Source organism: Eulemur rufifrons, chromosome 29 (genome assembly GCF_041146395.1).
Source record: "Eulemur rufifrons isolate Redbay chromosome 29, OSU_ERuf_1, whole genome shotgun sequence".
NCBI lineage: Eukaryota > Metazoa > Chordata > Mammalia > Primates > Lemuridae > Eulemur > Eulemur rufifrons.
In genome coordinates, this window is record NC_091011.1 from 42,968,702 (window position 1) to 43,112,880 (window position 144,179).

General features: G+C 38.2%; 2 protein-coding genes and 1 non-coding gene across 3 annotated transcripts; 1 reads left to right on the top strand and 2 right to left on the bottom strand.

Annotated features, from left to right (window-relative positions):
- Window positions 1-27,033: 27,033 nt before the first annotated feature.
- SDHAF3 (succinate dehydrogenase complex assembly factor 3) lies at window positions 27,034-80,917 on the bottom strand. The gene is made up of 2 exons (XM_069462294.1): window positions 80,744-80,917; window positions 27,034-27,505 (listed from the first exon to the last, which is right to left on the bottom strand). Exons 1-2 carry the CDS (start codon window positions 80,915-80,917, stop codon window positions 27,302-27,304), a joined length of 378 nt encoding a protein of 125 aa, XP_069318395.1. The 3' UTR covers window positions 27,034-27,301.
- Window positions 73,018-73,124, bottom strand: LOC138377677 (U6 spliceosomal RNA). Its single transcript, XR_011231842.1, has one exon. It is a non-coding gene; the product is annotated as a U6 spliceosomal RNA (small nuclear RNA).
- Window positions 80,918-139,535: 58,618 nt separating the features above from the next.
- Window positions 139,536-143,932, top strand: DLX5 (distal-less homeobox 5). The gene is made up of 3 exons (XM_069462385.1): window positions 139,536-140,101; window positions 141,979-142,163; window positions 143,247-143,932. The coding sequence occupies exons 1-3, from the start codon at window positions 139,747-139,749 to the stop codon at window positions 143,574-143,576; spliced, it is 870 nt and encodes a 289-aa protein (XP_069318486.1). The 5' UTR covers window positions 139,536-139,746; the 3' UTR covers window positions 143,577-143,932.
- The last annotated feature ends 247 nt before the right edge of the window (window positions 143,933-144,179 follow it).

A 144,179-nucleotide genomic window follows, 5' to 3' on the forward strand; every position in this document is an offset into this window, starting at 1 on the left:
GGAATGAAGTCAGTGACCAGGAGATAGACTAGAGAGAAATCATAGCAGATCATTCTCAGAGCAGCGGCAGCAAGCACAAACGCCTCTAGGTACCATAGACATTTGGCTACATCAAGTTTTTGTTTGTATTCAAGACTGTGAATTCTACAAAAGGAAAATTAATTATAATATACAACATACAGGCATCTACAGCTACCTCGAATGATCTCTAGATCTGGGACTTAACCTCTAAGGGAATGCTATGAATGAGTTTTACAGAATCTGGAAACTACTGAAAATGTAATTATGTGCACTTTCATGGAGAAATTGTTCATAGCTTTGCAGATATTCAAAGGGGTCCAGGACCCAAAAGAGAATGCTTTAGCCTAAGGGGAAGGTAAAGAGAAAGGCTTCAGCCGTCATTCCGTCCCAGGGAAGCACATAAGCCAACTGCGGGTGTGTGTTAGGCAGAGCTGGCTGAGAATGAAGCGTGCCCGAGCCCTGAGCATGCACGTTCAGCCCATGAAGATTCTAGTCCATGGAGAAGATAAGGCCTGCATATAAAGGTAGAAAAGGTATTAAGCAGTAACTAATGGAAAGCTTGAGATGGAGATGCAACATGAAGGGTTTCTCAAGTTTGTATCAAATACCTGTCAGAGCCGATTGAGAAGATCAGCACAGGCTGTAGGTTTACAGCACGGGTAGGGTTAGAAGGGAGCTGATTTCAAATAGGGGAGGTAAAGACAGAAGCAGTATTAGTGGCTCAAGTGCCAAAAAATGACCAGAGAAGATGCTATTGGCCGGGGCTATTCTAGCCCACATGCTGCTTTGTGAATTTTAAAATCTCCCCTGCCCCCTTCCTTGAAGAGGATGCCATCTCGAGAGACAGGGCTCACAGCTCAGTGTGAGGCACCAAGCCCCGATTCCAGGTCCCGCACACACGCTTGGCCAGCTGCCCTAGAGCAGGGCCCACCTGCACAGCAGTACACAACGGCCCTGCCTCTGGCCTACAGGGACATGCGGGTCAGCATGTCCACAGCCCTCCTGCCACGTCCTTGAGACTGTTCCTGGCCATCCCCTTCTCTACACGCGACTGCCCAATCCCCCCAACCCCTCTGTCAGAGCCACACTAGATATACCCCACGCCCTTCCCGTTGTCTGGACAAAAAGTTTATTTACCCATCTTCATCCTCTCTCTAACATGCTTCAGCATCAACCCCACCCTTCTCTAGACCATTCCTATCACACTCTGTTATTCAGATCATCGGGGATCAATCATGAGGCCTTACTAACCCCTGGGAAATTCTCTTGCCTTTTCTCATTCTATCTTCTTCTTCCCTGCACATTTCTTTCTTGCCCTCCTACTGTCCGCTTTTTTTTTTTTTTTTTTTCCGTCTTCAGGTTTTTGATTGACCTTTGTCACTTGCTTTTTTTTTTTTTTTTTTTTTTTTTTTTTTTTTTTTTTTTGCAAAATCATGAACTGAGAGCCAGTCAAGTTTGGAGGTAAAATAAGATCACCGTGAATGTCACTATTCCATAATTGTCTGCCTCAGCCTCAGAGTGTTCTGAAAAAAATTCAGAATGCCTGTTTAATTCCTCCCAAATGATTCTGGAACCTGAAAGGGCATCTGATGTGTGTTATGTCAAAGTTTCTTTGCTACCCATTAATGTCTGTCATTTTCCCCCTGTAATCCCACCATAGCATGGTGTTTCCTGCCAAGGCTGGGACCCAAATGGCAGGTATGCCGCCAGGGTCCGTAAGACCCTCTGTTGCTCCTACCCAGGGCTAGGCCACCAATGATCAATGTGTAAGGGGCTGATGTCTCCCCAAGGGGTGTCAACTGCCATTACTGCTGACACCCATGCTGCTAACATCTTAGGTTTTCAGCATCTCATCATCCTTTTCTATATATTCCCATGCTCAATTCCTTAAGAATTAATTAACCTGCTTCTCTACTGTTATTTACTAAAGTTATTAGAATGCAAGCTGCCAAGATTTTGGTAAGCTGCCAAAGAAATTTTGGTTAACACGAAATGACAATGAGTGTTTATTAATCTAATACCTGGGTCAGACCTGTGTAAAGAGTAAAGGGTATTTCGTTCCATTGATAATTATAAAGACCTTGGTTTAATTAATTTTCATTCACTTAACAAATATTACAGCAAAAGCTCTAGGTGAGTGAAACTCTTATACCACTTGAGAGATTAATGTATTTCCTGCTAGAGTACTTTAAAATCTTTTCTCTAATGTTCCATTTCTGGTTGCTATTTATTAAAGCTGTCTGTGACCTTGTCTCTAAATCAGGATTCACCTGTACAAAAATGGAGTGGAAGGCACAGACCATGCTCACTGTGGCTTTCCCTGCGATCCTTACTCTGTTAGGAGTTGAATTGTGCCACCCAGAAAGATATGTTAAAGTCCTAACCCCCAGTATTTCAGACTGTGAGCTTATTTGACATGAGGTCATTGCAGATGTAATTAGTTAAGATGAGGTCATACTGGAATAGGTTGTGTCCTTAATCACATTTGACTGGTGTTCTTATAAGAGGAGAAAAATGTGGACGCGGACAGGGAAGTCAGCCATGTGAGGACTTGAGGTAGAAACTGGAGTTTCACTTCTACAACCCAAGGACCACATGGAGCTACCAGAAGCTGAAAGAGGTGAGGATGGACCCTCCACTAGAAGGTGCGGAGAGAGCATGGCCCTGCTGACACCTTGATTTTAGGGTTCTAGCCTCCAGAATTAAAAGAGAATAGATTTAGGTTCTGATACCTCTCAGTTTGTGATATTACTACTTAGTTATGGCAGCCCCAGGAAACTAATATACCATCCAAGTATAATAATAACTCTGCCATTAATTCACTTGTTCAATATGTCAACAACCATTTATTAGGTGTCCACTGCTGGCTCTCTAGGCTAAGTGCTAGGAACACCGAGATGAATGATGAGGTCCCCACTTTCCAGGAACTCACAATCCCAGGGAAGGGGAGCTAGGGGTGGTGGGCAGACACACCAACAGCCAACACTATCCAGAGAGATACATGGTATAAGACAGAGATAAGTACAAACACTAGAAGACCAAACACATGAACTATGCCTAAGTTAATTGGGGAAGGCTTCACAGAGGTGACATTTAAGCTGTATCTAAGGAGCAAGTAGGAATTCGATAGAAATGGAAGGAGCAAGAAGAGCTTTGGAGATCGAGGGAACAAATAGCATTAGGAGAGGAATTCACTATAATCTTTTCCTGACTTGACCAGTTGGATCCTTATCCACACTGACAGCCACAGGAATAATCTACTATACTGGTGTCATGAAAACAAACCACATAGCCTTGACTTCTGATATTACAGGGAGTCACCTTAAAGTATCTAATTGTTTGACTGCTCAGAACAGATAACTCTGTTGTCAAATGATAGAGTCCTTCAAAAACAACTCTTATCATTGAGCCCAGTTTAGATAAAGTGCAGTTCTACTCCCTAAACTGTTCACCTTAAAGAAATTAGTTTAATATTAAATGTATTCTAGAAATAATGGGATCCAAAACAGACACCTGTGCCCGATGACAGGTTTCTATGCTGAGATACACTGGTACTTAGTAACAGGACTGGAAGAGAACCTTTGCATTTCTTTTTGTCAGATGGAGTAGCTGACTAGAAAGGAGTCATTTGGACTAAATGAGAGCTAAATGAGCTCATTTATGTGGTGTCAATCTGTAGCAGATTGATTCATCTGGCTTTTATGCAGAGCACCAAGAGAACAATGCCAGTTATTTCCACAAATAGAAAGGAACAGTCGGCTTTCTGAAGAGTGACTTTAGCATACCTATTCCTGTAAGGAAATAAGACTTTTTTTCCTTCTTTCCTTTCTCCCCCCACCCCTCTACCTCCTCTCTCCTTTTCTTCTTTCCTTCTTCCTTAGGAAAAAAAAGTATTTTGGAAATTACAAAGGTAAAACTCTAACATAAATAGTTGACATTCTTCCTAGGCCTTTGCTACAGTTGACATTGTTAAGGACATCAATCACTAACATTAACTTTTTATTTGCCAAGCACCATGCTAAGGGGTTCACAAGCTTTACTTCATTTTATCTTCCTAATAACCCTTTGAGATAGGTGTTCTTACTTCCATTGTGTTGCAAATAAAAAACTGAAGCTTAATGATGTTTAGTTGACTTGCCCACAGGTGGCAGAGTTAGGAGGGGAATGATAGGACTCTAAACCCAGTCCGTCCATCAGCCATCATGACCCACGTTCCTGACTGCTGGCCTGGGGCTTCTTAAACTTCATGTGCACGAAACCACGTGAGAGTCTTGTTAGGATGCAGACAGTGATTCTACACCCCTCAGTAGGGGCCTGAGAGTCTGCATTTCTAACAAGCTCCAGGTGATGCTGGTCAGAGGAAGAACTTTTGTGTCACAAGGCTGGGCTATTTATTGGCATAATGACCTATTCTTTCAGGAAAACCAGAATCCCAGTTTTCTGAATACTAACAGTCAAAATAAGTGGTGGAATTACTTGTTCTGTTTGAAATCTTCAGGTGGTTTCTATTCCTATGTGCTCTACTGATTCATCCCTGCCTGCCCCTCAAACCCCTGGCGACCACTCATTTTCAACACTTTCTGCCTTTCCCCTGTCATCAATGCAAACGTTAGCATAATCCTTAAAGAAAAATAAATTAGCAAAAGAATGTTCTTTTCGTCGATCTTTCCTTGGCACCGTCATCCTCCCAGGTACAACCTCAGGTTTTTAGCCTGCACTGCAAAGTCTTTCCCCGTCTTTATTGATTTTGCCACTGTTATTTCCTACTATTTAGCCCACTTATTTTATTTTATCCAATCTCAAAACACTCCCTTTCAGACCTTTCTTTAATTCACTAGAAACCATAAATATAAACCTTTTATGCATTAGGATCATTTTGTGATAAAACATTTTTAAAGCCAGTGTCATAAAATATGAAATATTTCCTCAGCCTCAGACGTTATGAAGTCATCCCAGTTGGATCTCTGGGCATCTTCTGAGTGTGAAAGGAAGAGACTTTTGGACCTCAGGAAGGTTTGATGGTTTTCATGTCACTGAGGTCAAAACAGTGAAGGAACTCGCTTTGTAACTGTTTTCCCCGGAAGCTGATGAGGTTCCAAAGGGCTCTTCTGAGCCCCTGCCCTTCTCGCCTCCCGTACTCTCTCTATGCCCCCGTCAATAAAGGCTCTCCGACCTTTTCAGGTAAAAGTACAGTATGCACTGGCTGCTTGTATCAGAGCATGGCTATAAAACAAAGAGGAAAAGGCCAAAACAGCTGGAGGTCATAGAATTAAAAAATTTAAGATTTATAGCCTAGGCTATTAGCTTCAAAACTGAGAGAGCTGGGGATTAGAGTGGCAATAAAGAACTGTGAAAGCAAAACTCCGAACACAAAACTCTCAGTGTATGAGGTATATCACCCGTGCATCCTCCTCGACAGAGCTGGTTTTCTCCTGCACAGGAAATCAGTGCATTTATCTTAACATGTTGTACAATAATCTGTGTATACTGTCAGATTAATCCATCCTACTTGCCAGACTTGACTAGTTTCTAAAATCAAACCCAACCTCAAAGGAAGATTAACTGCCCCAGAGGAATATTCAAAAGAATTTGCCAAGTATATTTATGTTTTTTAATATCTTCATAGTTATCTCTGTAATCTGGACTAAATGACTTGACACAATTAGGTTTCAGTCCATTAACGTTGTAAAAATATGCTTAACCCACTGGGAGTTTTGGTGGCCATATTGCAGTGAGGTGAATTATCCCTTGTCAGTGAGAGGATTTGCATTTCTAAATTAATTTTATCGACACATCCTTCCCAGTTCTGTGTCTGGGTAATTATGACCCTTCAATGTCCTGAAGTTTAAATCAATCTAAAGAGGTAATGCAATAAATACCTTACCATTACTATGGCAGAGACTTAGAAAACAAACTTACAAGGGAAGCTAAGCCAGACAGAAACATCCCAAGGTAGCAAATAAATGGTTATATGTATACATGATTGATATCCAACAATTGATTATGTTTTGTTTTATTCTATTTTTGTTCATTTACCGAATTTCCTTTAGGGATTTGGACTCAGAGTGTAAGGATCTGGCACTTCTCTTCGCTGTGCCTTTGAGTCCCATTGAGAAAGTGCCATGGACTGAATTGTGCACCCCTAAAATTTATATTTGGAAGCCCTAACACCCTGCGTGACTGTATTAAGAGACAGGGCCTTCAAGGAGGTGATTAAGGTTAACTGAGATCATAAGAACCCCAGTACCTTGAGCTTGAACTTCCAGCCTCCGGAATTGTGAGAAAATACATTTCTGCTGTTTAAGCCAACAACTCTGTACCCCAGCCGGTATTCTGTTACGGCAGCCCAAGCAGACCAACACAGGCAGTTTCACTTCTGCCTCAAAAGTTGATGAAATGCCACCTGACATGATTTTTTTTGCATGTAGTGTTATTTTCTTAATTAAAAAAAATTGTTATTTTCCAGAAATTAAATGTGTCCAAAAGAATTTAAAATATGCTTAGAGAACTTAAGCTTATAAAATTGTATATTATGGATGTGAATGAAAGTCAACTGACTTTTATACAAGTCACAGTAACACAAGAGTAGGCAAAATACTTTACAAACCTCGAAACATCACAAAGATACATAAGACCTAAAGTCTGTCGTGGGATGGATTTTTAATTCCAAGATACCAGTGACGCACAGCCTCTCCTGTCATGTGTCCTTCATGGTGCTGGAGCTCAGTGACAAGGAATAGATTTACCCCAAATTGTGGAATTATATAATGTTGCAGCTAGCTAGACTATCTGCGAAAGCAGTACAGTCCAGGTCTCTCTTGTAGCAGCCAAGGAAGCTGAAAACCAGAGTGAGCATATAATTTACCCCAAGTCACAACTTAGGGCAGACAGTTTTAGTGGCTCGTTGCCAGACTCCCAGACTAGGGACTTTTTAGGTTACCTCATTTTTGCTTTTAACCAGTCAGATGGTGTGGTCCACACTCTGTTCTGGTCCACACTCATCTGTTCTAATCTTCTTATTTGGCATCCTGGACCATTGATGCCAGAAAAGTTCAAAACTACGATTCTCAGACTCCTTTCAGCCAGGACCCGGAGGTCAGGACATGTGATATACAGAAAGGAAGGAATGAGCCGCTGGGCTGTCAATCTTACTGCAGCCTTGGGGATGCTTGAACATAGTGGGATTTTTAGTCAAACTTCTTGAAATATCCATGTAGCCAAATAAAGAATCCAAAGAGATTCCTGAATATGCTGTACCTAGCTGGAGAGATTGATTATTGCATAACCTGTAATTGATGGACTGTAGCTGCACCAAGGAATGGGAGCTCGGCGTGCAACCTTCAGGACGCTGTATGATTAGCAGAGCATTTAAGCTTCAGGGACCCTAAACTCCATGACTTTCCTATGCTGATGTGATCCGTGTTCACTTCAGCTTCTTGTCATTTCTTGTGACTAAAACATGCCCCGATACCTGTGATTGGGAACATCGAAAGCTGCATCCAAGGCAGCTTCTGTGAAGCTGTTGCTGTTTGCTCTCCTCTGTATCCTTTCTTAAAGCTAATTAACACATTAACTGCCATGTGAGTTGTATTTAACTCATGCTAGTTTTGAGCTCGGGGCCTTGAGACACATATATAACTCACACGTCTCTTTACCTTGAGCCACATGAACTATTTTTCAAGTTGTATATAACTAACGCACAGAAAACAATAAAAAAATAAATTTTTCATTAAATTAGAAAGGATCATTTTGTTTGCAAAGTTTTTATTCTATTTTCATAATAAAACACCATGGCCCCAAGGAAAAAAAATTTTTTTTTCTAGTGTGGCAGTCATTGTGTTAAATGTCATGCTGGGTAAGCCTACTATGCCTTGAAAGTTTAATGGCAATCCAAACTAGAAACCCACTCTGGTGACCTTGCACCCAGGTTCTGCCGAGCAGATCCACCTTCAGGACACTTGGAGGCAGAAATAAGCACCAGGTGACCGGGTAACACACCCACAGGCAAAGCCACCAGATATTCTAATAGGCACAATGGCAGAAGTATTTGTTCATTCTGGGGCAAGCTAAGGCAGCAGGGATTTTTTTTGTTATAATCAACTCAGCTATGGTGGGATGCATTTCCCTACTCTTTCCTCCTAGTGGCATAAATTCTGTGGGCCAACCAACCTTTTTAAATGTGTATCTTTCTACTAGGTAAGGGGATTCTTTTTCTGACATTAAGAACCCTAGAGTTAGGGCTTTTTGTCTTTTGCATTGAAGAAATTGTTCTGAGCATTTTCCTTCAGTTTGGCTTGTAACTCTTACATAAAACCCTAATCTGAATTAAAGCCATCCACCTACTAACTGTAAGGTGCAGGACTTGTTTCTGCAGGCTTTTGTCTGAAATTCAGAAGGCCCACAAAGCTGCCTACAACTTGCTTATGATTCCTTGACCACCCACCTGAGGTTTTCAGTCAGGCCATAGGAACCACTTAAAGAAAGGAAACTGAGGCCCTGTGGTTAGTTCCTGCTTGGGCCCCCATGGCCAAGAGACGCCAGGGGAGGTTTGCATAATTTGAGAAGCCTCTCCGGCCTCATGAACAAGCAGCCAAGGATAAGGAGGCTTTAGAACAGATATCTCACCAACAGCCTGACTTGCTCACACAACAGAGGAGACAGAAAAGAAAGAAAAGAAAAGAAAGAAAAGAAAAGAAAAGAAAAGAAAAGAAAAGAAAAACCAGTGCAATGGAGCAGTCTTCATGCACCTTGTAAAGGTAAAAATGCTTCACCCTAACTCTTCTTGGCCACCACCAATCACATCAGCAAGATTATTGGGCTGCAATCATCAATGGAACAATTGGCCAAAATATGTTTATGGACCACCTAATAGGTATTGAAACATTGTGAAAGATACAAAGAGAAACATGATTCTTGCTCACAAGGAGCGTACGGTATAAGAAGAAAGGTCAGTTTCTGTTGATGCATGCAGGCAGTGTTGGAGAAATTCTGGTGAGGCGGACGGGGATCAGCATGGAGACTGGAGCCAGAGAGAGAGCAATGGGTTGGTCTGTGCTAGGGACCACAAAGCTGCAGATCTCTGAAAATGAAGAGGCATCATTTGAGAGAAGAGGAGGAAGGGAGGGAAATGATTTGGACAAAGTACAGAGGAAATAGCAATGGTGAGGGAACTGAGAGAGAGTGAACTTATTTTCTTAAAGGGAGATGATTCCATGGATAAAGCAGAAAAAAAAATTGAAACAAAAGGAAAGTAGATTGAGGCCTAAATCTCTCATTTCACTATTGCTCTGCCTGTTCTCAAATGGCGAAAGGCAAGAAAGCAGCAAGTAGTAAGGCTTCTTTTCATTGTGCAGCTGCCTTCATTATGTCTTCTGAATTTAGGGCTCAAATTGTGTGGCTATAGATATATGGGCATAACCTATAAGTCTTCAAGTAAAGAAAGGACTACTGGCTATTTTTAATTCTGACATGTGTGTACATGGAAAGGTTTCCATCCATTTGTTCGTTTATTGAATAAGCATTAAACACCCAATAATAACTAATTAATTACAACTGAGCACTTACCTGTGTCTGGCTGAATGAATTAATGGTCTGGTGAAACAGATGGTTTCCTCCCATTTAACAGAACCCAGTGCTTAAGAGAACCCCTTTTGTACTGGGAATGACAATAGATCCAGCTAAAAAACTATTTCCCAGCCTCCTTTGTGCAAGTGGGTGTGTGACATAGTTCTGGCCAGGAGCAGTTGGATAGGGGACTTAGAAAGCTCCTTAGAAGGGATGTAGACTCAGCCATTGACCCTTCCTCCTTTCTCTTGCCTGAAACATGAACTTGTTGATGGAGCTTCTGCTGCACTGTGTTAGCAAGTGGCAAGACCCAAACCCTACTGTTGGTGGAACAGGAAGCCACAGGAAGCCGGGGTCTCTAACAGCAATAATAGAACGACCATGCCAGGTGTTTACCAGCCCACCTCTCCCTTTCTTGTTGTAGGTATAAATATAAATGCCTACTTTTTAAGGCTGACCTTAATCCCTAACTGATACATTATCTTACTTAGTCCTCATCAACCCATACCCTTAACATATGTAAGAGCAGGAAGAATCCATTATGAACAAATAAACAACAGCAACAAACCGCACTATCTGAAAGTTAAACTCATTCATGGAGTCTGAGAAAGAAGGAAAACCAGTTTCTACTTGTCTCCCTTAGTCACGTACCAAACCACACTAAGTGCTTCCATGAGCAAACCTAAATCCTCTTCTCTTTTCTCCTTCACCCAGGTCCATCATCCATCCTTTAACATGTCTCTTTCCTCAGGGTTCCACTTCTTTTCTGGCTCTACCCTACCCCCTTCCCTCCCCATGGTCAGACATTCTGTGCTCTCTGCTTTGCCCTTTGGCGGAGCTGGAATGGGGTGAAACTGGAGTATAGAAGTTGGAGTCAGGGTCTAGGGGGAAATGAGATCAGGTGAAGGACCCTCTAAGCAGGGAGAAATGGACTGAACAAAGTACAGAGAAAATAGGAATGGAGAAGGGACCAGGAGTGAGTGGACTCCCAATTTTTTCAAGGGAAAGTATTAACATGGACGAAAAGAGGGTGACCTGGGAAAAATGATCATAAAGAAAAAGGGTTTGAGCAGAATCTTGAGATCCTGAATGTGGATGATCATATTAATGGAAGAAGTGTGTCCTTCATGGGTCAGTTTGATGATAAAACATTTATAAGCATTTTTAATTCTAAGATTGACCCCTTTTAGTATAATCTATTGCATTTTTTGGCTAACAGAAAGTGTCCTCTGTATTGCCAAAGGTCCCCTTTTATTACCCTAGTCTAGCACAGGACAGAGGCCCAGGAGTGTGGATGTACACCCCATCTTAGGAATGGGATGATTACTCCTTTGAGGTAGTTGCTATTATTATTCTCATTTATCATATGATAAAACAGGGACCAAGAATTTAAGTAATTTGCTGAAGATCACAAAGCTCGTCAGAGGCAAAGGGAGAATTCAATCATGGATATACCTCTACTGCTTCCTTTAACGTCTGATACTGTTTGAGGTACAAAAGATACAAGACCAAGTAAAAAATAGTTTTTGCCATAGGGGATTTCCTAGTCTATCTGGTAGCCTGACCTACAATAAGCGCAAACAAATAATACTAAGAGGAAGAAACAAACTACAGGTTGAGTATCTCTCGTCTGAAACTCCAATATCCAAAATTCTCCAAAATCCAAAATTTTTACTCAAAGGATATGCTCATTGGAGCAAAGTACAATGCAAATATTGCAAAATCCAAAAAAAAAAAAAAAAAAAAAAAAATCAGAAATCCTAAACACTTCTGGTCCCAAGCACTTTGGATAAGGGATAGATACTTAATCTGTAATACGCAGCAGTTCCTAGAAGTCTTTCATGGCCCTGAAGCAAAATCTCAGTGAAATCATCCTTTAACCTCTATCTTGAACCCTGTCCTTAGGGTTTAATTGGAAACTGGTGGTTTTCTCAAAAGCTCTAGCTTTCCTAGCTTACTTACTTCAAATGTTCATTGAATACCTTCTATGTGCAAAGCACCGTGCTCCATTTTCCTCCACGGAGTTAATCAATGAATGAGAAATGGTCCTGGCTGTCAAGAAGTATAGAAGAAAAAATATATTAAAAATTATAATAAAGGAGTAAAAACCATAGCCTTGAAAATTCTGTGAGGGTGACTCAAAGACGAAAGACAACAGGAATACCAACCTGCTATGATCTATGGTCTTTGGTTTTGTTTTTGAAGGTGGTTTCATTTATTTACTAACTCCTTCATTACAAATATTTATTGAGTCTTTACTAAATGAGTACCTTGCTAAGTGCTGATAATTCAACAAAGAATAAGACATAGCTTGTGCCCTGGGGGTGCTTAGAGACCAGGCACGCTCAAGACTGAGAGTGGGGAAGCCAGAGGGTTTTGGAAGGGTGAAGAAAGTCTTTTTTTAAAAAAGTAGATAAGGCATACACATACATGCAGTCCATAAATAGATGCATTAAAATTCCATTGGGGTAGCAATTAGGAACAAAATGTCTAAAAAGGCTCCTTGGGGGGTGATAATAAAAAGGGTTAAGAAACACTGATACAGACAATTCAATAAGCAATTTCAACATAATGTGATAAATGCTAGGATAAAGATAAGTCAAGTGGATTGTTGGAACACAAGAAAGGGACCCCTAACCCAGGCTTAGGGAGACAGGGAAGCCTGCCTAGCAGGCAACATCTCAGCTAAGGCCAAAACAGCAAGTAAGGGACAGAAAAGGTGTAAAAATGCTTTCCAGAGACATGGAGCAGTATATACCAAGTCGTAGGGTTAAGTGTTATGAACTGCACCAGAAAGTTTAGGTTTGAAAGGGGAAGGGATGATGTGAGGTTTCTACTATTACCCATTGGCAAATGTTTAAAAAAAAATTCTAACAGGGAGGCCGTTAGACTGAGACAGCTCCGGTGCTTTAGGTTCCTGCCTGAGCAGGCTGAAGCCCAACATAAACAGTAAAACGAAACTAGAGACTACCAATCAGAAACCACCAACTAACTAACCTCTAGCTAAGGTCTTTATACTTTAAACTAATCAGATATTTTCTTTGTCTTCCTTCCCTTTAAAAGCTTGCTGCTTCTACATACTGCTGCTGGTAGCACTCTGAATCTTTTCTGGTTCTTTGTTGTTTTGGGGGGTTTTTCTTTTTTCTTTTTTTTTTTAGATAGTCTCTCTCTCTCACCCAGGCTAGAGTGTCATGGCATCAGCCTAGCTCACAGCAACTTCAGATTCCTGGGCTCAAGCGATCCTCCTGCCTCAGCCTCCTGAGTAGCTGGGACTACAGGTGTGTTCCACCACCCCCGGCTAATTTTTTCTACATTTTTTTGTGGTAGAGACGGGGTCTCGCTCTTGCTCACACTGGTCTCAAACTCCAGACCTGAAGCAATCCTCCCACCTTGCCTGCCAGAGTGCTGGGATTACAGGCATGAGCCACAGTGCCCAGCCCCTCTTCTGGTTCTGAGCGCTACCAGATTCATGAATTGTTCTTTGTTCAGATAAAATAAAAATTTATTTTATCCAAAGATTTTTTTTTGTATAAATTTATGGGATACAAGTACAGTTTTGTTACACAGATGTATTGTGTAGTGGTAAGTCTGGGCCTTTAGTGTAACCATTACCTGAGTAATGTTCATTGTGCCCATTAAGTAATTTCTCATCCCTTACCCCCTCCCACCTACCCACCCTTCTGAGTCTCCAATGTCTATTATTCCACACTCTCTGTTCATATGTACACATTATTTAGCTCCTGTTTATAAGTGAGAACATATAGTATTTGACTTTCTAATCTTTGAGTTATTTCATTTAAGATAATGGCCTCAAGTTCCATCTATGTTGCTGCAAAAGACATGATTTCATTCTTTTTTATGGCTGAATAGTATTCCACCATGTATATGTACCACATATTCTTTATCCATTCTTTTGTTGATGGACTCAGGTTAAGTCCGTATCTTTGCTATTACGAATAGTGCTGTGATAAGCGTACCAGTGCAGGTATATTTTTGATTTGATTTCTTTTCCTTTGGATATATGCCTAGTTGTAGGATTGCTGGATTGAATGGTAGATCTAGTTTTAGTTTTTTGACAGCTCTCCATATTTTTTTCCACAGAGTTGTACTAATTCACATTCTTACCAACAGTGTATAAGCATTCCCTTGTCTCTGCATCCTTTCCAATACCTTTTGTTTTTTTACTTTTTAATAATAGCCATTCTGACTGGTGTAAGATATTTCTTTGTGGTTTTAATTTGCATCCTCGGATTAGTGATGTTGAGCATTTTTTTATATGCTTTTTGGCCATTTGTGTGTCTTCTTTTGAAAAATGTCTATTTATGTCCATGCTCACTTTTTAATGAGGTTTTCTTGTTTTTTGTTTTGTTTTTTGTTTTTGGTGGTGGTGGTGAGTTGTTTGAGTTCCTTACTGGTTGCATAGTTTCCAAATATTTTCTCCTATTCTGCAGGTTGTCTGTTCACTTGGTTGATTATTTATTTCTTTTGCTGTGCAGAAACTTTTTTTTCTTTTCTTTCCTTTTTTTTTTTTTTTTTTTAGAAACAGGATCTCACTCTATTGCCCAGGCTAGGGTGCTGTGGTTTGATCATAGCTCACTGCAGCCTTGAACTCCTGGCCTCAAGCAATCCTCCCTCCTCAGCCTCCCAAAGTGCTGGGATTACAGGCATGTGCCACCATGCTTGGCCAGAAACTTTGTAGTTGGAGTCCCATTTGTCTATTTTTGTTTTTATTGCTTGTGCTTTTGAGTTCTTAGTCATGAATTCTTAGCCTAGACCAATGCTCAGAAAAATTTTTCCAAGGTTTTATTCTAGTATTTTTATAGTTCTGGGTCTCTTGAGTTGGGTTTTGCATATGGTGAAATATTGGATCCAGTTTCATTCCTCCACATGTGGCAATCCTTTTTCCAGCACGATTTATTGAAAATAGTGCACTTTTCCCAGTGTAAGTTTTTGTCAACTTTGTCCATGATCACTATGTGGCTTATTTTTGGGTTCTCTTTTCTATTTCATTGATCTATATGTCTATTTTTATGCCAGTACCATGCTGTTTTGGTTACTATAGCCTTGAGGTATAACTTGAAGTCAGGTAATGTGATGCCTCCAGATTTGTTCTTTTTGCTTAGGATTTCTCTTGACTATTTGGGTTTTTTTTTGGTTACATATGAACTTTAGGATTCTTTTCTTAATTCTGTGAACAATAACATTGGTATTGTGACAGGGATTGCATTGAATCTGTAAATTACTTTGGGAGGTATGGTCACTTTAGTGATATTAATTCTTCCAAACCGTGAACATGAAATGTTTTCCTATTTGTGGCATCTACAATTTCTTTCATCGATGTTTTGTAGTTTTCCTTGTTAGAGGTCTTTCACCTTCTTGGTTAAATATATTCATTCCTAAGTGCTTTTTTTTTTTTTGTAACTATTGTAAATGGAATTGGTTCTTGATTTAGTTATAATCTTGATCATTATTAGTGTATAGAAATGCTACTGATGTTTGCACATTGATTTTGTATCCTGAAGGTTTACTGAATTCATTTCTCAAATCTAAGAGTTTTTATTGGAGGAATTCTTATGGTTTTCTAGATATAAAATCATATTGTTGGCAAACAGATAATTTTACTTCCTCTTTTCCAATTTAGATTGCTTTTATTTCTTTCTCTTGCCTGATTTTTCTGGCTAGGACTTCCAATACTATGTTGAGTAGAAGTGGTAAAAGTGGGTATCCTTGTTTTGTTCCAGATCTTAGGGGGATTGCTTCCAACTTTTCCCCATTTGGTATAATGTTGGCTGTGGGTTTGTCATATATGGTCTTTATTATTTTGAGGTTTGTTCCTTCTATGCCTAATCTGTTGAAGATTTTTATCATGAAGAGGTACTAGATTTTATCAAATGCTTTTTCTGCATCTATTAAGATGATCATATGGGTTTTGTCTTTAATTCTGCTTATGTGATAAATCACATTTATTACTTTACATATTTTGAACCATCCTTGCCTCCCTGGAATAAAACCCAATTGATCATAGTGTATTATCTTTTTGATGTGTTGTTGGATTCAGTTTGCTAGTATTTTGTTGAGGATTTTTGCATCTGTATTCCTCAGGAATATTGGCCTGTAGTTTTCTTTTTTGTTGTTGTTGTGTCTTTTCCTGGCTTTTGGTATCAGGATGATACTGGCTTCAAAGAATGAGTTAGGGAGGATTTTCTCCTTAATTTTTTGGAACAGTTTCAGGAGGATTGGCACCAATTCTTCTTTGTACATTTGGTAGAATTTGGCTATTAATCTATCTGGTCCTGAGATTTTTTGTTAGGAGATTTTTTAAAATTAATGTTTCGATCTCACTGCTCTCTGTTCAGGATTTCTATTTTTTCCTGGTTTAATCTTGGGAAGTTATATATTCCAGGAATTTATCCATTTCCTCTAGGTTTTCTAGTTTGTAAGCTTAAAGTTGTTTATAATAGTCTCTGATATTTTGTATTTCTGTGGTATCAGTTGTAATGTCTCCTTTTTCATTTCTGATCATATTTATTTGGATCTTTTGTCTTATTTGCTCAGTCTAGCTAGCAATTTATCAATTTTGTTTATCTTTTTAAGCACCAACTTTGTTTCATTAATACTTTGTATTATTTTTTGTCTCTATTTCATTTAGTTATGCTCTTATCTTTGTTATTTCTTTTCTTCTGCTAGCTTTGGGTCTGTTCTTGTTTTTATAGCTCCTTGAGATGTAATGTTAGGTTGTTAATATGTGATTTTTTTAAATGTAGAAATTTAATGATACAAAATTTCCTCTTAGCACTTTTTTTACTGTATTCCAGAGGTTTTGGTATATTGTGTTTCTGTTTTCATTCATTTCCAAAGATATTTTTAATTTTGCCATTGACCCAAAGATTGTTCAGGAGCATGTTGTTTAATTTCCATGTATTTATATAGTCTCGAGTTCTTTTTTTTTTAATTTATTTATTTTTTATTTTATTATTATTATTATTATTATTTTTTTTTTTGAGACAGATCCTCACTCTGTTGCCCAGGCTAGAGTGCTGTGGCATCACCCTAGCTCACAGCAACCTCAAACTCCTGGGCTCAAGCAATCCTTCTGCCTCAGCCTCCCGAGTAGCTGGGATTACAGGCATGTACCACCATGCCTGGCTAATCTCAAGAGTTCTTGGTGATATTGATTTCTAGTTTTATTCCACTGTGATCTGAGAAGATACTTGGTATAATTTCTTTTTTTTTTTTTTTTAAATTTACCAAGACTTGTTTTGTGGCCTAACATATGGTCTATTTTGGAGAATGTTCCATATGCAGATGAGAAGAAAGTATATTCTGCAGTTGTTGGATAGAATGTTCTGTAAAGTCTGTAGGGTCCGTTGGGTCTAATGTCCAATTTAAGTCCAGTGTTTCCTTGTTGATTTTCTGTCTCTATGATCTGTTTAGTGCTGTGAGTAGAGTGGTGAAACCCCACTATTATTGTACCACTTTCTCTTTCTTTAGTTCTAGTAATATTTGTCTTACGAATCTGGGTATCCCGTGCTAGGTGCATATACATCTAGTATTGTTATATCATCTCGTTGAATCGATCTCTTTATTTTTATACAATAACTTTGTCTTTTTTGGTTTTTGACTTAGTCTATTTTATCTGATGTAAGTATAGCTACTTCTGCTCTCATTTGGTGTCAGTTTGCCTGGAATATCTTTTTCCACTCCTTCACCTTCAGTCTGTAAGTTTGTTTACCAGTAAGGTGAATTTTTTATAAGCAGAATATAGTTGGTTCATGTTTTTATCAATTCCACCAAGTTATATCTTTCATTTTTTAAGAGAACATGAAAATTTTAATTTGTCTTACTATATACTTTCCAGCCTTTAATTGAGTTGTGGTTATGAAAGATTAATATTGCCTTAAAAGGGGCTGTGATAGTAGCTATCAAAACAATACTCAAGCATGATTTATTTATTTTTTTGCACTACACCATATTTATTTAAAACTTTTTTTTTATTTCAGCATATTATAGGGATACAAATGTTTAGGTTACATATATTGTCTTTGCTCCACCCAAGTCAGAGCTTCAGGCATGTCCATCCCCCAGATAGTGCACACTGCACCTGTTAGGTGTAAATATACCCATTCCCTCCTCCCCCCTCACCTGCCTGACACCCAATGATGTTACTACTATATGTGCACTTAAGTGTTGGTCAGTTAAGTCAGTTAGTTAATACCAATTTGATGGTGACTATATATGGTGCTTATTTTTCCATTCTTGTGATACTTCACTTAGTTGAATGGGCTCCAGCTCTATCCAGGATAATACAAGAGGTGCTAGATCACCATAATTTATTGTGGCTGAGTAGAACTCCATGGTATACATATACCACATTTTATTAATCCACTCATGTATTGATGGGCACTCGGGTTGTTTTCACATCTTTGCAATTGTGAATTGTGCTGCTGTAAACATTCTAGTGTAGATGTCTTTTTAATAAAATGTCTTTTTTTCCTTTGGGTAGATGCCCAGTAATGGGATTGCTGGATCAAATGGTAGTTCTACTTGTAGCTCTTTGAGGTATCTCCATATTACTTTCCACATAAATTGTACTAGTTTGCAGTCCCACTAACAGTGTATGAATGTCCCTATCTCTCAGCATCCACATCAACATTTATTGTTTGGGGACTTTTTGATAAAAGCCATTCTCACTGGAGATAGTGATATCCCATTGTGGTTTTGATTTGCACTTCTCTGATGATTAGACATGTTGAGCATTTTTTTCATGTTTGTTTGGCCATTAGTCTGTCTTGTTTTGAAGTTTCTGTTCATGTCCTTTGCCCATTTTTTAATGGGGTTGATTTTTTTCTTGCTGATTTTCCTGAGTTCTATATAGATTCTAGTTATCAGCCCTTTATCAGATGTGTAACAAGCAAATATTTTCTCCCATTCTGTAGATTGTCTGTTTGCTCCCGTGATAGTTTCCTTGGCTGTGCAGAAGCTTTTTAATTTGATCAAGTCCCATTTATTTATTTTTATTGCTGTGATTGCCTTTGGAGTCGTCATAAATTCTTTGCCTAGGCCAATGTCTATAAGATTTTCCAACATTTTCTTCTAGAATTCTTATAGTTTCATTCTTTAGGTTTAAGTCTGTTATCAACTGTGAGTTGATTTTTGTGAGAGATGAAAGGTGTGCATCTTTTCACTGAAGTGTTTCAGTCTTTGACATGTGGCTATCCAATTTTCCCAGCACCATTTATTGAGTGGGGATTCTTTTTCCTAGTGTATGTTTTTGTCTGCTTTGTCAAAGATTAGATGGCAATATGAGGATGGTTTTATATCTTGGTTCTCAGTTCTGTGCCAATTGTTCTATGCCTCTGTTCTTGTGCCAGTATCATGCTGTTTTAGTTACTATAACCTTGTAGTATAGCTTGAAGTCTGATACATTGATGTCTCCCAATTTATTCTTTTTGCTTAAGATTACTTTTTCTATATGGGGTCTTCTCTGGTTCCATACAAAGTATAGAATTATTTCAAGGATGCTTTCAGGTTTAGAATTATCCGTCCTTGTCAAAAATCTTTACAACTTCATCAAAAATTTCATTAGCAGATTTAGAAGCATCTATTTTCTTGACTTTGCCCATTTCTTCACATAAGTCAATAATTGGCTGTATTTACTGAAGGTAGGTCTGATTCTATTTTGCAAGCTCTATTGTCATCACTCCTCACACTACTCTTTCCCCTTTCAAGACATCTTTCCTGATATAGGTTATGGTGCCTGCTCTTTTTCTTGATTAATTTTGCCAGAGGTTTATCACTGTTATGAATCTTTTTCCAAGAATAAACTTTTGGTTTTTAAAATTTCCTTTTGCTCTAATCTTTGTTTCCTCCTATTTTCACTGAGCTTATTTTGTGGTGTTTTCTAATTTAAGATAGATGTTGCTCTAAATATTATTCAACCTTTTTCTGCTAGATACATTTAAGTCAATTTCCTCCAAGTGCTGTTTTGATTGCAACCCATAAATTTTTTAAATGTTTTCACTGTTGTCCAGTTCCACTTACACTGTAGTTTCCATGAGGATTTCTTCTTTGACTTACAGGTTATTTGGAATTGTGTTAACTTCCTTAGATATGAGACTGGTTAATTATTTATTTACCAGGTAAATGGCAATTTAGAATTATTTTCCTAGTGAATTGAACCTTTCATTATATGAAGTGACTCTTTTTTCCTACCAATGTTTCTGCCTTAATATTTTTTTCAGATATTAATATGTATACATCAGCCTTCTTTTGGTTTGTATAACTTTACTCATCATGTTACCTTCAAACGGTTTGTATTTTGTTCTTTAGGTGTGGTCTCTCATAACAGTATGTAATTGGTTTCATTTTTTAACCAGTTTAACAATCTGCCTTTAACTGGATCATTTAATCCATTTACATTTAATGTAATTACTGACATATTTGGGTTACATCTCTTATCTCAGCTTTTTCTATTTGTCCTGTCCCTTTTATGTTTCTTTTTCTATTTTCCTTCTTTTATAATGATTTTATGTTTCCTCTCTACTAGCTTGGACGATATATACTCATTTCTATAAAACAATTATTTGTAGTATTACATTATTAATCACATTTATATGTAAGTTAAAATTAAGTTAATCAGTACCTTTTACTCCCTTCTCAGTCTACACAAACTTAGAGCATCTACTCCAATCACTATCCTACCAATTTATATATATTATTGTTTTTGTGTATATTAAATCTTCCATTTTTAAATCCATGCAACATTATTATTGTTCTATACATGAAATGTTCTTTTAGATTCATCCATATTTACAACCTTCTTGGTCTTTTATTCCTTCCTACTACATAAGTAAAGCACATCCTTTAGAATTTCCTTCAGTAAGAATCTGCAGGTGGCAACCTTGTTCACATTTTGTTGTCTGAAACTATTTTTATTCCACCATCATTCTTGAAATATATTTGCTGGGTACAGAATTTTAAGTTGGAAGTTATTTTTCTCTTGACACATTAGAGACAGTCACTCAACTTGTTTCTAGTTTCCATTATTGCTGTTGAGAAGTCAGCTGAAGGTCTAGCTGTGAGGAAGATTAACTGTGCACTGATTACATCAGCCCAATGTATCTTGCACTGCAATTTCTACTTCCAAGAGTCTGGTGAGACAGAATGTTCACACACACAATAAATTACATGAAGTGGGTTTATTATTTATAGCTCAGCCTCAAGGGACAAAAGTAGCCTAGGATTCATGACTAGCTAGTCCCCTACAGTTTAGGAAAGCTGCCCAGGGCAGATAGAATCGTCTGTGAAGACCCCACTTGCACTGCAGCTGAGGGCCCCTAGAGAGCAGTCTACTGAGGGTGACATCATCTGCTGGGCTACAGCATTGAAGGACAACTTGTTCTAAGAGGGACAAAAACAGAGCCTGGGCTGTTGTGGAGAGTTCTCCCTTATCTCAGGATGTTGCATACTCAGCACATTCTTCTGAGAACTATAAGCAAGAAAAGGGGGACAAGAGCTGGGTCACCAAGGCCATGCAGGGAGTTGTCATCCACTAGCTGATATTCCTTTGAAGGTGATCTGTGACTTTAGTTTCAGCTGCCTCTACAAGTTTTTGTTTTTTGCATTCTATTTTTTTTTTCCACTATGCTGTGTCTAGGTGAGGTTTTCATATCTATCCTGGTTTGGATAAATCTGTAGACTGATTTTTTTCATTGATTTTAAAATTCTTAGCAATTATAGCCTCAGATACTGCTTCTGTCCCACTATCTACTTGAAACTATTATTAGATATGCAGTAGATCCTTTTGCTTTATCTTCCACTCTCATGTTTTCAAGCTCCTTTTTTTATGCTGCATTCTGGACAATTTCTTTTGTCTTATATTGCAGTCACTAATTCTCATTTCAGGTCCATCTAATCTTCTGTTAAACCTGTCCATTGGTTTATTTATTTTTAATTAATCTATTTGCCATTTCTAGAAGTTCTATTTGGTTCTTTTTCAAATATGCTGGGTCAGTTTTTATAATGCCTTGTTTCCTATAGATATTTCCAAGCAACTTTTATTTTTAAACATATAAACATGTTTCATATTATACATATGATAATTCCAGTATCTGAGGTTTCTGGTGGTCTGTCTGCTGCCTCTTATATTGCTAGCTTTCCTTGCGGAGTTTGCTTGTTTATTGAAAATTGAGGCATTCACTTTCCTAGGGAAATTATTTGTAACCCTAGTATTCTCCAAAAATTTGTTTAAATCTGCCAGGCACTCATTCCGGTGTCATTTTACACTAAATTCACAACTTAGGTTTTGTTTGTTTTAGCAAACAGATGACTTGAATCTGGGATGGCCTGCAACTTTGCAGAAGTACTGTAGCAGTTTTTCTTCTGGCTCATTCTTACCCTGAGGATGTAGAGGGTCCTGGCTTTATAGACAAAGTGTCTCTTATGACTCTCCTTCACAAGTCTTTTGCCCACTATGTTCCAAAGGACCATCAAAGCCAAACTCGAAATACACCCTCAGGCTAAAGGAGACTTCAGTGGTTTCACTTAGCAATATTGGCCTTGTAATTATTTAATCTCTTAGGACACTGCCAGCTCCCAGATGCTTTTCAAAGATGCTTTTTGTATTCTACTGAAAGTTTTAGTTTTCAGCAGAATTGCTCAGATTAACAAAATCTGCCACAATACTTAAAAAAAAAAAAAAATCTAACATTTTGTGGAAATGCTATGTATTTTATAGCATCTTTTTGTTTTTTGTTGCTTATCAATGTCAGGAAACTTGTCATTAAAAATTCTTTGTAAACCTAAATTTATTTAATTATACATGTTATCACAATTCATTTAACTGTTCTGAAGTTTGAGGCATTTTTGCTATTCCCAAATATTCACTCGTAAATACCATTTTTAAAAAATACCATTTTTAATAATATGTTTAGGGCTGAGCATGGTGGCTCATGTCTATAATCCCAGCACTTTGGGAGACCAAGGTGGGAAGATTGTTTTGAGGCTGAGAGTTTGAGACTAGCCTGGGCTACATAGCAAGACCCCATCTCTAAAAAAAAAATTTTTTTAAATTAGCCGGGCATGGTGGCGCACACTGTAGTTCCAGCTACTTGGGAAGCTGAGGCAGGAGGATCGCCTGAGCCCAGGCATTCAAGGTTGCAGTGAGCTACGATCACACCACTGCGCTCTAGCCTGAGTGACAGTGAGACCTTCCCCCTCCAAAAAAATAATGTTTACATGAAAGACTGTCTACATTTCTATTAATATTTTTCCTTAGAATTTTAGAATTTATGGGTTCAATCATTTTTTAATTCATGGGTTCAATCAAGGTATAATCATTTTTAAAATTCTTTATTTCCAATTTATTTTCCATAAGCTGTATCAGACTCCTCTCAACCACCACCACCAATGGTAAGATCCCAATGTGCCATCTCTCGCTACCATTAAGTATGATCCAAACACTTTCCCCCATTCAAATGTTAAGCAGGGAAATATCAGATTTGCATATCAATAACGTGATGTTTGCAGCCACATGGAGAATAATATATTAAATAACAGGCTGGAGACAAAGAAGCCACATATAGATTACTAAAGAAAAAATTAAGTCTAAAATATCAGACTGATAGGTGGAAAAAAGGGAATGATTCTGACACAGTAAAGCTGTAAGTGTATCACCCTTTAACTATATAACCAAAACCCCCCAAAACATATTGATTTAAAAGAACTGCCATTCATTTAACTTGTGATTGGCAGTTTGGACTGGGATCAGCAGGCCAGTTCCGTCTTGGCTGGGCTCGCTCCTGGTATCTGTGGTTGGCTTCAGCTGGGGCGGTTCACCTCTGCTCCACACGGTCAGGCCAGCAGAGCTTGTTCACATGGCAGTTGGGCAGTGCAGGTGGAAGTGTGCCAGGCTTTGAGGCCTAGAACCTGGATTTGTTTAATGTCACTACCCCATTCTTTTGAGCAAATCAGGTCACAGGGTCAGCCCAGATTTGAAGAATTAGAAAAATAGATGGATAACAGGAGCTGCAAAGTCACCCTGTGAAGGGCATGGGTATCAGGAGTGGTAGAGAACTATGGCCACCTTGTGACCCACCACACAGTGTTGTCAGAATTGCTGAACAGTAAGAAGGAGGCCTCTGGGGAAATGGTGAAATCTAAGCTGGATTACAGAATTCTGAACTGGTGAACTGGGTATACAGTAATACCATTCGTTCACTGAAAAGGGAAGAAAAAGGTGCGATTTTAAATGTGAGTTGGAAGTATCAAAGGAAATCTCAAATACAGATCTGAAGTTTAGAAATGAGATTTAGGCTGGTGTTAGAGATTTAAGAGTGTAGCTAATATTTGAAGAAACAGATGTGTAATGTGAGAGTTCAGAGGATAAAACTCTAGAGAATATCATTATTTAAAAAAAAGGGAAGGAGAAAAATTATAACCTAAAGGAGAATCAGGTAGTATTAAAAAGCATGTGTGTTTTAAAAGCAGAAGAGAATAATACTATTAAACCTCACGGGATAATGTATTAATCTTACACTGATTAATATCCCACAGATTTTGGCAAGTGAGTGGTTACTTTGGCCAGAGCAGCAGAGGAGGTAAAAGGAAAAGGAGACGACAACATGGAGGGTATTGCTCCATGGCTGGCTGAAGTGAAGGATCACAGAAGCTAGGGCAGACTGGGATGGGAATGAAAGCAGTAGTAGGCCACTGAACAAACTCAGTAAAGGGCTGATAAATTTTCTGTTAAACACCACTCCCTGATACAACCTATTTCAGCAGTTCCCAAACTTTCTCAGTTCACATACCCTTAGTGTCTCAGTATTTTCAGGCATATCTAGGCAAAAACAGTTACAGCAACAAAAGAAACTTAGTTTTATTGAGTCTAAACAACTTGGAGAGTATTTATGCCATAACAACTTAGTACCTATTAGACACTATACAACTTCTCAAACTTTGTAATCATATTGGATACCACCACCTTTATTTTCTGTTACAAATTTTTATCTAATATTTGCCTTTTTATAATAGCAACCACTAAAAGCCCAGCTTCACAAAGATGTCATTGAAAAGAATGCTGCAACATGCTTGTAAAACTGTTTAATACCTTGAGCTAGAAATTTGTGTGGTGTCCAACAACTGTTGTTATGATTCCCTCAAAAATTTGAAATATTTCTCTGTGGTGCCCCAGGGCATCTCATTACACAATTTGGGGACCACAGCTCTCCCCTGTCCTTGCTTTATTTTTCTCCATAGTACTTATCATCCTACATATTTGATGTATTTTGTGTTCCTCCTTTAGAATGTGAGTCCCATAGCATAGACATTTTGTCTTTGAAAACTGCTATGTCCCAATATCTAAGATGATGTTTGGCATATGCAGGTTTTTAATAGGTAATTCATTCATTCAACAAATTGTGCAGTGGGAGTCTGATCTAAGATGGCAACAAAAGCATGGGATGTTATAATTCATAATTTCAGATGTGGAACAGTTCTGAATAGAGTGAAAGTTTAAGTGTAATAATGACACAGGTGGTTGTATGAGTTAAAGTGAATAATATCAAAGAACCATTAGGCTACTGAATAAGTAAACTACATAGACACTAAGGTCACCAAAATAATTGTAAGACTTGACTTGAGGTAGACAACTGTGAGTCAGGTGCCAAAGAACAGTAGGAAGAGGAAAGTACACCCAAAAAGAAAACAAAACACAAAGGAAAGAGTTCTTAAGCAAAGGTAACATAGTGATGGATTGAAAGAGACCACAGGATGGGGCTCTATGTTACAGCAAGTTAAAAAAGAATCCACAGCTGGGTGTGGTAGCTCATGCCTGTAATCCTAGCACTTTGGGAAGCTGAGGTAGGAGGATCGCTCGAGGCCAGGAGTTCAAGAATAGCCTGGGCTATAGTGAGACCCCATCTCTACAAAAAAATTTTTTAAAAAATTTAGCTGCACTTGTATAGTCCCAGCTACTCAGGAGGCTGAAGCAGGAGGACTGCTTGAGCCTAGGAGTTAGAGGTTGCAGTGAGTTATATGATAGTCACTGCACTCCAGCCTGGGCAACAGAGTAAGACTCTGTCTAAAAAAAAAAAAAAAAAAAAGAAAAAATCCACAAATCCCATTTCATAAGACTACAGAGAGGTCATGGTCCTCAACAGGCACTGGGTTTCTATTAGACAAGATGAAAAAAATAACACTGTAAAGAGAATGTATTTGCTCATGATAAAACAGGGTTCCTGAATACACTATATTTTAAACTTCTTGAGGGCAGGAACTTTATCTGATGTATGTCGTATCCCTGGAGCCTATTATAATGTAGAGAGTAGATTGATTATTGATTAGTTATATATCTTTCAATGAAAAAAAGCCCAATTAATCAACTGACAGACAGATGCAAAGAGGGAAGGAAGAAAGGACTAGGGGGCCTAGCGGCCATATACTAAGACAGGCACATGAGACAGCAAATGAGAGAAAACATGGGTCAGTTTTTAAAGGGCTGAAATAAGTGCATCTGGAAAATGATCACTTCGGAGTCTCAGGGTAAACATCCATAACTGCCTTAGTCTGTTTGGGCTGCTATAACAAACTACCATAGACTGAGTGGCTTATAAACAAGAAAAATGTATTCCTCACAGTTCTGGAGGCTGGGAAGTCCAAGATCAAGGCACATTCAGGTCTGGTGAGCACCCACTTTGTTTCACAGGTGGCCATCTTTTCACTGTGTCCTCACATGATGAAAAGGGCAAGAGACTTCTCTAGGGTCTCTTTTTATAAGGGCATTAATCCTATTCATGAGGGCCCTACCTTCATGACCAAATCACCTCTCAAAGTTCTTGCCTAATACCATCATAGTGGGGATTAGGTTTCAACATAGAAATTTTGAGGACACACAAATATTCAGACCATAGCAATAACTGAAGATACAATTCACCTAAGCTTGTAATATTTTTAAAAATTCACATTTTATGACTTGAATGGGATTACCATGTGATTTTTTTTTAATTCACAAATCAACTTAAGTCTGAAAAATTTTATGAAAATGCTTTTAATCTTAATCATTGGGCAATAAATAAGATTGTCAAGGTAACCATAAATTATTTAAGGGGTCAGTGGTTATCAACAGTGTAGAAATGTATTAGACTTTGTATACTCTATTATATAAATGATAGTATAATACTGAATCTTAAAGCTTCTCTTTAACCTTTCATCGTGAATAAACAGTGACTCAGAGAGGGCACTCAAAAAAAATCATGTATGTATTATTAAAGTAGAAATGATGAAATGCTCAGAATGACAATGTATTTTAACAATAACTTTGTTGGAATTTTATATCATTATCAGGATATACTAATCTGATGAAACTAAAGCAAAGCCAAGAGGCTAATGCTTGAACAAGCATAGCATTTAAAAACATTTACATTTATATATAAAAAAACCTCAGCAAAATTCCAGAAGTCTGTCCATTTTAGAGCCATTCTTTCATGTTTAGTCCAAAAATCAAATTCCATCAAACAAGTACTGTTATGTCGATAATGTCAGAGTTTAACTGTCACCGGTGATCCTGATCCATATACTGCATTCATAACATCCAAAAATGAATGAATATTTCATTAACATAAGGCATTCTCAAAACTCAAATCATTTTAAAAACCAATGACAGTTTAAAAGGGGGGTTCTGACTTTTACATGCTTTGTTAAGCTTTATTGATTGCAGAGACTAAAATTTTGGTTTTGTAGACTCAGGAATACTAAATTGCCTATTGGGTTTAGTAGCTTCTTGCATCAGCTCCTGCAACTGTCCAATCTGTTCATCACGGAAGTCATGAAGTTTTTCTTCTGGGAGGGAGATGCCAAAACATGCTTTCTCAGTTGAATTTTGTCTGTTGTCGTTAGCTTGTTGCCATAACACTGCTGCATACATCTAGTAAAAAGAGAAACAAAAGTGAAGGTCACAGATGTAAAATTAAAATAATACCTGTGTTCACTTACTTAATGCTGGAGAGCTTGATCAATTCTAATTCCAAGTCACCTATTCTTCTCTACCACTAAATCTTCTGCATTTGGTCAGGAAAATACAAAAAATATTGTTGTTTTTACTATTCAGTAATAATTTTTATATATATATATATATATATTTATCTTTAGTATTTCAAGAGTTTCAATAAGCTTTTAGCAAAGTTCTTAACCTGAAAATCACAGTAGTCTGTGGATGGACTTCAGGAGCACGCATAAACCACCCACAACCACATGCAAAGTTGTGTGCACATATTTCTGCACATCAGATTTTCGAAGGTGGGCCATTGGTCTTACAGGCCTAAAAGTGGGTCTCAAAATTCAGTAAGTTCACTCCTGTGTTCACTCCTGTGTTCACTCCTGTGTTCAATGTAAAATTTAATTTAAAACACACTAGAGCAATAGAAACTTTTAAAACATTTAAGCCTTCAATGTTTAACAACCATCTTTGTCAGGAAAAACTGTGTGCTTTTACATTGTAATTTCGCTCTTACTCAGTTAGCATGTTTAGCCTAATATTCCAACTCTCCTGTCTGAACAAATGCCACTTTTCTGAAACAGACTCTCACTCTAAAATCAGTCTTTTAATCAGACAGGAAGTATCAATACATTTCAGTTCATAAAGATTATAGACACACTCTGAGTAAGTGAATGAACTGGTTAACTCTGGATAATGCTGCTACTCAATCTGGTTGAGATATCTAAGGTGCTTACAATTATCGGATTGCCAGTATTGCTAAAGCAGCTTTAATTTTAATTCCAAATATTCTAAACCTTCACCTCTATTGGAAATATTTCCTCCATGTTTTACAGAAACCTATTTTATATCATTTTAACAAAATAAAAACATTGCACATACCCTACGCTTTATCAATTCTACTTCTGAGTATATGCCTCAGAGCAGGATTTCTCAACCTTGGTACTATTAAGATTTTTGGATAATTTGAGTAATTCTTTGTTTAGCAGCATCTCTGGTCTCTACCCACGAGATGCCACTGTAGCACCCCTTCCCCTAGTCTTGATAATCAAAAACGTCTCCAAACATTGCCAAATGTTCCCTGGCAGGCAATATCACCCCTGGTTGAGAACTACTGTCCCAAAAAAACTTTCAAATATGTGAATAAGTAGCATGCACAAGAGTGTTCATTGGGAGCACTGCTTGTTATTAAAGAAAAAAACTGCAAACAATCTAGCTGTACTTCAATAGGAAAAAGGACAAATACACTGAAGTTTATTCAGACAATGGCTTATAAGGACATACCAACAAACAAATGTCTATGTACCAACATGGATGAATCTCAACTAAAACAGATCTGAAAAGCAGGCTTAAAAAAAGTTATTCATTTGCAGAAATGGAAAAGCTGATATTCAAATTCATATGGAAATGTAAAGGGCCCTGAATAGCCAAGTCCATCTTGAACAACAAAATTGGAGGACTCACACCTCCCAATTTCAAAACTTACTACAAAACTACAGTAACCAAAACAGTGTGGTACTGGCATATGAGATTAGACATGTAACACCAATAGAATAGAGAGTCCAGAAATAAACCCTTATATAAAATAGCCAGCTGGTTTTTCACAAAAGTGTCAAGTCCATTTAATGGTGGAAAGAATAGTCTCTTCAACAAATGGTGCTGAGAAAACTGGATTTTCGCATGCAAAAGAGTAAAGTTGGACCCCTACCTCCAACCATACACAAAAATTAATGAGGAATGAATCTAAGAGCTAACATCATAAAACTCCTAGAAAAAAACATGGGTAAATTTTCATGACCTTTGATTTGGCAATGGATTCTTAGATATGACACCAAAAACCTGAGCAACAAAAGAAAAAAAATAGGTAAACTGGACTTCAGCAAAATTAAAAACCTTTGTTTTTAATTTTAATGGACAATATAAAGACTCAGAAAAAATATTTCCAAATCATTTATCTGGTAAGCATTTGTACCCAGAATATACAAGGAACTACATCAAAAAGACAACCCAATTATAAAAAATAGGTAAAAGACCATACTATGTACAAATACCATTCAACTAAAATTATTTCAATCACTTCTAAATTTGTGGGTTTGAAATTTCTTATCTATAAATATTCCCAGGCACTGAAGAGCTACCCTTGGCCTAATCTAAATACAAGCCTGTAACTCTAGAAAGAAAATCTATTCTTTTACCAAACCAAAAATCGTAGCTCTCAATTCATTTTGTTTCAATGAATGAAGGATCTAAGTGTCTTCAAAGATAAATTTAAATTAATTTTTGTGAAGAAAATTTTGCAAAGAAAAACATAAACTGTGTTTTACTCAGATTCAAAAATGATTTATTCTTTGGCATTTCAACTTCCAAAATACCTCTAAATTTTTTTTCTTGTGGATTCATCAGGGTTCAAAGAAAAAACCAGGTAGCTTTGAGGGTATCTTTTCTCAACCCTGAGACCTTAATATTCCAAAGAGGTTATAATGATTACCAAGGTAACAAAGTTTAGCCCCTTATGGTTCTTGCTGTTAATCTTATTTGATCCTCATTCTCTCCTGCTGCCAAGTAACCATTTCACTGTCTCTCCTTCCTTTCTAGTAAGTGTTCATCAGAGAACACACTAAGGTTCTTTAATGAAGAAAGCCTCCATTTAACAGTTTTTCTTCTGGTTCTGAAAGTATTTCTTATATGCCTTAGCATTATAATTTTTTACAATGTACATTTTTAAAATCTAAGACATGCCAAGATCATTTTTAAATAGGTTTCACAGGAGTTTCCTCACCAAAAGAATAGGATTTTAGAATTGTTACTTTATCACATACCTGTTGCATTGTGATTTAATTCACTTTGTGTACCATTAAATTAGCATTTCTATTTATAATGTGAATCACTGGATTTCCTTCCAGGCTGGAATCAAAGTGGCATAAAATCCTTTATACAACTGGCATAGAAAAATTGATACTGATTGGTTCTTATGAATAAATCTGGGCTACAATTTTTAAAGATTCCAATAAAGAACAGAGTTGGCATGAAGAGAAGAGAATGGGATTTGAACATGGGATGGTGACAGAGTCATAGAAAGCCAAGAATCAAGAAAATAAACATGGATTTCAGAGAGTTGAGACTCTAAATGTTAGTAACAGGAATTTCAAGGAAGAAAAGCTACTGGACCTATTCATATCTTACAAAATACACATATATAGAAAGAAATATAAGGACCGGTCAAATGAACTATGGTTCATCCAGATTATAGAATAGTTTGCAATAGTTAACAAGAATAAAGTCAAATATGTAATGACATAAAAAGCTTCCAAAGAAAAGTTAAAAAAAATCCACTTGCAGAATATTATGTTAACATGACATCTGTATATGTTTTAAAATGTGTACATATATAACAGAATATTTATATATTTGTATACAAAACAAAGGCTGCCCACAAAATTTTGGAGTTTTGATTTTTTTATAATAAATATTATTTAAGTAATGAAAGGGAAGAGAGAAGCTGTAGGAAAAAATTTAGAATGAAGAAATTATAGCTTCGTTTTTTTATGATTTGTCCTAATAGCAGAGACCAAATCAATATGATGATTGTAATTAATATAATTGGAACATAAAGAGTAACAAAAGAAAACTGGTTCTTATTAATATTTTGTTTCATCATGTATCTATTTGCCCTTCTGTGCTCTTTAAAACAAAATTCCAACTATAAATAGCCCAAAAGTACAGTTAAAAACATTTTTATTGTAAAAATATAAAAATCCAAACTCTGTAAATGAGTTGTTTTATAAAGGGATATTCATATTTAGAAAAGCATTTTTCATAGGCCTCATTTAAAGTGAAACTAAATGGTTTAAATATTTTATGAACATAGAATTTTAGAACATAGCAGTCACAACTCAACTGTATAGAGAATAATTCAAGAAAATGCCTAACTATATAACATTTGTCCCATTAAAAACTTGACTTTTTTTATATGAAGAATTGCCTTGACAGTATCAAAAAGATTTCAGATTCAATCATAAAAATACTAAAACAATTTTTCCACATACTATAATTAGTCTGAAGAAGCCTATCTTTTTTTAAAATTACATAAATCACGTTATAAATTCCCTTACAAAACAGGCATATATATTGCATTGCCATTTTCACAATTTCCTGGAAAGCTAAAATGACTGTATTCCTTTATTTCTGACAAATTAAATTATTTGCCTTCCTTCAATGTAAACTCCTAAAGAGAAAATCAACTATTAGATCCAGCAGGAAAAAAGGTACCTTTCTTCCAAAATTTATTCAATTATTTTAAGATTCTATTTAACAACACTGAACCAGTAAATTTAAGCACAGCATTCAGTCAAGCTTTCCCTAGAGAACTGATTAAAAATGCCACACCTCCCCAAGGAGCAAAAACAACCAAAACACAAGGGCCACAGGAAAACTGAAAGTTACCCAAATTACAATAACTAAATTCAAAGACACCCTGGGGATCTGAGGCACATCTGCCAAAGTCATTAACACAGAATATTTTATTTTATAGAAAAAAGGAATCTACGTTGGCAATGATAATAAATTTGGTGTCTTGGCTCTTTTGAACTAGGTTTTATGATTTTCAAGTCACTGATGATAGATTATCCATTTTGACAGCATAAAATATCATTAAATAACAATGTATGCTATTTCTTAGCCCCTAAACACTGGTATCAATGATTCACAGAATACAAAGAATAGAAAGTGACACTAGTGTCACCAGTAAATGAAATTTCTCAGGTGGCCTTGAAGCTAGGCCTCTCTGGAGGCCTAAGTTCCCCAAGTTCTTCTGCCCAGAGCAGTAAACCAAACTCAGGATTCACCCGTGACTCCAGGAATGAGCAAAAAAGGTGTTAGTTGCTACTTACAGCACAGCAAAAAAACAGATAAAAGCAAGAACATATAAGGTTCTCGGCTAAGGAAGTAGTAAAGAAAAGTTAGAGAAGACCTGGTTCACAAATATTCTTTACATTTGTCTACTATAAATTCTGTATGTCTGTGACACTGGACATATATAAATCAACTATGTCATAACATCAGAAACGAGAAGTCAGCGCAACTAAATAAGCACATTCTTATTGATGAAATTCATTCAAAAATTCTTAGAAGCTTAATAATAGCATTGTACTTAAGGTAAATATTATATAACTTATTTTACTTAAAGGCAACTCTTCACCATCTACAAATATATTCACAATACAAATTTTAAAAATATATTTTCCTGATCATTTTTGAGGTAAATGGACTATTTGTACATTTTATGCTTTATGTAGCAACTTTAATTTATTCTTTAGGAATATAATTTGCATCAATAAGTTTTGTAATGCCTCGTTATATTATAGATATTGAATTAAATCTATGTTACTATCAGCCATTAACATGGGGTATTAAAAATGATAAAACTGTTATCCACCATTCTAATTAATGGGGCATCTTTATTTGTCAGAACTACCCAATGTTTACAGTAATGGGTATCTGGACTACCTCACAGGATTATTGTGAGAAATAAATGATAAACTGTTGACATTTTTAAAAGGTATTTGTATCCAGACTGTAAAATACCATAGAATTTTCTTGCCATTTATGTCTTTGTGAGTATTCTTCCCCTTGTCTAGAAGGCTCTTCTCATGGCTGGCTTCTTATCCCTATGGTCTCAGCTTAAATGTCTCTTCCTTGGAGAGGACTTCCTAATTCACCTATGTATCCCTGTTACTCTTTTTCTCAGTGCCCTAAATTTCCTGCTCGGCACTTATCCTAATCTGTTATTATTCTGTTTCCTCCATAGAATGAAACATCCATGAAAAATACGGACACATCTGTCTTTTTTACTGAATTGCTGGCATCTAGCATAATGCTTGAAACAGAGTACTTGGTAATTATCATCCTAATGATGAATAAATAAATGTTGTCCAAACATTTACCAGAAACCACTCTTCTAGGGTATTACAGGCACAAGGCCAAATGCCTAAGCTTGTAGATTTTTATAAGGATCTACAATTAAGATTTTGATACTTTCCCTTTATGGAAACATCCATACACCCCTCAATATCTTACTGCTTACTGATGATATTTTCAAAGGTTATCTTTTCTACTGAGTGATTCTCAAAGTTTTTGGTCTCAGAACTCTTTTACATTTATTTTTTTTAAAAGAGCTTTTATGAATTATTATCTATCAACATTCACATTAGGATTTAATACTAATTTTTTTACAATTATTAATTCAATACAAAAATTAACTCAAAACGAATTAAAGACTTAAACATCTGTAATTATAAAACTACTAGAAGAAAACATGGGGGAAATGCTCATGTCATTGGTATGGGCAAAAATTTTTTGGATAAGACCTCAAAGGCACAGGCAACAAAAGGACAGATAAATGGAATTACATCAAACTAAGAAGTTTCTGCACAGCAAAGGAAACAACAGAGTGAAGAGACAACCTATAGAATGGAAAAAAATATTTGCAAACTATGCATATGACAAGGGGTTAATATCTAGAATATTCAAGGAATTCAAACAACTCAATAGCAAACAAACAAACAAACAAAAAAAAAATCTGATTTAAAAATGGGCAAAAGACCTGAATAGACATCTCTCAAAATGACATACAAATGACCAACAGGTATATAAAAAAAATGCTCAACTTCACTAATCACTAGAGAAATGCAAATAAAAATCACAATGTGATTATACTCCATTTCAGTTAGAATGGCTATTATCAAAAGGACAAAAGGTAAGTGTTGGTGAGGACACAGAGAAAAGGGAACCCTTGTACATTGTTGATGGGACTGTAAATTAGTATAGCCATTATGGAAAACTATATGGAGTTTCCTTAAAAAATTAAAAATAGAATTGCCATATGATCTAGCAATTCCACTACTGGGTATATATCAAAGGAAATGAAATCAGTATATTGAAGAGAAATCTGCACTCCCATGTTTATTGCAGCACTATTCACCAAAGTCAAGATATGGAATCAACCTAAGTGTCCATCAACACATGAATGGATAAAGAAAATGTGGTACATATATACAATAAAATACCATTCAGCCATAGAAAGGAATGAAATCCTGTCAACATGGATAAATCTGGAGGACATTATGTTAAGTGAAATAAGCCAGACTCAGAACAAATTCTGCATCATCTCACTCATATGTGGAATCTAAAAAAGTTGATACATGTAAGTAGACCATATAGGATGGGGAGAGGTTAATCAACAGGTTCAAAGTTGCAGTTAGGAGGAATAAGTTCTGCTTTTCAATTACACAGCATTATAGTATTAACTATAGTTAACAATAATGTGTATTTCAAAACAGCTCGAAAAAGGATTTTGAATGTTCTCATTGAAAGAAATGATGTCTGCAGCAATGGATTTGCTGATTACCCTAATTTGATCATTACACAATGAATACATATATCAAACCACCATATCATACCCTATAAATGTGTACAATTATGTCAATTATAAATAAAACTTTTAAAAATTCACTGAAAACTTATTATTCATGAACTTATAAAACCAATAAACTCCTAAAGTAAACAGCATATTTAGATGAGAAAAAGCTTTATTTTTAAAAAGTTCTGTTAGAAGAGTGGCACTGTTTTGTTTTACATTTCTGCAAATCTAGTGTCTGGCTTACTAACAAATGGATTCTCATATCTGTTATGATACATAATTTGGTTGAAGTACTTGAAGAAAATATAGCCTCCCATCGATAAGACAGTTGGAAAAGGGAGGAGTATTTTTCTGATAACTGTGAATATTACTCTATGATGTTACACCCAACTGGATAAAAGGCTTTTATCCAAAATTCCATATGCTATTTCATAGTGGTGTGAAATAGCAAGCCACAGGAGTTTGGGCAGTCCATGAGGGGCTCCCCTGGGGACAGGGCCATGAGAGGCCAGCATGCCAGCTTTCTTCCATCCAGATGCTTCCTCCCCTGCACCTCCCCTAGCCACTGCAACTGAGAAAGCAGTCTGAGCTCAGGCTGACCGGGACCCACGGCCCCTCCCCTACCCATTTCCCCCGTGAGAGTAGAGTGAGCAGAGAAGTTTGGCAATGGCTACTTCTCTCTGGCAGGTGCGCACTCCAGGCTGAGGTCTCCAACAGAGAGTGGGGCCCACACCTCTTTCCTTGAGGGCTTATGGTAGAACAACGGTGCACAATTTAGGAACCCTCTGCCTGCTGGTGTTTCACGGGGTCACACGACCTGGCACGGCAGATAAGCAAGCCAGTCCCAGTTCCCTAGGGACACGAGAGGAGTGCAGGGGGACGCAGGGAAGAAGTCTAGGAGCTGGACTTCGATGGCAAGGAAACCTGCACGGACATATCTGATGGGAGAGTGTGGTGGGGTGCTAGGAAAGGGGTTCTGGGAGTGCACCTATCCCCTCCGGTGGAGAATTGCCATATTGGATAAGGATATGGCATTCAGGAGGAATAGCCTAGCCCCTGGTTCCATGGCAACCAAATGCCTCACACTCAGGTGTGCTGCCTGACCAGGTGCTGCGGCCCCTTCCTCCACGCATTACAACAGGGAGAGCAGTTTGAGCTGAGAAGTTCACCAACGGCCGCTTCTCTCCCAGGGGCGTGAGCTCCTGCCTGAAGTCCCCACAGAAGAGGGGCCCACACCTCTTCCTTTGAGGACTTGTACTGGAACAGGGGTGCACATTCTGGGAACTCCCTGCCCACCGGTGTTTAGCAGAGACACATGCCAGTGGGTCAGACACACAGATGGGGGGTGGTTTGAGAGACCCAGGGGAGGGACCACACGTGGACTGAACTGACAGAAGTGTGCTGTGGGGGACCCAGGAGCAGCAATTTGGGAGAGCGCCCACCCCTCCCCGCAAAAAAACTGGACGACTAGACCAGGGTAGAAAGATCCCAGCCCCGGGCCTTAGCACTCAAGCGTTAAGGCCTTACCAGTTTGGAGAGCTTGTCCGGACCCATCTACCAGTGGCTCCCCCCAATGACCAGAAAAGCAACTCCTGAGCCCGGCTGAGGCTTTGCAAAGAAAGCCTTTCCGGCTCCCACAACCTAGTAACGAACTGCATTGCTCCTACCCCCATCTCAGTAGTGGTAGAGATCAAGCAAACCCCTGGAAGCTATAGGGTTCCTCTTAAAGCTTGGGCCACTCAAGTACTCCACTTGGAAGACCAGAGCCTACCATAGGCACAAAAGAATATCTCGACAACTGGCTTTCTTTCACATAAACATCAACCAATGACAGGGAGAACAACTCTATATAGCTCATCATAGCGTCTTCCAACTCAAGCGAACAGGGATTGGCTGATTCATATTCCCAAGTACTACCTGTCATCCTGGAGATTAAGCTGGGGGTCCCAACACAATCCACACTGCTGGGAAAAGATGAAGACAGCAAGACAGAGGCAACTTGAGAGGATCAGCAAACCTGCTTAAACAACAGCCCCTAGGCAACTTGGGACCAGCACTCTTCTCCCCGACACGGTGAGGGATTGATTTTCTGGAACGCAGGGAGAAGAGGACTGCAAGCCAGGTCTAGTACTGCCAGGACTTAATAGAGAAGCCAGATGAGAAGGAATCAGCAAAAGACCTCTGGAGCGCCAAAGAATAATAACATCTGCTTGTTGCGAGAGTGTTTTGAGAAGGTTAGCCAAAGCTTTAGCAGAAAAACGCCTGGGAAAGCTTCACCAGAGTCTTTCTCTACCACGACAATGCTTCTGCTCATTCCTCTCATCAAACAAGGTCAATTTTGTGAGAGTTTCCACAAGAAATCATTAGGCATCTACCTTATAGACCTAATTTGGCTCCTTCTGACCTTTTTGTTTGACAATCTTAAAAAAATCTTTAAAGGGCATCCATTTTTCTTCTGTCAATGTAAAAAAGACTGCAATGACATGGTTAAATTCCCAGGACCCCCAGTTCTCTAGAGATAGACTAACTGGCTGGTATTATCACTTACAAAAGTGTCTTGAACTTGATGGTGTTTATGTTGAGAAATAAAGTTTATATTTTTTGTATCTTTTAATTCCATTTTTCTAAGAAATCTATGAAGCACCTTGTAAAAAAAAACTGTATAAATTCTATACATTTTTCTGAAACCTAATTATTTTGCACTTGCCCACAGGAGATTTTTAACTACTTGTTCATCTACAATGCAGGTTAATTCCATATTTTAAAAAGAGGAAAAGAAAAGAAAGAATTCTATAAACTAAAGAAAAATGTAATGCATTCAAATTATACTTGATGTAATCTGTTTAGAAAATCTTCAATGTATTATTAAGAATATTAGTATGTTTTCTAACAAATTACTAATTATATTCTGGCTGTCATCAGAAAACTCCATAGCAACGTACATAATTTTCAGACACTCTCCAAAGCAATCTCTGATGTGAATTACTACATCAAATTAAGTAACATTTTTTGAATCACATGAAATTGGCCATAATTTTACATTTCAACTTGGGGTCACATGCCATGACCCAAAGCAGGCTATTAACTATAATAATTCTTTGTTTCTGAAAGACAAATTTTAACAGAAAATTTAAATATACTATAATGTCTTGAAAGTTATTTTCTGCATTTAAATATTCTAATGAAACAAAGGAAAGAGTGTAGCATTATCATAGTATTATGAGTTATCCAGAAACTACATATCTGTAACCAAACTAAAAATTATAACAAAAAATAACTCACTCACTAAAGGAGAATATAAGATTAAACACATAAAAATCAACTTGGAATATTTATTTATAGGTTTAAAAAGTAAAAGAACAGGAAGAAGAGGGAATAAAAATTAGTTAATACAGTAACATGATAAAACAAGTAAAAGGCATGAGGAAAACATAAAGCCAAGTGTAAATCCATCCTGAACACACTCCTCTTTAACTGCCCTGGCATGAAAAAAAATATGTATCACTGAATGTTGTAATACATTATCAAGCATTTTCAAGTGAGAGAGTGCCTGGATTGGTCCAATAAGTATTTTGATCCCCTAAGCAAGACACTGCAGTAGAGAAAGATACATCACTATAAATTTTAGTCATAAAATCCCTTATACATTATTCTGACAATGCTAAATGCATACTGTTAGATATCCATCTGATTCTTCAAATTTTAAGGGATGGTGACTATTGTTTCTACTATACTATAAGATCCTTCAACATCTGGCTCCTTATTTCACCAGCCCTGTTACAAACCACCTGTAGTTCCCAAATATCCCATCCTCATCCATGCATCTGAAGACATATATTCCCTCCATTTGAAATGTCTTTATTTACTTCATGGAATAAGACTTCAAGATTCGGCTCAAATGTCACACTCTCCACGATACCTGTACATCTGCCCCAGGTTTTCCTCTGTGCTCCCGTCACTCTGTACCCATGTTTTTTATAGCACACTACTTAGTGTTGATGTTATTTATATTAGACTTTGAAGGCAAAGTACTGAAGGCAAAGGCTCACACCTAGACACTCACATGCCTTCAGCATCTAGCAACACTAAGCATTAACATACGTTTATGAAAGAGAAAAAGGGAATAAAGTGTGTAAAACTTGCTGGCCAACCAAAATCAATATTCTCAATTTGCCAGACAAATTTTGTTTTACAAGAGAAATAGCCAAATTAGCACTGTAGTCTGTATGTTAATCTCTTCCATTTCATAAAAACACACAGAACTTTACAAATTTGAATGGATGAGCTTGCAAATCTAAATATCAAAATTCAGATCCTGATTTATCCCAATAAAATGAGGATATTCAGTGAGGAACAGTATAAACATACTTATTTGGAGGTAGTTTTTACTTCTCCTTTATACTGTTTTATACAATCTCACCTAGTTATTCTAATTTTTTTTTTTTTTTTTTTTGAGACAGAGTCTCGCTCTGTTGCCCGGGCTAGAGTGAGTGCCATGGCGTCAGCCTAGCTCACAGCAACCTGGGCTTAAGCAATCCTTTTGCCTCAGCCTCTCGAGTAGCTGGGACTACAGGCATGTGCCACCATGCCTGGCTAATTTTTTCTGTATATATATTTTAGTTGGCCAGATAATTTCTTTCTATTTTTAGGAGAGATGGAGTCTGGCTCTTGCTCAAGCTGGTCTCGAACCCCTGACCTCGAGCTATCCTCCCACCTCGGCCTCCCAGAGTGCTAGGATTACAGGCGTGAGCCACTGCACCTGGCCTAATTTTTTAATCAGAAAAAAAGTAATATTATTTTAAAAAGGCAACAAAGTCTCTTTAATCTCATATTTGAAAGTCAAAGATTAATTTCCAAATAAATAAAATACCTTAAACATACTAATTAATGGAATGCTAACTGGTAAGCACAATGAAAATGAATAACAAGCAACAAAACAAACAAAAATAGGAGAATTTCCTTCAGATACCCTAATTTAAAGCCAAAAAATTCATTCTGCCAGTATAAACATAAGTGTAACCTGGTCTCTTAAAAATTCAACCTAAAAGGAGTTTTAGAAACGTCCATACCTTCCTCTATTTCTTCCCCCGTATGTATGTAAAACCTGAATCACTAAAATTGTCTCTACAGTAAATCACATCAATTTTCTTTAGCTTTTATTTTTATTGAAAGGATAAGATACAGCTATTTTACATATGTGTAAACTTTCTCAAATGATGATAAATGAGCAGTTGCTTAACAAAAGCAATTATTTTCAGAGAATGATTCTCATGGAAACACTGTCTCGCTGCTTTCCAGCCAAATACGGTGTCATCTTTTAAAAAGTGGTTATGATCAAAGAACTCCAAGGTATTGTTTTCCATTAGTTTCCTCATAGCCATGACACGTCATTTCAAAACTATGTTCCCTAATATATTTGTCATTTTTCTGTGCAGTTTCAGTTGACTGTGTAATTTTGTTTATATGATAATATATTGCTTCGGTATATGGCAAATTATGAGAAATTATGTTAGCCTGTCCTCCCTCCATCCCCACATGGGTAGACTAGTTTCACTATAAATCTTCACCCCTAGTTATTTACTGTGAATAATTTACAATTTACTTGTGAAATAATTCATCAAGATGACTAGTGGCATAAATGGTGTAGGTATATAAAATCAGAATCATATATCAACACATCTTTAGTTTAGTTTGGAGATAATAATTACCTTGCCACTATACATTCTGTTAAATAAGAGGTCATTAGCCTGAGGCTGTCTCTGTACTTTAAGCTTCTACCTAACAAATACAACCTAACTTTGTACATAAACAAACTAAAACCTAAGTCAGAAGTATATTTTTTGTAACAAATAGCCGGTTTTCAGCCAAACACCAACAGCCAAGCTTTAGTCAATCAAAGCGGCTAATTCATCCCACCATGCCCAAATATACTATGTGTATCTGATCTACCACCTGAAGCAAGTAAAATTTACTTTGCTTAGGCCGGGCACGGTGGCTCACGCCTGTAATCCTAGCACTCTGGGAGGCCGAGGCGGGCGGATTGTTTGAGCTCAGGAGTTCGAGACCAGCCTGAGCAAGAGTGAGACCCCCGTCTCTACTAAAAATAGAAAGAAATTATATGGACAGCTAAAACTATATATAGAAAAATTAGCCAGGCCTGGTGGCGCATGCCTGTAGTCCCAGCTACTCGGGAGGCAGAGGCAGGAGGATCGCTTGAGCCCAGGAGTTTGAGGTTGCTGTGAGCGAGACTGATGCCACGGCACTCTAGCCCAGGCAACAGGGTGAGACTCTGTCTCAAAAAAATAAATAAATAAATAAATTTACTTTGCTTAGTACCAAAGTAAATTTCAATAGTAATAATAATTTTTAGATAGTTTTAGTTTCTAAAAAATTACCAGCACATTATTAAAATAAACTATAAAGATCAGAGTTTTACTTAGCAAGATTTTTTGTAATTTTATTCTATTTTGGTATATCTTAAATTTCAAAAACTTTTAAAATTATGTATTTGAATGATATAAAGGGCTCAGAGGAGGATTGCTTTCCTCAATAAATATTCATTACATTAAAATGGAAGTTCAATGTATGCAATATGATTCAGGATGAAAATAATAGAGCTATAATTTATTATCAACTTAAGAAAAATGTTCTACAATACACAGTATTATAGATATATTTAGCAGTGTAAATTTTCTGGTACGTTCAAGGACATAAACATGACTGGATTTACTAGAAAAAAAGAGGTACACATTACGTTACAGTAAAAAATTACACCATTGTAAGTAAAAATTCTAGACTTTAAACAAAGTAATGAAAAATTTGATACATTTCCATGATGGCCAATCTGTAAAATGACTCAAAATGAAAACATAAGTTCTGATCATTTATAATGCATCTGCTTATATAGGAAATCTCATACCTAGTTGTAAACCTCTGGCTTATTTTTCATAAATGTTAAACCATGCTGAAGTAGAATCAGCCTAAAAAAATTGATTCTCTTTTACAAAATAAATTTGCCATTTCATGTACAGCTGTTATGCTCTTTTTAAATATAATAACTTCTCAAACTAGGAACTGATCTTTAAAAGGCTCTTACATACAATTAACTATAAGATCCCCTGAATACAATCTAAACGTTATTAATTTCCATAACAAACTATTTTCAATTTCATAATAATGAAGAGACACACAGCTCACACCTGGTTAAATCTGACTGACATACACTCCATTCAGTGCAACTGGACTATAGGATCTATTGCCAAAGGCAATCTGACCAGCTAGACTATAGGGGCATTTGCTTCGTTGTTCTTTTTGTGTGTGTGGTATGAACACATAAGCTTAAAAAAAGTGTACAGTACAATATTGTTAACTATAGGCACAATGTTATACAATAGATTTCTAGCACTTATTCATCTTGCATAACTGAAATTTTATACCCTTTGGACAGCAACTCTCCATTTCCCCCCCTCCCCAGCTTCATGGCAACCACCATCCTACATTTTGCTTCTATGAGTTTGACAATTTTAGATATCTCATATAAGTAGAATCATGCATATTTGTCATTCTGTGACTGGCTGATTTCACTTAGCATAATGTCTCTCAGGTTCATCCATGTTGTTATACATAGCAGAATTTCCTTCTTTTTAAAGGCTGAATTCAATTGTATATATTCAATTGTACATATAGACCATATTTTCTTTATTCATTCATCTGTCAATGAACATTTAGGTTGTTTTCACATCTTGGCTATTCTGAATAGTGCTCCAATGAATGCACATGTGTATTATTTCTTTGAGATTCTGATTTCAATTTCTTTTGAATAAATTCTCAGAAGTGGAATTGCTGGGTCACATGACAGTTCTATTTTTAATTTTTTGAGGAACCTCCATATCATTTTCCACAGTGGCCATGCCATTTTACATTCCCACACAGTGTATAAGGGTTCCACTTACTTCACATCCTTGCCAACACTTGCTATCTTGTTTTCTAATGATGGCCATCCTAAGAGATGTGGGATGATACCTCATTGTGGCTTAATTTGCATTTCCCTTATGATCAGTGATGTTGAGTATCTTTTCATATAACTGTTTGCTATCTGTATGTCTTTGAAGAAATGTCTATTCAAGTCATTTGCCCATTTTAAAATCAGGTTATTTGTGTTTTTTGTTATTCAGCTTTAGGAGTTCCATCTATATTAATATTCTGAATATTAATTCCTTATCAGATATATGGCTTGCATGTATTTTTCCCATTCTGTAGATTCTCTTCACTCTGTTGACTGTTTCCTTTGCTGTGCAGAAGCTTTTGAGTTTGATGTAGTCCCACTTGTCTATTTTTGCTTTCGTTGCCTGTACTTTTGGTGTCATATCCAAAAAAATCATTGCAAATGTCATGAAGCTTTTCCTCTATGTTTTCTTCTATCAGTTTCATAGTGTCAGGTCTTATGCTTAAAGTCTTTCATCCATTTTGATTTTTTTGCATGGTTTAAAATAGAGATACAATTTAATTGTTTTGCATGTGGATATCCAGTTTTCCTAACATCATTTGTTGAATAGACTACACTTTCCCCATTGTGGATTCTTGGCACTCTGTCAAAGTTCAATTAACCATATATGCATGGGTTTATTTCTGGGCTATCTATTCTGTTTCACTGGTCTATTTTTATGACAATACCATACTGTTTTAACTACTGTAGCCCTGTAATACATTTTTTTAATTTAAATATGAAGGGGTGGGAGGGTTGTGAGGAGGGGTGTTCAGTTGTCTTGTTTGTTTTTGTTGAGACGGAGTTTCCCTATGTCACACTGGGTAGAGTGCAGTGGCGTCATTGTAACTAACTGCAACCTGCAACTCCTGGGCTCCAGCAATCCTTCTGTCTCAGCCTCCCCAGTAGCTGGGACTACAGGCACGTACTGCACCGCATAACCTAGCTTTTTTTTTTTTTCCCTTTTGGTAGAGATGGGGTGTCACTCTTGATCAGGCTAAAATCTCCAACAGCTGAGCTCAAGCAATCCTCCCACCTCGGCATCCCAGAGGGGTAGGATTACAGTAGTGAGCCACTGTGCCTAACCTGTAACACATTTTGAAATCAGGAAATATGATGCCTCCAGATTTGTTCTTTCTCAAGATGATATTGGCCATTCAGGGCCCTTTATGGTTCCATATGAATTTTAGGATTGTTTTTTCTGTAAAAATAAAAATGCCAAAAATGGTGGAATCTTGATAGGGATTGCATTGATCTGTACATAGCTTTGGTGTTATAGACATTTTGACAATATTGATTCTTGTAATCCATGAATGCAGGATCTCCTTCCATTTATTTGTGTCTTCTTTAATTTCTTTCAGCAATGTTTTTTGTTGTCAATATGTAAGTCTTTCACCTCCTTAGTAAGTTTACTTCTATATACTTTATTCTTTTGATGCTATTGTAAATGAGATTGCTTTCTTAATTTCCTCTTCAGATAGTTTATTAGTAGTATACAAAAATGCAACTGATCCTACAACTTTATTGAATTCATCTATTAGTTCTAACACTTTTTTGGTTAAACTTCTTTAGAGTTTTCCACATATGTCATCTGCAGAGATAATTTTACTTCTTTTTTTCTAATATGAATGCCTGCCTTTTATTTCTTTTTCTTGCCTAACTGCTCTGGCTAGGACTTCCACTAACATGTTGAAAAGATATGGTGAGAGTATAAGCATCCTTGTCTTATTCCTGATCTTAGAGGAAAAGCTTTTAGTTTTTCACCATTGAGTACAATGTTTCCTGTGGCCTTTTCATATATGAAATTATGCTGAGGCAGATTACAGTTTTAAACAAGATGAGGTCAGAACCACTGTAGCTACTAAAAGTCTTAGTCCCTACAGGTTTCAAGAATAAGGCAGTGACTATGAAGGCTGGATCTGTTTCGCATGCTGCATACTGAGCAAAGGGGAACCCTACCAGGATTCTCTAATTTTCACTTGTATTATTTCCTAGTTTTGTAACGTCATGTTAAGACAATAAGAAAATGTCAAGAAGTGGAGCTGCTGCGCTCCATAAGGTTTGTGGTCCTGTATCCTTTAAGAAGTTTCCCCAACTCGCTGTGTTAGGCCCTGGCTTCCAAGACTTATGTATAATCTCTTGTGCATATAGATAATATAAGTTTTTATATTAACACTCAGGCAATAACAAGAATACTTTATAGAATATTCACCAAATAAAATATTCAACTCTAAATAGAATTTCCTTAAAATCTCTATGCTCCATTAGTGGACATACAAATTGCTAACATTATCTAAACCAATATGCTAGGGGAAATGCTTTCAGTATTTCTACTTTTGATAATATAGTCTACAATATATATCCTCCTTTTCCAATTAAAAAAATGTTATCATTTTGGTAAAATACACTTAGGGAGCAATTAAAACTTCCATAATTATATCCTTCCTTTTCCAGTCTAATTATGGACTGATTTTTTAAAAGAATAACTTATAATTCACTAGAGAAAAATTATTTTGAAATTTTCAAGAGGTTCAGTCTATATTTTTAAAATACACTTTTGAAATTTAGTGGGATTTTTTTAATAGTTCAAAATAATTAAAGGCTCCAGTAGTCAACCTTGGAAATTGACAAGACACACTAGAATTTCTGATAAATTTCATCTTATGATCTTTTCATAGAATGTCTATAGGCCTATATGTACAGTGTTAAATATGGGAGACATAAAGACTAAAAGGGAAAAGAGAATGAGAAGAAACAGAAAACAGCATAAGATCAGTTTGATGATTTAAAGGATAGGTTAGGTAATAGAATGTATTTGTTAATTGATTGTTCAAGTTGATTCAGGAGAGGTTAAAAAGTTCTGATATTAGGCCGGGTGCGGTGGCTCACGCCTATAATCCTAGCACTCAGGGAGGCCGAGAGGTGGGAGGATTAGCTTGAGGTCAGGAGTTTGAAACCAGCCTGAGCAAGAACAAGACCCCATCTCTACTAAAAATAGAAAAAATTAGCGGGGCATGGTGGCATGCACCTGTAGTCCCAGCTACTCGGGAAGCTGAGGCAGGAGGATCGCTTGAGCCCAGGAGTTTGAGGCTGCTGTGAGCAAGACCAATGCCACAGCAATCTAGCACGGGCAACAGAGCAAGACTGTGTCTCAAAAAAAAAAAAAAAAAAAAAAAGTTCTGATATCATGGGGACTAGAAAATACGATGCCGTAGTTTGGCAAAGTGTAGGAATTGGCAAAGTGCAAGAAAAAGGTAACAGAAAATAAAGATGACACTGGATAGCATCAGGGTCTTTTTTTATTTCTTTTATTACAAACTAATGATTCTCTGATAAAAACTTAGTGGAGAAACCCTGCTGTTGTAATCATTCCTTCCTCTAATCCCGACCAATCAGCAGCTAATTGTGAACTAGGGTCCCACAGACTATGGATGCTCCTCAACTTAGGATGGGGTTATGTCTTGATAAACCCACCATAAATCAAAAATATCATAAGTGGAAAACACATTTAATACAACTAGCCTACCGAACATCACAGCTTAGCCTAACTTACCTTAAATATGCTCAGAACACTTACATTAGCCTACACTCGGGCAAAATAAATGCTGGCAACACAGCACACTGTAGAGTATCACTTGTTTACTTTCATGATCAAGTGGCTGATTGTAAGCCCAGCCACTGTCCAGCATCTCAACGAGAGTATCATACAGCAAATCACTAGCCAGGAAAAGATCAAATTTCAAACTACAATTTCTACTGACTGTGTATCGCTTTTGCACCATTGTAAAGTCAAAAAATCATTAAGTGGAACCATCATAAGTTGGGGACCATCTGTACACTAATTATTTTCTTAAGAGATGACAAACTGGAACAAGTAGAAATTAATGTGTTAGTTTACACTAAATTCCAAAAATAGTTATCCTGTTTAAAAAAGAAAGAAAAACGAAAGTTCTATTGTACCCATTTCATACATGTCTTTATAGACATTGACTGTAATTGTTCTCCAAAGCTTGGGCCTAACAGCTCTTTGCTGTTCCTTCCACAAATTCACTTCAAGCTCTGGAGCTTCAGCATTACCAAATTCAAAACCTAATCTCAAACTCAGACACCTCTCTGCCTTTTACTATAGTCCCATATTTACGCCTACCTACAAAGCATCCCCGCGTGGATACCTTTCCATTAGCCTAGTCTTAACAAATCCTTGTCGTTACCATTTTGCCTTTCCCAATGTCATCAGGATAGAACCATTCTCAAACAAAAATCATAGAACCGGATGTCAGCAAAAATGGCAAAGGACAGAATGCCAATGGTCCATCCCTCCACAAAGCAACAAATAAACTGGCAAAAACTGCCAGAATCAACTTTCTCAGAACTCTAGAACTAATGGAAAGCCTGCAGCAATCAGATAAACATTTAGTCAAGAAAAAAAGGTGAATCAGTGAGAGCTTTGTGGTGTTACTCACTCTGATGCCTTTCCATGTTCCCCAGATGGGCAGTGGCCTCGAGACCTCAGCCCAAATTCCCAGCACCAAAGGGAACAGAATAGACCTTGTTCTCAAAAGAATTGGGGCAGTTTTCTGTGACCTGTTTGGTGACTCCCTGGAGGACCAGCTCAAAGGAATTGCCTTTATCTTGCCTGATTCGGACTCCCCCCAGTGCTGAGGTGGCTACCTGGGAAACATTCCTCAAAAATATGTAGTAAGGCAAATGCACTCATCATTGCTACCTGGGGCAAGGGATAACAGTGGGGGCAAACAACAGATTAACCAAAATACTGGGGAGGAAAGGCTAATGAATAAGGTTTCTAAGGAATCTAGAAGACTTGTGTGCTATTTTGCTGGAAAATGATGAAGAACTTTTTTTTTTTAAAAAAAAAAGAGTGGTTTCCTTATACTATGTTCTGCTCAATTAGGATCTCAGCAAGTATATTTTCTTTATATTGTTGAGTAACTAACAAAAACATTTTTAAAAAAATCAAAAAAAGACCATTTACATATATGTATACACTTTTCAATAACATATATTTTGAACAGTACATGTTGGCCACCCCCAACCAAGTCTTAAATTTCATAATACAAATCACTAGGACACCCAAATTTAAGTTTGCTATAATGTATCTACAAAGGGTATTCAAAAATTTCATGGAAAATATGGATTATGAAAAAACTACTTATGTATTTTAATTTTGTTGCACCAAAACGAACTCATACTTGTTATACTATATCTAAACAGGATCTAGTTCAAGGCATTAAGAAGGATAAGACAATAGTTTGAAAAGAACCCCTATTAGAGCAACATAAATTTTGCTAAAATTGTGAAGAACAAACATGAAATTTATGGAAAAGTTTGGGTGGAAGAATGGTGAGATCACTAATGCTTTACAAAAAGTTTATGGGGAACAATGTCTCAAAGAAATCAGCAGTTTACAAATGGAAAGCTCATTTCAAGAAGGAACAAGACGATGTTGAAGATGAAGCCCACAGGTCATCCACATCAATTTGTGAAGAAAAAATTAATCTTGTCTGTACGCTAATTGAAAAGCATCAATGATTAACAGCAGCAACAGCCAACAGCACAGACATCTCAATTGGCTCAGCTTACACAATGTGACTGAAAAAGTAAAGTTAAGCAAACTTCCCACTCAATCGATGCCACAACTGTTGTACTCAGATCAACTGAAGATGAAAGCAGAGCTTTCAATGGAAATTTTAAACAAGTGGGATCAAAATCCTGAAGCATTTCTTCAAAGAACTATAACAGGAAATGAAACATGGCTTTACCAGTATGATTGTGAAGACAAAGCACAATCAAAGCAATGACTACCAAGAGGTGGAAGTGGTCCAGTCAAAGCAAAAGCGGTAAGAGAAGAGCAAAGGTCATGAAAATGGTTGTTTTTTTTGGGGGGGGGGGGCGGGGTGCACGGGGAATTGGCATTTTGCTTCTTGACTTTCTGGAGGGCCAAAGAATAACAACATCTGTTTATTGTGAGAGTGTTTTGAGAAGGTTAGCCAAAGCTTTAGCAGGAAAACACCTGAGAAAGCTTCACCAGAGTCTTTCTCCATCCTTTCTCCACGACAATGCTCCTGCTCATTCCTTTCATCAAACAAGGTCAATTTTATGAGAGTTTCAAAGGGAAATCATTAGGCATCCACCCTAAGTCCTGATTGGCTCCTTCCGACCTCTTTTTGTTTGCTAATCTTAAAAAAATCTTTAAAGGGCACCCATTTTTCTTCTATTAATGTAAAAAAGACTGCAATAACATGGTTAAATTCCCAGGACCCTCAGTTCTCTAGAGATAGACTCAATCTAGTATCACTGCCTACAGAAGTATCTTAAATTTGATGTAGTCATGTTGAGAAATAAAGTTTGTATTTTTTATTTTTATCTTTTAATTTCATTTCTGCATGAACTTTTGAAGCTTCCTATTTTATAAGGTGAGTTTCATTCACCTGAGTCAAAGAGTTTTAGCAATAACATTTGGGGGCAGTAAATGTGCAGACAATAACTATGGACAAATTTCAAGCTCAAAATGAATAAACATAGTCAACAAATCTATTCAAATTATATTCAAAATTCATGTAATTATTCTTCTGAATGAAAATGTTTCAGATGAGGAATATATGACAAGAGAATTGACTTGACTAATAAAAAGAGAATCATTTGAAATAATGGGAAGGTAAAGTAATAAATGGAAAAACATGCAATTATTTACAGTTTAACTAGAATGAATAAAGCCCTAAACCTGCACTGATTCTGAATATATATTAAACAAAAAAATTAACAGCTTCACAAAATGCTCTAAAACATACTACAAAAAATATGAATTCAGCTAGTAGCATCTCAAAAAAATGTGAGACATAAAATATTAACTTCCTTGAGCATGTTGCCATATGCCATGCTAAAAATACCATATTGTATATTTCTTCACTTCACAATAGCATCAAAATGGCAGTTACTACATTTTCCAAACTACCACTCTTATTTAGAGATGTAGCATTTAGTATTATTTAATGTACATTCAATTTTTTTGAACACTAAAATAAGAAAACAAGTCCATAAATGCTAAAATAAGGCAACACTAAAAGATTATATCCTAAATGCATATGGTACATGCTTTCCAAAAAAAGATTGTAGATACCCACTCAGTCCCCCAAACAACAAAAAAATGCATCATTAACCATTACATATCTGAAGTATAATAATATGTGGAAGTACAGACTGTTCGAGCATTACTTTATAGAGAAACTATTAACTAGAATCAATTAACATTAGGAATCTGTCAAAAATGCCTAAAGATTCATGCCTCACTTGATAACAATTTTGAAAAAGCTGGATGAATCAAATTTTTACAAGCTTAAGTATTTTAAATGAACTACAAATGAAATGGTTTATTCCCTCAAACTTTGTTAAAATTAAAAATCTCTTTGGAAATAATTAGTACTAATTAATCAAAGTTTAAGTTCATATTTTGTACACCAGGTTTCTTAAAGTGATCCTGGTCTATATTATTTTTTAATTATTTTTTTGTAACGATACAGCTTATATAGCTTCCCATTTCAAAAAATTACTCATAAACTTGGGGAAACTAAGGAGTTTACAAGACGAGAAGAAATGGAGATTTAAAGCAACAATCAAAAAAAAGGCCAAAGGGTAAAAGCATTCAAATTCTATATTCCTAGAGAATACAAATGTAAGCCTCCTAGAAGTTCTCTATTAAGCTATCGCCGAAAAGGTATTCTAGCAATGGCTGTATTTCTATAAGGATTCCCAGGGTTCTATTAATAACTGCAACATAGAAACCAGTACACATCCCTCTTTGGCAGGAAACAGAAAGGGATTTTCATAATAAGGATACCATACACAAAGGAATAATAACTTGAAAAAGTCTGGAGAATATAAAAAAAAGAAAAAATTTAGGAAGCCAATAAAATGACCTTTGAAATTCTTTTAGTTCCCTACTAGATCATTAGTCTCCAGAGTCATATGTGAGTACACACTAAGGGATACAGCGATTATGTAAGAGCAAGGCAACCCACTGGCTTAAGAGAGAAAATATTAGAATTTCTATTTAAACTTATCTTTAAAAATAAATTTAGTTTTATTAATATTTAAATTACAGTTTGCCCCTGGCGTCCTCATGACTGTATAATATACAGTCCAAGTCATTTAGGATACAGGAAATAAATAAGGAAAGAACAGGAATTCCCTAATGCCACTGAAGAAACCTCCTCCCACCCCTGTATTTGCTTTTGATGTATGATATTAAGATGTGCTACAGTTTGATATGCCAGTTAAACGGATTTACAATTTCTATCATCTATTTTAATTAAACTATTCCCTAAAATAGACAGGTAGCTTTAAAAGATACTAGTAAAGAATCTTCGAATTGAAGACAATATTAATAATGCAAGCACAAGCAAAAGATGATAGTGAAGATCGGGTACTTTTCCAACTATTAATACAAGTCACCAGCCATGTTAATGTAAAAACAATGGTGATAATGTAAATTTGATATCATGAGAATGGCACTTTACCTCTGTGCTCCTCCTCCCCCAAACCCATAATCCCATTGTTTTCATGAGAAAAACATCAGACAAATCCCAACTGGGGGACAAAATACCTGACTGGTACTCCTCCAAACTGTCAACATCATCAAGAAAAGGGAAAGTCTGAGAAACTGTCAAAGTCTAGAGGAGGCTGAGACATGACAATTAAATATCATGTGGTCTCCTGGATGGGATCCTGGAACAGAAAAAGGTCACTAGGTAAAAACTAGGCAAATGTTGAATAAAGAATGGACTTTAGTTAATAGTAGTGAATCAATGTTGTTTCATTAGTTGTGACAAATGTACCATCCTTTTTAAAAATGGCAATATAATCAGGTCCAAAAAAATCAGCCCAAAATTTTAAAAAATATCAAGACTATTTGGAATGCAAATTGATATTTACTGTTATTAATGAACACTACTCCCAAGTGGATATTATGCTTCAGATATTAGCTAATGATAATACAGTTCAAAATGTATAAAATAGTAAATGTATATACATATGAATGATACATGCTCCAAAAGTTCAGAGACCACGATTGTAATAAACAATTAGTCACCATAAAAGTAACTGGATGTGATACTGTTGTTCATACATCACAAATTATTTATTGTTCACACACTAAATGTCAGGTGCTAGGGATAGAAGGATGATCTCACATTTCTGATTCAAAACAACTTATAATTTAATGGGAAACCACAAAAGTAAAAAGGTAATCACTGTACAGTATGAAGAGGAATATACAATAATTGCCATAAATAGAAATGAACACAGAGTTCAATGGGAGCACTTGGGCTAAAAAATGAGGCATGGGACAGAAAAGGTCTCCAGGACAAGGTGCCATCTAAGCTGTCTAAAAGAGTAAGTTCGTTAAGCTAAATGTGCCAGAAACAGGGACCAGTATGTATAGGAGTCCAGGGCTACACCATCCAATGGAGTAGCCACAAGCCAATGTGACTTATTGAGCACTTGAAATACGATTACTGAGACTGACTAGGAACCTAAATGCTTATTTTTATTTAATTTTAATTATTTTAAATTTTAAAACTGACGCAGTTCAGCATAGAAATGACATCATGCTCCCCAAGTTGACCTCTGTAGTTTAACGCAAATACAATCAGAATACCAGAAATGTTTTCTTAGACACAGACGAGTTTATTCTAACATGTATAAGGGGAGAGAAAGGCCCTATAATAACCAACACAATTTTGAAAAGAAAGAATTAAGTGGGAGAAATAACTCTTTCTAATATTAGGGCTTACTTAACATACAGCTACAGGAAGGAAGCGACAGTGTGATAGCCACATAGACATAGAACAGAACAGACAGTACAGAAAAAGACTCACAAATATGTCTAATTATACTAAGGTGCACAAGCAATTCAATGCAGGAGAAACACCCTTTCAACAAATGGACATTCCATAAGCAAAAAAATAAACCTTGACCTAAAACCTCATGCCATATGCAAAAGTTAATTCAAGATAGATCATGGGCTTAAAAGTAAGATGTAAAACTATAAAACTATCAGGAAAAATACAGGAGCAAATTTTGGGTCCTGGGAGTAGGCAAAGAGTTCTTAGACTTGATACAAAAAGGATGAACAGACCAAATTAAGAAGTGAGGGGTGCCAGGTTTTGTTGCAGTACCAACTTAAGAACCACAGACCCTGCACTGCCTCTCTGCATAGCCCAACCAGGTCATGCCTCGTTGCATTTTCCCATCTCCCTCATAATAGTTTTCTGCCTATATAACCTGCCCCAGACCCGGCTGTTTGGATGACATACTCTGAACTTCCATTTCAAATCTTAACTTTGAGTGGTATTTACTACTAACACAACAAATATGAGTGCCTTGCTTCACAGCTGTGGTTTTCTTATTTCTTCCTCTATATCCTAAAGTTTCTTGAGGCCCCAAATCATATATTAAACAAAGCCTTGAACCTTATAGGTGCACAATAAATATTAAAGAACACATCAATTTCATTAAAATCTGTTTTATTTTTTGTTTTTAATACATGGCAACTATAAACTATTATATCACACTAGTATAAAAGGGGCAGATAGGATGCCAAGATCTAAAACGCTCTCCCACTAATCTCCCTACACATAAATACATACTATATATACACTTAATCTCTTTTTAAAATGAGCATAGGCACAAATCACCATAATCAGAAATTGAACATCTGAAAAGGTACAACAGAAAGAAAAACAGGCTACTAGGCATTTTAAAAACACTGGCATGCTAAAGTGTCTATTTAAATATAACTGGAACATATCAGGAATTATGCAAATTTATACTGAAATGCAAAAAGCTGCTGGTGGAGCATAAGAAACTTAAAGCTAGGAAGACAGTCAGAAAAAAAAATCAAAATCAAAAAGTGTTGTAATTTGGTACTCCTAAAATGGTAGGAAATTGTGTAAAATGTACAAGTTTGTGTACTCTAAGGAAACAGTAAACTGCAGATATGACTTCCTATCATGAGTGTACTTTCTACCCCCTTACACTTTTGTAGTTATTTTGAAGTTTCAAGTGTCCAGATATTTAAAAAAAAAAAATCCTAACCTATTTAGATGTGAACCAGGTAATTGACCACCCTAAAACAAGATGGCTATACATGAATTTCTTAACCAAAACCTTTTATTGTTCACGTGTCAAGTTAACCTTCTCTGTAGGATCTAATCTATTACTATGATTATTATGGAAGAATGCCAGCCTCAGAAATGCAAAGTATCTTTAAGAAAAGTAAACCATGAAAGCAAGCTGTTAAAGAAAAAAGTATTCATGACACTTGTTAAAACGGTAAGGCAGGCTTTATTCAGGACTATCGCAATAGATATAAGGACTACTGCAATGGGGTTTTGTAGTAGGAGAGATTGGGATCAACTCCTAATACAACAAAGAAAAGTAGAAATTTATAGCCAAGATGCACAGTGGAGGGGGCGGTCAGTGGATAGAAAATTACTAAAAAGGTAGAGAGCAATTCTTTGCTAAACTGATCTAACAGGATTCTTGCAAAAGGCAGAAATCAGAGTGATCAGATACTACCTGGGGATGGTAGAAGATAGGGAACCCAGTCAGATTTCAAGGGTGATCAGATATCAAGGGTAGGGGATTCTGGCTAAATCAATTTGACAGAATCTTGCTAAAACTGGACTCTTGAAGGACATGCCAATAAGGCCAAGTTGGTTCAGAGAAGCCTGACTAAACATTTGGTCTAGGAGAGAATCTTTCTCAAATACCAAACTGAACTTCCTTGGGCAGATGTTCAAATATAAAAAGGGGGGTGTGATGTTGAGGGAGCTGATTTTCTGGAGTGAGATCGTTTGGCTAGAAGACTGGCCTAGCCCACTGCAGCCAACAAAAATTAGACTACAGATAATCGTCCACCATAAGTATGTATCCAGACATATGAATTTTGAGATTAGCTACAAATATACGTTGACTATCCCAAGGTGCAGAGTCCTTCAAGAAGCCAGTTGTACCTTTGAGCTCAGTGGAACATTTACACGCTATGTCTCAGGAGTGCAATGTTGGCAGCCCTAACTTTCACCTCAAAGCCAATAATTCTTTTAGGTTTAGGTTTATTTCAATAAGAGTCCAAATGCCTTACCAGGTCTAATTTGTTCATATAATACTTTCTACCACGTGGGTCTAAAGTATATGTTCTTTTTATTTGAAAGATGGAGAAACTAAGGGATAAACTATGAAACACAACAAAAATGAAACAGCCAATCAGTTGACATAGTCAAGAACTAAAGACTCAACTAAATTCAATATTTCACTTATAAAGTTACAGCATGCCACTTCACTACCAAAACTATTATTATCAGATAAAGTACGTAATAGTACAACAACTATACATCCTGGTTTGCATAGAATTGTCCTAGTTTATGACTATTGTCTTGACATCTCATCCAGTTTAAAATCTGTCACGAATTTTTTCACTTTTTATTAAAGTATTAACAGTGACACTTGACAACTGAGACACTATTGGCATACCTCCACTTTGTACTTCCAGCTTCAAAGATTGTCTAGTGATGTATGAGATTCAACAAACACAAATTCTTTTTTTTTTTTTTTTTTTTGAGACAGAGTCTCACTTTGTTGCCCGGGCTAGAGTGAGTGCCATGGCGTCAGCCTAGCTCACAGCAACTTCAAACTCCTGGGCTCAAGCGATCCTCCTGCCTCAGCCTCTCGAGTAGCTGGGACTACAGGCATGCGCCACTATGCCTGGCTAATTTTTCTATATATATATTTTTAGTTGTCCATATAATTTCTTTCTATTTTTAGTAGAGACGGGGTCTCGCTCTTGCTCAGGCTGGTCTCGAACTCCTGACCTTGAGCGATCCACCCGCCTCAGCCTCCCAGAGTGCTAGGATTTCAGGCGTGAGCCATTGCGCCCGGCCCACAAATTCTTTTTTTTTTTTTTTTTTTTTTGAGACAGAGTCTCACTCTGTTGCCCGGGCTAGAGTGAGTGCCGTGGCGTCAGCCTAGCTCACAGCAACCTCAAACTCCTGGGCTTAAGTGATCCTACCGCCTCAGCCTCCCGAGTAGCTGGGACTACAGGCATGCGCCACCATGCCTGGCTAATTTTTTGTATATATATATTTTAGTTGTCCATATAATTTCTTTCTATTTTTAGTAGAGACGGGGTCTCGCTCTTGCTCAGGCTGGTCTCGAACTCCTGACCTCGAGCGATCCACCCGCCTCGGCCTCCCAGAGTGCTAGGATTACAGGCGTGAGCCACCGCGCCCGGCCCACAAATTCTTAATAAGTGGTTAAATCTCAAAGATGACTTTGATAACCTGTCTTTCCCGACCCTTTGACCCTTTCCTGACTCGGTGTAACTAATGCCTTCCTTTCAAGGACAGTATACAAGGTTTATTGACAAAGTAAACACACTAAGATATACGCAGCTCCAGTTAAATAAGTCCTGTCTAGAACAGAATAATCAAATAAGCATTTGACTCTGCTGCCCCTACCAGGGGCAGTTGTGATGTGGTCTGTGTTTCAGCCTATAAAATATATAAAGCTGCCATTAAGCAAGCTGAGTGGGGAATATGAAAAATTATAGGTTAGGTACGTGTGAAATATGTAAGGGAAACAGTATATAGAGTGCAAATACAATATACTGGCATACCTCGTTTCATTGCACTTTACAGATACCGTGTATGTTACAAACTGAAGGTTTGTGGCAACACTGTCAAACAAATCTATTGGTGCCATTTTTCCAACATCATGTGCTTTACTTCATGTCTCCGTGTCACATTTTGGTAATTCTCACAATATTTCAAACTTTTTCATTACTATTATATCTGTTATTATGACCTGTGATCAATGATCTTTGAAAATGTTACTATTGTAAATGTTTTGGGGCACCACGAACAGTGCCCCAAAAGACAGCAAACTTAATAAACATTGTGGGTGTTCTGACTGCTCCACCAACTGGCTGTTCCCCATCTCTCTCCCTTTCCTTGGGCCTGCCTATTCCCTAAGACAAAACAATATCGAAATTAGGCTAATGAATAGTCCTACAATGGCATCTAAGTGTTCAAGTGAAAGGAAGAGTTGTACATCTCTCACTTTTTATCAAAAGCTAGAAATGATTAAGCTTAGCACAGAAGGCATGTCAAAAGCCAAGATAGCCCCAAAGCTAGGCCTCTTGTGCCAAATTGTTAGCCAAGTTATGAATGCAAAGGAAAATTTTTTGAAGGAAATTAAAAGTGATAAACCAATGAACATAGGAATGGTAAGAAAGCAAAACAGCTTTGCTAAGGAGAAAGTTATAGTGGCCTAGACAGAAGATCAAACCAGGCACAATATTCCCTTAAGCCAAAACCTAATCCAGAACAAGGCCCTAAGTCTCTCTAATTCTGTGAAAAATGAGAGAGGTGAGGAAGCTGCAGAAGAAAATTTGGAAGCTAGCAGAGGTTGGTTCATGAGGTTTATGGAAAGAAGTCATTTCTATAACATAAAAGTGCAAGAAAAAGCAGCCAAGTGCTGATATGGATGCTGCAGCAAATTATCCAGAAGATCTAGCTAAGATCACTGATGAAGGTGTCTACACTAAACAACAGATCTTCAGTGTAGAAGAAACAGCCTTGTAGTGGAAGAAGATGCCATCTAGGACTTTCATAGCTAGACAGAAGCTAATGCTTGGCTTCAAGGAACAGGGTGACTTTCTGTTAGGAGTTAATGCAGCTGGTGACTCTAAGTTGAAGCCAATGCTCATTTACCATTCTGAAAATCTGAGGACCCTTAAGAATTATGGTAAATCTACTCTGGCTGTGCTTTATAAATGGAACAAAGCCTGGATAACAGCATATCTGTTTACAGCATGGTTTACTGAATATTTTAAGCCCACTATAGAGACCTACTGCTCAGTAAAAAAGATTCCCGTCAAAGTATTACTGCTCATTGACAATGCACCTAGTCACCCAAGAGCTCTGATGGAGACATAAAAGGAGATTAATGTTGTTTTCATGCCTGCTATTACAATGCCCATTCTGCTACCCATGGATCAAGGAATAATTTCTATTTTCAAGTCTTACTATCTAAGAAATACATTTCATAAGGCTATATCATATCTGCCATAGACGGTGCTTCCTCAGATGGATTGGGCAAAGTAAATCGAAAACCTTCTAGAAAAGATTCACCATTCTAGATGCCATTAAGAACATTTGTGATTCATAAGAGGTCAAAATATCAACATTAACAGGAGTTTGCAAAAAGTTCATTCCAGCTCTCATGGATGACTTTGAAAGGTTTGAGACTTCAGTGAAGGAAGTAATTGTAGATGTGGGGGAAATAACAAGAGAACTCTAGCTCTAAAACTCTAGGTCAGAAGTGGAGCCCGAAGATGTTACTGAATTGCTGCAATCTCATGATAAAACAAACGATGAGTTCTTTCTTTCTTATAGATGAGCAAAGAAAGTACGTTCTTGAAATGGAATCTACTTCTGGTACAGATGCTGTGAACATTGTTGAAATGACAACAAAGGCTTTAGAATATTCTATAAACTTAGTTGATAAAGCAACAGCAGGCTTTGAGAAGACTGACTACAGTTTTGAAAGAAGTTCTCCTGTGGATAAGATGCTATCAAACAACATTGCATGCCACAGAGAAATCTTTTGTGAGAGGAAGAGTCAATTGATGCAGCAAAATTCATTGTTGTGCAAAGAAACTGTCACAGCCACGGCGAGCATACAGCAGCCACTACCCTGATCAGTCAGCAGACATAAATATCAAGGCAAGACCCTCCACCACCAAAAAGACTACAACTTGCTGACGGCTCAGATGACCGTTAGCATTTTTGTAGCAATAAAATATTTTTAAATTAAGGCACACACATTGGGGGGTTTTGGACATAATGCTATTGCACACTACACAGAGTACAGTATAATGTAAACATAACTTTTTATATGCACTACGAAACCAAAAAATTCATGTGACTCTATTATGATACTTGCTTTATTACGGTGTTCTGGAACCAAACTCAAAATATCTCCAAAGTATTCCTGTATGGTTGGCTCCTACTAGAGGGGTTTTGTCATTTAACACATGGTATAAATCTGAAACTATTTATTGCTTGGCAATGCTTTTTATTTTGCAATTAACTCTTCTGACACCAGTAAGTTAAAAAAAAAAATGTATCTTGAATGAAAAATTGAGTGTGGAATTTCCATTTCTCAAAAAAACTTAATAAACATGTACCAAAGAGACTGTTGCAATATTATTGCCTACATGAAAACCAAAAGACACAAATCTACTGATTAAGCATCAGCATTTACTTTAAAAGTTATTTTGAATTATTTTAAGCCTGTATGTGAAGACAATCTGTATAGCTACAGATAGTATATTTATGTATTACAATGAGAAACATAATTTTTTAATTTAGATCAAATCACTAATCATCTAAGTTCACCATTTTTATCCTAGATTATCTTGTGCACATATAAAAAGTAAAGCAATAGTTGTTAAACTGTTAGCAAAAGAACCACTATGCAAAAAGTTAAACGATTTTAGCTATCAGTGACAACAGATGCTTCAAATAGAAAATTAGTTAAATTAAATCTAGTAATAGCTTGATTTCTTTACCAAACTCACAGAATCAAAGTAAAGCTACTGGAAATTCATGCTTTTAAAGGTGAACTATCTGATGTTATTGTGAGTGCTATTGTAAATTCAGTTTGAAAAAAGTTCAGCATTGAAAATAAAATTGTTTGTTTTTGTAGCAATAATACAAATACAAATCTTGGTGAAGCAGAATGCCAAGGTAAAAAAACAATGTTCTTATTAAATTTAGCAACTCTTCAAGAATAAATGTACATGGAATTAGTTGTGGTGTACATAATTCATAACCATGCCCAAATTGTGATATTCTAATAATCAAAACAGAATCTATGCTACTTGTCTAAAAATCTGTGGTTATACATACAGTAACAGCAATCTATAAAATTTTTGTAATAGCACTACTATTGAGTACAAGCACTTCTGCATGGCAGTACAAGCTTTCCCTTTGTGCTATCATTTACAGATTTACATTACAGATTTTATTAGGTTATCAAGTATGAAATGTCTGATTTCCTTAAGTATTAAGTTTGATAGTTGATATCTCTGACATTTCACTTCGACACTTCTTGTCTTATTTTTATTGTGAAGGTACATCCTCAGTCTTGCAAATGCACTGTTTGGCTTATGATTGTCTTTCAAATTTTTTTCTAGGGCAATTTTTGTGAAACTATAGATAAGTCAAAAACTTGTGTTATTTTCAAATATGAGTTCCACTGTGGAACCCATGCTGTGCAGACAGTTAAAACATCAACAAAGTGTTTGGGAAGGATGTGGCTAATAAACACACAGTGGTTTGAGAAGTTCCATTCTGGTGATTGTGATCTTGAAAATGAGCCACATGGATGACCTGAGACCAAGGTGGATAAGGATGAGCTGACAGCTGTAGTGGATGCCAATCCATCTCAATCTCCACGTGACTATTCCAACAATACTGGACCATGTGCAACAAATCAGCAACATAAAAAAGTTGGATAGATGGGTTCCACGTGAATTAAACAAGCATCCAAAGAGAAATTGTCTTAAATCTTGCCTTTCTTTGCTGTCACGACATAAAGGTGAACAATTTCTACACCATATTGTTAAATGTGATGAAAAATGGATTCTTTTTGACAATCGCAAGCGTTTGACACAATGGTTCGATAAAGATGAAGTGCCAAAACACAGTCCAAAACCAAATATTCTCAAAAAAAAATCTAATGTTGTCTGTTTGGTGATCCAATGCCAGTATTATCCATTGCAGCTTCATAAAAACTGGTCAATCGATTACAGTGGATATCTACTGCAACCAGCTGGATGAAATGATGAGGATGCTTATGATTAAGCAGCTGAGATTAAGCAACAGAGGCAGGCCAATCACTGGACCACATGTCACACAAACAACTCTGCTCAAACTACAGAAGATGGACTTGGAAACTCTCTGTCATCCACTGTATTCGCCATATCTTGCACCAACTGACTACCACTTTTTCCAGGCTTTGGACCACTTCTTGCAAGGAAAAATATTCAATTTTCAACAAGCTGTGGAAAACACCTTTGGCAATTTCATTGCCACTCAGAAGCATGCCAATAGTTTAGGTGCTTGTTTGAGACATAATCAAACTTTTGATTCAAAATCAGACATTTCATATTTAATAACCTAATAGAACTACTGGAGACTTTGCTGAACTAATTTGCAAATCAATCCAAGTGTCCTATAATGACATTGAACTTTTTAATAAACTAGTCTCCTAAATTTTGGTTGCATTTTGTTCAAATCAGCAGGAATTCTTTAATCAGAGCTTTATTGTACTAATAAACAAACAAACAGCTTAAGCTTTTAACAAATGTTTTTTGAAAACAAAGCTTGTAACTGGAAGACTGAAATTTACTAAGAAAGAAATAATGAGTTAAATCATGAGAGCACAAATAGTGTATCAGATTTAAGTTTGCATTCTGTACTTGTATATCTCAACTTCTAGAAACAATCTTGTGAAGAACTATTTGTAACTGGACATACTTGTTTTATTTTTCCATACCAAAATGGAAAAAAATTGAAAAGGCCTATGATTTTGGAGCATCTGAATTTGGTAAACATTCAAAATAATACTAAATACAATTTACTTGACAAGTTTTGTCTTCCAAAAATATTTATCAAAGAAAGCTAATCTAAATGGAGACAGAAAGAAAGTGCCTGTTAAAATATTTGGGCTTAAATATTTACATATTTAAACTTAAAAAAAATTAATTTGAGAATATCTTCCATCAAGCAGAATTTGCCCTGGGATTCCTTACTTTCTCAACACCTATAGCAAGATAGTTTTCTCTATTAATCATAAAATGTAACTTCTCCAGGCAATTTTAAGAAAAATTTTAAAATAAAACCATACTGTAACATCTGTATGCTTCAGGGGAAAAAAGTGACACAGTATTACAGACAGAACAGTTAAAAAGAAAGTACAATAATATGTCTCAGAATAATTATTTATGTTCTTTTTGTAATGTTCATATAATCAGTAGAAAGGGGCTTTTTATTTGCCTTAAAGTATACAAATCTATGTTTTTATATTTTGAAAACTTACTTTTAAGAACAGTTATAAAGAACTATTTTATAATTCTTGCAACATAATAAACTCAATTATAAGTCAATAGATACATTTCAAATATGTGTATGATTTCATTTTAGTGCTTCTTTTGCTCCTAGGAGTGTCCCAGTTTTGACAACAAATTATACAATCAAACTAATAATAGATAGGATAAAACATCAGCACATTAAAAAAGGCCAGAATATTACTGGCCAAAAATAAAAAGTCTTATGTTATTCCCCCATCTTTTTTAACTAGATCATCTACCATCTGGTGTTCAAAAAAAGAAAAGGAAAAAAAAAAAAAAAACTTGGCCTATTTAAGTTTCCACAGAATTTCCAAATCCCTATTTTTATCTTTTTCATCATTCATATAATTCATAATTTTACAATTAATCTACTATCTATATATAAAGCTACACATTCTTTAAATTTTTATGAAAAACATATTTTGTGTTAATAAAAACCACAAACACTTTGAGAGGCCATGACACGAGGATCAGTTGAGGCCAGGAGTTCAAGAGCAACAAGGGCAATATAGTGAGACACCATCACCTCTACAAAAAATAAGAAAAATTAGCCAGGCATGGTGACATGCGCCTGTAGTCCCAGCTATTCCAGAGGCTGATATGGGAGGATTGCTTGAGCCCAGGAGTTCAAGGCTGCAGTGAGCTATGATTGTACCAGATCAATTCCTTGATCTCTAAAATAAAGTCAAATAAAATTTTACATACTGGGTTTCATATGCTCATCTAGAAATAGTAAATTACTATCCTCAATTTCCCCTAAACTGACTTACTAAGAAAAAAGACAATTTACCAAAACAATTGTTTAAAACACTATTCAGGAGGTACCCATGAAACTTTCAAAAATGGATTAAAATTGTATATAAGAACTAGAAAAAAATATTTACTCCATTTTAAAATTTGCAAACACATTTAAAATATTTAAAGTGGCAACAAACCTATATCACACAATACAAACATAAAAATTACTAGGAATATGAACAAATACTATTTCAGATAAAACTGAAATATAAAGTTTTCTGAATTTCATGTTATAGTCTTTCCAGATCTATAAGTATCTTCTGCCACCCTGTGGAAATTTCTGAAATTACACATAGACAAAAAAATTATCGTACCTGAATAGAGTATTAGTTTACCCCAAGAGTTTCCAATATTTGAAAAGATGTATCCAGTTTGTAAACAAAGTTAAGCAGTCTTACAAGAATTTAGTGAAAATGATCATGCACAGTTGCTCCCAGCTTCTCTCTTCTTCCTGAGAGAAGATGGTGTTCATTTGTAGCTTAAGGGTACTGCATGGCAGACACTCAATTTCATTTTATTTCCAAGACACTTAGCAGTCATCACTCTTCTAGGTCTTTTCAAATTCATGATCCTAAATTCTTTAAATACTCTCTCCTTTTCTCTCCACCATCTTAGGCACTTAAAACACTACATTAAGTAGAAAAAGAAAAAGGAATATTAAGCTGCTTTAACTTGTCCTGAATAATTAGGAACCATATATGCCTGATACTAGTTTAATAAAGAACAAAAGTTTATTAATAGCCATATAGCAAAAAAAAAAAATTAAAAATAGACTCAGCTATACATATAATCATATGTCTAATGACCTGACAGTATTATCTAGATAAAGACACGAATTAAAGTGCTTGGATTAAGCCTACCTCCCTATAAAATATAAAACTCAATTCTCACGTATTTATGAAATACAATTTAAGAATTTAAGCCTTTGTTTAAACTGGACATCTTTATAAAGACCACAATTCACGTGTTTGATTGGTTAATTTTTTTATCCAGCTGTGGACATGTGGCGTGTTTGGTCTCTGTTTAAAAAATAAGGATTCATTTTTCTTTTGGGTGAAAAAAGATTTAACTGAGCATCTATTATAAAAAATAAACTACTGTCTTAGTAACTTTAAAGTACACAAAGATAAATAAAATATTGTTTTTGTCAAAAGGTATACGTAAGTAACTATAATACAATGTAGAAAAACATTAAGTACCAAAACAGAAATGCAAAATAATGTTTTGGCAGAACTACAAGACAGAGATTCCCTTTTCACTGGAAGAATTAATCAAACAAGAGTTGACGGCATAGTAATAGGGCTGTTTTGAAAGACATTTTAGGGTTTGGCCATGCATTAGACAGGTGAACATTAAGGCCAAATTAATAGTGAACACTGAAAACAACTTGAGGCTAACTTTCAGAAAACAATGCTCAGTTGAACGACCAGAACACAGAATTCATGACAAGGATTACTGAGAGATAAAAGTATATTCTGGCCAGGTTTTATAGTTTTGAACTTCAGGTTAAAGAGAGGTCAATGGGAAAACAGTGATGGGTTTTGGCAAGGGCAATAAAATGATCAAAGTTGTGCTTTGTAAGGTGACAGTTAAAAGAGACTAAGAACAAGATTATTTATGAAATTACTACAAACACCCAGAAGTAATGACAATTGAAATGGAGACAACAGATCAGAGTTCAGACAATGTAAAAGAAAAGAGAATCAACAAGATTTGGCAATTAACTGGATATGGAAGATATGAGAGATGGAAGAATTGTTCTTAGCATCTTCAAAACTCTTACATAGAACTATTGCCTCCTTCCTATCAACCTCCTTCCCTACACCAGAGTTAAAATAACTAATATTTTTGAGCACTTACTATGTGCAAAGCACTGAGCAACTACTAAGCATATACTATCTTATTTAATCCTTAACCTTAAAGGTAAATACTGTTGTTATGCCCATTTTACTGATGAGGAAACTGAGGCTTGGTATGTTCCATCAAATTATCCAAAATCATATAGTGAGTGACTAGATGTTAACCAATGTCAGAAAATCATTAAAAGTGTTTGCTTTTAATAAATTTAGACAGGTGCAGCAGCTACTCAGGAAGCTGAGGCGAGAGGACAGCTTAAGCCCAGGAGTTTGAGAACAGTCTGCGCAATATAGTGAGACTGTCTCTCTTTAAACAAAAAAAGTGTTAGCTGATAATAAATTTAAAATAGAATGCCTCATAGGGGTAAGTACACTTTTAAAAGAAACTCAAAGATAACAAGATCTTCAAAATCCAATGGAATGGAGCCGCATGAAGGAAATGGCAAGTAACAGGGTAGATGTATATTGGTCACAGAACTGCCTAATCATAAAGTCAATAGCTATGGGAAAGAGAAGCGTTTCCCCTTGTACTCATATTACTTATATCCCAAATCATTGTTTGACCCACTGCCAAAAAACCAACATTTCGCAGCTACTAGTCTTTAAGGCACAATGGCTGTCATTCTATCATATACTGATTCATAAGAGACTCATAAACTCCTTCAAGACACTGACCGTGTATTAATATCTGCATCCTCTAAAAAAACAGTGGGCACTAAACGACTAAGTAAACAGTTGAATTCAGTCGGGCTGCTTCTGTCTAGCTCTCCCTGGCACAGTGTGAAGACCCTCACATAGTTCAAGGCCTACATTTTGAACAATTTGTCCATGTCCCACCTTGAACTTGATCCCAAAAATCTCTGCTCCTGATCCTTTGTCTCCTTTCTAGTTTTGAACCTGATAAGGTCCTCTGGATTATCCCTGACCCTCAACTTGTTAAGGACATGGACAAATATGGCTGATCTTATTTACATTAGACAAACACGGCTAGCTTATTTCTGGGATCTTACCAGATCCCAGAAAACTTCCAAGGGTTCCCTAACCCACAGACTACTTCTTTAGTTACCAAGGAAAGATTTTATTTTCCATAAAATCTAACAGAACATGTTAGATCATGAAAGGCTCCCTTCACTGACAATCTAGTAGGCTATGCAGAGGACGTGGGAGATGTGGATAAGATGCTCTTGGCTTTAATTTGTATATACTTTCCCAGAGAAACAACATATTAGATAGTAGTAAGGCTTCCAGACAGCCCTGAAAACAAAATGAAACAAACAAAAAAAAAACAACCCTATATTTAACCCATGACATATTACACAATGACAATCACATTTTATTTTATATTTTCATTATATCATTATAAATTTACCAATTTATGCTATATTGAGAACTAGATAGCTGTTTAAGGCTCATTCTGGCTAATGACATTTAAGTATTCAAACTAAGAGGAAGATGAATTATCATTACTATTTTCTAAGTATTAAATAGAGTAATAAATTGATGGATATAATCAAACTATAGTAAGTAGTAAGCTAACAACCATATTCTATTTAAAAGCACCATACGTATCCATTTCTATAACTACAGATTAAGATAAAGCAAAAATTTTGAAGAAAATTAAATCATTAATATTTCAGATTCCAGTTATGCTATAAAAAATAAAGGATAAGGCTACCAAATAACTTTTTACACTCTGCATAACTTCAACTAGCCCTGTTACTATTTAAGAAAAACAGTTCAAAAACATACTGTAGTTCAATCTTAATACACAAACTCTTGCCACTCTCTTAATTTAGGGTGTAGAACATATTTTGGTAGCATTAAAAAGAATGCAGCTAAAATAATCTGGCATCCCTCACTCATCAAAACTGGCAAATCTGAATTTGTTCTTCACAAACAGAAATTAAATATTCTTCTTTTTAGACACATGCATCAACAATTGTAGACATACCCTATTTAAAACAAATTTGATATGTGCAGATACAGGTTTACACAAAGAAATAAATTATAGGCTGATTATTCACTTTACAAAAGGATTCACAAAAGAACTCCTTTAATTAGTAAATTTGCCAGCATACTTAAAACATTTCAAAAAAAACAATTTATAAACAACTTTTCACTTATAGTATAAAATACACTTATAGTATAAAATTAGAATATCAGGCTTCAAAAACTCCTATTATTGTCTTTGTCCCAATAGCTTAACAAATGTAGGTGAAACTAATAGCCGAGAATGGCCTAGAAATGTATATTTAGGATAGTTTATCATACATATTTTTATAAATCTCGTAAAAATCATGAACCTACCAAATTCCCCTTTCAAAATATATTCAGGGGCCAGGTGCAATGGCTCACTCCTATAATCCTAGCACCTTGGGAGGCACAAGCAGGAGGACTTGAGGCCGAGAGTTCAAGACCAGCCTAGGCAGTATATCGAGACCTCATGTCTTCAAAAAAATAAAAAAATTAGCCGGGCACAGGTGGTGTGTGCCTATATTCCTAGCCACTCAGGAAGCTGAGCCAGTAGGATCACTTGAGTCCAGGAGTTTGAAGTTGCAGTGAGTTATGATCACACCACTGCATTCTAGCCTGGGTGACGGCGTGAGATCCTGTCTCAAAAGAAAAAAAAATATATATATATATATGTATATATTTTTTTTTTCAGGGACCAACAACAATAGAATCATTATGGCTAAAAGTGACCTCAAGAAACCAAAGGGCCAACAGCAACTTTGTCTTCTTTGTGCAAGTAAGCAAGAAGTACAAAAAGAAGGAAAATCCAAAGATCTCCATTGGCATTGCATTTTTTTAGGAAGTGCTCTGAGAGACAGAAGACAATTTCCGGAAAAAGGAAATCCAAATTTGATGATAAAAAAAATGAAGCATCTTGGACCAGCTAAGAAAGGAAGGAAGAAGGATACTTATGCCCCCAAATTGCCACTACTGGCTGGCTTCTTGTTCTGTTCAGCTCCATTCTAAGAACAAATCCACAAACCTGGCATCACCACTGAAGATCAAAATGCTAGGTGTGATGTGGAGTGAAAAACAAAATAAAAATCTCAAGACACCCCCCCACCTCCCTATGCAAAAGGGAAAGCAAAGGCTTCAGGCACCTGTGAAGAACTGGCCCCCCAGATCATTCATTAAGGAAATTCCTTGCTGGCCTTCCATAAGCAAGGACATGCTACAATTAAAGTCTGTTCGATTCCACGCTAATAATGAATTATAACTTCATCTTCTCAGGTGCAGAACAGCGACAAGACAGAATCAAACATTCTTCTACCTACCCAAATACATCTACATAATTGATGCTTCCTTCACTCCCTTTTTCTCTTCTAACATTCACCTTATCTTATGTAACATGTAGATTTTCCTGGGTCTCACAAGAACGTAACCATTTTGTATCACTAACCACCCACCCCATTTTTTTTCTTTCTGTGTGCCCTCCTCCCCTCAAATACTGAAACTTCCAAATTCCCTGTTAGAAAAACAGCCACAGATTTGTCTACAGTTTGTTTTTCCCTAGCGCATCCTCAATTTTGGCTTAATAAACCTCCACTGAGTGAGATCTTTGCCTCAGTCACTTATTTTAAGTAGTCAGGAGTAATGTGAATGATACCAAAAAAGCAGCCTTACAATAATTTAAGTGGGTAAAGCTGAAGGAGAAATTTGACAAGGATGAAACCACTTCAGGAAAATCTGACAGTGCAACAGGGATGGCTAAAATCTCCTGAAGAAAATGAAAGAGGAAGATGAAAAGGATGACAGCCAAGAGACAGGGTGAATGAGCGTTTGAGAAAGGGGGTATGATGAAGGAATAAAACTGAGTATCTCTTTCCAAGTGAATTTCAGAGTAAAGAAAACACCATAATACAGCTCTTCGAGAAGGTGTCTCTCCCCTCATTAGATTTAATTACAAAGTTAGAACATGTTAATATTGAAATTTCTGAAAATGCTCTGGAAATTTTTAGTATTTGCATTAAGCAGCCAGGGGTATTATAAACACCCTGAAAACTATATCAAAGTTGTACAAATTTCCAAACGTTTTAAAGTAAGAAGTTCTCACTCTGGTCACCTTTCTCTTAGCCTTATAAAGGGATTTAATCATATTCACAACATTTTTAAGTAGTATTAACTATGGTTATTGGTCAGAAATCCTGAATTATCAATTATATGTATCTATAGCTTATAAAATGAATAAATAAAAATAATAGCGACAAACTCTTGAGGCCCATGATTGGAAGTGTGAGGCAACAAATATGATGCCTTTTGGAGAAGTCATAATTCAAGGGACGTGCTATGGAGTCAAACCCACTGATGCTGCAACGAGCGCCCATCTCACTCAAGTGGTTGTAGGTGTGCATGTGTGTATGTGTGTGTGTATGTTTGCTATGCCATCTGCTGCCATTCTCAGCATTGGAAAGAAAAGAGGGGGGGTGTATGGATTTTTTAAGTGGGATAGTTTTTAAACAAACTGTAGACCACTTCATCCTTAGCAAAGAGTCACTGCATCAAAGTCAAGAAAGAAACATTTCCTACTTAACACAATATGTAACATTCTGGTTTTGTTTTTGGTTTGGGTGGGGTTTTTTGGGGGAAAGGGGTATGTTTATAACAATGAAATTTTTTTAAGGAAAATAAATGATATTATAATTTTTAACTCTATTCAAATAAAGCATAGTTTTAGTGTTTTAGAGTTTAGAAAACAAAATGAAATTTACTTTAGAAATGCTACAACTTATAATGATTTAGGAGTAAAGAAGAGCAAAAACTTGTAAATAAGATAAATATGATCCTCCCTTGGGGAGTAAGCTAATTAAATTTATACACAGTGGGAAGAATCTGAAATCTTTCAAGCCCAGAAGACTAAATTAAGTAGCTTAATCTATTATCACATATAGTAATAACAATAATGCCTCAAAAGAAAGAAGGTGGCTGACAAACCAGAGGATTGTGGGCAAACTAGCTAATATCTGTTCAGGAAAAAAAGAGCAATGAAGCTGTAGGACCCACAAAAATGATCACTACGGGCATGTTTTCTACTGCAGACACAGTGAGGTCTGATGAAAAAATCTTTCATGCCTACCCACTTCCCGTTATTTTAATTCCATGTTTACCAGGCAACTTTCTAAACACTAATTCAGTTTCCCAGAAAGCTAATAGAGGTCCACCATCCCTTATTTGCAATTTAGAAATCAAAGAAGTTCTTAAAAACAAAAGCTCTTTCAGAACTTATCTGGCAGCAAAACCTGACCTAAATGGACATGAAGTCTTTATTTATTCCACTTAATGTGAATAGTCAAATGTTTTTCTGCACATATATCTATGTATTTGATTACAGAGTACCTTCCTAGATTCTTCTAGGATGTTTCTTAAAATTCACTACATATTCCTTATTACCTTTCTAAAATCTAAAAAATAGTGGACTCTGAGACATCTGAAAACGGGTCTCCTGGAAGAAAATATATATTCTAATTCCTGGAAAAGGAGAGCCTCTTACCAGCTCCCCTAGCAGCAGAAAGAATAATTCAGCGTTCTGCTTTATATTTCAATATGATATAAATTTAATTAGCAAGAGTCTGATGCCAAGAATCTGATTATATCTATGTATACTGATAAAGTTCAATTCCAGACTACAAAGTCGACTACTAGACCTTATAATCACAATATATGGGTGGACACATACCCACCTAGAATCTCTTTTGTAAGTCTATCAGTTTCCAAGAAAAAAGGGAGCCTGTTTACTCGTCTTCCATTCACCCTGACCTGTCAGAAGATAAATCAACAGTTAACCTCTCTCCCTTCCCAATACTGCCTCACTGTCAGCTTTCATTCAACTTTCTACAAAACTTAGAAAAAGAAAGGATAAAAAATTAAAATACAGAATAAACTTATTAAGTAGAAATTTAATTTATCAAATTAAGTTACTGGAGAATCACTGAATATTTAAGTATGATCTCTAAGAAATTAAACGTGATATTCTTCAAGTTGCTTAAAAAGACAGAATACTATACCAGATAGATGACCCTGATGATACCAGATAGATAACCATGATGATGCTTTTCTGATTTCAGTTCAGAGCCCTAAGGATTCTAAATATTTCTTCTAATGGTTAGGTAAACAAGAGTAACCACATAAAGTTTAATTTTGAGTCTACACGTTTAGGTTTCCATTCCATTTACAAAACTCAACTAGAAGCCGTACAAAACACATAGCTGACATTAACATTTACAAAACATGAAAAAGTCCAAGTTTAGCCTACAAAATGTAAAGGGCAATATTAGGAACTAAATTTATAAGATGCTGGTATTTCACTTTTCCAGAGAATCTGGAAAATTTGAGGTCCAAGAAAGAAAATTACAATCATCCTTAATCTTATCACCCAAAGATAAACACTATTTATATTTAATTATTTCATGAGCAGTTTTCCATGTCATTAATTCTTTTGAAACATCATTTCTAATAGTTGCATACTAACCCATCCATTGTATGGCTGTATTATTTCATTCTTCTATCATTGGACATACACACTACTTTACTATATATATATATATATATATATGCAACACAGCAATTAACATTTTTGTACATAAATCATAGAATGACCTATTAAGAGTCCCCTCTGCCCATTCTTTTTTTTTTGAGACAGAGTCTCACTTTGTTGCCCAGGCTAGAGTGAGTGCTGTGGCGTCAGCCTAGCTCACAGCAACCTCAAACTCCTGGGCTTAAGCGATCCTACCGCCTCAGCCTCCTGAGTAGCTGGGACTACAGGCATGCGCCACCATGCCCGGCTAATTTTTTCTATATATATTTTAGTTGGCCAGATAATTTCTTTCTATTTTTAGTAGAGACGAGGTCTCGCTCTTGCTCAGGCTTATCTCAAACTCCTGATCTTGAGCGATCCACCCGCCTCGGCCTCCCAGAGTGCTAGGATTACAGGCGTGAGCCACCGCGCCCGGCCCCCATTCTTTTATTGAACTTGTAAGTTTTCTATCAAGCTAAATAAGCTCGTTTTATATTAATATATCATATGTTAATCTCAAATATATTCCATTTGCCTTTCTAACTATCTTTAAGAGTTTTTAATTTTATCTTAAATGTTAAATATTTCAAAGACAAATAAAATATACTGAATGTTTATTACCCATTCTATTGCTATACTAACACATAACCCTAAAACTAACAGAAAAGATTAAAGGGAATAATCAGTGGTGCCAATGAAAAGTATAAACTGAGTTAAGCCATTTTTTTTAGACATTTAAAATCTTTATTGTTTCATCATCAAAAGTTTTCTTTCCACAGAAGAATGGCAATGCTGTATCATTGCATATTCTATAGAAAATTCATACAAGAAATGAGAGACAGCACTATGTCAAGCTAGTGTACAAGGTCAAAGACACAAAGTTGCCAATGCAAGTAGTATACAGAAAGAGTATGCAGCTGTTAGAAAAAGAGTCTATGGCCAAGTGGATAAAACAGTAGCAGTGCACTACATTGACATCTAGAAGAATAGAAAATGGGGAAGGACCAGAGAACGTACGTCCTGCAGAAAAAAATCCAATAGATCACAGGCACAAAGAGCTCCCAACTGTACCACCAGCTAATTCATGTGTACCTGTACCTTCCCCCTTTACATCTAGAACATTCTAACACCAGGAACCATTTTCAGCCTCATGTGTAAAGAGTACAGCCACATGCTGATTTCAGCCTGCTGCCCATCATCTCACAGCTAAAAGTAACAGCTTGGGTTAGGCAATAAAACCTGTGGCTTTCAGCATCTTCAGTAAAAAGCTGAGCAAACTCAAAATTTGTTCCCATTTTCTTGAGAAATAAACTTTATAAAACAACAGAAGAGAGCTGTCATAATTACTCAGTTTTGGCTGAAGGCAACACAATTTTTATTTAATTATACTGAATAAACATATAGACAAATATCCTTAATAAAATGCTGTCAGACCAACTTGAACATTTTCATAACCAGCTCCTGAAAAAAGTGCTGATAATTCTGAGATGTAAATGACTACTACAATTTGGTCACACCTGCTTACTGGGAATTTTTTGGTCAGGTATGTGTCTGAAGCTGCTATACAGCTTGATTTGGCTACTTTGTATTAATTCACACAATAAATGTCTTTTACAAGGAAATAGCAGATCTATCATGATGAAATCAAAATCAAAACAGAGGTATACAGGAAGAATCTGCATGTCATCCTTGCACAGGGGCCATGTTAATCTTCTCTGTATGGTTCAAATTTTAGTACATGTGCTGCCAAAGTGAGCATGGTTAAGCCATTTGATTCAACAGTTTAACTCATAATCACATCTTAGAGGTAAAAGAAAACTTTTTGGTCCATCCCTAAAATTTCAAGGGCAAAATATCATTTTCCCGATTGAGCCAACTGAGGCCCAAAAAAACCTTTCAAAAAAATTACACGGAAAACAAATACATACTGTATTTTTGCCTGATTAATATGAAAGATTAATAACATTTATATCCCGGCATTCCATTCTCATTACTAAAAAAAGTCTTTGAAGCAAAAATGTGAGGCAATTAACAACTCAGGCTAACAGAAAAATAAATTATTTAAACAATATTTAAACATTTGCTTATAAGACATTATGCTAGAGGTACAGAAGATAAAAAGGTGATTAAGAAACTTCCCTTTCCCTCAGGAAAAATATAAAAAAGAATCATCAAACAAACAAATTGTAGCAGTCAAACAAGGAAAATTCAAAGAAAAAAAATCTGTAACTATTTTACAGTACAAAAGTGAAACAGTTTTTTTGGAAAAATTAATTTTAACTAGACTTTCATAAGGTAAGAACACAAGATTTGTATACTATCTAGCTGTGTGATACCAAATAAGTCATTTTACTTCTATATGCCTTGGTTTCTTCATCTTTAAAATGAAAGAATTGAGGGTTTCTAGGTAAAGATGGCAGACTAGATATATTATAGGAGCTTATTCCTTATTTTCTCCTTTCCAAAATCCTACTGAACTGGTAGTAAAGGAATTTTTAAAAGGAGTGATTCATCACAACTAAGAGAACAAGAATGGAGCCATTGGCATCCAAGTGATTTCAACAGTTTTCTGAAGATGGAAAACAGTGCAGGAGTGTAACTAGTGAAGCAGAGTAGACAAAGGAAGCCACAGCTAGAGCACAGAGGAGAATACAGCTAAAGAGAAAGCTGAACCGCCAAAATCAAATGAACTCAAATTCTAGGTAGGTAAGAAAACAGGAGTGGGAAGCAAACACAAGGAAGACTAATTGAAACTCTAACCCTAAAGGTTATTTCCCAATCAACAAGCCTACCCTATATGCAGAGCTCTGTTTCTTATTGCTTTCTTTGTAAATATGGACAGGTAACCAAAATTCACAAGACATTTTACACATGAAAGAGACCAAAATAAAACAAAAAATGTCCCTAGAAGAGATAAACTAAAGAACAGAAAAGTATATATTAATCTTTATCATAAGCCCTCCTATGCTTATTAATTTTAACCATAAGCAATATACACTTTTTTTTTTTCATTAAATGCAGATTTTATTATGACTCTTCCCTACTTAAAAATTGTCAGTGGCTTTCCATTGCCATTTACATTGATTTAAAAGTCAATTTGGTGGGGTAGGGACAAATATGGCAATATTAATAGAATTATTAATACTGTTAATATTAACAGAGCTTATAGTTCAAAGGATATTTTGCAATATACACTTTGATTTAAGAAAAAAGTTGAAGTGTATCAGCTGAAAAAAAGGGTTTATTTAACAAAGCAGTCAGGAACTCTCTTTGAGTCAATTCAGATTGACTCCCTATATAAAACTTCATAAGCATCTAATGTTCTTATTAAGCAACACTAAACTACAAATATTTCATAAAATACTAAAACAAGTAAAATTAATATCACGCATATATAATCCTTTATCTACTTAAATTCTGTACAAAATCTTATTTCAAATTTCTTGCATGTTATCTATATACACACAACTGTTTCAGAACCATGACCACTAGCATATTATCATGCTATTATCATTATATTAAATCTGACAATTAAACAAATTTTGAATCGTTTATATAAAACATACTTCTATTTTCCAAGGATGTACTATAAAGTCAATAATATATGCAATATTATGATTTTTTAAACTTTTAGTTATTTTAGCATTTAAGCAGTCATAACACATCTCATGACACCAGTAAAAACTAAATATTCATAAATAATAACTATCTTAAAAACCTCACTAAGAATCCAAAAGCTTTAGACATGGGAAAAAGAAAACATTTTATGTTGCAAAGACATACTGTTTCGTATCTTTTCTTGTATCCCTTTTTAAACTGTTAGTTAAGGACTACAATATAACTAAGTATTTTTAAAAGGTAAAGTTTGATATAGAAAACAGGTATGTGTGACTCATCACCATAAACTATTACCAAAAAAGCTACATTGAGTAACATGTAGAATAAACAATATAACTGAGAGGTACCCAAGTGACCCACGCATACGTGGTAGATGTATCCCCCCCACACACAATCCATTTACTAAACAGAGAAGTAATTCATTCCTTTTCTCCCACAAGCTAAAATACAAACTATAAATCAGGATGTTCAAAAGCAACAAAATGAGGCCCCCAAATTAGGTAAGAGAAACGTGCAATTATAAAATCTAGCAAAATAGCCATCCAATCCTAATTATACTAAGTTAAGAAAACTCTAAATATAGGTGACATGCCACTTAATCATACATTTTTATCTGATAATCCACTTCAAAGTTGTAATAAGAAAAAGATATCCCATGTGAGCTACAAATGGATGGCTACATGAAATCTGAAGCATTTCCTCCTCTCAAACAAATGCAACAAAATAAAACAAAAAAGCAAATGTTTTATTATGATATCAAGACTATCATACAAGTCTAGGTGGGGGGGCAAGGGCAATATACATAACCTAAACTTTTGTACCCCCACAATATGCTGAAATAAGAATAAAAAAAAATAAAAAAAATAAAAAATAAAAAGAATTAAACATAATCGAGAAGGAAAAAAGTATGTTCTTTGCAGAAGTGGCTAGGAACAACTAAACACAGACGAAAAAAATACATTTCTCTTAACTCCGAAATGTTAGTATTCTATCTTTGACCACTTTCCCATATGCTATATCCAACCTGGGCACTTCCATCCACCTCTTTGGACTACCAACTATAGTTAATGATTTCCAAACCTCTGTCTCTAGCCACAGTCTGTCTCCTGAGTATCAGACCAATACATACCTCAGAACATCTTCACTTAACTGTTGACCAGAATTTTTAGCAAAAAGCAAACCAAACTGAACTCATTCCCCACCTGTTCCTCCTATATGTCTATTCTGGTTATTGGTATCATGTTCCAAAACCTGGGAGTTACCCATTCTGTCTCTACCCCCACCCCAATTAATACTGTATCAGTCACCAAGTCAAGACCCATTCTACCTTAAAAAAAAAAAAAGATAATTTATAAATCCATACTGTCCATTCTCAACACCTGTCTTGGCATATACATATTTGGGATTACTACATCAATCTCCTAACAGTTCTTCCTACCTTCAATTTGGCTTTTCCCTCAATTATTCTTCTATATGGCTGCTAAAGTGATCTTTCTAGACTACAATTTGAATCATTTCCACCACTGCTTAAAATCTTTCAGTGATTCAAAATAAAAACTTAAAATCTTCAGCAGAATATCCTGTCTCTTGCCATCTCTTTAGCTTTCTCTCTTCCTAATCTTCCACGTAAGACACTAAATTCCAAACGCACCACTACAGTTTCTGGAAAAAGTCATACTGTTTCCTACCTCAATGCCTCTTTATACGTTATTCCCTCTTTCCAGAAAGTTTTTTTCTTGACATAGTAACTTCGACTAGCTCAAGACTCAGCTCAAGCATTTTATGTGGCTTTTAACTTCTTCCATTCCTCTTTGATCCCATAGCATTTAACAGACACTCTTTCATGCTATATTACAATTGCCTATTTTACTAAACTTTAAACACTGTGCAAATAAAATACAGTTATTATTCATTTTTGTGTCCCAACAATATCTAGCCCATTTTCTGGCAATAGTAAATGACCAAATCTATAAAATGTTTACGCCTTTTTGCTTGTTTCTAGAAACAAAACTAACACATAAAACACTCCCCCAACACACACAGATAAAGCAGCTACTTAGGAAAATAGAAACCAGGCAAGAAGGCAACTGACATAAATAAATGGGATAGGAAAGGGAAAATTAAACACATGATTAATAAGATAATAAGTCTATTCAAAGTAACTCCTGAGAGCACACTGTTTTTTCCTCTTTGTCTTATATTTTCTAACATGGTTTACCTATTTAATCTTCAATGCTTATTCTGATTTTCTAGAAAATAAATGGTAGGTACAGAGAGAAAAATGGAAAGCATTACTTAAATCAGCTATTGTTCAAACCTGAGTACTGTCAGAACTTTAAAAATGCCATAGTAAGATCCCTGACCCCAGTTCTAATTTCACTTCTAATAGTAGCCTCCTAAACAACTTAGGAGATTACAATGGATATTTTATAAACCAGTTATCAAAACTGCTTCCTTATTAGAGTCCCAACAACTCTGCCTGAACTTACATTTTTTTTACTCTTATGGTATGAAATTATATAAATTCACTATTTACTCTGTAAATATGCATTCATATTTTCATACTTAGGATGAAATGAAATACTTTCCTTCCACTTTCCCTCAATTGGCCCTTTAACAGAAACTTCCCCAGCTGAACTTTACTATTTACCAGTTTTCCATGATCACAAATGAAAGGAATTAGCAAACACTCTTCCTAATACAGTCCTCTAGCATTCTTGATCCTTTTCACTTTCTTTTCTCCAGTGGTACCTAACTTTGCCCATTGACGTAAAACAAATTAAGATTCCATTCAAGTCCATAATAAATTTTAGAAGTGCGTGAGGGAATCCCAGAAACTAAACTCTACATGGTGTATTAAGTTGAAAGTCCACAATTGTGTTACTCTCAATTAGCCTGATGTAAACATAAGCATTACGATAGTAATATTCTGATACCATATGCCAAGTTTGTAATCACCATGAACTGAAAAACAACAAAAACATAAATCCATGCCTTATCCAGTGGCATCTAGTATAATATAATCATAAATTAGGTGTATTGAAGAACATGTGGGGAGAAAAGAGACTTGGAAGGCTGAAGTATTAATATACTGCTCTCTTGTGAAAACTGCCCTAGCAAGGTTTTTCTCACCTCCAAATCATTAGCATCTTCTCTAGCCCCACTCTTAGGAAGAGCACACTATCTTTCTTGGTAGGATCCATCCTACCCCTTCTAACTCCCAGGCTTAGACTAAGCTGCCTTGCAACTGTGAGAATTATTATTTTAGCCCAATAGTTAGCTCACAAGTTTTAAATTTATCTTTACCAAGATACCAGTGTATTAACTACAGGGTTCTAGCCACTCTTTTCCTTCATTCCAAAAAATGAGTAAAAATGTTAGATCAATAATAGGGAAGAGGGGACAACTATTCCCTACAGAACTATTTCAACTAATAAATTCAGAAGCAATCGGGGAAATAGAAAATCACCACTGGAACACAAGGGCAAAATCCATCAATGCTAAGATTAGCATTCATTGGCAAAGCTTAAAGAGAAACAGGCTATCCGCATTGCCTCAGAGCACCTGCCACAAATTATGTATTAATTTCAAAAGGGAGAACAGTAACTTTACAATAGAGACACCTGGCAGATATCACCTTAACCAAGTGATCACAGTTATCACCGATGATAAGAAGTCATGTTAATATCACGTACCCTCTGATATTAGGTGTTGAGAAGGGTGATAATTCACACCTGTGGTATTCTTCTCACCAATGTGTAACATCAATCTAATCATGAACATCAGACAAACCCAACCTGAGAGGTATTCCACAAAGAGACCAGCACTTTTCAAAAAGGTGTCAAGGTCACAAAAGAGAGGAAAGACTAAGAAATTGTCACAGACTAAAGATTAAGACTGACTAAATGCATTGTAGGATCCAAATTGGATCCTGGAACAGAACAAAGACACTGGTGAAAAGTACTGGCAAAACATGAATAAAGCCTGTATTAATAGTATTGCAGCAATGTTAATTTCTTAGTTTTGATCATTGTATCCTGGTTATGTAAGATATTAACATAAAAAGAAACAGCGTGTAGGACGTATGGGAACTCTGTACTGTCTTTGTCACTCTTCTGTAACTCTAAAATTATTCCAAAAGTTTTTAAAAGCTAAATCCCTTACCAAGAAAACACATTTTTAATTTACCCAGTTCTTTTTTTACACTCTCTCCCCTCCTTCAGCCCATTATCAATTTATTCTGAGTTCCTACTCTTTCTTACTTTTTCCCTAAAAGGCTTCCAGTTCTTATACTTAGGACTTCTCAAAGCAGCCTAATTTCTTCCCAGCACAGAGCTACACTCTCCTTCCTGTCTGGCCACAAACTGACCTAACTTAAAAGATGTCACTGAAACACCTTAATACAGCAGCTTCATAGCAATTAACAATATAGAAAGTGCTTTTAAATACATTTACGTACACTAATTTTGAGATGCATATTGTAAATACTGTCATTATTACACAGATGAGAAAATAAGACTAGAAAAATTAAGTGATCTGGCACTCAACAAATGTGAAAGCCTGAATTTGAATCCAGTTCTTCTGGCTCCCAGACCAAATTACTTTATTCAAAGAAGGTGTGCATTTAAAAAAGATTCAACTTCTCTGGCTTCAGGCAAGCAAATTACATCAAATACACCATGACTTTCAAGAAAGTTCTAAATTTCACCATTTTTCGAAATGCCCCTCCTTAAAGCTTCAATGATTCTACCAACAAGAATTCCAGAATTCAGTGAAAATTTTCTTTGTTCACCCTAGCCATAACCTTTATGATTTTTCAAAAGCAGTCTTCAGTCATCACCTCTTCAGCCATCAACTTTTTGGGCTGAAGTGTCGCTTACCTCTATTTTCACACCAACACTTCATGCTTTCAAATACCTGAGAAGTCGCTGTAATCTCCCAATTTATTTCTTGATATTTGCCAAGTCAGAACTATGGACAATCCTATAGGGACCCCAGCCCCCAGCAAAACTCTGAATATTTTTGTTTCTTTCACTCAAAAAAAAAAAAGAAAAAAAAAAGTCAAACAACTTATCCCTAATGCATGAGTCTGCTTAAGATTTAGTGCAACGGTGCAGGGCAATATAACAAAGTAACAATACTTGAGACTTAGGAGAAATCAACTTTCGCCAGACTTAAATCCGACCAGCATTTTTCTCCTTCACTCGTAATCGCCAACAGTCTTTTTCATGTTATCTGATTTCTCTCTCAGTCAAGCGATAAAATTACTAAAAACCCAACCAAGAGCGCTGAAAGTCAAGAAATAAAAAAATTATGGAAACAAATCTCTAAGTCTAAGAACTAAGTGAAAGATCATTTAATTTATTAATATTGTTACGTGCAAAGGCACTGAAGGGGACAAAAAGCCGCTGAGGTCTTTGAGCACTCGGTGGTGATTCAATTTTGTGACCTCCCACCTTCACCCCTCCAGCGCCTGGCATCTGCAGGAGCTCAAACAGCTGAGCTGAACTGGAGACGCTGAGCAACGGGATTTGCTCCGGCGAAGAACCCGTGGGAGAAATCGGGGGTCTCAGGAAGTAACTTTGGGAACTGTTGTCTAAACAGCTTTTCGCTGTTTAATTAAAACGGAATAGCCTGCCGCTCTGTTTGATCCTGCATAGGGTACTAGGGACGAGCACGGATAGGTGGTCTCTGAAAGGACAAACCGGGATACCGAGGGTCCACAAAGGTCTGGGGCAAAGAAAAGGGGGCGTCACTTGCCTCCCATTCCTGCAAGAAACGCTGGGCCTCGTCAGAACCAACGGCCTTATGTCTCCTAAATTCATCCTTCACGTACTGGTCGCCCAGGGCTTTGAGGTCCGGGGGCAGAACCCGGTGCAGCTGCAAGATGAGCCTATACAAGGCCCGGACTCGGGAAACGTGCCGCCCCGGCATTTCACCGCGCGTGGACCGCCGACCGCGCCTGCGCAGAGGGACGGCGCGTCCCCGCCCCACCGAGCAGTCGCTTATTGGAGAACCGGAAAGCGGGCGGAACAGGGCGCGCAACCTCTATCCGGTTTGGTCCTCTCTGAAATCAGGTACTTCCGGAAGCTCAAACTCGGCTGCGGGCGGAAAACGGGCCGGTTTTTTTCTAGGAGGGGCGTGGCCTTCATGGAGTCGCGCCTGCGCTTGGTCGTGGCTTCTGGACTGCGTCCTGGGGAGAGAGGCCGTTAACCAGAAGTCTGGCGTGGGTTGTTGGCACCTCTCAGTCCCAACCTACCATTTTTCCCGTTCATCTTCGTCCCTTCCCTCCTATTAAAGGCCTAAGAAAGCCTTCATCAAAATCGGGCTCCTCCAGGAACCCTTCCGTGGTTAACCCAACCCACTTGAGGCATCTTAGAGTATTTCTGTATTCTGTGTGAGGCATCAGAGCGAGAGTAATCTCGCCATCCAGTAGCTCACCAATCCACACTGCACAGTGCTGTACTCCAGATTGTACTTTGAAGGTACAAGCTTTTCCATATAACCAGTGAGCCTTGAGCCTGCGAACTTCCTTAGCCCAAGTCAGGTGGCTGCCGAAGAATCACAATTGTTTCCAGGGCCACGATCCTCAAGATTCTGATTAAATAATCTGGCATGAAAACAAGAAATCTGGACAAAGCTCTGCCTTTTTCAGAGCTAAGACTGAGAATGTAACTGGTTTCCAAAGCTAGCAGCTCCTTGTCCTGGTTCTTTTTCACCCATCACAACTTTGGTTCTTCAGCAAATCCTGATGGTTCTACCAACAAAATGTATGCGGAAATCAACCATTTCACACTACATACTCTATCATGATCACCTCTCTCTATTGGATATTGCGTTAGCTTCCATGTCTGTGTTCTTGCTTCTGGTCATGATCAACTATGGTCATGATCCAACTTTATTTAAATTAAATTAAAGTTGGCCGAAAGCCTCCAAACTTGGAGTTCCTGTGTAGGAACCAAAATCTAAGAGTATGTATTTGTACCAAGTAGCTGAGTCTCGGCCAATAATAGTAGCTGGGGTGTTGAAGGGGAGAGGAAAAAAATACCCACAAAAAACATAGTGCTTGATTTTCACCCAATCACAGGCTGCCACTGATTAGATCATGTCCATATAAGGCAAATAACTCATCACATTTTGCTCAAATAAGGCAAACACCAAGCTATAACCAATCAAGCTATCTCTATAGTGCATGGCTTTTTTTCTGTGTATAAATACTGCCTACCCAGCTTGCTAGATGGAGCTCCCTGAACCTCTTCTGGTTCTGAGTGCTGCCTGATTTATGAATCATTCTTTGTTCCTATAATCTCTGCTAAATTTAATTTGTCTAAAGTTTTTCTTTAACAAGCTAAGCTATAAGTCAGATCATGTTATTCCTCTGCTTAATAAACTCTTCCAGGGCTTTTCATCAGAGTAAAACCCAAAGTCTCTCTAGCACTTAAAGCTCTAAGTTTTCTCCTACTACTTTCTTCCTAGTTGGCCAGTTCCAACCATGCTGACCTTCTAGCTCAGTTCATCTTTGAAAAGGCCAGGCACAATCCCAACTGAGGGTCTTGGCACTTCCTGTTCCTTCTTCTGCTTGGAATGCTCTGTCACATATATCTTCTTGGCTAACACTTTTATTTAATTCAACTCATTACTTTGGGTTGCCTTCGAACGATAGCCTCCCTGGTAACCCTATTTGAAATCCTACTTGAAATTTCAGCATCACCAGGCCAAGAACTCCCTATGCCCCTCCTCGGCATTATTTTCTCAGTAGCACTTATATGTTAATAGTTATTTATTAATATTTGTTTATTCTTGGTTTTCCCCACTAGAATATATATTCCATGGAGGCAGGGATTTTGTGATTTTTTTTTTCACTCATGTATCAATGACCTGCATTAGACCTGTTGTAAATATTCAATAGCTATTTGTTGAATTAGTGTGTGAAACTTATTAACAGTGTCAAGTATTAGGTCATTAAATATGAAATATCCAATTTCGAATCAAAAGTGTAGTTTTTTATATCTCAAACAAGAAGCAGTACAATTAATCAAAGTATGTGCCTAAACTACATACACATTTTTGCCACCTTAACAGTAGCTTGTTTATGCCAGAAACAAAGAAGCCTGGAGATCAAGGGGCAATGAAATTGCCAAAGGCATTTTCCACAGCTCCTTGAGAATTGAATATTCTTCCTTTCAAGAAGTGGTCCAAAGCCTGGAAGAAGTGGTAGTCAATTGGTGCAAGGTCTGGAGAATATGGTGGATGACAGTTTCCAAGTCCAGCTTCTGTAGTTTGAGCAGAGTTTTTTGTGTGACCTGTGTCAAGCATTGTCTTTCAAGAGGATTGGCCTGTCTCTATTTGACCAGTCTTGGGTGCTTAATCACAAGCATCCTCATCATTTTGTCCAATTGGTTGCAGCAGACCTCCACTGTAATCGATTGACCAATTTTCATGAAGCTATAGTGGATAATACCAGCGCTAGACCACCAAACAGACACCATTAACTTTTTTTGTTGAATATTAGGTTTTGGACTGTGTTTCGGCTCTTCATCTTTATCCAACCATTATGCCGAACACTTGTGATTGTCAAAAAGAATCAGTTTTTCGTCACATGTAGCAATACACTGTAGAAATGGTTTGCCTTCATGTGGTGACAGCAAAGAAAGGCAAGCTTTGAGACGATTTCTGTTCTGATGCTTATTTAATTCATGCAGAACTCATCTATCTAGCTTCTTTACCTTGTCAATTGTTTCAAATGGTCCAATATTGCTGGAATAGTAATGTCAAATTTTGCTGCTACTTCAAGAGTAGATTGAGATATGTTCACTTCCACTATAGCTTTCAGCTCGTCATTATCCACCTTGGTCTCAGGTTGCCCACGTGGCTTATTTTCAAGATTAAAATCACCAGAACAAAACCTCTCAAACAATCAATATACTGTGCATTCATTAGCCACATTCTTCCCAAACACTTCATTGATATTTCAAGCTGCCTGTGTAGCATTGGTTCAATGACAGAACTCATATTTGAAAATAACACAAATTTTTGACTTATACATGGTTTCGCAAAAATCACTCTAAAAAAATTTTGAAAGATAATCACAAGCTAAAACATGTATTTGCAAGATGGAGGATGTACCTTCACAATAAAAATAAAACAAGAAGTGTCAAAGTGAAATGTCAGAGATATCAACTGTCAAACTTAGTACTTATGGAAATTGGACATTTCATACTTAATAATATGTACCTCATATTTCTGCCTGTGATGAAGAGGCAAGAGTGTGGGAATTTGAGTGATTCTCTCACAGATCTCAGACTTCTGTCCATGCAAAGAGTCTGAAAGACAAAGAGGACACACACAGGGACTTACTCATTTTAGTATCCTTTTCAGGGTCCAGCACAGTACCTTACAAATAATAAGCACTCCAATATTTATTGCCTTGAAAGGAGTTTTTCCTTTTGCTTTAATTTAGGAAACATATTTGTTTAAAAAAACAGAACTTTGTTTTAAACGGATTTAATTTGGTATTGTGACAAACCACAATTAATGGCAAGGATTGAATGGCAGTGTGGTTATTTTACTTCAGGAAATTTTTTCTGACCATACTTCATCTGTTAATGTCCCTGTAAATTGAAAATTAATTTCTTGTTCCAGTTCACTTTTTTTCTGGTTTCCTTTGGGGTTAAAGTACATGTATAATAAATACTTCTTTCAGAGCCAAAGCTCTTACAAAAATGTGGGAAAACATTCTGCCAGTGAATTAATAAAAAATAATAATAATAAAATTAATTGAGCCTAAAGAGAGCAGAAGAGGTCCACAGAGCACTGGGGAATCAATGCTCAGAAATGGAAGATGATGGGCGAGAGAGAAGCCAAGACATGGTGTGTGGTTAGGCCTTGAGGAGAGGACTCAAGCAATAACAGTGAGAATAATAACAGATAATGTTTATTATTTTTTTTACAACGGGCTGGAAAGTTAGCTGTGTTTTGAGGACAAAACTTTTCCTGTTCCCTTGACCTTCCAACGTAGGCTGACCAGTTTTCCTCTTGTGGTCAAAATAGCTATGAACTGAAAATAAAAATCTGAGTTATATTCCTGGCTAGTAATCCAGATCATTATACTTCATGCAACCCTTTTCTGTATTCTTCCCCCATGTATTTCTTTCTCTTCTGTGTTATTCAGCAAGCCACTTAACCACTCTGTGCTTGGATTTTCTCATGTGTCAAGTCAGCTGGATTAGGTAATTCTCAGTGCCTTTCAATTTCACTAATCTATAATTATGACTTCTTCCAGATTCCCTCCAAAATTTTTTATAAGGTGAAAGAGGACATGTATCTACCCTAAAATAATTGCCTTGAAAATATTTTTAAGAAAAGGGAAATGTATCAAAACTGTATGTGCAACACATCACTTAGGCCTTTCAGAGCACACAAAATATAATAAGTTCATATATCCATAGGGAAGATCAACACAGAAATTGCACTATTTGGTGTGGTGCTTGTATGGACTGCCTCCCACATAAGCAGAAATGGTAGAGGCAGCTAAAGAAGGTTTTGGAAAAACAGAGTTTTGAGGCCAAAAAAGATAAAAAGAAATGGTGAATAAGGAAAAATAAAGGAAAAAGGGAACACCTGCACAGAGCATACAGAATTGTTACTTTGTGTTAAAATTAATACATTAAAATATGGAAAATAAATCCATCTTGCAAATATGTTAAATAATTTTTCTGTACAACTGAAGTGAGAAAGGATTGGGGAGTGGGAGAGGCTGGTGTTGAAAGATTTGGAAACTGCTTTGTCATTAGATAAGGAAACAACACATTTGCAGGCTTGGATTCAGTTGCATCAGTGGCTCAGTTTTGAATTTATTGTTAGTCAAACTTCAAGATCTAAATTATTGAGAATAATGAAAAGTCTGGGATAAGATACATCTTTGACCCAAACAACCTTCACATTCTCAGTGGCCCAGAGAGAGAAACAAATCTGTTTTAACCACAGTAAACACCTATAGCTGCCCCAAACAATACAAGAAATAGTCCCTCATTTCTCTTCTTTCTCTGGAATCCTAAATTAGGTACATCCATGTATGAAGGTGAAAAAATGTAAGACAGAAGGAATTCTTCAGACATTTTTACTTGATATCTGAATTATTTTTATTTTTATTTTTTGAGACAGAGCCTCACTCTGTCCCCCGGGCTAGAGTGCTGTGGTGTCAGCCCAGCTCACAGCAACCTCAAACTCCTGGGCTCAAGTGATCCTCCTGCCTCAGCCTCCCAGAGGGCTAGGATTACAGGCATGAGGATACAGCCACTGCACCCGGCCAGTTTAGGCACTCTTGTGAACAGAACACAAGGAGTAGATATCTTGAACAACTTTCAAGATAAGTGTCATGAAGTTGGACTGAATTTGGTAAATTTAGTGAGTGTATGTACAGACGGTGAACCTTTCATGACCAGAAACCATGAAGAGTTTATTGCACAAATAAAAAAAGTATTAATAGATCCAGATCCTTTCATTTCTTTTCATTGTATTTTGCATCAGCAAAATCTCTGTGCCAAAGCTACTATTTTAAGTGACACTTTGCAGCAAGTTATAAGTATTGTGTGCAAATTTTGTGCACATGCAACATGGCATTATCAGTTTCATAACATGCTAAAGTTGAACTATGAGGTATTCAGTGTGGATTTGCCATATCATTCTAAAGTGCATTGGCTCTCATAAGGACAGGTGTTGGCCAAAACTTTATACCTGTGAGAACAGATAGTTAAATTTTATGAAGAACAGAATCAGCAGTGTGAATTATTGAAAGAAGATTTCTGTAGGAACGCAGCATTTCTGTGTGGTGTCATGTCAAATCAAAATGACTTACATATTTCTTTGCAAGATAAAACTAAGCCTGTGTATGGTATGTGGCAAAAAATCCAAGCATTTCAAAAACAGCTCTCTTTTCAAAACACTTCTTCAAAAGGAAATTTCAAATGAACATTTTCCCCAGTTAGTAAAGGTCATTGATGAGCAGGATGATATATGTAAATCATTTGAAGAATATGCAGCTGTTATAGACCTATTAATTGGAGAATACAAAGAAAGTTTCGCTGACTTAGAGAATCATGACATCACACTCAAATTAGCATTTCAGCTTCACCTAGATGATATCACCAAGGCACCTAAAGAACTACAGATGAATTGATTGAGCTCTCAGTACATGACATTTTAAAGTCATTGTTTGATGCTAAGAAAGATCCCGTTGAAATATGAAAAAATGCAGTAGAATACCCACAACTTTGGCAACATGCCCAAAAAATGCTTTCTTGCTTTTCAACCACTTATTGCTGAAAATCCACATTCTCCTACCTATGCCAAATCAAGACTCCCTTAAGGACACAAATGACTGATACCCATCTAGACGATCAACTGAAACCTTCATGCTGCAACCAAATATTAAAATACTTTCCAACAAAAAACAGACACAACAAACCCATTCAAAGGTTACTTAACTTTAAAATTAACAAATAATTCTCATTTTTTGAAATTGTTAAGTACATAGTAGTTAGACTTTTACAAAATAATGTACATTTTTAAGTATATCTAATTGAAGTTTCTTGAATGCAGCCCCATTTGATGATAGCTAAATTAATGAGGCCTTCCAACAATGAAACGTTTCCTCACCCCTGGCCTATTTTATTGTGTAACATAGCCTATGAAGTGTTTTGTCATGTTTTTATGTGTTTCTCTGATAAATTCCCTTTTAAAAATGTAAATAAATATCTTTTAAAGAATTTTTAAAATTAGTTTTTCCAGAATTATATTTTGAAATTTTGATATTGCAGAATTGTGACTTTGGGGATTTTAGACTTTACAGATTTTGATCTTTCTGAGTTTCAGCAATTGAAATTATGGCATTTGGGATTGTGTCTTTTGGGGTTATGATCAGCTCCCAAAAGAATCATATATATATGATTTAACAGATGGTGAAACTGGGGCCAGAAAGTTAAGCAACTTCCTAAATTGAATAGGTTTAGATTATAGGGAGCCTTAAATGGCACACAAAGCAGTTCACCACATACAAGGTAAGAAATGAGGAGTTAATGGAAGTTTTGAACCAGGACGAAATGGTGAAAGCAGTCCTTCAAAAAGAATAACCTGCAGTCATGTTCAAAATAAACTATTGAAAGAATAAATGAATATATACCTTCATCCAAACAAAGAGAAGGCCTCACATGAACCCATGGCGACAACATGCCATGCACTAAAGAATATGATTAACTCAACTGCCTACACTTGAGTCAAAAAAGAGAGCAAGAGATTGCCAGCGGCTGATGATCTACCTAGAGGTAAGCAGAGTTCTGGGAGCACAGGCATGAGACTATGAAGGACATTGGATTTAAGGACTAACAGGATATGGGAAATGAAAAAAAAAAAACAAAACCTGAATCTAAGAGGGCTCCAAGTTTTCCTTTATGGAGGTGCAATTGACAAAGACAGAAAAGGCAGGAGGGAAACTGCTTGTAGAAATGTATTTTATTTTAGTCATATGTTTGAAGGGGCAGCTTACACTAAATGATGCATTAAAAAGTTGCCTAACAGTGTCAGCGCAATTCCTTAATGGTCCAAGTCAATGGTTCTCAACTTTTTGCTGTATGTTACAATCACCTGGGAAACTAGGAAAAAACACTAATTCTTAGGCCTCACTCCAAACCACTTAAATTAGGCCTCAATTCAAACCTCCAAAGGTGGGACTGACATATTGATATCACTTAGAAGCTCCCCCAAGGTGATTTCAATGTGTGGCCAGGATTCAGAACCCATGGTCTAATTCCCATCCTGAAGACACTTCTGTTTTGGGAAAAATACCCAAGATATTAAGACACTATGTTAAAATCTAGTTACTAAATGTCCAGTCTTTCTGATGCTAAAGAGTCTTTGCAAAAATGGGGGAAAAGATTTTTATCTAGTTAACAATATTTTAAACCATAAAAGTGAAACTTGTCTCCAAGGAATAGAATGTAAAGTAAAAACAGCAAAAACATAACTTTGAGTTATATCCACATTTATAAAGCAGGGGGTGATTATAACTCAGGGGTCTGAGGAGCTCACCCCAGAATCTTCCCACATGCCACATCCACAACACCACGTTTCTCTGGGGAAATGACTTAAGCTTTCCAAATAAGTAATGAACACTTGGAACACAGATTACTTAAACAGCCCTCTCTCAGCATCTGTGGGGGATTGGGTCCAGGACCCCCACAGACATCCTAATCTGCAGATGCTCAAGTCCTTGATATAAAATGGTGTAGGATTTGCATATAACCTTTGCATGTCCTCCCATGTACTTTAAGTCATCTCTACATTATGTATAATACCTAATACAATGTAAATACTATGTAAATAGTTGCTATACTGTATTATTTAGGAAATAATGACAAAAAAAGTCTGTACATGTTCAGTACAGACATAACTTTTTGGGAATATTTTCTATCCTCCATTAGTTAACTCCACAATGTAAAACTCACAGAGGGCCTACTGTACAATGTTGGCACTCTTAATAAAGATCTGTAAAATCTCTGTCATCTGTATCTTCTTCCTACTCTCCTCAAACCCAAATCTTCCACCAGTACTATTGATTGTATTCCAATAGGATATCATCTGAGTAGTGTCTTCATAATTATCCCCTTGCCTTTTCCTCTCACTGTCATCGTCAGTTATTTTCTTCATGATATTATTCCACTGAGCTCATACATACTCACAAGAATACTTCAGGTTAAAAAGAAAATCTCTCCATCTATTCTGCCTCCCCCTTAAACTACCATCCTATTACTCTGCTTCTTTTCATTGGCAGACTTGAAAATATATATTCCCCCTTTCTCCATCCCCGTACGCATTCCCCATTTAATCAATCTCTTTAAATCTGGTGTTGGCCTCACTATTCCTCTACAATCACTTTCTTCAAAGTCACTAGTCACTTCTGTTTACACATCTACCCCCTCCTGACTTTCTAGAAACCTTTTCATCTGTGGTTTCCATACATTTGTGCTGTCCACGTGGTCCCACCTGCAGAGTCCCACTGCCTCAGTCTCCTTCACTGGCTGTATTCCAGCCCCCAAACGTAAACACATCCAAAATCTCAATCCAAACATTAACTCCCTGTCAGTGCTGAAGCTCTGCTGCCCCCACCTGGTCAGGCCCACTCTAACCACTTCAGAGACCCTCACAGGGCCCTTATCTGGAAAACCGCCAGGAAACCCTTTGCAAATCTCACACACAATCTGACCTCCATAGAGTTTCAGCCTCCCTCTCTTTATGACCACGGGATAAGTCCAAATTGGATAACCTGTCATCCCTTCAGAGTCCCTGTCACAAAGTAAACTAATCAGTTTTCTCCAAAGGCCTTTCTCTCTCCACCACTCTTCAACTTACCCAGACTCAAAACTTGGGTGGCACCTGTGACATCTTTCCTTCTCTTCCTATATCTTGTTATTGAGGAATCCTTGTTGAGACTTCTTTTGTTAGTCACTTTTTTTCCTTTTCATTGCCCCACCTGCCTAGACTTTGTATCCCTCGCTTAAAGGATTGCAATAGTCTTCTAATTGGATTTCCTTTCATTAGTTGTTTTTTTTTTTTTTTTTGGTATCTCCACTTAATAGGACATAACATGTTCAAATTAGTCTTTTTGAAACATGACCTCACTCAGATGTCCCCCACAGCGCAAAGGCTTCCAAAGCTTTCCCATTGTCCTCAGGGTAAAATCTATGCCTCCAGGATATAAAATTGGATATAAAGTCACATTGTAATCAAAGGCATGACCCATGTTTTCATCATATCATACTTGACAAGCTTAAAATTAAAGAAAAAAATATAATAATAATTCCGACAATTTAATGATTTAATATGTAAAAAGCATTTAGACTAGTTAGTGCCTGGCACATAGAAAGTGATGATTGAAGTTAACGAGGATGATCATGATGATGATGATATAGATGATAGTAGAAACTGCACTCACTATTTTAAGAAATAAGTTTTTTAACTTAATTCTCACTGTAGAACATAACATTACTGTTACATATACTAAATTTAAGTTAACTGAAGTAACAAAGTGACCAGACTATCTAAATTCTTTTTATTTTATTTTTTAATATTATTTTTCTAGGTATTTTATTGACAAATAAAAATTGTACATACGTAAGGTGTACAAAGTGATGTCTTTAGAGAGAAAGAGAGATTGTGAAACGATTACCACAATCAAGCTAATTAATGTATCCATCACCTCACATTGTAAACATACCCCGGAGATATTGCAGGTTCAGTTCCAGACCAGCGCAATAAAGTGAGTCAATACACTCTCATTTTCCCCTGTGGAAGAAATCATTGGCCAAAGTCTCTCCTGGCACTGAGCTGTGCCACTTTGGAGGAATGGTGAGGTGAGTAAAGTGAAACTGTTCTTACTCTCTTTTCTTTATGTCTATTGTCATACTTTTTGCTCTAGCAAAACTTCTCTGCTGGACTCCGAGACTCCTACAAAGGTAGTCTCATTTGCGAGCAGTTATGAAAGTTGATACTTTTACAGGGAGTGACAACAGAAAGCTCCCATTCTGCTATCTTGTTGATGTCACTTGACTATCTAAATTCCTAAGCCAGGGTTCATGCCCAAGCCCTTTACTATAAATAAGCATGAGGGCTTTCCTTTGTGTAACAAAAAGAGTTGTTCTTGAAATGATATTCTTTTTACATTTGGGCTGAGCTTACTGATTCAAGATAAATCCTGAAGTATCTGATAGACTGTCAGGATCACTGGCAGGAACAGAACTTTTTGGTCTTGGACTTGTTTTGTGAAGTCATTTGAATTTCTATTAGTCAGGCTGGCTGAGAATGCGTATGACTGACAAATTAAGTGAAAATTAGTGTTTAATCTCTCTGTACCATTCTATAGATATGATGATAAGGAAGAATTATTTATTTATGGAATGAAGAGTAGGGCCTCAATGGTCCCAGAAACCACATTATTCTGAAACAGTAACTTCTCAAATGCTATTTTCAAGGATGCACCAATAGTGTTTAAACAAACAAGCAATGAATGGTTGCAATATTTCTTTAGAAGCATATCAGTAAATGTTACAAAGTTCTTAGAATTAGGCTTAGAATTTTAGAGCAAATCACAAAATTATTTTATTTATTTTAATTTTAGTGTTTAAACTCCAAATAGCCTTTTGGATAGTACAATAATGTTATTAATCAGGTGAGATTATTTAAAAATGTGAGAATGCCACAACATATGCAGCCAGTAATGAAACATACATTTCAAAGTTAGATCAAATAGGATCTATATTAACAAAAAAGAAAAAAGAAACAGGTGTGTTCTTCCTTTACAGAATATGATGGAATTATATAGCCTTTTCAAGCACTCTGGCAGAATAAACATTCTATGAATCTATTTTACCATATATAAATATATAAAAGAAGTTTTTTTTTTCACAAGTACCAAATTTAAATACAGTCATGCACTGCATTCATTTTAGTCAACAACAGATCACATATACAATTGTGGTCCCCTAAGATTATAAGGGAGCTGACAAATTCCTATTGCCTAGTGACATTGTAACTGCCACAAAACTCTCATGGAGAACCTACATGATATCTCAAGGAGATGGGCATGAGGGAGTTGAGGAAGGATGGATTTGTCCAGAAGGCCTTTATCCTAAATTGCTGCTTCTCAAATTTTAACGTGCTCACTAGTCATCTGGATATCTTGTTAAAAATGCAGAAGCACATTCAGTTGGTGCAGAGTGGGGCCTGAGATCCTGCATCTCTAACAAGCTCCCAGGTGATGCCGATGCTGCTGGACCGCACTTTGAGAAGCACAGCCCTAAAACATAATCTGTGCCATAACAGAGAGTGGCATTTTGCTTCCCCCATCTTAATCTTCCTTTTATTCAAATGTGCATGATGTGGATGTTTTAGGTGACTTGCAAACAGTTATAATTTCTCCAAATTGAAGTCCAATTTAAAATCATTAAAGAAAGGAGCAAATATAAGGCTCAATTATATTCTTTGCATTAAAGAGCAGGAGAAAAAAGCGTCTTACATAGGTGAAGGCCATTCAGCCAGGCCTTGAAAGCATTGTCTTCAGGTGTGGGGGCTTGCTCAGCCGGGGTGGAGAGCTTCTGCACGGGGTATGGCATAGCGATGGAATCCTAAGTACTTAAGGCTGAAAGTATTCATGAAAGTCTACAGTTGCCTAATCAAATTGCTTTTGTGCCTTTGGATCATCATTACATTACCCCACAGGGATTTACACACAACATAAACATGTATTTAAATGAACTTGGAAGAAAGCTTGTTGTCCCGTCTCCTGTTTTAATTAGATATGTCTTATATAAGAAACATATAAATGCATACTCTGTGGTTTCCCTGGCAAGGCTACAGCACTAAGTAAATCCACTATAGTATTATTTTGTTTGCTTTTTTTCCCTTAATTAAGTTTTTAAAGTTTCCTTAGCTCTCTGTGTGGCTGCTTCAGCTTTGGCAGCCGGGTCTGTGGTGAAGGGTTGGGAGAGCGCATACCAGCCTCCCCTCGCCCCTCCTGGCTGTACCTCCTGTACCGCTAGATAGGAAAGCAGAAAAAAACGGGGGGGGGGGACATCCCAACTGAACAATAGGTGCCCTTCATATAAATCCTTTTATATCATACTTAAGAAAAGCCTGTTATTTTGTCTAGCATGTTGATACGATGGAGGGTACTCAAAAAAAGCCTTAACTTCTAAGTATGTGGACAGCCTTCCAAGGCTTATGGAAAACAAGGATAGTGTCCAATTATACAATGCCAGTGTATTAAAATATTTTGCTGGCCCAAGTGCTATCTTCACCGTAGATCTCTGGACTGGAGGCTTCTCTAGAAGCCAGTTTCAGGGGCTGCAAACATATACTATAATAGCAACATATCCAGCATAGGGCAACACGCAGGCCTCTAACTTCTCTATTCCTTTTATTAAAGCCTCAGTGAAGAAAGCCAGAGTAGACAAAGGGCACGTACTGCTGAATGCTATTTATTAGAAAACTGAATGGTTTCAAAACATTCTGAGGCTTTTTTTTTCTGTCTTTTTGTACTTTGCTTTGTTTTAGTTTAATATTAATTAGACCACAACTGAATGCTGCTAAAATTGAAAGCAAAAAGGGATACATGCATAATATGAAGTGTGTGTGTTCATACAGCTGGCTCCAAATATATGTGATTAAGCTAACGGTGACTCATATAAGATATAGGTGTATATATATACACATTTCTTTTATGTTTTAAGACCACAACAGTGAAGAAAACTTAGTAAATCCATGTAGTATTTTTTAATACATGCTTCTGTTCTACAAGTTGTGTACTTGTTTTAAATACATTAAAATTTATATCTGAACAAAGATTTACATAGAAAAAGACTAGAAGAAATATGCCCAAATGTTAACAGTAATTATCTATGAAAAGCAATATTAGAGATGAATTTTTAATATTTTTCTTTATGCTTTTCTTCTCCTCTCCCGCTCCCAAATTTCTGAGGCTTTTAAAACAAAAATAAACAAAAAAGACTATATTACAAGCAGAAGTACATTAATGATTGTTCTTGTCAATGTTTGTTCCACAACTATTTTACACGGATTACTTAATTCAATCACTCAACAATTTATTAAGGCTCTCCTATGTACCAGGTACTGTGCATGGCACTGGGAATGCATTAATATATGTACATGGCATGATTTTGTCAAACAAATGCATCAACAAATGCTCTCCATTGACCTATGGAAGGGTGCTAGAAATTCAGGCTCCAAGGTACCTGATGTCCTCTACTAAATTACTCCTTATTCTCTCCTTTTCCTTAATGTAACTGAGAGTAGAATTACTCTAAGTAAGCTTTCTTCTCACTTTGTTTTGATCTTCAGTGAAAGAAATGTCACTTAATGGTACAGGGGTAACTGCCTTCAGCCATGAAAACACCAACGTACAAGCCTTGTGTCCACCTTTTCAGGGCTTTTTGCCAAGAAGCAGTAATGGTAGAGCAGCCCCCACACTCCTTTGAGGCAGGGACAGGCCGGGGAGGTGGCAGGGAACCGCTGCTCTCTCCTTTCTGAAGATGTTTGTATTTAGGGAGCCCCAAAGAAAGCTGTGTGAGACCAGGCTCACCAAACAGAATAAACAAAAACTGATCAAACACTCCAAGACCAAAGTCTGTAAAAGATGCTTAGCTCGTTAAATATAGATCTTCAAAATGGACCTTTTGTGTATGCCCCAGGTTCCAGAAGAAACCACTGTGATTAGCAACTTCCATCTAACATTTAAATCCTAATGTAGCTAAGTAGTGTTCCTTCACTGTCTAGGTGTAGTGTGTTATTTTAAAATATCTGCAGCCAAGCCCACCCTTGTTGCTTTCCACAATAGGCAGCACATTCAAAAGGTTTCTTGACGGCATATTCATGGTCCTTTGCAAACTGATCTAGGCCCTTGTTCCTCTCACTTCATTCTTGCATAGCCTTTCACTTTAGTCAACGAGCGTAACTAGCCAGTCTAGAAAGTGCCTCTCACTTTCCCACTTTTGTCTCTTAATCCTAAAAGCCCTCCTTTTCCCCCCTCCATTTTATCTATCCTTCAATGATAGATGACATTTACTTCTTCAGGAAAATTCCTGAGAGGACTTCAATCCCCAGTATGCTCTCCATCCTTGGACCCCGTTGTCCTTCTCTCTATAGAACTCACTGGGCCATGAAGGGGTGTAAGGAGGTGGATGGTTAGGATTGAGTGGGGTCATCAGTCTCTAGTCTACACACTCTTAAAGTCTCTTCTTTCTCTTGGTCCTTACTATTCAGGACTGGTGCCTTGGCTTTGCTGTCTCTTGCATGAGACAGTCCATCTAACATAATAGAAAGCTTAGATAGGACTTCAATGGGCCATAAGGCTCTTTTGTGCTCCAGAGGACATAATGGATAATTAGGTGTTAAATCATTGTTTTATGATCTTATTGCTCTTTTGCTTTTTAAGATTAAGTCTACACAAGTTGACTTTGTGCTTTTTGGAGGCAAGGATCATCTCATACTTCTTTTAGCTCTCAGAGCTCCCAAGGCAATGCTTTGCACATGCTAGGTGCAAAGTATTTATTGACCACACGCTAGGTGGTCAATAAATATGTTTGTTGATTTGTTTCTTATTCAACACTAACAACAACGAAGTGTTCCCCTAGAAATGCCTCAAAGCAAGTAATGTGCCTTATAAATCTGGAGCTGGTCAGCTGTCCAGCTCCATCCCCTTTGGACTCTCAGCTGGACTCCTTTCACAGTCCAGGTGTTCTCCACGACACACACACGGGATGTGGTTGCAGCGGCCCAGGTGAGCAAAGGGGAGCATGAGGACCTCAGCATTATTATCCCTTCTACCAGCAATTCTATGTTTGGTGACAGAGACTGTTTATCGTCCATCCTCACTTCTTCCATTTAGAAGTAGAAATCCCACATTTTAACTGAACACGTGACTGCCAAGCTAGGGACCATATTTTCCAGATATAAAATTCTATCTTATTTGAACCACTGCATTTTCAGATATTTTTATAAGAGTAAAAGCCTGTGATTAATACATATATTTTCCAGATAAATAGGACTTAGGTGCAACCTCTGACCCTTGATTATTCCACATTCTTTACTTTTCAGCAAGATTATGCAATGGATGAGGCTTCTGTCTGCATTTATTTCAATACAAGAAGCTGCTTAAGGATATAGTAACAATATAGACATGGTATATCACCTTTACCAACTCTAGCCTTATTTGAGTTATCAGGTGTGGTTTCTCTAAGTACCATAATTTTGCCTTTTCTCATTTTATATATTTTTTTTTTACCAAACATAGACTTAAATGTTACTTTTTTCCACATGAATGCATACATTTGATGGTTTTGAGCAATGTCCCAGCAGTCCAAGGCATCCATTTTTGTGCAGAGGTCTGCCATAATACATGTTTTTCTGGGAACACTTACACCTAAACACTGGGCTCCACAACACCAAAGGCGTCATCTATGAAAGAAATAATTGATAAGCTAGACTTCATTAAAATTAAAAACTTCTGTTCTGTGAAAGACACTGTCAATAGAATAAGAGGACAAGCCACAAAGTGGAAGAAAATATTTGCAAAAGACATATGTGATAAATGACTGTTGTCCAAAATGTACAAAGAACTATTAAAACTCAACAATAAGAAAACAAACCAACTTGAAAATGTCCACAAGTCCTAACCACCTTACCAAAGAAGATACACAGATGGCAAATAAACATGAAAAGATACTCCACATCATATGTCATTAGGGAAATGCAATTTAAAACAGCAATGAGATACTTCTACACACCAGTTAGAATGGCTAAAATCCAAAACACTGACAATAAATGCTGGCGAGGATGTGGAGCAACAAAAATTCACATTCATCGCTGGTGAGAATGCAAACTGGTACAGACACTGCAGAAGAGAGTTTGGCAATTTCCTGCAAAATTAAACAGACTCTTATCACATGACCCAGTAATTACACTCCCTGGTTCTTTACCCAAATGAGTTGAAAATTTATGTACACATGAAAACCTGCACACACATGTACATAGCAGCTTTATTTATAACTGCACAAACTTGGAAGCAACCAATATGTCCTTCAGTAGGTGAATGGATAAATAAACTGTGGTATATCCAGACAATGGAAAATTATTTAGCACCAGAAAGAAATAAGCTAGTAAGCCATGAAAAGACATGGAGGAATCTTAAGTGCATATTACTATGTGAAAGAAGCCAATCTGAAAGGGCTACATACTATACGATTCCAACTATGTGACATTCCAGAAAAGGCAAAACTAAGGAGACAGTAGAAAGATCAGTGGTGCAAGGGGGTAGGGGGCAGAAAGGATGACTAGGCAAAGCAGAGGATTTTTAGGGCAGTGAAACTACTCTATGTGATACCATAATAATGGATACATGTCATTATGTATTTGTCAAAACCCATAGAATGTACAATGCCAAGAGGGAACCCTAACGCAAATTATGGACTTTGGGTAATAATGATGTGTCAATGTGGGTTCATCGATTATCACAAATGTGCCACCCTGGTGCGGGATTTGGATAGTAAGGGAGGCTGAGCATGTACAGCGACAGTGAGCATACCGGAAATCTCTGTACTTTCTGCTCAATTTTGCTGTGAACCTAAAACTGCTCTAAAAAAAAAATGTCTATTTAAAAGGGAAAAAAAATAACTGGATTCCAAGAAGGAGCATTCTAATCAGAGAAGCCAAAGCCACATGTCTCTGAAGTCCCAGCTTCAGATACAACTTCCACCTGGCTTGCTGGGACACTTCTGCGAGAACCGTAGGATGCCGTATTAAGAAACCTACTCACCTGAGGCTGCCCTGCTGCGAGGAAGCCCTCACTAAGCCCCCCCAGAGAGTCCACAGGGAAAGGCCCCAGCCTAGGAAACAGAAGTGCCGAGCCAGCTCCCCAGCTGCCTCGCTTCCTCCTGTCCCAGCTCCAACCACTGCCGGACAACAATCATGAGAGATGCCAGGGCCAGAACTGCGAGCCGAGCCCTTCTTGAATTGCTGTCCCACAAAAACCATGAAAGATTATAGAACATGTTATTGTTTTAAGCTGCTAAGTTTTGGGGTAGTTTGTTACACAGCACAGATAACCAGAAAAGTCGCTAAAAGTATACAGATCACTATCCAACTTTGATTGGGGCCAGAGGCATTGCTGCCCATGAATTTTAGCCAACAGATCACAGATTTGGAGTCCAGAGATTCAGTCTTTATCGTTTGCCCCTGCTTGATTATAAAGGATGACTTTTAGCAACTCACTTGATTTTTTCAGATTCCACATCTACAAAGTGAAGAGAACCAGTCCTTGTTTCCTACGTGGCCCTTAGGAAGGCTCTGAGGGTCAACAATACACAGTAGGGACAATCCTCCCAAGGAAGGTGTTCAGTAAATGTAGCCTGTGGTTTGACTTCCTCAGGTCTGCCTGTCTTCATGAGGGTCTTGTCAGAAGCCGAAGCTGCATGAAATGGGTAACAATTCGCTACCTGGACTTAGCTCTAGCACAACTCCAACAGACTCAACATAGACTCCAACGAGTTACCTTCTGACTTGTTAAATTACAGAGAAAAGGCACCAACCTCATGATTTGTAGAGACGAATGCTGCCTCCTATCCTGAATCTCTGTTCTGTGACTCCACGGGGCCAGTCCCCATTACTTTTCAATAGGAGAAACAGGAGAAAAGTTCTTCTTTCCAAAGGGCCTCTTTTTATGAGCTTTGCTCTCTGTGAGATCTCAGGGAACATATGTGGTCAGGATCATTTCTTCCACCACCACAGCTCTTTTCAAAATCCCTCCTTTGGCAGCCAGCAAGTCTCTTATAATCCCTCTGGAAATAGCTTTTCCCTGAAAATAATCGCCCTGGCAATGAGGCAGGGAAGAACACATAACTATGTCCCAGGAAAGCCATGTCTGAGGCCCTTATTTTGTACCAATTCTAGCACAGTATGGCTACGACTAAAGGAAATATTGCCTTAATATAGAAATCAGGCTCTGGGGCTGCTCATTGTGGGTGGCCTGACAACCAGGTGGGAAGCAACTGCAGGGACAGTTCTTAACCCAGGTCACTTCTAATGTTCAACATTGTCCAAGAGGAAAATATTGAAAATTAATTATTTTACTGTCTATTCAGATATTTATCCTGCCTCTAACCAGCCAGAAGCAGAATCTGAAATAGCTACTACCCTAAAAACTGAAATCAAGAATATTTTTAAAAATATGTGTATATAATTTTGCACATATGCAATATGAATTATTCAATCATTGTGAATTTTAGTGAAAACCTTGAGCAGGCTGTTTATTAATAGTGAGGCCAACAAAACTCAATATTTTTGAAAAGAGGAAGATGGGCACAGGACAGATCATTGATACTGCACTAATTAGGATTCTGGAAATTTAATTAAACAGCTATAGTTGAATGTAGTAAAATTGGTTTGATTGCATTAAGGTAACTGACAGCATCCCACAGAAAGATGTAAATTTAGAAGAATGAGTTGCATTTCACAGGCTGTGTTTTGGGTGATATTTTCTCATCTTCCACTCTGTTTCCACAACCCCATTTTTTGCTAGAGTAGGAACACAAAGACATTTTTCGTTTCTGGCTTGTGTAGGCTCCTTGCAATTTTTAAAAATTTAATATGAAGCAAACTCAATTCCCAAAAGTTACTTTGACTCTCACAATTAAAAGTATTAAAACTACTAATTTTTGGACACAGAAAAACATACATATTTTTGAAAAAATTAATACATTTGAATGATTAGCAATTTTTTAATTGGCATTTTTTTGCTGCTATTATAATTTTTAAGTCTTCCAGGCCTTTTAATGGAGGCTTTCAGGGCTCTATCCTGAGTCATTTAATTTCTGTTAACAGATCTGTCCTGGCTTCATATTGGCATTTATTCCTGTGCCACCCACGTAGAACTCCAAATGTGGATCCAAGGACTGCTGAGCTGTGAACGCTCTATTTGTGTAATTCTGCCAGTGACCACCCTTAAACCTCAAAAGAATCAAAGGAAAGCAAAGATATGCTGAAATGTTTAAAAAAAAAAAAAAACCTTGAGGACACTTATAAGAATGTGAGTTCTTCTATACTGCACCCTGTCAAATCTGGGTTCGAAGGGTCAGGACCACCTATGCACAGTTTTTAGCTGTTAGGGGTTCTGGGCATGTCTGTGGCAATGTTGTATGCGCTTATGTACCAGCCTGCCCAGCGCTCCACAAGAAAATCAAGACTAACCACAGCCTGAAAGAGGAAACTCTCATTTGGTGCAAAGAGTAGGTGAATTGTTAGTCCTGAGTCAAAACACCTTCTTTTACCTCCCTCCATCCTTAAGTAGGATTTGTCTGTATGTGTGCACGTATGTTTGCATGCACAAGTGCACGCACGTGCTTTGTACCTTAAATCAAAATGAAAAGAAAGGAGACAGTAGAGCTTCCCCATCTAGAGACTGTGGACTAGGCAAAAGTTAAACAAAGAATATATAGTAGTCATTTGAACCTTAACTATTGACTTTCTTGCCAACATCACCAACAATAAGAGCTTTGTTTTGCCTTGATTTCAATTTGTAATTTCAGTTTTATTCAGTGTTCTGAATTAAAGTAAGGGGTTCCATTGAGATTGACGATAGAAAAAAAGGAATGAAAAGGGAACATCAGTTAATTATAAGTTAATTTTGCCATAATCTGGAATAAATTATATGATTGCTTAGTTCACATAAATATATTATAATCATAAATTAGGATTTGAGACTTCGAAGGAAGCTTTGAAATTACTTCCCATCCAAACCTCTCATTTTAGAGATGAAAAAATGGGGATCTAGTATGATTAAATGACCTGCCCAAGGTCACACAGCTAATTAAAAGCTAAGCAAGAGCTAGATTCCATGTCTCCCACTTTCCCATCAGGATGTTTGGTTTTTTTATATTGTACCTAAGCTTTTGATTAGTCATAATAAGAGGTAGCAGTGACCTGGATTAAACAAAATAGTAAATAGATCTGCTGTACCCTTTCTTTTTTCTTTGGCTCCTTGAAAATTGGGTTGTTTTGTTGTTGGTTGAATTATTTTTATACCCTCTGCATCATCTAACACAGTGCAGGTTTTCAGTAAAAATGTGTTGAGTCAATTGCGCTGAATAATTAGAGAAATTAACTGATTTATCCTTCAAGAAACAGCAGATGAACGTTAGTATTATCATTATGGATGGTGAAGGAAGGCTGCCAGCCAGGTAGAGAATGATGGGGGAAGCTGGTTTGGAATTTACATTTTCCATTTCTACACCACAAAGATTAAACCACATGGAGGCAATAGAGACTTAACAGGAAAACACAAACAGCAGTATTATTCACATCATGTGAATAAGCCATTCCTTTTTCTCATTATCCTTCTCAAGTTGCTAATGAATCATGTATAACTCTCTTTCTCACAATTTGTTCTTCTTTCTCAGATATAACTTAAATCATCTCCTTATTGTGCATGGTACAACTAGCCCTGAGCTTATGAGGTTTCAAAATAGGTTGCTAATTAAAATTTTAGCAGACACAGTATTGTGTCTTATAAAGAGCATTTGAACTGAGGATTAGGAGACATGGTTTTAGTCCTGGACCTGTTCATAATAAGTTGTATAATTTTGCACCAATTGTACAAAGCCACTGGGGCTCCACCATCTCCCTTCCAGCTTTGAAACCATGTGACTCCATAGCCTTTCTTAATGAAATCACAAGCATTTATTGAACACTACCTGGGTATTTATTGTTCTAAAAAGACAGCTATCTCATTAGGAGAGAGCAAATTTAACATACCATGTTATCAGCATCAGAAATAGAAGACTCACTTGTTACGCACCAAGGGGGTTGTGGAGATAAAAAGAAGTATAAAACAGGGTCTCTGCCCTTGAAGGCATTAATAAACCAGCTGGGGAGAGAGCACCCACATATAAGAAGATAAGTAATGTTCACATTAGTATATATAGTCCATGCTAAGGGTCTAACTGGTGTCCAGTTGGTCTTATTTGGGTAAAGATTTTTAACAAGTACTAAATTAGGTTATATAATCTTTAAATTCCACAAGCATCAGAGAGAGAGAAGTGTGACCTAGACTGGAACCACATATCCTGAAACTAGAAGATCTCAGCAAGATCAACTAGCCCAGGTGCCACCTTCACACAGACTGGTGGTGAAACCAGTACAGTCACACAGGGTCCCACATTTGGGGCTTAATGCTCTGTCATTGCTGTCTCAACACTCTTAATAATGTTATACTTAAACTTTGGGTTTTGTGAGTGAAGTCCAGTGGGACAATGGAGCATGCACCAGGATCTTGGAGCCTCAGCTCCTGTGTGGTCCTACCTCCCTCTATCTCCCCAGGATGAGTTCTCAGCAGCCTACTCCCCTACCCCTGGCACCACACTCCAGCCAGTTTCCCCCGACCCTGACCCCCAGTAATTGTCACCGTCTGCCCCTGGCAGGAGGCAGGGAGCAATGTTGAGAGGGTAGGGGTTAGGCATCTGCAGTCTGTGGCATCTCAGGATAGGGCATGATGGCAGCCCCTCAGCCCTGGGCTGACAGCACCACCACATATCTGTAAGGCAGCTCACTAGAGGCTGCCTCTGCGTGAGGGCAAGCCTCTCCCCTGCCCCCTCCAGATCCTGAGCACATTCCAGCCCTGAAGTTTAAAGAAGCTTGGGGATGACTCATCTACCATGGATAGAGGTAGCACCTTCAATTTCCCTAGACCCTGCCCCCGGCTGAGTTGCATGGGTTCCATGGCTGGCAGCAGCAGAACCTAGTAACTGACAGGCCCAAGCACACATGCCCTCACCCTACAAGCATCCCCTGCCCCACGCCTGGGGGGAATCGTCTCTGCCTCCTTCTACCCTCCCTGAGTATGGTTTGTATTTGTCTCTCCTGCCCTGCTGAAAGCAAGAAATTTCCTGTTCATTTTTATACTGTGCTATGATATTTGCATTTAAAACTGGCATTACACAATATAAAAATGAATGGGAACATTTATGCTAACCATTTAATCACTAAATTTTTCTCTACTTAGAATGATAGTAAATAGTAAATAAAAGCACATGACAAATGTGAGAGAGAGAGACCATGGAAGAAAGGAAAAAGCTTCATATACATCTCTAGTAGCACTTTTCCTCTTGATTTATTAGACAAGGGCCCCGCAAACAGAAAGAGAAATTCTGTCCTAAAAAAAGTTTACTAACTTGCAGTTATATTTATATTATTTCAAAAAGTTGAAGGATTCCCACTAATCCTCAGTCTCCTACTCCCCTCTAATTCATTGCCTGAAGACGCCTCAAGCTTCTAGAGCGGTGGTCCCCAACCTTTTCACACCAGGAACCAGTTTCATGGAAGACAATTTTTCCATGGACTAGGGGTTAGGGGGAGGATAATTTTGGAATGATTCAAGCACATGACATTTATTGTGTACTTTATTTCTGTTATTATTACATTGCCACTCAATGATAGGGTTTTTACATGAGTCTGCAAGCAATTGATTTATTATGGTCCCTATGCAGTCAAACCTCTCTGCTAATGGTAATCTGTATTGGCAGCCATTCCCCAGCACTAGCATCACCTCCTCAGATCATCAGGCATTAGATTCTCATAGCAGTGCAACCCTTACTGTAAACTGCACATGTGAGGGATCTAGGTTGCACGCTCCTCTTGAGAACCACTGATCTGATAGGAGGTGGAGCTCAGGTGATGATGCCAACAGTGGGGAGCGGCTGTAAACACAGATGAAGTTTCCCTCGTTTGCCTACCACTCACCTCCTATGGTACCTGTCCACAGCCCAGGGGTTCGGGACCACAGCTCTAGAAAACCTGAGTTTTCATATCTGATTCTTGGAAACAGCTGTTCCACTATCATTTTGCACCCTTTTTGTCAACCATTTTGAATCAAAACTATGCACTAAATACAAACTAAATGGCAGGAAGAGAGACACTGAAAGAATAAACAGCACCTGTTACATAGTACTCGCAATTTGGGATGTCAGAGCCTGGTGCCCCATGGCCTCATATACCCCACTAGGTCTTCGTGACTGAGGGAGCACAATAGCACTCAGAGCATGAAGACAAGATAGTAAAAGTGCACCATAGTGATTTTTTTTAAGAAAATATTTTAAAAGGAAAATATCATACAAATCACATTATAACAAATCAATTATAAGCTAGATGGCATTAAGGGACTATGTGCTTACAATTTTGGACCCTGCATTCTTCACTTAATCTAAAAACATCACTCCAAAAGTATGTACTATAATTTACTCAATATTTTCTTACCTCTGGATATTGTTTCTGGTTTTGTGCCCCAAACTCTTCCACATTTAGGATTACTCTTTAAGGATATATTCTCAATTATTGGGACAAAGAATATATAAATAAAAAATATTGGTAGGTATTTTCAGATTGCTTTCAAAAAATGTTACAGAAATGTCTACCTCTACAAGTTTGAGTTTTTCACAGTATCTTCAGTATCTTAGTCCCATTTCCTGCTTGTATGACAGAATACTAAAGACTAGGTAATTTATAAAGAAAAGTTATTTGGTTCACAGTTCTGGAGGACTGGGAAGTGTAGGAGCATGGCAAAGGCCATCACATGGTGGAAGAGTGGAAGGTAGAAGGGCAAAACAGCATGTGGGAGACAGAGCTCACTTTTATAACAAAGCAACCGCCATGATAACTAACTCCCTCCCATGACAATGGCATTAATGCATTCATGGGAGTGGAGCCTCCGTGACTCCTTTACCTCTCAAAGGCCCCATCTCTCAACATAGCCACAACAGCAACCAAGCTTCCAACACATGAGCTTTTGGGGGACATTCAAACCACAGCATACAGCATCCTTTCTAACACTTAAATTTGTCAACTAATCAATTAATGAGGAATTTTTCAATTAAAAAAGTAAATCATATCTCATTGTTTTAATGTGTATTTCTTTGATTGCTAATAAGACTGAATATTTATTAGTCACTTTTAATCCCTCTTTAGTAGACACTCTTTTTATGTCCCTTTATATGAATGAATAGGCTATGATAGTAAATATGGGCAATATTAGCACCAGGCTTACAACCTACCAGCATAGCAATACCAGCAGAAAGAACCTCTTTCCCACGCTTATTATCACTGGCCTGGATAGGATAATACACACACTCCTGAACCAGTCATCATGGGCAAGGGATAGAGTGCTACCCTTATTTTCAAGGCCTGGGTCATGTGCCATCCCGTGATGCCAGGGCTGGGAACAACAAACATCACTGCCCAGTACAAGCTCCTGAACCTGACTCAGGAAAACTATACAATCCCTTAACTTTAGACATCATAGCATACAGTGTTCAGTGTCTTTCCCCACCTTCAATTGGGTGTAAATGCTCCTGGGTTAAAGGGAACTGAGGAACAGATCATGCTAAACTCACCGTTTGTGAAAAGCAGAATGTACTTGCCCATGATCAATTATCAAGTACTTAACTTCCCACATATAAAAACTAATGTTCCGTTTTAGAATTAGGCATCTGCTAAAAGCAAGTATTGGATGAGATCTACTGTACACAGTATTTTATGAAAACATCAAATTGTATCTTTAATGCATGTCCAAACAAACCTTACTTGGACACATCAGCCATTATTATCTTTTCCTCTAAGTAAAATTTGTCTGGAGTGAAATAGAACTTTGTACTTTTACTTTGTAAAAAAATAATAATGGAAAAGTATCTCTTTTAAGAGATACACTTTCAGCTTATAGAGTTCAGACAGATGTAAAGCATGAGAAGTTGATTGAAATAGAATTTTGAAATTTTGAAGTTCAACAATGTAGAGAAGTATACAATAAAAGACTCCTCTGAAAGTGTAAACAAAAGGAGCAGCTTACATAAGATTACCTCTTGGTTATTTGGTCTTCTTAATTATACTCTTTTCCATTATATTTTGTCATTTATATTTTGATCACAAAGAGACCAGTACCACGAAGCCTCAGTTCAGTTACTAATGTTGACCCTGAAATGTAAGTTGGAATTTTATATTCTTCCACTCTGTTTTTCACTGTCCCTTTCATTGCTGGTGGGAAAAAACAAAAGTGTAAAGGTGTGAAGCTGTGGGGATCGAGGAGGGTGAGGGATGTACAAAGAAGCTAAGAAACCTGCCTGAAGTCACACAGATGATCACTAACAGAGCCAGAAACCAAAATCCTGTTTCCTCTGGTCTAATACACTAAATCCCTCCAACAAGCATCATAACCTCAGTGACTGGATTTTTCTGGGTGTGCATTCCAATGGCTAGAAATCAAGTGAACTGTAAAGGTCACCAGCGAGTGCTAAATATGAACTAGTGAGCACCCAGAACTGAACCCAAATCCCAACTCTAAACATTTTGTAGTCAATTCATTTTCACATATTTTTCTGAGTTTTCTTGGATATTATTATAGCTCTGGAAAGAGACTTGGTTGGGAAACTTGGCATCAGCTGTGCAAATAAAATGAAATGAATATGGGTTTTTTTAAGAGTGTATTTCTTCAAAACATGGGTTTAGAAGCTGTGGAAGCAGCCATATTTAATTTAAAAAATACTAAGAAACCTCATATTTTCAGTGGAGCAGGCATAGTTACTGCCATCTGACTTTTTGCAATTGTAGAGTCTCCACAGAGTAGAAGTGGCAAAAGAAATCATAATTGGTTTCTTCCCTAACAAACATTTTCCAGGAAAATTGTCATCAACTACTATCAGAATGAACAAAATACAACAAAATAGATATAAAAGAAGTAGAATTTCCAAATATGCATTCGAAAAGGTCCTGCTTTTGCTGATATCCTGTCCATTTCCTCACTCAAAACACATATACAGTTACCCATTCCAAAATGAACTTCATAAAAAAATGGGGGCTTTTAGACAGATGGATGAATACATGTTCCCGGATTTTGGAGATAGCAGAGTACACAGAAGTGCCTTGAAAACCTATAGTTAAGAAAAATGCAGAAAAATGAGATGCCACATGTGCTCTAATATAAAAACAAGTTGAGAATCAAGAAGGTGACGGGATTTGGTTTTTACCTTGGATAAATCACAAATATGTGTAGGTCTTCTTTTTGTATATGCAAAGTTGGAATACTAATCTTAGTTACACATACTCAGAGGGACATTTTATGGTTACCAGGTAAGAGAATTTTAAAAGAAATAGTAGCATTATTATAGTCATTTCAGATCCTTACCTCTAAAATTATTTATAATGTAGACTCATATACATCTCACTTCTAGACTATCCAGAGTCTACATATTTCTCTTCATTGTCATCATCACTATCCTAATCTAAAATGGCATGATCTCATACCAAGATTGCTACAACAGCCTACCAACTCACATCTCTGCCTCTTTTCTTGCTAAGGGTTGACTTTAGAGACTCCAAGTCATGAAAAGATTATAACTCTCTCTCCCAACCTTGTGCATAATTTGAATAAAACGGTGCTTTATATTTTAAAAAGATTTTAGCATGTGATTCTGGAAAACAGTTTGCCTTTTTCTGGTTTCCAAGGTAGGTATGTGATTTTTTTACATATAACACTATCGTTTGGTACAGAAGTGTCTCTTTGTTTGGGTGCTCTGAATTTCTAGGTCATATTAATTAGAATCCAGATCTAAGTTCTCATAGATTTTTATAAAAGCCATAAGGGTCATAGCTTCATGTTCATGAATCTTAAAATTTCAAACTCAACAATGACTGAGCAAAGTACAATGGAAATGCTACTTATATGGCACTTTATATTTTTGCAAGAGAAAATGCACACATCTGTTGTTTTTGTCTACTAAGCATCTAGTAACTGTTCTTAGCAGAACCGTGCCTCACCCACGGGACATGCCCTTGAGAGGACTTAAATCAAGGAAGTGAGTGTATGATCCAAGCTAGATCAGAAGCTCCCTTCCTGGAATCCGAATCTGGAGCAAGTAACAAAGACGAAAAAAATTCAAGTTTATTCATCCTGATGGCAACAAAGAATTGTCCACTGGTCCCTTCTACCTATATTCCTGGAACTATTCTTTTTGTGTTTTAATTTAAATCAAATAAACTTTTATTTTCAGTGTTTAGAATAAATTCATAATTGAATGAAAAACTGACAAACAAATAAAGGCTCCCATGCCGAGACAGCTGCCTTTAATCTTTGTGAAAACAGCCCTTAAGGTTTCGTCTACTAAAGACCCAACTGAATGTCGCTGTTAAAGAAAAAATGACTTAATGATACTTGTTAAAGCACAGTAGGTTATACTTTATTCAAGACCATCGTGAGAGGTATAGGGCCCACTGCAATTGGATTTTGAAGTTAGGGGAAAAAACTGGGCTTAACTTTGAATACAGCAAAGGCAAGTGGGGAATCCTAGCCAAGGAGAAGGGTAGGGGTCAGCAGACAGGAAATTACTAAGAGGAAGTATCAGGGGTAAGGGGGATTCTGGCTAAACTGATCTACAGGACTCTTGCTGAAGACAGGGCAGGGCAATCAGACATCACCCGGGGGAAGGTGGAAAGAGGAACCCCAGCAGATACTGAGATACTGAGCAGGGTTCTTGCTAAAACTGGATTTTTCAAGGAAGTGCACAGATGGGCCTAGCAGAAGGTTCAGCAGCCTGACAAAAGTCCAGTCAAGGAAAGAATCTTTGTTACCTCCCAAACTTTTTAATAAGACTTTATTCTAAAACTAGAGCCCTTGTTACATAATAAAGAATCTGACTGGCTTTTGTCCCTGGTTCCTGGGAGGCCCTAAATCCTTGGGATTTCCCAATTAAGAGGAGTTTGTTATTCATGAGCCTCTTGGACCACACCTGAGTTCATGCTAAAAGATGAGATGACTCAGGATGGAGGCTGGTCACCAGAATGACACCTATATGGTTAGAAGCTCGGGGATGGCGAGCTCCAATTCCATGGGAAGGGGCACAGAAGCTCTGCATTTGAGCCCTCCCAAACCTTGCCCCATGTGTTCCTTCCCCTGACTGGTCCTGATTTGTATCCTTTACGATAAAACCACAATCCTAAGTATGGCACTTCCCTAGGTTCTGTTAGTCTTTTGAGCGAATTATCTGAGAGTGCTCATGGGAACCTCCTGAATCCAAAGCCAGTCGTGGAAGTGCAGGTGGCCCGAGACTGCCACTTGTGGCTGGTCTGAAGTAGGGGAAGACTCACTGGGGACAAAGCCTTTTAACCTGTGGGTTATGCACCAACTCCAAGTGGTCAGTGTCAGAATTACACTGCAGTTCCCCAGGCAGTGTAAGACTAGCACCTTCCTATGCTTACATGTAGACCGCAGTCAGATTTTCCACAGCAGTGCAAAGTGCAGGCTTCCAATTCTTCAGCTGCCACACTCCCTCCTGAGGACTCCCCTTCTCATTGCACTGGCAGACTTCTCGTCAATGCCATAGAAGGGTCCTGAGGATCAAAGTGTCTTTGAGGAAACAACAACATGTGCGAAACATTCATTCACTCATCCAACAAATATTTATTGAGCACCAACTCTGTGCCAGGCACAGTTCTAGGCTCTGCGTATGAGCAGTACACAAAGCAGTCAAAACTCCTGCCTCTGGGGCTTCTATTCTTTTAAAGACCATCTGTCAGGCCTTGTGCTCGGGAGGGGCCCCATACATATCTGTGCAATGAGTGAATGAGCACTTCCTACCCACTAAGTAAAACTTATTTTCTGCAACAGAGTCTGCTGAAAACCCACACGCTATTTCTCTGCACTCTCACAACACAGAACACTTCTGTGACAAGGCGGCTGGAAGGTTTCCCCATACACTAAGCAATTCTCCAGCAGACACAAACTGGGTGTCCTACAAATCAATTCAGTCCTGACACTATCTACCTGAAGATAATGTCAGATCCCACCGGTTAAGGGCTCAGTCCCACAAGTCTGCCCTCACTTTAGATATCAGCCACTACTCCCAGGTTATCACCTGTGCTTCTCACCTACAAGCCACAAACCAGGGCTCCCATGACCCCCCTCCTTGGGTTCCATTGATCTACAGGGAAACACTCCACTCACTCATAGATTTATTACAAAGGATATTATAAATGACACAGATGAAGAGATACACAGGGCAAGGTCCAGACGGGTCCCAAGCCCAGGAGCCTCAGTCCCTGTAGAGTTGGGGTGTTCTACCCCCGTCCACCCCAGCACATGGTTGTTCACCAACCCGGAAGCTCTCCTGTAACTATTCTATTTCCCATCCTTTTGGAGACCAGGATCTTTGGGTTCCAGCAATAATACCCCTGCAGTAATTTCCTTTTTTATTTAAATTAGCCAGAGGTGACTTGTGTTTGCAGCTTGCAACCAAAGAACTCTACTTAGTATAGCTTTTACACCTTTTTAGTTTAAATACTATTTATGATACCTAATAGTACTTAATTTCCCAGCAAGAAAAGTTATGGAATAAGATAATTAAAAGGAGAAAATCTACAACATATGTAGTTCCCGTCATTCCTTTTTTAGTGTCTTTTTAGATAGAAGATGGTGCTAAGAATATTCTATTTATTTTCTGTCATACACACACGCACACACACACATGCACAAACCCCACTTGAATAGCCACTGAACCTACTGTTAGTCCGAAGTGAGGCAGCTCAATTGACACTTCTCATTGACATTAAGAATATCTACAACTGACGAACCACCCATTAGTGGTTCCAGTGAGCTGAGATTTCTTCTTATAACTCTTTCATTATGGAGAATGTTAATTCCTCCTGCCAGGTGACCACAGGACCTTGGATGGAGAGGGGCAAGGAAGACTTGGAGCTAATAAAGCAGTAGCCATGTCCAGCTCAGTTGTTACCTAATCAAGCCTCCTTCTAAGATCTGAGAGACAAAATTCCTCTACCTTCACCAGAGATTTTCAAGTAAATATTTTTTTTTAAGAGACAGGGTCTCTCTTTGTTGCCCAGGCTGGAGGGCAGTGTCACAATAATAGCTACAGCCTCCAACACCTGGGCTCAAGTGATTCTCCTTCCTCAGCCTTCTGAGTAGCTGGGACTACTGGTGCTCACTACCATGCCTGGCTAACTTTCTAATTTTTTTTTTTTTTTTTTTTTGTAGAAAATGAAACTGCCCAGGCTGGTGTTGAACTCCTAGCCTCAAGCAATGCTCCTGCCTTGGCCTCCCAAAGCTCTGTGATTACAGGCATGAGCAGCTGCACTCAGTCAATAAATATTTTATTTTCCAACTTACTTAAAATGTAAAAGTTTAACTCTAAAGACATTGAAAAGTAAGCAATAGCAAAATACATAGATCCAAAAGAATGTTATTTAAAGTAGATATCTCAAGATGCTTTACATTTATGTGAAGAGTGCAAAAAAGAAATTGTAAAAGCTCTTTTAGAATTAGCTAGTCTCATTATTTTTTGACCATCAAAAGACTTAGTGCCAAATAACTATTTTTGTGTCTGAAAATCAAATTTATCCCCCAAAGAATGAAAATATGCTCATTTTCCAAATAATAAAATTTCAGAACAATGGATATGGTAATATTTCATTTTGTAACACCAAATGCAAGTATGTTCAAGACACATTCTTTCTCCATTTTAACATAGAGTTGTTTTTCAATCCCAAAAAGTTATTTATTGAAATAATGGTTCATCATACAATCACTGGCATCTTACAAATGAAAAATATTATAGATAGCCTAAGTGTTCTTCATTCTTCCCTCCTACTTTAATATCCCTTTGCTTTAATGTCCATATCAAATGGCTCAAATTTCTATCTAATTTATGCAGGCTCTAGCACCCATCCCAAAGTGTCCTAGGGTCCTTTAGAGTCCCTGTCTTCACTTCTTAGTATGAACATCCCCCTCAGCTAAAATCCTGATTTGCATTCATCTTCTCACCTTCCTTTTCTGCACTCCTCCAGATGACTGACCACGAGCCTTCTTTATTTCCCGAACATCATTAACACAAGGCTTTAAGGATATTTAGACTTTTATCAGAATTTGCAGAAAATGGAGACATACTACAGGTCAGCACAAAATAGTAAATAATGTGAACTATTAATAGAATTTTATAAATCTTAAAGATTCTTACTCCTCCTGGCCCTCGGGAATTTCTCAATGGCATTTCTTCCTCCCTGGGTTCTACTTCCCACCGTATTTTAGGGGGTCCATTTCTCCTTGATACATGTATCTCTTTCCCATGTCCTCCTCTTTCAGGCGTAAGTGAGTACCTTAGACCCTCCCTCTCCAGTTGCTAGAGGAAACTCAGTATTTCTAATGTGTATTATACAAAATAATCAGCTTTTAACTTCCTCTCCAGAGCAGTCTCACAAATATTATTTCATACCAAAAAACAAAGCCATTTATTTATTTCAAAACAACCATGAGATAGAGGAGGGTGTGAGTGGGGTGAATAGAAGAAACAGTTTAGACTGTGTTGATACTCCTTGCAGCTAGGTAGTGATAATAATCTTAATCTCTCTACTTTTATAGATGTAATAAAAAGTTTTTTTAAAGACGAATAGATAAAATGTGTGGAGCAAGTGAAAACATGAGTTGTTATTGTTGTTTTTTTTTTTTTTTTTCCTGTGGAGGTAGATGGCTCTCTTTCAGAAACCAGTAAGTTTCTATGGAGCAACTCTTACAAATGGTAAGAAAATGTGTAGAAGCAGTTATTGCCCAATCACCCTTTTTTAAAAGGCTGGTTAAGGTAGTTTCATAAAGTACTTAAATTCGTAAACACCATTGCTGTCTCTCTCCTTTCTGCAATTTTGCCCATGCTATTCCCCCTCCTGGAATACTCACCTCTTTCCCTATTCCCGCCCCCACCCCCACGTTTACTGCTAACTTTTGTCGTTTGTATTTCAGATCTCACTTCCTTCGTGAGGCAGTTTCCCTGGACTAACTTGGGTTCTCCTGGCATGTGCCCCCATAGCACCCTTTACTTCCGCTTCTCAACCCTCCTCACACATTATGTGCATTTATGTCGAACTGTATGCTCCACAAGGGCAGGAACAAAGTATGTTTTGTCTTAGTCTATAGCCAGAGTCTTTATCATAGTGCCCAGGATTTGGAAGGCATCAACAGTCATTGGCTAAATGATTGAATGATTGAGTAAAGCTGGGTAAAAGCACTAGCCTAGTTCCTGATCAATTAACAGACTGTCAATAAACACGAGTTGAGAGAAGGAAGGAACGGACAAACGGAGATTTAGAATCCGAGTTGCACTGGGGTGGAAAGAAATGTAGATAATGCACCCAAGCTGGATGCCCCCTACCGTGTCAGTGAAGTAGGCGTTAGGAAAACAGTGAGCAGATAACAAGCAGTAAAAACAAATCACATACAAACAAATGTTTTTTTTTCCAAATCTATTCTATTTCCTTTCATTCTATCTATTATTGTATTCATGCTTAAATTATCTGTACTTGAAGGTCTATCAGTCCCACCATCTTTTAGTAGGATTATTATATTTAATCTAAGAACAAAGGGCAATGGTAGTATATTATTTTAAGATAAAACTTATTTTTATGCATTAATTTTCAAAGAATGAGCTGAGATGGTGCAGGAATGGGTAATTAATGGTCTGTCTTCATCCGTGCTTTGTGTGTCCGTCCATCTTTGTGCATATATGTTTACATGCATTTGTGTGGCTTTGGGTGAAAATAACTACCTCATTGGGCTGGAGTGGAGAACAGTTTGTACATTTGAAACGTAACATCATAATTCCCTATGTTTTTTTCCTTAGAATTCTTGAGTTCCCAAGGTTTTCTCGGGTAATTTTCTGATATTCCCCTTACCTTCGCAGCAGGACTGACTTCTTTATCCCTAACTCAGAAAAAGCATTAGGCCTAGCCTTGAAATGAAGGTTTCCATAATATTTAATCTTTTTTTTTTTCGTCTTCTTTTGCTGCAGCTTAAGTCCCATTACTCCTAGTCCTGTCCTTTTTGACTAATGAGGATAATTGGTCCCTTTCCTCCTGAAAACATCCTTTTATGTATTTTGGAGAGTTATTATGGCCCTTTTCAGTCCTCTCTTCTCTAGGCAGAGCAGGCCTGATTCTCTTAACCTTTCCTCACAGGGCTGATTTTCCAAACCTTTGATCATTTTTGTTCTTCCCCTCTGAACTCTCTCCAATTTGTCTGCCTCTTTCAAAATGTGGTGCCCAGGAAAGAATTCAATCCTTCAGTTGAATCTTAACCAAAATGATATTAACCTGGCCAATGCTTAGTGGATGTGTAATAGAATCTTAGATATTATTCATCCAAATTCTGGTATGGAAGTTCCTTTTATTTAAAAACTAATAGAAATTAGGAATTTTACTTTAACACTGGAGTGTTGTTCAGATGATCTACATGATAGTGTACCACGGTATTTGAAAAGCAGTGATCTGTCAAACAATAGTGAACAGAACTTGAGTTGGAGATACAGGATAACATTTTAGAGTGGTCCAGCTTCCTAAAGGAAGGTAAACAGAGCTTTTCAAATACGAAGAAAGATTTCCACGCTATTCTATGTCATTTTGCTCTGTTGAGCAGTATCTAATGTTTATAAAAAGATTTTATTCCATGTTTATGTTCCCTTGAAAATCTCCTGGGAATGAAATTTTATAACAACTCAAGTTGATCTAAGGTTTATTTATTATTTTGCATCTCAGCTTAGCCTTATGCTGGCAGTTACCAGAAACTATAGTCCACCAACTAGTTAAACAGGAGGAAAGAGAGTTTTTCCACTGAAACTTAAGGAAAGATTAAGGAATGGTTTAGAAAAGGATATGTTTTACATATTTTACACCATTAAAAAACTATAGAAAATACAAAAAGACATATAAGATATCATCCCTTCTTTGTGCAAGGTTTAAATACTAGCAGATGAGACAATACCAACAAGCATGAAATACCAGTAAAGCTGTTTAATGCTTCACTGTGTGATACTGTGAATAAAATGGAAATTCAGAGAAGAGAGAGAGCAACATAAACTTGAGGAATAAAGAAAGTATGACTTTGTAAAAGAGATAGAATTAAAATCAGCCTTGAAAAACAGGTATGAGAGAAGAAAAGGAGATAGTAAAAGAAAAACAAAGTCAGGAAAAGAGAAATGACCATGATGGGTTCAGAGTGCAGAGAGGAAACGAACTTGGCCCTGGAGTCGAGAACTGAGTTAAGGGACTGTGAGAAATAAGTAAGGTGGACGATTCTTAGGAGTGGTTTCCAGGCACGTATGGATTCAACGTGGTGGAGAACGGGGGACAACTGAAGGATTGATGAGAGTTACTACTTGGGGAGAGTGGTCTGGTGGCTGCCTTCTGTGCAAGGGGGCAGGGCAGTGTTAAAAAGCAAACAGAGCACCTGTGAGCATTCTACCCATCACCAAGTTCTTCAGCCTGTCAAACTTGTCCTTTTACATATTCGAGCCCAATTATTCTCCTTTTGCTATATTGTTAGGTGACTTGCATACAAGTCAAAGAAATACTCAGCTAAACATTTCAGTCCTAATCCATCAACACATGCATTTGAAGCAACTTAGAGACCAAGAAAGACCATTTAAAGGTGGATATTAGTAGAGAGATTCAATTTTAAACATATAACTCTAATAATATTCTTTCTTTGTGCTGGGGGAGGGGGGATTCGCAGGGTGGGGGGAGCAGGAAAGAGAGGTGGGGGTGCGGGGGGGCGGGAGTCAGTGTGACCACTAGATGTCACTGTTGGTAGGCTACCTCAAGGTTAGATGTATAGCATTCAGTAGGCTTAAAGTAAACTGAGTTTTCGGTGCAAGAGAAAATTTAAAAATCTGTAATACTTCCAGCCAAAATTCTCCCCAACCCAGATTTCCCTCACTTCCAATCTCTGCTTATGAGACAAATTCAAGCTACTCATCTGACGACATATTATAATTTCTAAAATAAGCACGCAGCGATTGTTGCATTCTTATTTTTAATAGAGCATCCTTTCTTAGCACTGGATTCTCTGAGATGCTGTGTACATGGCTAGGCTGTTGCTTCTTAAGCAGTAAACCTAGCCATAGTGACATAATGGATTAGTTCTTTTTGAAGTGATTTTTAAAATTTTTTAATCAGTTAATATCTGACTTGGAGTGTTCAATTCAGTTGTATGTGTCACAGGTTTATTGCTATAGCAGAATTCCAGAGTTCTCTGTCATTGTTTCATAATGTAGCATTTAATACAGTAGACAATTTGGAAGCCCAAAGCACATTTCCTCATGTGTTTACACAGTCCTAATTACCATGCCATTAAAGATATTTTGGATATTTTAATTATTTTAGATGTTTAGGCTATAGCTTATGGTCTGAAAATAGCATCTTATATAACAACACGTTTTGTGTACATAAAAAAGGCTCTTAAGTAGCACTGTATGTACCCTTTGTAAATAGATAACTACATAAAATACTTCATAAAATAGTAAATGCTCAACTTCTATAGTAACTGACTTGTATTCAGCCAAAATTTCTGGGGTTTTTTTTTCCTGTTCCACAAAGATACTATTTAAATTAAGGTGATGGGAAGCTAGCTGCACACTAAAAGAGAACCAAGGATTTCATAAGCTTGCAATGTTAAGCATCTGGATTTTTTCCCATCTCTTTCTTGGGAGTAACAGAAGCATTCTAGCTCCTGTTTATATCACTGATTGTAACTACACAAGGAGATAAAGATAGGGACACCACAAACCACTATGTTGTTGAATTAAGGTGATTAAAGAAATAGATGTATAGTTATTCTTCAAACTCATGAAACTGGGTGCTGATTTTTTTTATTGGAATTTTTTTTTTATGCCTCCAAATCTGATTTTTTCCCCCTGAACTTTAGGGGGCATATACAGCCAGGTCTCCATGCCATACTTTTCTCCCAGGCATCTGCATCTCTGGAGAACTGCTTGGTCACTTCCTCAGCTAGAGTCCTAAGAGCACAAAATCTGATTTCAGCACATCAGACATTCCTGATTCGGGGCAATGTAGGGAACTCAAAAGATAATGAGGGCAAAGACCTTCAAGGTCCCAGAGAGGATGAGCCAGTCCAGCCGTGTGCAAACAGCCAGCTTTGTGATGGCACAGTGGATGTACAAGACAAGGATGTTCTTTTTCCTCTCCTCATCCCCTCCAAAGAAAACTTGCTTTTCTTTCCATCTAATCTAACTCACCACAAGGGACAGATTCAGGCCGACAGATTCTCTGAGCAGTATCCATGCAAAATGGAATTGAATGACCAGAAAAATTTACCTTCTTAAAGCTACCAAGAAAATGTGAAAAGGTCCATCAACTCCTATTTAAAATCCCTACAGAAACTCACTTCTTTAAAATATCGTATACTATGATGAGTTATTGTGCTTATTGTATATATTTGAATTTTTATACATTGATTTAATCTCAAAGAATGAACATACATTTCTTTTTGTAAGTGAAAATGGAGATATAAAGGAAGAAACTTTTACACTGGCAAAATAAAATGAAACATTGAAACAATACAGATAACTTTTTAAGAATTTTTGATACTGAGAGAAAATTAAAAAGGATTGTTCTGTTTGTCATGAAGTATAAATCAGAAATTTATAAATCTCAAATTAAGCTCATAATCATTCAGTTATCTTCATCAATTCTTCTATAGCAACAAGTCAGAAAGCTTAAGCAATCCAAAAAACTGATACTGTGGTCTATATTTATAAGTTAAAGTGTTTACCCGCTGGTACTGTGAAGTCTCTATTTTTAAGTTAAAATGTTTACCCACAAAGAAGTTTACATATTTTCCATTAAGAATCATGTTAGAAATACTTTTGGGACTTTGTTAAATCATTTGTAGGATACTTCAGAGCAACCAAAGAGAAACTGCTAGTATTCTTCTACTCTACTAGAAGCCATGCAAATCTTTCCTAATTTATGTGATGCAATGATATTTGTAACATAGATTGTTATTTCCACTTGAGGTCAAAATATGACAACAATAGAAAATCACACATTTGGCAGACATCCCAGCTTTAAGCTTTATGAAACAGAGGAATTTTTGATCACTGGTAACTGTGGGGGAAAGAAACTCCTTATGTTTAGTTTTATGAAAATGTTTTTTCAAATTAACAATTTATTATTGATAGTAAAGTTTGATGAAATATTTTAGTCTGAACTAAAATTTAATAGTTCAGATGGAAAGCCCAGATTAGAGGGGTGAAAAGCAATGAAAACTTCGGGAAAAGTGTCCCAGGAGATATGTGTTCTACATGATGACTTGTCTGGAGTTCACTTTGGAAATGCTCGCTCTCTCCGGATGCTCCCACACTCCAGCTTGGGACCCATGCCAGTTGCACACCACATCCGAGCAAAGAGAAGAGTCTTGTCTGTTCCAAATCCAAACTCTGCACAGTTAATAAGAAGGGAAAAAACTGTGTGCAGTGGCTCATGCCTGTAATCCCAGTGACTCAGGAGGCTGAGGCAGGAGGATTGTTTGAAGCCAAGAGTTTGAGGCTGCAGTGAGTTATGATTGTGCCACTGCACTCCAGCCTGCATGACAGACTGAGACCCTGTTTCTAAAAGCAGAGAAGGGAAAAGGAGCTTGTGGCTACACAGGGCACATCTCATAAACTGTTCAACAGTATTTAAAATATATTTTAGATATAAAATCATATCATCTGCAAACAAGGATAATTTTACATCCTCCTTTGACATCTTCCTTTCCAATTTTTTATTTCTTTCTCTTGCCTGATTGCTCTAGCTAGAACTTCCAGTACTATGTTGAATAATAGTGGTGAAAGTGGGCATCCTTGTCTTGTTCCAGATCTTAGAGGAAAAGCTTTCAGTTTTCCCCCATTCAGTATGATACTATCTGTGAGTCTGTCGTATGTGGCTTTTATTGTGTTAAGTTCCTTCTCTACCCAGTTTTTTGAGAGTTCTTATCATGAAAGGATGTTGAATTTTATCAAATGCTTTTTCCACATCAATTGAAATGATCATGTGGTTTTTGTCTTTGTTCTGCTGATATGATGTATCATAAACACATGGATGGAACTGGAGAACCTAAACACTCCACCCAAAAACTATGAGAACTGATAAACAAATTCAGTAAAGCTGCAGGGTACAAAATCAGCACACAAAAATCAGCAGCATTTCTATATGCCAACAGTAAACACTCTGAAAAAGAAACCAAGAAAATAATCCCATTTACAATGGCTACAAATAAAATAAAATACCTAGAAATAAACTTAACCAAAGAAGTGACAGACCTCTATAGTGAAAACTATAAAGCATTGGTAAAAGAAATTGAAGAGGACACACACAAAAAAATGGAAAGACATTCCATGCTCATGGATTGGAAGAATCAATATTGTTAAAATGTCCACACTACCCAAAGCAATCTACAGATTCAATGCAATCCCCATCAAAATACCAATGATGTTTTGCAGAGAAACAGAAAAAAATAATTCTAAAATTTATATGAAACCACAAAAGACCCAGAATAGCCAAAGCCATCCTGAGCAAAAAGAACAAAACTGGAGGAATCACATTACATGATTTCAAATTATACTACAGAGCATAGCAACCAAAACAGCATGGTACTGGCATAAAAGCAGACATATGGACCAATGGAACAGAATAGAGAACACAGAAATAAATCCACACATCTATCATGAACTTATCTTTGACACAGGTGCCAAGAACAGGACAGTCTCTTCAAAAATAGTTCTGGAAAAACTGGATATGCATATGCAGAAGAATGAAACTAGACGCTCATCTCTTGCCATATACAAAAATCAAATCAAAATGGATTAAAGACTTAAAATTAAATTTAAAAAATAAAGTCTATTTTAAATATATTAATTCCCATATTTATGTGTTTGTCTTGTCAGGTGTTACTGTTTAAATGTATGCAGGAGGTTCCCTCCATAAAGTCACCCAGACACAGGAACTCAAGTGCAGGTAGGCTGTGCACATGGGCCAGGGCTGTGGGACCTGAAGGAAAGGGTGTCTTATCCTAATTCAAACAAGACACCATATGTGCTAGCAGCAGTCTTCTGTTCTGTATACTGTGCTCTATCCTTTCCAGTTCTTCCCACATATCTAAACAGGCAACATCGTATATTTCCTTGTGTCAGCTACAGCTGCTTATTTCCCTCCCCTCCAAAATAAGTGAATAAGTTAATAGCCCAACAGCTAAGAGATTTAGAGAAACTGGTGCATTTTAGAAAGGATATTTCCAGGCCGTTCTCACCTGTGAACGAAGGAGAATACCACCAAAAGCAGTAATCACAGAAGCAAAAAAAGAACAGAGTTTTTAAGTACTCAGGGAGTTAGAGAAGAAGAACCTCCACAGTGCTGTGCTTTGAGGAGCCTGAAACACCCAGAAAATGACCCAAACCCTTCCCTGCTGCCTTGCTGCAGGTCACTAAAAGTCCAAGTATTCTTCAGGTTAGGGCATGCATTCTCAATGGGGGTGATAGCTTTTTATGTGTGGACAGAGAAATATTCCATAAAGAGATACACTGTCTATCTGTAGTATTAAATTTTCATGGGGAAGGTGATTACCAAAAAAAAAAAAAAAAAAAAAGGTTTGTAAAGGCTTGGGTTGGGGGGTTTCAATGATGAAAAACATTGTGAAACCCTGGATTCGGCATTTTCCTCAGGAAAGCACTGTCAAGGCTATGTTGGCAGGAACAACACAGAAGCAAATGATGGGCCAGTAATTATTAAGCAAACAATGTGTGCGGAGTTGAATTCTACATTAGCTATCATAAGAGAACCAAAGTGATACAAACTGGTATATCACGATTTCCACTGTGTTCTTTTGGCCAAAGAAAGTCACAAGTCCAGCTCAGATTCAAAAAATAGTCTACTTCTTGATGGGCGAAGCTTCCATGTTAAAAAACATACAGAGAGGGATGGAGAATTGGGGCCATTTTTTGCATTTGTGCATCTTTACCACAGAAGGAGATATGTAATAAGTCTTCAAACTGACAAGTTATGCATGTGAGAAAAAAAATCCTGCTTCTGTATTTTCTATAAACCAATCATCCTCCTCATGAGACTCCACTACCCTAAGTATGAGTCTGGGGCCAAGAACACTTCAAATTTCAAGTGTCCTTGTCCCTCTGTTTTAAAGTCACTTGGCAGTCACTCGGGCTCTTTTGAAAGCTGCCTTCTTCAAATTCTCTCCCTTCCCCTGCTCCTCCCCCCCCCCCCCCCCCCCCCCCGGTGGAGTGTCATTGTCAGTGAGGCTCATGTGACACCATGGCAATGACAGAGTTGGAACTGTGAATGGCCCTCCAAGTCCGGGCTGCTCTCTGCTGAGGTGTGGCTGGGGACCTCATAGGCTATTCTCTTTACTTGGGCCGCACCCAGTGGTCCTCCCTTGCTGACTGTGTTCCGTCATGACGATAGCCATTGCTATAATCCTCTGTTGAGTCTCTGTCATTTTTTGTTCTGCCCCAATTCAGTCTATGAGCAGGGTCACCTGACCCACAGCAGTTCCCACAAAAGACTACCAGCCCCCGACTCAGATATCTTTCACACTGTCCCATGAAGCAGGCAAAAATGTCTGAGTCTCTGTACATCACATGGGAGCTGAGGAAGATACAACCTTCTCCTTAATGATCCATATTAACATCTCTATCTTTGTGGCCCTTCCATGTTATGAGGCTACTTCGCATGGTGGCCTCCTCTGGGCATTCCAGCTGGAAGCATACCAAAAGCCTCATTCTCCTCAACCCGGCTAACAATCCCCACCCCTCGTATCTGCAAATATCAGCCCAGAGTTGGGAGTGATGGTCCATGCCTCTCCCACGTTGCTTCTGTGACATCTCCTTCCCTCTTTTCCCTCCTCTTCTCAGGCAGATGGAGGGCGCAGAAAGAACAAGCTTTCTCTCCTTCCAATGTGGCAGAAGTTTCCCCTACATCACATCTGACTCCCTTAGTGTCTCCTACTGATTTAACTTTCATCACAAGTTCCACCCCACCCCACTGAAGGGTAGGTTTGCCCAGTGACATTATTTCATTCTCCGTAGCTTTAACTAGATCCTCTTTTGAGTAATTCAGTCTATTTCAGGTTTATGGCTCAAACTTTGAGATTTCTCTCCTTCATCCTATGGCACCCCGAGATAACATGTGGGAATATGGGGCAAGGCTGGGGAGGGTTTATGTGGCCTAAGGGCAGTGAGGGGGATAGGGCCTCAGATCTACATACTGGTCTAAGCCATAAAGGTGGCCAGGTGGGTCCATGTGCCCTTTGCCAACTGAAAGATGTCTGTTGGGCCTGACTTTGCCATCAAAACAAATCACAGATATTTTTATTTCACACGACAGGTATTGCAGCTATCTCTATATATCATTTAATCATCACTACTTTGGAATTATGGTAGTTATTATGCCTGCCACTAGATTTTGTAATTTAATGCATTCATAAAGAAGCACATATATTACTGTATCACAGATTTGCTTTTTAAGATAGTTTATTAGCTACATTTCAAAATAATTAGCTTTCATTATAATCTTTTTGGTTTTATTTCATGCATTTGAAAACATTGTCCTAAAAGAGTTCATAGGCTCCATCAAACTACCACAAGGATACATAGTGGCTCAGAAAATGTGAAGAACCCTTGCCTGAGGATCTCAGAGCTCTCCACTGGATTTGAAAGATTCATCAGGATCACACTGAGGGTTTTAATGACCCAACCTAAAAGTGGTGAAGCCGTCACTTTTGCTCCATTCCATTGGCCAGAACTTAGTCACATGGCCCCAACTGACTGCAAGGGAGTCCACGAAATGCAGTCTGAGTGTCCAGGAAAAAATAAGCTTGGTGAGCTTCTAGCAAGCTCAAGCTCAAGGGGAAAAGGCTCTGTTTATGGTTTCCCCCTCATTCCTAACTTTCACTCTGGAACTTTAGTACAGTGGAGAATCTGACCACTTGCTATTCTACCATTGATTTACTCCGTCTCTTCCTCATACTCCCAGAAGGAATAGCATCTTCCTTTCCTCTTTGTCTCAGCTTGAACTTTTCTATGTCATATCTCTTGTCTAGTCTAGGGCAGAATTTAACAGCCTACCCATCAGAGATAGAAGGTAAACATTTCTCATACTATGGAGAATACTCCATGATATAAGTTGGCCAGACTTGGTCTGAATATGAGAGCAGTGGGATAACTAGTAATTAGATATTGGCAAAGATAAAATATATAAGTTTATATCCCCCTCCCTTAAATAGCATCCTTGTTACATAAATAAGAAAGAAGGGGTAGACAAGATTAATTGCAAAGTTTTCCACCTTTGTGACTGGGAGAATTTTGGACTCCTTCAAGAAAGTGGAAATTCTGAAGCATAATGGTGAATTCCATCCTAAGTTGGATGTAATTATGGAATAAAATGAAATGCCTGCTTGAATATATATAACTGGAATTCAGAAGAGAAGTCTGCAAAAGAGAAGTAGATCTGGGATCATGTGCATTAATAGGTTCGTATGCAGAAAATCTGATCACTGAATGAGTTATTGCAGAAATAGGACATTGACAGGCTTCAAATTCTGCCCTAGTGTGGAAGAGAAATATGACACAAAAAAATCAATCAGAAGCATAAGAAAAGAACCACCAGATAATAACTTGAGATCAGGGGCCATGCTTTTGTTATCTTTGTATTCTTAATACATATAAGTATCTATCATTGTAGTAGATGCTCAATAGTGTGTTACAAAGGAGAAAAGGCAAGAAGGAAGTAAGTCAGGAAATAAAGAGGGAAACATGGATCAGGATAGTGTGATGCCATGGAAGCCAGATGAGAGAAGGTGCAATAATGGCCACCCAAAGGTGTCAATGTCCTAGTCTCTGGAACCTGTAAGTTATCTTATACGTCAAAAGGCACTGTGCAGAGGTGATTAAGGCTACAACCTGGAGATGAGATGATTATCCCGGATTATTTGAGTGGGCCCAATCTAATCATATTAGCCCTTAAAAGCAGAAGAGTGGGTCAGAGAGATGCGATGTGAAAAGGTCTCCACTCATTGTTGCTGGCTTTGAAGATGGAGGAAGGGGTCTGTGAGCTAAGGAACACAAGTGGCTTCTACAATTTGGAAACAGCTTTCACCTGACAGCCAGAAAGAAAACTGGGACCTCAGTCCTATAAGTACAAGGAACTGAATTTGACCAACAACCTCACAAGCAGGAAATGAGTCTCCCCAGAGCCTCTAGAAGGAAAGCAGCCTGCCAACAGCTTGATTTTAGTCTGGTGAGACCCATACTAGATTTGTAAGATAAATTGTGTTGTGTTATGGCATTAAGTTTGTGGTAATTTCTTATGGCAGCAATGGAAACTAATAGACCAGGTAAAGGTAAACAAGAAGAAGTCAATAAGATACAGATTATGGTGAGGCAGAGGCACACAAAACTCTCATCACTTCATCAGCTAATAGCTCTAAATGGTGATGTGTGCCCTGATGAATGGGAGAAATGGTAAATGAAAAATCTCGGGAATATAGCGCAATTCCCCGGAGAAGAAAAGCCTGTGGGAAAACTTAAATATCCATAAGAGAGTCTTGGGGACCTAAGGGAAAGAAAAAAGGGATACTTAAAGACAGAGGTCAATTTAAGTAAATTTCACCTATTTGGCAATTTTTCTTAAGGTTGGGCATGGGAATTAAAAAGCACTACAGCCTCTGTTCTTATGGTAGGTTTTTTTGTTTGTTTATTTATTTCGCTTTTTTAGTTTTTGTGTTTTGCTTTCTGTTTGCCAGTTGTGATTATTTCCTGGTAGAAAAGAAATAGCAAAAAGGAGAAAGATTCAATTACTAAGTTTATATTTTATAGATTGTAATGATTATAAATAATATAAAAGCATAAAAATTGAGAAAAGTAGATTCATTTATAATTCCATCTTGAAGTGTAATATTTTGTTATCAGATAAAAAAACATGTCCTGCTTGTATAATCTAAGAAAGTTACTTAATTTCTCTGAGCCACAGTTTATTCATTTTTAAACCCAGGTATTCCTTCCTATAGATGAAGAGCTATACCAGGTTATTTCTTGAAGTCCTTTGCAGATCTAAAATCTATGATACAGGGATTACTTACTTTTCCCCACACATTTATAGGTATCCTCATTGCAGACCATTGTACTTTGAGGTTAGGGAACAATTAAGTCAGAATTTCAATCTAATATAATCAAAGCTGTCTAGATGCCTGCACCATAGACATCAAGGATAGCAAAGAGGGTTTATCTGAAGCATTATCTCCTATCAGTTGATCGAGGCTGACTTGACTACTATGGTAAGAAGGATTCTGAGGCCAATTCCAGGCTAAGTAAACCTTGTGCTTTAATCTTGCAATTCAAGTGAGATGACAATTAAAGGTGTAGGAAGGCAGGGTACAGCTATGTGAACCACATATTGACCAACTCTGCAATGTGAGTTAAGGATGATTAGGAACATAAAGATCTACCACTGACATTGCTTGCTATTTCCTAGAGGAGGAGACATTTGAACTGATCCTTGAAATGGGTAAATAAAATTTTGGTAGACAGAGAAGAAGGAAAAGGGAAGATTCTGGGGAGGTGAACAGGGATTTGTTAAAAATCACAAACTGCCTCTCTTAAAGTCCATCCCAACTTATTTCTAGTTGCCTCCATGTACAGCAAGACTTTTCTGCAACTAAGATTCTGCAATGCAGAATAAATGGCCTTGTATCCAATATAGAAAGAAGTGAAGTAGAGGCCATTTTCATACCCCTTTGGCTTTTACTGCTAGTGATAGGGTATGGGAAATATGAATTTTTGTGGTTTTCCCCCAGCTTCATTGGCTGAGAGGCAGTTACAGCATCAGTGATGGCAGCAACTTCTGATCCCTGGGTCATTGCTAGAGCAGTGGGTTTTGAATTCAATCTTTCTGGTAGCATTTTTTAGGTCTGTCTTGATGTTCCCTGGTCCTTGGTTCCCAGTTGTCAAGAGTGACTACTGGTACCGAGTTGAGCTGATGACAGAGTGATCACAAATACAAAGCAATCCCACAGAGTTTATTACAGAAAAAAAAGAAACTATACAAAGTGAAAATATGTTTCAGAGAGAGGAACAGGTCAGTCTCCACAAGTAGAGAAAGATGTTGAGGATTCCCAGGTGGTTTCCTTGTATTGGCCTGGTCTGTGGGAGGGCTTACAGGAGGTATGGGATATTATGAAATGATTACTAGGTGTTCTGCATTTTCCTGCAGTCCCTTCCCCTGATTGGTCCCTGGCTTCTCCACCCCTAGGAACCACCCTCCTGACCTATACCCACCACCAGCAGATTTCATCCCTACCTAACATTAGCACCGTCCCTGGTGCTCTAAGTGTCATCCCTAGAGGCCCAGCCTAGGCTAGCCCTCCAGTCCTTCTGACACTTTGTAAGCACCCAATCTCCTGTATTTAATAGCCTGATGCCTAAAACATCTAGAATGGCTTCTGCTTCCTACACTGAACCCTGGATATAGGTAGGGGCTAAATAGTCAAAGACGTAGAGGTGGAAAAGTGTTTGGTATGATCAGGCAATAAGGAGGAAGTCAACTTGACTGAAGAAATGAGATTGTTTTGAGAGCTCAAAGGAGATGGAGATATAGCGGATTGTTAGGTTTAGAGCAGATTCTGGAAGGCTTTTGTGCCACGACATGAAGCTCAGACTTCATAGGGAACAGCTATCACTGGTGAGGTGGCCAGCGTGGAGCATGAAGAGACTGAAGGTAGGAAAACCAACCAGAGGCAATAGCAAGGCATGAGTTGACCTGAGAGTGAGCGGGTCAGACTGGGAATGACGAGGAAAGAGTAAATTCCAAAGTGTAAGGAAAGAATGAAAGTTGTGCCTAAGACATACAAGATGCAATATTCCTGACTTCAAAAGCTCACTTGATTAAAAATGCTAGTTTGTCACAAAATAGACATGGCTATAAATAGGCCAGTATAAAGGAACATATGTGTAATTGCAGGTGTTAAGACTTTATTCAATTAAAGTGAAGATTTGTATTCCTCTCATTTGGTTATTTGCTTTTGCAGGCAGGTAGATGAAAATTGGGTAAAACAATATTAGTCAAAAGTTAGACAAACAGGTTCTGATCCATCCGTGGGCTCCATTCGCTGCCACTGCTCTCTTTTACTGCTGAATCATTGCAGAAAACGTCGAAGGGAAAATAAGAGGCCCTGAGAAGGGAATATTGCCCTATCCGAGCAGTGTAAACCTAGCAGAAGGGCCAAGAGTGAAGAAATGTCCCCTGAGAAGTCCCACTCTCAAGCCACCAAAGTTTCTGCCCCAGTTCCCAGGCCAGTCAAGGCCTCTTGAGTTCTAGGAAGTGTTCTTCTGTATTGAGTGTCTACTAGGCCCAAGCACTGAGCCAAGAGTTTTATATCTGTCATCTCATCTTACCCTCAATACCTTTACAATACATATTTACTTCATAACTGTACAAAGGAGAAAACTGAGGCTCAAAAAGTTTACAAAATTTTGACCAAGTCATACAACTAATTTATTTCATCCCCTTAAGATTGGAAATCAGGGGGATTTACAGGATTTAGAAGAAGACACTCAGTAAACCCTCTCCATCCAGACAGTACTGAGTCTCCCAAGTCTGAGATCTCATTAGTAAGGCACTTTTTTATGGGATATTTTGGAAAAAGTATGAAGAAAATACCAAGGCTTTTTAATGATCAAGATTTCTATAGCCATAAAGTTGTTTCTATATCATCCTTTGATCACATCATTTCCTAATGAGTAAAAGTTAAGTGATTTTTCTCAGACCAAATCAATTCCATTTTGTTAAGATGGAGCCTTTAAATAATTCCAGATTACTTATCTACCTAAACTCTCACAAAACATAGAAGAATGGATTCTCATTACTTGCCATGATAAACATGTAAATGAAAAGTAGGAAAAGTGGAATTCTCAAATTAAGTGGAATTTCCTCACATCTCTGGCCTTTTAAAACAGTAATTAGTTACTATAAATCATTATACTCCACTTTATCAAGCTTAAAAAAGCCAAAGAAGTCGAGAAAAGTTCAGCCACTGCCCAGTCCTGTAACACTGTCTAAATCACTCCCTTTATTATCCTACTTGGTAAAAAAAAAAAAAAGAATAATAAGTTTCACTGGATCCCAGGAGCATTGGGCAGACTAATTAATAGCTATAAAATGCTTTCAAATGCAGAATGCTATATCTGTATGTGCTAACCTTTTTTTCAGTAATCATGTTAATACCCTATTCATTTCACTGGTAATTGTATATCGCCATCATAATGTAATGACGTGCGCCATACAAAAGTCAGGTGAGATGATCTAATGATGTCAAGATGAAATGCTGTCAGTGTAAGTCTATAAAGATAGTATAACACTGTCAAAAATGAAAGGAAATTATGGCATTGTAAGTTCTACTACCATTAAAAGATGTTAGAAGGAAAGGGTTCCACAATCTGGGGCAATGTCTGTTATGACAGATCTGCTCAAGCAACTTAAAAGACAAACTGGCATTCTTCATCTAATTTTCTTTATCCAAAGAGTTTTTATTAAAATTTTCTGTTAATTTCCTACATGAATGTCTTCAAGCCCAGAATAGGACTATGCTCCTCAAAAGCAATTTGTGTTTGAAACATTCATTGTTCTTTGGGTCTATGGTCCAACGTTAATTGTACCAGAGAGTCATTTCTCTTGCAAGGGCAGGGAGTACATTTTAAAAAGCTTTATGAAAAGTAATAGTCCTCAAAGTTTCACTCTTCAAAGAAATCTTGGTAGTAACAGAGATCTTTGTTATACATGGCATACCTCACAGCAGAAAGGCAATAATAGCATTTGTCCTCTAGATACACTGGATTTTGAAAAGCTTTAGGAAGGTCCAAGCTGAAAAGAAAATAAAACCTTTCCATATACTTTTGTGCATTTGGAAGCCTCCAGTATCAATTCTCTGAAGTTTTCTGTTATGTGGGGGATTCAGATTTAGTGATCTAAAAAACATAGAGCCACAACTTCTGCCAAGGCTATTAAAAAGATAATAATCAAAATGAAGTAAGGAATATAGAAGAAAAATATGGAAAAAGTTAGACAAAGAATTGAACTTTGTCATACTCAGGGACTCCTCCAGCCCAGGTGGTACCTTTGTGTGAGTGAGAAAAAGATACATCTCTGTCAGGGCAGATGCAGTCCCTCTCCTGGGCACAGGGCAGGGCGAGTATGATGCAGGCTGGATTTCAGCTCCCATTTCCCCTTCATCATAGCACACTTATGCAGTGCTTAGCCTGCAGGATCACAGGTGGTGGCCTGACCATTCCTAATCTGCTGGATATAAGCCATGTAGGTCAACTCTAAGGCACCTAGAAAAATCTCTGCTTTGCCAGGCTACTGGACAGGACTTTCAAGGTGGCCTCCAGAAGGAGCTTGGGGAGTGTTAGAAATATACCACAAAATCAAGGTTTGGCCAGGACCATTCCAGATTAACCCTATTGTCCTAGTATAGTTTTTTACCATCCCCTTTTCACTTTTAAAAATGTCCTGGTTTGGGCCTTGGGCCGGGCACGGTGGCTCACACCTGTAATCCTAGCACTCTGGGAGGTAGAGGCGGGAGGGTTGCTTGAGCTCAGGAGTTCAAGACCAGCCTGAGCAAGAGCGAGACTCCCATCTCTATAAAAGATAGAAAAATTAGCCAAGGTTGATGTGAGCTAGGCTGAAGCCATGGCATTCTACCCAGGGCAACAGAGTGAGACTGTGTCTCTAAATAAGTAAATAAACTCTTAAAAAAAAAAAGTCCTGGGGCCGGGCGTGGTGGCTCACGCCTGTAATCCTAGCACTCTGGGAGGCCGAGGTGGGCGGATCGTTTGAGCTCAGGAGTTCGAGACCAGCCTGAGCAAGAGCGAGACCCCATCTCTACTAAAAAAATAGAAAGAAATTATATGGACAGCTAAAAATATATATAGAAAAAATTAGCCGGGCATGGTGGTGCATGCCTGTAGTCCCAGCTACTCGGGAGGCTGAGACAGGAGGATTGCTTGAGCCCAGGAGTTTGAGGTTGCTGTGAGCTAGGCTGACGCCACGGCACTCACTCTAGCCTGGGCAACAGAGTGAGACTCTGTCTCAAAAAAAAAAAAAAAAAAAAGTCCTGGTTTGGATGATAAATTATACAGTCATCCTACACATAACTTTGATAAGAAACAGTGTGAAAATTTTGTCAGAATAGTCTGTAAACAGATGTGTGAGATACGTATGTGAATGAGAAGAGGAGGGAAAAGAAAGAATGCAGGCAAATGGTGGGACAAGACCGCCTGCTCAGGTTCTATGTGTGTTTGTCATCGGTTAATTCCAGGAGCCAATGGCTCATTGACATTTAACATCAGTTATGAAATTAAGCTTTGTGTTACAGCAACGTCCCCCTGAATTGTCCTTGCTCCAATACTAAAGACCCTCTATTCCAGATACACAGAATATCTCAACTCAGTTTCCTAAGATGTGTGTGCTAGTATCCAACAATAGGATTCTAGAGAAAAATGAGACTCATTAAAGGGAAAGAAAACTGTTGGTATAAACAAACCATTAAAACTAAAACAGACACAATTTATTGTATGTGTCTTTAGGACTAAGAATACAAAGAAAAGGAGAGTAGCAACACAAACGTTATTCTGGTATTTAAAGCCTCAATTCTTTGCTTTATTTTCCACAGGGTATAAAATTTCTGGTATTAGAGATTTCCCATGCAATAAATTTATTAGCCACAGGATCATAATTAAGTTTCTTAACCTATCTATCTTATGTTCCTCAATATAAAACAGGAGAATGATGGCACTTCCTTACAGGCTGTTATAAAAATTAAATTAAATAATACACACCAAGCATTTAGCACATAGAAACTGCCTAATTAATATGGCTATTTTTTATGTTAAAAGAGTAGCAAGTTTGCTTCAGTCTATGACCAACTCTTTTTGTGCGTGTATAGACATAGAGCATTCTAACCATGGGAAATTTGAACTACTCTTAGGTAACAACACAGTTTTATATAGTGTATGTCAAATAGGAAGTTAGGAAATCAGGTCACTCTGTCCTCTACTTACCTCTCAAGAATACCATGAGCGTCAGCTGGGTGCGGTGGCTCATGCCGGTAGTCCTAGCTTCCTGGGAGGCTGAGGCGGGAGGATCGCTGCAGCTCAGGGGTTTGACACCAGCACAGTGAGACCCCATCTCCCGTCTCTAGAAAAAAAAAAAAGAATACTGTGAGGGTAAACATTAAATTATATGAGAACCCTCTGGGGGTTAAAAAAAAGTTTAAAACTCTAAGCAAATGCACGTTATTATTATTATGAAAATGGATTTGGGGGGTCTCAGTGTATTAATATGTCAAATAGGTATTCAAGGAGTAACTTTTGTTCAAAAACAAATATGTTCAAAGGTGGATATCCATTCCCAAAAAGCTAACCAAATATAAAACCCCTACCTCCCTCTGGCCTAACTACCTGGAAAGCAGGTGAAGGGGACATTTGTCTTTCGTGGACATGAGAGAACTGAGCCAGGCATCTCCCTTTTTCAGGAGCACACTGACCTACAGGGACTAGAGCAGAAGGTTTGGCAAGCCCAACGTTTAGTCTCCATGCCCATGGAGAAAGTGAGAATTGCAAGGATGGAAAGAGGGACTCAGTCAGACAAGGGGAGATGGCAGCCCCGCACTGAGCCAGCAATTCTATGCCTGGGTATTTCTAGTTATAGTGTGGGCCAGAGGGGACACACACTTGGCAATGTTCACATCATTCCTCAAAGGCAGGTACTTTTACTCCCAACAGCAGTGGCTGGCAGGCAGTGCCACCACATCACTGCTCAAACCCACCAATAAAGGGCAAAGTAGGAATGCCAATATGGAATATGAGCAAGTTGAAGTTAAATGAAAGACAAATATATAAAAGTTGAGGACCACCCATAACAGCCTGACACAGCTACTTCTCAAGGCTACTGTGAAAGTAGAAGTGAATTATATGTGAAATCCCTTTGGGAAAACCCATTTAAAGGTCTATAAAATTTGCAAAAGGCATGCCAAATGCTCACCATAAGACTGTGAAGAGGAATGGAGCCCAATAACATATTAGAAACATTTAGAGAACATTTTTCCTAAACTGTAATATTTAGGGCCAGGTTAGATTTTAATGACCCTAGTAAAAGAAAGTCACAAAGAAGTGAATGATCATTAGCACCTACTATCCCATCCATTCCCACTTCTCTAAGAAGTGTTCCCCAAAAGACAATTGGGTGGACTGGTGCTTTTTCCTAAATGTCACCCCAGTGATTATTCTAATTCAGGGAGAGCAGGGTAGTTCTGTTTCTCTCTTTTTGCTTTCTGTTCTTCTGCCTTTTTCTCTTCTAATCTCTCCCATTCTTATAGGTAAATAAAAATTACCAAGCAATTTTAATTATTAGATACTTTCCCCTCCATTAAAAGTATTAACACTGAAGCAAGATGATCTCCTCTTTGGTTTATCTATTTTTCTCAATGCTAAAAAATTCTCCCTGTCTTCTCCAAGTTTGTTATGCAGGTAAACTTCCAGTGACCTAGCACAATTACTCTATAACATGACCCTAAATGTCTCTGAAAGTGTAGATGGCAAGTGTAAAAAAAGCTGTAAAGCAGTACACCCTGGAAGCAGCTAGAGACTCGAAAAAGAAGGCAATGAAAAGATGAAGGGAAAGAAGGTGCATCCAATAATACATTCTGAATTTTTCATGTATGAATATAGCTACTCTTGCCTGTATCTTTTATTCAGTTATTGGATTTGTTGATTTCCACCTTTGCTTTTTTTTTTTCAGGAAAGTATTTAATGCAATGTCTTTATATATTCTGTGGCTAGTGAAGTCCACAGTGTCATAAGAAGAATCTTTCCCTTCCATAGCTCCAAGGATTCCTGGAACTTGTAAGAAAAACTCCAGACATCCCTAAACCTCATTTTAGACTAACAGTAGTACATGCAGACACATAGTAGGTTGCCTGCAAAGTGAGGTCTGTTGAAAAGTTGTAACTGTAACCAAAGCTGATTTCCTAGGTAACCAAGTGAAATGCATACATCAATTGATTGTGAGAATGCAGAAACCATTAAGCACATGCAGTTACATGCCCCGAATTACAAACCAGGATGTAGCAATAAATTATATGAATGTATATATTTATTATACTTTGCTCCACGCACCATCCAAGAGCCTGCTGTGTTGAAAGAGTGAAATAAAATAAAACTGAAGACTTAATGTTAAAAAAGTATTTAATAAAATTTTGCTTAACTGTCCATGAGGTATGTAAGTTGAGTATTACTAAGATTCTGGCTGCAAGTAATTGATCTTTTCTGCCCACAATTTTAAAAAGTGACTCCATTGCTGTCTCAGCTACACTTCACTTGGAAAGCTATTGACTTTTCCTTTCTGTTGCCTTAATTTTCTTCTGCAAGAGCACAGAGGGATTCAAGTCCAGGTGGGCACTGTGTCTTTGACTGACTGTGCTGTGTAACACAGCAGGGAAACCTCTTATCTCAGGCTGGGGTTGCCTGTTTAAGAATTTTTTTTTTCTTTATAAAAGGTATAAGGTAGTAAATACAGCTGTAGAAAAGGTTTTGTATTTTCTTGCCGTTTGTTTTAATCTATTAAAATGAAATAATTAAGGCAGAGTGCAAAAATGCCTATAAAATTATACTATCTGCTTTTGTGCATATATATTGCGGGCCAAGTTTTACCCAGTTCACAGTGTTTGAATAACCTGAGTGGATTTGACTTTAGAATCGGTTTTCTACATCTTTGCATGCAGTGTTGTCAGATCATAAAATACAGCGGCTTAGGATCAATGAACTTTAAAATTCTAAATTGATCTTGGAATTAGGATGTTATTTAAGATGTCTTAAGCTTCACTCTTGATATTTCCTTGCCAGAGCTGGATCATTGCTCTGAATTCCTGTCTGCCAATTACTTTTCTTTTAACTCCACAAGGGGTATTTTTTTTAATTGGAATATTTATATATATATATCTTTAAGAAGAATAAAGGTTTTGTAAATAGTATCATAGCCAAACCTTCCTTTCAAGAAGATGAAATTTGAGTTTAGGATGGAGAATATGCCTCAATTTCAATTTGCAAAGACATATAATAATATAATCCCATTTACTTCCTACTTAGATGAAATTGAAGTGTTTTCAGCTGTGGTATATTAAATTCGCCTCATAGAGAATAGATTTGAGTGGATACTTAAGGCCTTTTCCTAGCTAGTTATGTTTAAGTTAAATGAATAAACATATTTTAATGCCTTAATTACAAAAACAAAACGTGTAGACATCTATGATCTGCCCTATCATTTGGAAATAAACTGAAAAATCCTATTAGGTTGGAATTAAGTGGAAAATAGTTTTCCCCTCTGGGGATTTTTAATTTATTCAGAATATTTATATAATTGCCTACTAGTGAATCCTTTGAGATTACTTTGTTGGAGATGCTCCTTAACTCCAAACACATTTTTCTGGAGGGCAAGAGGATATTATAATTAATTTCAGTATGGGAGGAAGTCTTCTTTCTTATTATTTATTCTTTCCATCACCTCCTCACTCCCCTTTCTTATCTTGTTCCCCCTGGATGAGCTCTTTTTCAATTCATATAGACTTCGAAGCATTTTGGCTTAGGCCTAGTTAGTTCACCCTCATAATGGGATGGGAAGAACATTGAACATAGAGAGGAAATTAAACAGTTTAGCTATCTCAGAAGATGAACCACCTCTGAATGTCAATTCCAAGTCAGGGTGCTGGGCTCTCTGTTGGGAGACAAAGGCCATTCAGCTGCACTGCCAAAAACCAATGACTGACAACTTGTTATAGTTTTGAAAGCCTTCACTACTTTTACAATCATCATTCCTGGTTTGTTTTGTTGTTGTTTTTTTTTTTTTTTATCTCACCTGAATTCATGGAAATATGTCTTTTCTATACAAACATCATATTGAATATTTCAGGGCTGTTACCTTAAGTTATTAAATGGCCTTAGTGCCCTAGCTCAAAGATAACTGCAGCTCCATTGTAAATAAAATGATTACCTTCACAAAATGGATGATTTAACCAGCTTTGTTTGGGCTAAAAAGTGCTTTATGGACCATGATCAATAAAGACATAATAACAGTGAACTGCCCTAAGAGTATTTTTCACTGGACAGGTTTTAAAAAGTAATGGATAAAGCACTGCAAATGAAAAGAAAAATAAACCTCAGCCCAAGAACAGGACTTTTGAAAGACAGGTATTCTACTCATAGAAATTCTAAAGTAAAAAAGCATTATTTATATCAGGTGTGCATCAAGTGCTAGCATCATATTATGGGGTCTTTTATTTACCAGAATTATGTACATCCAATTGGTGTGTACACTGTATGTTTTAAATAAATTAAATTTTCCATACTGAAAAGATCTTAAGTTCATAAATTAAATATTTTCAAGTACATTGAATTGTCTGAACTTCAAGCCCAAAGAAAATGGGTTCTACTTATGGCATACTTAGGAGTAAATAGATTTCCAGATACGCTAAAAGGGGAAAACTGAGTTAATGCTGCTGTCAAAATTATCTGTCTTCCCTTCCATCACAGGCTCCTACAACTCACAGTGGCACTATCGTTTCCAGTTCATAGCAGGCAATGAGCAGAAGTCTCCAGAGCACCTCATCTGGCCAGAGGAGGGCCTGCTTCCTCAGAACTGTCTAGGGAAGAAGGGGTCACCATCAATGTCTTCTGGTCACCCCAGGTGGGGAGACTGAACAGAGCATTACACCCAAGAATCTGGAGGGGATGGGGGAGGTGGCCCCACGCTGAGGTCCAGAAAAAGGTGAGCTGATGGGAAGGAGGAGGAATAGTATGAATGTGCAAGGAGCAAAGGAAAGGAAGGAAAGGGCATGAGAGTGGAAAGATCTATTGGAAGTAGAGAGAATGAAAACCACCTGGTAGTGGACTGGAACAGGGAGGACCAGCCGGCGTTGTCCCGCCAGTGACTGAGCTTGGCAAGTTTGCCGTTTGCGCGCTGTTCTTCGAGGACACTGGGTGGCGCTCGTGGTAAAGACTTGCACTTCTCCTTAGGGTTTCCCCCCCAACACTCCCACCCCAACCCCTTTGCAGATTTCGGCTACTAAAAGATGAAATTACTCACATTCTTCCTACGTGTCTCAATAGGGAGGGCACTGCAGGAAGAGTTTGATGCCGTAGGGCCATTTCCCCACCGCTGGGTCTGTCGGTGGGTTTTGAGAGCCAACAGCGTCCCGCCCGCTGGCCTTAGGACAAAGCTCGAGGCCTTGGTGTCAGAGCTACCTCACAGCACCAGTAAAGTCGTTGCCCCAGAGCCCGGATGCCCGGCGCGTGTGTGCCCTGAGCATGGGTCGGGAGCCGCAGCCTGGCCCACAGCGGAGCGGGCAGTGCACAGAGCCACAATGACTACCTTGTGAGATGAAATGAAACTGTATTGTGCACAGACCCCGGCTGCTTTTAACTCAGCGCTGCCGCTCCCTCTCCGCTGCCTTGAAGGAAAGGGTGTGCGAGGGGAGTGGGGGTCAACCGAGAAAAGCAGAACAAAGTCAAGAAAGTTTGAGGGTCTGGACCTTCGGAGACACACCAAGATTTGGCCTCACACAGAAGCAGACTTTGCACGAGTGGCTGAAGTCTGTGTGAGGGCCAATGTCATAACGCTTTAGAAATTGAAACAAAGAAGTTACATTCTTCACTCCCGTCCCACTTCTTTCTTTTATAAAATGTGGGAGAAAATGTCTTTTTTGACGTCGGGGTGTATGTGTGGGGTAGGGGAATGAAATTTAGCAAGATCTAGAGCTAACTTAACATTGCAACATATGTTCAACCGGATCCCGAACTTCTAAATATTATTACCCAAATTCAGAATTCCAATCCCATCCTGATTGGAATCTACCTTCTCAGCAAGGTGTAAAGGGTATCGCTAGCCCTGTTTAGCATAACCGCATTGACTGTATTTCCCTCCACGTTGTAACTCTTAAATCTCTATTCAACCAAAAGGGTCGAGGATGGGAAACCAGAGGAAGGGCGGCCTGGCTCCCTGACCGCTTGCCATTGCTGGGAGGAGCTTTGCACTGTCCCTGGCTTTGATTTGAGGAAGCGATTCGTATAATTAAATGGCAGGATAGGTGTCATGTGGCTCGATGGGTACCGAGAACTTCTCCTGAGCAGAAATCAGGACCACAACCCCATGGGGTCAGCAGTGTTTCCCTGTCGCTTCCTAGCTCCTTACAGCCTAAATCTAGCCGGTGAACAGCAGCGCGGAAATGGACAGCGCGCGGGTCAGGACCGGCGGGCAGCTGCGGCTGCTTACCCCAAGTCTATCGCAGAGGAGGAGCCCAGGGCAGCGCAGGCCGCAAGCACGCGACTAGGGCCAGGGAGAGAAGAAGGATGGTCTGGGACGCCAGCTTCGCCGTGTGCGCCCAGCACTGAAGTCTCCCCCAGAGGAAGGGCGACAATAGCTGTGGTTTTATGGCGCCCAGACGGCAGAGGCAGAGAGTTGGTGCACGTGCGGCTATGCCGCTTGCAGTTCCAGAGCGGGGCTGGCATCATGTTCCAGACACCCCAGCTCTCCCTGCTAGCCTGTTGTGGGCCACGGAGCTTCACAGCCAATATAAGGCTGAAGTAACACGGGACACAACTAACGCAGATGCTTTCTTTGGTTGGAGGAAGAAAGGGAGGAAGGCCAGATAGTCCCACTCTGGATATTCGATGGAGCTCCCAGTTTCTCGGTTTTGGACGCCCCTCCCCCAGGAGAAGATTCTGGAAGGCCCCAAATCAGGATCCAGGTCCCAGATTCCCCTATTTGAGGAGAGTGGAATTGGGGAGCGGAAGAGACTCGTGTTAAATTTCTAAGCTCCTAGATGGATCATCAGTAGCAATCATGAAAAAGCAAACTTTAGACTGCATATACAGAGAGTATGATTCTTGACTCTTTTCTCCCTTTGCATGTGAGCTAAGATGTTTACTGGCAGGAAATAAAGAGGAGAGGGTACAGGAACCCGGGACTGGGAATGGAGAGGGCTGGGCCTTGGGTGCCACATCCATGGAGTCAGGAGGGGGAAATCAATGGGCACCATCCACCTTCCCAGAAAGGCTTTGATCCTTGTCTCCTTTCTTATCCAGGCATTCCCATTTGTCCCTGGAGGCATGACAGATCATAGGAGGATCAGTTCTCTTTTGCAGTAGTGTTTGGCCACTGAACACACTTACACACCCTATTCCAATGGCTTCCAAATAGATGAGAATATTAAACAAGTAGGACCGCTGGCTCTTCATGGAAGCCAGCAATGATGATTTAGGTGTCATTCAGTTATTTGTGCTTAAGACAGTGATTTTTTTAAAGTCATTGTAAGGACCTTAGGTGCAGGAATTCTCTCTGCCATTAACCGCTGAATGAGCAGTGTGTATTCTTGGGCATCCCTAGCCAGCCCGTGTCTGAGAGATACTCATCTTCTGCAAAGGAAGTTGTCTTTTTTCCCAAATCACGAATTTTCAACACATGTAAGTTATAAGTGTTTCCCAACACTCCACTAAAAAATACTGTTCTCTGTTCCTTCTTGCCTTCACCCTACATCCCCCCGACTCCCCATGTCATTATCAGTGTTCAATTCTACAGGCCCCCTTGGTGCAGCCCATGGGGGCGGGAAGATGGGGAGCAAGGAAAAACAGTCACCGACCTCATCCCCAAACATGCACTTTTTAGGCTGCTGATTGGAACACATTGTCTCCAGACATCACAGAGCTGGGTACTGGGGCTTCTGCGTTCTCTTTGGCATTCACTAAAAACAGATTGACTGAGACCCCCCTCCCCCTACAAGCAAAAACACACATACACACGCGCGCGCACACACACATACAAACACACTCCCCCCCCCACTCCATTTCCCCTCCCCCCTTTTTTTAAAGCAATGCTTTGTTGTGCTAAAACTAGTTGGACGAGTTAGGGTGTTGCTGCTGCTCCCGAGGCCCTGGCCAATGGAACCCGATCCACCCCGCTGTGCGTAAGCGCGCAATTAAGGATTTAACCAAGGCTGTGCTGCGCCTCAGCCAGCAGTCAGCCGGCCGGAGACAGAGACTCCACGACTCCCAGCCTCCTCCTCGCCGCAGCCACCGCCTCCTTCTCTCCTCCTCCTCCTCTTCCTCCTCCTCCCTCGCTCCCACAGCCATGTCTGCTTAGACCAGAGCAGCCCCACAGCCAACTCAGGCAGCTGCCGCCGCCACAGCAGCAAGCACAGCCGCTGCCGCCGCCGCCAGTGAGCGATGACAGGAGTGTTTGACAGAAGGGTCCCCAGCATCCGATCCGGCGACTTCCAAGCTCCGTTCCAGACGTCCGCAGCCATGCACCATCCGTCTCAGGAATCGCCAACTTTGCCTGAGTCGTCAGCCACCGATTCCGACTATTACAGTCCCACGGGGGGTGCCCCGCACGGCTACTGCTCTCCTACCTCGGCTTCCTATGGCAAAGCGCTCAACCCCTACCAGTATCAGTACCACGGCGTGAACGGCTCTGCCGGGAGCTACCCAGCCAAAGCTTATGCCGACTACAGCTACGCTAGCTCCTACCACCAGTACGGCGGCGCCTACAACCGCGTCCCGAGCGCCACCAGCCAGCCAGGTACTCGGGCGAGGGGCGGGAGGATATGCAAGAGGGACCAGGACTCCAGGGTGCGAGGTAGAGTGGTATATTGGTGACCACGCTGTCCACTGCAGTGGGGGTGCGCCCGGCAGAAGGGAGTAGGGGCCCGGATCCTGCAACCAAGAGAGGTTCTCGGGCCAGAATTTTACAGATTCTTAGTAGAATCCTGCGAGGGTCTGAACTAGCGTCTCTCTCCTCAGGCACCTTCTAGAGCCCCTCAGTCGCAGGATTCCCAGCTTTCCTGGCCAGGAAGCCAGCTAAGCTGCAAAGGGGGTAGGGGTGGAGAGAAGAATGAATCAAGCAGCCCCAGTGGCGTTTGCGTAATAGAGGTTAGTTGTTGGACATTTTGGTAAGCGTGCTGGGTTGGTGCGAGTGGGAGTGGAAGCCTGCCTGCCTCAAAGACTCAGTTGAGATTAGTCTGGGAGACGCCACGAACTAGCGTGGTGCGGGTGCCCCAGGCGCGCCGGGTAGGGACGGGGGGTTGGGGAGCTGTAGCCCGCCGGAGAAGAGCGCGCCGAGAGCTTTGCGGTTTATTCAAGGCATTTCCAAAAACAAAAAGCCATTTAAAGGTGGAGGAGGGTTGCTGAGGGGTCAAGTTGTAGGAGGGATTTTGTTTTTCCCCTCTCTCCATAGGTGCCTAAAATTTGTCTTTCTCCTTCTCCCCACCTCCTTTTTAGTTCATCTTGAAACTTAGAGAGTTTAAGAGGGTTAGTGAGCTTTGGCGGTATAAGAGAGGCATGAGGTCTCCATGGAGAGGTTTTACTGGTTAAGTTTGATCTCTTCCCACCAGCACATTAATAATCCTGCTAATATTAGCATCCCCTACTCTGGTAGACCACAGCACTCATCCTCCACCCTTCCTCTCCCAGGTGCTTGACACACACACACACACACACACACACACACACCCTGGAGAAGTTCTGTACCGGGTCTGATATGTGGTACTTTTGGGGGAAGGGGACTTGTGGCCCCAGGGCACGTTTGTAAAACAAGCGTTTAGAAAGTCTCCACCCCATCCACCCACCCCCGTACTCAAGACAGTGAGAAATTCGTCCAGACTTGCCACCCCTTTCCTACGAAAACACCCCACCACCACCGATTCCTTTTCAATGTGTGACTCTTGCTGAACTTTAAAAGAGAGCCCCGGGGGTGGGGTGTATTCGTTTCTTTCACTGTCTCTGCATTTCGTGCATAAGTGGAAGATTTTTTTTTTCTTTTTTTTTGCCCAAGAACATATTAAGTCTATTTGCAAAAGAAACCAGACACATCTGTGCCCTCGCAGATCTGCAGTGAGATTATGGGGGCTGCATAATCGGCTCTCTGTCTGCAGCGGCCCCGACCGCTAGCTGCTGAAGTGAAGGAGCATAGTTTGCTTGTGGGTCTTTGAACTTTGGAGACCTCGGTTAGCGTCTTCCCTGCCCATGCGTCTGGTCTCTGCGGGCGCCCGAACAGACGCCGACCTAAGCGGGGTCACGGCCTGTCCCCCACCCCGGAATTCCCGGGAGGGGGTGGGTGTTCCCGTTCCAGAAACGCCGGGGAGCGCAGGGTGGGCATAAAAACAAGTCTGGGGTAAGTAGGAACCACCCGCAAGGGCTGAAGCCTAGAAGGAAAGTGCTGTACAAAGCGCTTTGCACAAACGTACCTGAATGAACAAGAGTAGGAATTCAGAGACCAGCCCGCTTTTCCATGATTTGGGGGAGGGGCATATTTCTCTGGGTCTTGAACAGCAAAGGTGATAATATGGAGAAAGAGTGAAGACAGCGTGGTAAGAAACTCAAGGACTGTATTTGAGGCCGTTCTGCAAAAGGGCCATTGTCTGGGGACAAGCTCTAACCGAACCTGTTTTGATTATTTAGAGAAAGAAGTGGCGGAGCCCGAGGTGAGGATGGTGAATGGCAAACCAAAGAAAGTTCGTAAACCCAGGACTATTTATTCCAGCTTTCAGCTGGCCGCATTACAGAGAAGGTTTCAGAAGACTCAGTACCTCGCCCTGCCTGAACGCGCCGAGCTGGCCGCCTCGCTGGGACTGACACAAACACAGGTAAATCCGGCCGCGGCGGTGCACGGGACCCGCCTAGGCTGCAAGCCTGTCTGGGCCGCGCAGTATGGTCCCGACGCGCTGGAGCCGATTCGTTAATACCCGGGAGAAACTAATAGAAAGACACCAGCCCCTGCGCTTTCCATGAGTCAGGCCTTGGGTCGCCGTCATGTGACGGCGGAGATGGTATTCATCGTTTGTCTGGAGATGTCCCCGCATCGGCCTTCGGGGGCGGGATGCCAATATCTTAGGTTGGAAACAAGGGCAAGGGTGGGGGGGCATTTCTATGACGGTCTCGCCTCGAAGCTTACCTGGTTCTCTCTTCACAATGCGGAGCCTCCCTGGGGTGAACAGGGCCTGCTGGCCTCGCGGTGGTCTCAGGCCAGCAAAGGCTGAGAACGTCGCCTCGGGCGGGAGAAACTGAAGGGTCGTGCCCTGGGCCTGCCGGAGTTTCAGGCCTCAGCAGCCTGAGGGTCGCGAGGTGGGGGGCGCTGTTGTGCGGGGCAATCGTCACTCCTCTAACCCAGCTGAGGCCTATGGTAGCATAAAGAATGTCGAGTAGCCGCCCGGAGCTGCAGGCGGATTCTGGCCTGACAGAGCTGAGGAAGCAGTGAGCAGAGTCGGACGGGAGGTTGAGGATCGCTCCTTTCCTTCCACACGTGCGCGCGTAGCGAGCCCCACGCCCCTTCCCCCCCCCCCCCAGGCTCCGGCCATTGTTCTGGAGACCATCTTGGCGCCGCGTTCCGAGCCCGGCGCAGGCCTACACGTGCGCGCACGCCGCCGCGGACACTCGGGCGCACCCCCGCCGCGCTCGCGCCCCCTCCTCCAGCCCGAACAAAAGACAAAAGCCTTGGGGTCGTGCCCTTACAGTGGCCGGTGCGCGCCAAGCCGGGCAGGGCGCCCGCTGAGGCTAGTGCTCCACCGTTTGCCTCAGGCCCAGCTTCTTGGCCGTAGGCCGCAGGCCGCGGGGAGACTCCAGGGCCAGGCCGCCTGGGGGCCCGAAGATGCCTCCAAGTAGCCGTCCTGGGGAAGGCGCGGGCGACCTCTGAGTGCCCCGGTAACGTGTGCCTTTGTTCCCCCACCCAGGTGAAAATCTGGTTTCAGAACAAAAGATCCAAGATCAAGAAGATCATGAAAAACGGGGAGATGCCCCCGGAGCACAGTCCCAGCTCCAGCGACCCAATGGCGTGTAACTCGCCGCAGTCTCCAGCGGTGTGGGAGCCCCAGGGCTCGTCCCGCTCGCTCAGCCACCACCCTCATGCCCACCCTCCGGCCTCCAACCAGTCCCCCGCGTCCAGCTACCTGGAGAACTCCGCTTCCTGGTATCCAAGTGCAGCCAGCTCAATCAATTCCCACCTGCCACCGCCCGGCTCCTTACAGCACCCGCTGGCGCTGGCCTCCGGGACACTCTATTAGATGGGCTGCTCTCTCTTGCTCTCTTTTTTGGGACTACTGTGTTTTGCTGTTTTAGAATATCATAAAGAAAGGAATTCATATGGGGAAGTTTGGAAAACGGAAACAGAAAAGATTCATGTGTAAAGCTTTTTTTGCATGTAAGTTATTGCATTTCAAAGGACCCTCTCCTCCCCTCCCCCTTTTTTACAGACGAACTTTTTTTGCGCAACTGTGGACACTATCAATGGTGCCTTGAAATCTATGACCTCAACTTTTCAAAAGACTTTTTTCAATGTTATTTTAACCATGTAAATAAGTGTAGATAGAGGAATTAAACTGTATATTCTGGATAAATAAAATTATTTCGACCATGAAAACACAATGTTTCTGAAAAGTAATACATTTTCCCCCCTGATAACTGGCTAGTGACGTTCAATGAAGGCAATTAAATAAAGAAGCTCTTCAGAGGTCTAACATGGCAAAATAAAACAGAAGTTGGGAGCTACATGCATGCAGACTGTATGTGTGTATGTTGGATGCTGTACTTTATGTCTGTATACGTATATGGCATGCTCATAGTACTGCCATATCATATGTATATTTAGGTCGTTTTTGGCGTAGCCA

What these genes read in the sequence shown, in the direction of transcription:
- DLX5 (XM_069462385.1), top strand. Translation starts at nt 139,747, where the DNA reads ATGACAGGAGTGTTTGACAGAAGGGTCCCCAGCATCCGATCCGGCGAC. An exon ending in GAGCGCCACCAGCCAGCCAG is followed by an intron (nt 140,102 to 141,978) that starts GTACTCGGGCGA and finishes TTGATTATTTAG; the next exon opens with AGAAAGAAGTGGCGGAGCCC. An exon ending in TGGGACTGACACAAACACAG is followed by an intron (nt 142,164 to 143,246) that starts GTAAATCCGGCC and finishes TCCCCCACCCAG; the next exon opens with GTGAAAATCTGGTTTCAGAA.
- SDHAF3 (XM_069462294.1), bottom strand. Translation starts at nt 80,917, where the DNA reads ATGCCGGGGCGGCACGTTTCCCGAGTCCGGGCCTTGTATAGGCTCATC. An exon ending in GTTTCTTGCAGGAATGGGAG is followed by an intron (nt 27,506 to 80,743) that starts GCAAGTGACGCC and finishes TCTTTTTACTAG; the next exon opens with ATGTATGCAGCAGTGTTATG.